The sequence below is a fragment of the Chelonia mydas genome, chromosome 8 (assembly GCF_015237465.2).
Source record: "Chelonia mydas isolate rCheMyd1 chromosome 8, rCheMyd1.pri.v2, whole genome shotgun sequence".
Lineage (NCBI taxonomy): Eukaryota > Metazoa > Chordata > Testudines > Cheloniidae > Chelonia > Chelonia mydas.
In genome coordinates this window covers 102,588,745-102,712,076 of record NC_057854.1, presented here as the reverse complement: position 1 = coordinate 102,712,076, position 123,332 = coordinate 102,588,745, and the positions used below count along the sequence as shown (strand labels likewise).

Sequence of the window (123,332 nt, the reverse complement as noted above, 5' to 3'; positions counted from 1 at the left end):
AAGAGTAACCAAATACAGCAAGAGCCTGACACAGTTCAGCAGGAAGGAATGCTTTTTGAAGCAGCCAAGCTGTGGTCAACCCCTACCTAACAGTAGGCTTCTCCATCTTTCACTGGAGCAGGATTCAGATTCTCAGGTCAGAAGAGACCATTGTGATCATCTAGTCTCACCGTCAGTACAACACAGGCCACAGAACATCCCCAAAATAACTCCTACAGCAGAGCTTTGAGAAAACCATCCAGTCTTGATTTTCAAATGGTCAGTGGTAAATTGTTCCAGTGGTTAATTACTCATTCTTAAAAAAATTACCCCTTATTTCCAATCTGACTTTGTCTAGTTTGAATTTCCAGCCACGGGATTGTTATACCTTTCTCTGCCAGATTGAAGAACTCATTATATAGTATTTTCCCCTGTAGGTTCTTATAGACTACAGTATGGGCTGGATGAATGGACTATAAGATGGACAGAAAGCTGGCTAGATTGTCGGGCTCAATGGGTAGTGCTCAATGGCTCCATGTCTGGTTGGCAGCCGGTATCAAGTGGAGTGCCCCAAGGGTCGGTCCTTGGGCCGGTTTTGTTCAATATCTTCATTAATGATCTGGAGGATGGTGTGGATTGCACCCTCAGCAAGTTTGCAGATGACACTAAACTGGGAGGAGAGGTAGATATGCTGGAGGGTAGGGATAGGATACAGAGGGCCCTAGACAAATTAGAGGATTGGGCCAAAAGAAATCTGATTAGGTTCACCAAGGACAAGTGCAGAGTCCTGCACTTAGGATGGAAGAATCCCATGCACCGCTACAGACTAGGGACCGAATGGCTCGGCAGCAGTTCTGCAGAAAAGGACCTAGGGGTTACAGTGGACAAGAAGCTGGATATGAGTCAACAGTGTGTCCTTGTTGCCAAGAAGGCCAATGGCATTTTGGGATGTATATGTACGGGCATTGACAGCAGATCGAGGGATGTGATCATTCCCCTCTATTTGACATTGGTGAGGCCTCATCTGGAGTACTGTGTCCAGTTTTGGGCCCCACACTACAAGAAGGATGTGGGAAAAAGTCCAGCGGAGGGCAACAAAAATGACTAGGGGGCTGGAACACATGATTTATGAGGAGAGGCTGAGGGAACTGGGATTGTTTAGTCTGCGGAAGAGAAGAATGAGGGGGGATTTGATAGCTGCTTTCAACTACCTGAAAGGGGGTTCCAAAGAGGATGGATCTAGACTGTTCTCAGTGGTAGTGGTTTAGGTTGGATATTAGGAAAAACTTTTTCACTAGGAGGGTGGTGAAACACTGGAATGCGTTACCTAGGGAGGTGGTGGAATCTCCTTCCATAGATATTTTTAAGGTCAGGCTTGATAAAGCCCTGGCTGGGATGATTTAGTTGGGGATTGGTCCTGCTTTGAGCAGGGGGTTGGATTAGATGACCTCCTGAGGTCCCTTCCAACCCTGATATTCTATGACTCTGATCAAAGCAACCATCAACCTTTCCTTGGTTAGTCTCAAAGAGCTTACTCTATTTAGCTTATCACCATAAGGCAGGTTTTCTAATCCTTTAATCATTCTTGTGGGTCTTCTCTGACCCCTCTCCAGTTTATCATTCTTCTTGAATTGTAGACACTAGACCTGTGTACACAATTCCAGCAGTGGTTACGCTGGTGCCAAATACAGAGGTTAAATAACCTCTCTTCTACTACTCAAAGTTCCCATTTATGCATCTGAGGATCACATCAGCTCTTTGTTCACAGCATCTCACTAGGAGCTCGTGTTCAGCTGATTATCCATCCCCAAATCAGAATCACTACTTCCCAAGAGAGAATCCCCCAGCCTGTAACATTTAGCCATATTAAAATGCATATTGTTTGCTTGCACTCAGCTTACCAAACAATCCAGATCACACTGTGTAAAGTGACCTGTCCTGTTATTTACCGCTTCCTGCCCCCGTTTTTGTGTCGTCTGCAAACTTTGTGATAATTTTGTTTTCTTTAATAAAAATATGACCTAGCATGAGGCCAAAAACTGATCACTGCAGGAACCCAAGAGAAACACGCCTATTTGATTTACAATTCCATTTTGAGACCTATCAGCCAGATTTTAGCCTACTGAATGCATGCCGTATCACGTTATGTGGTACCAAATCAAATACCTTACAATACTGTCAGTGTATTAAAACACTATTAGCTGCCAAGGCGTCTAGCCCAGGGGTTCTCTCAACAAATGTTCTGGTGGCCTAAGTGTGGCCACCAACTCTTGCTGGTGGCCGCTCTGACAATTTTTCCTAAAATATTTAAAACTTTAGGAAAAACTAACATATGCCCATAGACGTGTCCAATCCATTGTAATCTATTTAAGCAGGGTGTTTTTGCAGACTCAAATAATGTGCAGTTGTCCCTATTCTTTACTGGACCTAAATAGAAGCACAAATAAGGTGCTTGACATGGTTTGCTGTTTTGGGTTGATGATTTTTTATTTTGGAGACTTGCTAGCTAGTAAATCCGCTATTGTGAAAAGTGATATTTGTTATTATCACATTTCACAGCCGATTTACTCAGCCCTGGCAAGCTGGGGGACAAATTAAGCCCTAGATGGGGAGGTGGATAAGGAGGCAGAGGGCCAGCGGCAATGGGGGGCGGGGGTGTGTGGCTGGAAATGGAGCCCTCTGTTCGAAGCCCTGTGGCTGGGAATGGAGCCCTCCATCACATGGCCAGAGCCTGCCGCCCACCACTGAAGCCCAAGCCTCACTGCCCCGGGAAGGTGGGAAACTCACACTGGTTGCCTGCTGCTACAGTGTTTGTGGTTCCAGAAGGGGCCTGGGATTTGCCCTGTTGGTGACCCTGGGGGAGGGAGGGGTGGCTGCTTTGCCCCCCACCAAAGCAGCTGTGGCCACTAGAAAAGCCCCTGGTGGCCACATGCAAGAACCGCTGGTCTAGCCCATCTCCAGATTATGCCTGTGCCTATACAAAGCTTTAGGACAGAGCCATGCCTTGTCCACTTCAGTGCTGAAATGGCTCAAAGCCCTGGTGCTTCCACCACTTCCCTTGGGGCGTATGTATCTATAAAGGCTAAAACAGCAACTAAGTGATCACAACCCCACGTGTACATACACAAAACACCTACCACAGTGAGCATCCCTCACCTGGCTTTACTGCAGTCTAGGTGTCTTATTTCTATTGTAGATAAGTTCTTCAGGGGTATTTAAGCATCTAACTCTCTCTGAAATCAATGGGAGTTAAGTGCCTTTGAGGAGATGAACCAGCTCTCACTGAAATCAATGGGAGTTAGATGCTTTTAAATACCTTTGAGGATCTAGGCCCTTGTCTCATTTCATCTCTCTACAGTACCATACATGCTCCTGGTTTTCTGTCCTTTGGCAACACCATCGCTGTCTGCCAAAGAACAAGGTAGGCTGCTAATGCTGTGGGGCAGTCCATTTCCAGGTGCTGAGCAGCATAAGACACTTCGGGAAGAGACAATGGATAAGTAACCTGGACGCCAACATTGCCCTACGTAGGATGCACGTGGGAGGCTGTTTTTTTTTTCTGGTACCACTGCATGTAACTCAGCACTTTACAAATAAAGGCGCTATATGAAACCAAATTTGTATTTCATACCTAGGAACTGTGAACTCTTTAATGAGCTTATAGGATAGTCAGTTTTTCCACTTTTGTCCTCTTGACCACAAGAATCATGGTTTTCTTTTATTTTTATTTTGAAAGCAAGTTGGGAAACAGTTTACAAAAACTGACCAAGAAAAAAAATTATGAAAATATTTAACTAGATTCATCTTTGGTTACTTCTTATTGCAGTTCCAATAAAACATACACCATTTCCATAGTTCAAAAAACATCAAAAGTCAGAAGATCAATCAACATAAAAACAAGATTTGCTTTCTTTACATATTCATAAATATCCCCAATATTAGAAAAAACTTGTTTTGCAAAGATTTTTTTCTGGCAGTGTTAACTTACTATTGTACACAGGCTACAAACTTCTTCCTAAGCCTTTAATTACAAGTTTAGCTATTTACAGACTGCAAAATATTAAGACATAAAACTCCTTCATAAATATGAAAATAGATCATTTTGCAAAGATCTTTAAACTTATTTAATCAAATATCCACCTGCCCAAAAAGGTTATTTGTTTTTGCATAGAAATGTAGTGACATGCGGTATAACAATAGCATTAAGTGCAAACAGGAATTATTCAAGTGTCTTTAGTTGTACTGGCAAGAAACGTTCTGTACAGCAACACCTTTCAACAAAGCAGAATAAACCTATTGTAGCCCTTTGCCCTGCATCTGCTTCTTGTCAGGGGCAGCAATTTACCACATGTGCTCTCTTTCTTGTATGTCACCAATCAACAACAAAATAGCTTATAACAGACATTTAAATGAATCCAACATAGAAACAGCTAAAGTGAATTTAAGTTAGATTTCTTAAGGAGACGTAGCAGTGTCTAGAAATAGTTTAAAAAGCCAGAATTGCATCTATTAGAAAAGTCAAAAACATGATAAAATTCAATCGGAACAAAACAACTTTTAATCGCATTACTGTAAAAAGAGGGGTTTGCCTGAACTCATTTTTAGCAGTTTGTATTCATGGTCATCAGGAGCTGGGAGAAGCTGCCTCACAGTATGGGCTACTAGTTATTCCATGTAGGACAACAGCATCTGTGGAGGGACGAGCGACCAAGCTCCATCTAACCAATCTAGTCTGGCTCTGCGTGGCCAGATGGACAGTTAACGATTAGTGTTAACCAAATCAGACCGCAGAAAGACTTGGTTTTCTGAGAGACTTACCAATTGAAAAACCAGACTTACATTCACGTGCCACTCCCACACATAACTTGGTACTTGGGAAAGACGGCATGCTAACAGTCCAGCACCATTCCTTGGCATTTCCATCTCTGTGACCTATCTCCAACTCGGCACCGCGGGCTGGAAGCGACAGGGCCGTGCCCTACACAACGTAGCTGGCTTTCTGTTTAAAAAGTGGAATACTTTTCCCCCCAACTAAAATTATTTTAGCCATGGTGTTTATACAACGGCTGGGGAATACAGATTTTAAAAGATACTGAAGCAAGGAAGCAATTCACCCAGGGCAGGAGAAGTCAGTCTGACTGGAGCCATGGATGTATCCCATGCCTGTCAACACAAGAGCTTCACAGTCAAGTTTAACAGAAGAGCTGAAGGCAGAGCTTCCGGTGCAACAGGCATCCCCAGCGAGATGCTGTTGCAACAGCATCATTGTTTTAAGATCTAACAAACACAAAAGCAAACGAGGCGTGATTTCTTTCTTCAGTCTCTCCAGTGGGACTGAAGGCAGAAGTAGGATGCTGGTTAGATTCCCTGTAATCAAGTGAAGCTTCCAAATATAAACACTTCTTGTTATTGCTCATTTGCCTGAAGTCACAAACCTAACCCTGCCTTGTGACAATAGCAGCTGGTGAGGATGGTTTCCTTTGCGAATGGCTACAATTGTAAAACAAGCATCAGCTGGATGATCGTTACTTTGATTAGCTAGATAGTTTCTCAGCCTTGAACAGAAACTGCATGTATGTGGGTAGCACCTGCCAGCCAAGAAGCTCCATACTCTGTCGCCTCCCAAACCCTCCCACCCCCCCCGAGAGGACGCACAAGGACAGAAAACCTGCCGAAGAAGAAGGGAAAAGGACTGTTCTAGAAATCAGCACCTTTTTGATGGAGGGGGAGTACAGGAGCAAAGAAGGGTTAAAAGACCTTATTAGGGATACACATTTTTTCTTTCATGCTACCAAGTCCTGTCCCACTGGTAAGGGCTGTGCTAAGGAATTCAAGGAGGCCCAGGGATTCCTATTTAATTCTTCACAGCCAATGGGAAGGGGCAATGCTGCTGGCCACTTTCACACAAGCACTGAGAGAGAGGAAATCTTAAGTAATTCATGGGCCAGGAGACAATTTACCACCCCACAAACCCAGGATTCATCCCTCACTCTCAAACAACTTTCCTAGCTGGTCTCTAAAACCCCTTCTTCCTCATCCTCTATTTCTTTGGGGTGAGACAAGCAGAGGAATAACCTAATTTCCATCAAGGGACACTGTTGCTTTATATTTCCTCTCCCACCATCAGTGCTGAGTTCTCCCAAGGCTGCTGCATGGAAACAAGAGAGTTTCCACGTTAGTACTTGGGGTGAAATTCCCAAGTACCAGGGGCCATCAAGTGATACAGAGGGCCTGTTGTAAATGTCAGTCTTACAGATAAGCTGATATGTGGCCCTGTGAGAGCCAGGAATGATAATGCAGGCAAAACCCCACACATTCTAATCTCAGGAAGTGCAGGTGAAAGGACCATACAGGAAGCTGTGTAAATAGAACCACAGGACAAGCTTTCTATGTATATCTACCACAGGGCTAGCACCTGACTCTCAGACACACACAAGTGTGCCCACAGTGGCTGGCTTTAAACACACTATTGTTTCTTTCAAATTTACATTCTGGTGGAAAAATAAAACTGCACTCAGACGGTTGCTGAAGGCAAAAGCAAATGGAGATACACTTGCCTGTTACTTTCTCTTTGCCAAAGCAATACAGAACACTGAATTTATGGGGAGAAACTGATTTTCTTCAGTGTCTCTAACAAGCCGAAAGCCTTTATCGTGAGTCTGTCCTAATCCCCTTCTCAGTGAAAAGCTTCTTTAGATTTGCATGAACATCGCTGAAAGCTTTGCTGTCGACATCCACTGCACTACAGGGTTTTTATTCTTTGACAAATTTATTAATCAAGCTGCTTGGTGTAAATAGGGACAGATTGTTATTGCAGTGGCACCAGCACCACATTGGGAGGAATGGGATGTCTGACAGGACTGGAAAAGGGTAACAGGACCCTTTTGTCTCTGGGTCACTGATTCAAGCCTTGGCAAGTCAGTAGTGAGTGCCGAGTTGTTCCCAGAGTGCTGTTTGGTGGGTGTATGTGGAAAGAGTTGATGGTGTCAATTCAGTTCCTCATGGACAAGCGTCCACAACACAAAGCTTTTATTTGCAGTTTCATGAGAGGCCCGTGGATGAATGTGCCTGGTGTCTGAGCTCCCCTTTCAACCCTACAGTAATCTCCCTGGGTGCCAGGTTAAGATACACAGACAGCTGCGTGTATGGGGAGAACCTAAAGTGTTGTGGCCTGTGCTGTATCTGTTCTAGGGATGCACACGGGTCTGCAGTCTCCAAGGCTGTTGAGCCAGCGTGTTTCACTGGGACTAACAGATCACTGTATCAGAAACTGAACCCCACGGCACAAGAAGCATACAAGAGAATAGTTTCCTCCTGTTAATCAGCAGGTACTTGGCGTGCTGCTAAGTTTTCAGACTGCTACCAGCAGAAGATTTGTGTTTTCCTTGCTTTTGAGATCAGTTTGTTCAAGAGTGTGCTGTGAGCCTGCAGATCCTGTTAGAGCTCTGAAGGCATTTATATCTGCCTAGCACTGTCCAAGAGAGAGCCTTTCTTCCAATATTAGACAAGGCTCCCAACTGAATTCACACGCACCAGCTGGACAGAGTGCTAAAGTAAAAGATGCAGGGCTGGGGTTCAAATCACTTACACACTACCAAGCTCCTGCTGCATACAGCCCTGCAATGATTATGGGACCTTGTGGGCATCCTGCCCGATGCTGGTTGCAGTAGTTGCCTCTTGTAGTGAACTAAGGGATGATGGACACATTTAAAAATAAAAAAAAACAACAACTGTTTCTTCAGATGCGCTTTGCAGCCTCCTGTTTGATGGCCGGTTTCTATGATCCACTGAAATATCCAAGACTTAGCACTACAGGAAAAAGTTAAAAAGTAAGTGAATGGGGACAGTCCGTCCCCACAAGAAGGTATCTGGGTTTTAAGCCCTCTCCTTAAATGTCACATTTTGACTGTGTGCCGCCAGATGCTGACATATTAGGAGGTGCCAGTGAAAGTGGGGCAGAGCTGTCCATATCCAGCACTTCAAATGACAACGTCTCTCTGCCCAGCTCCACAGAGGGGTTAACACTGAATGGAGATTTGGAAGCCTCTGGCAGTAAGTTCTTCCGGATCTCATCTTCCACCTCCATGTCTTCAGAGCTCACAAACACTCTCAAGGAGCTGCCTTCCTCAGAGTTGACTGAATTCTGGGCTGAGCGCCCCTTGTATCTTAGGGACTCGGACTGAGCCTGCACTAGCGGTTGGTTATATCCTGGATCCTCACTTGTGTTTTTAACAGGACAGAATCCATTTTCCTCCTGGGACTCTGGCCAATCGGAGTAGTCCATGTCCTCCTCTTGCTCTGGCACCAAAGGAGAATCCTGCCTGTGAGATCTGGCCTGAAAGGGAGGGATTTCTGATACTCCATACTTACTGCTGCTCAGGAGTTTTTGCCGCATCTCAGCCCCTAGCTGGGTCGAGTCACACCTACTGACAGTTGAACACAGACCCCCAAAAGGGACATAATCTTTATGCAGAAGTTCGGGAGAGACTGGGAGAGATCTGCACCGCCTCCCAGGGGGGGAAGAGAATTCCTGCCAGTCCGTGCTATAAACCTGCCTGGACAGGGACTGGCTAGTCTTCAGGCAGTCCTCTGCCTCTGGGGAGTGCAAGTCAAACACAAGGGAGATCACAGACTTGCTTGGCATGTCAAAAAATTTGATCTTCCCCCCCTTCAGGTCTTCCCTGGCATTGAAGGGGTTGACTTTCCGCGCCGCCCCTTTGCTTGGTGTGTAGTAGGGGTCCTGTACATTGATCTTCCGGGAGGGCTTGCGGGAGAAGATATCCGACTGACTGCGTGACAGCAAGATGTTGCGGCGTGGGCGGGGTGACTTGGGCGGGATCTTGTCATCCAGTGAACTCAATCGCTTTATTCCTTGTCCTTTTTCACTCAGCCCTGAACAGGAGAAGAGAAACACCTTTAGCTTTGTGGCCAGACATGCTGCTGGCCTGGCTCACTCCGTCTGAATCACAACGTTACAAGGAAGGGGGAAGACTCCTGACTTATAAGTGATGCTCTCTTACAGGGAGCATCCTCCACAAACACACGCTCTTGGGTTACCTGCACGTTCCTGTATGGAATCCCTGCGAACAAGGAAGGTTGGGAAGTTTTGTTCCCCTCATTCCCAAGTGCAGGCGTATGCTCTGAACACGGAGTGATACACATCTAGCATCCTAAAATGGAGCCATATCCTTTTGCGACTTTTTTTTTTTTTAATTTAAAAAGGACAACTGAAATAATCATTTAAAAGTATTGCTTCCTTGTGCTACTAACCTCTTAAATTATTTAAACTGAAATAATTCTGAAGGTTGAATTTGCTTTTCACCATTGGTGCTGTTTTACTTTCTGCACTTAACTCAGATTGGTTGGTTTAACTATTATTTATGGTCAAATCTGTCCACGCTAGAGGTAATGCTGAGGCAATACAGCAGGGACGTGAAAGCCCAAAGGAGATGGTGGTTCTACAAACTTCGATATGAATGAAAATTTGTTCATCTGTTTTAAAATTTTTATACAAACCCTCCATTTTGAGTGGCTCTTCAAGTCCTATGTCAGTAAACTGACAGGCCAATGAACAGGTCTTTTGAAGGGGGGAGTTAGTAGGTGTTCTCTTTTTCTAGCCTCTTTTGTGTTCCATATACTAGCAGAACTAACTCAAATGCAGGATCTGTTGAGGAAACTTACCATTAAAAAAAGTTAGAGCACAAAATACTAACACAAAAACGCTATGAGTGAGGTTTTCACAAAAGCTTAAGACACCCCGTGCTGTGAAAGGTGAAGGCAAAAAAAAAAAAATTCAATACTTCCCTCTGGAAGTGGAGAGATTAAATTCCATATGAGCCTTCACACAGTACATTATCCATTTCAGACACTAGGGAGACAGTAGTTTGACTTCGTAACAAGAGATTATAAACACTGTTTAAATACGTGTAATAAAAGCTGCATCATTAAAACAGGGTGGAAAGAGATATTCACAATTATTCAGGAGGAAATTTTTAAAAAGGCTCTCCTGAGAGTTAGCACCTAACTCTCAATTGGAGTTGGGAGCCTCTCTCTGCTTGGGGCCTCTGAAAGTCCCCCTCAGCTACCACAGGGCAATGCTGACTGATTAGGTGGGAAGTGAAATATTTTCTTCTTGGGATTTTTGTTTGCAGGATAGACACATACAGATACCTCCTTTTCCTTCAGACCCTGCTACAGTTTAGATTGTACTCTGAAGGACATCACTGGTCCAGAGTGAAAGAGGTCAGTTAAAGAATACTGACAGGTTTCAGAGTAGCAGCCGTGTTAGTCTGTATTCGCAAAAAGAAAAGGAGGACTTGGGGCACCTTAGAGACTAACCAATTTATTTGAGCATAAGCTTTCGTGAGCTACAGCTCACTTCATCAGATGCATGCAGTAGAAAATACAGTGGAGAGATTTATATACATAGAGAACATGAAACAATGGGTGTTACCATACACACTGTAACGAGAGTGATCACTTAAGGTGAGCTATTACCAGCAGGAGAGCGGGGGTGGGGGTGGGGAACCTTTTGTAGTGAAAATCAAGGTGGGCCGTTTCCAGCAGTTGACAAGAACGCCTGAGAAACAGTGGGGGGTACAGGGGGGGGAATAAACATGGGGAAATAGTTTTACTTTGTGTAATGACCCATCCACTCCCAGTCTCTATTCAAGCCTAAGTAAATTGCATCCAGTTTGCAAATTAATTCCAATTCAGCAGGCTCTCGTTGGAGTCTGTTTTTGAAGATTTTTTTGTTGAAGAATTGCCACTTTTAGGTCTGTAATCGAGTGACAAAAGAGATTGAAGTGTTCTCCGACTGGTTTTTGAATGTTATAATTCTTGATGTCTGATTTGTGTCCATTTATTCTTTTACGCAGAGACTGTCCAGTTTGACCAATGTACATGCCATCATGTGCCAGCAATGCCCCCCTGCCATGTACGTTGGTCAAACTGGACAGTCTCTACATAAAAGAATAAATGGACACAAATCAGACGTCAAGAATTATAACATTCAAAAACCAGTCGGAGAACACTTCAATCTCTTTCGTCACTCGATTACAGACCTAAAAGTGGCAATTCTTCAACAAAAAATCTTCAAAAACAGACTCCAACGAGAGCCTGCTGAATTCGAATTAATTTGCAAACTGGATACAATTTACTTAGGCTTGAATAGAGACTGGGAGTGGATGGCTCATTACACAAAGTAAAACTATTTCCCCTTGTTTATTCCCCCCCGCCCCACCCCCAGATGTTCTTGTCAACTGCTGGAAATGGCCCACCTTGATCATCACTACAAAAGGTCCCTCCCCCCCCCCACTCTCCTGCTGGTAATAGCTCACCTTAAGTGATCACTCTCATTACAGTGTGTATGGTAACACCCATTGTTTCATGTTCTCTATGTATATAAATCTCCCCACTGTATTTTCCACTGAATGCATCCGATGAAGTGAGCTGTAGCTCATGAAAGCTTATGCTCAAATAAATTTGTTAGTCTCTAAGGTGCCACAAGTCCTACTTTACTTTTTTTTTTTTTTTTTTTTAAAGACTACTGTGTAACCTCTCCCCATCACTATGGGAACCTGAGAGCTGCTGGGGAAAGAGGGAGGAAGAAAGAGTCAGCGTAAGAAGGGGAGCTTCCCATGGCACAGGCTTTTCCCCTCGCCAGCACCCCACTGGGGCACACCCTCTTGTTTCTCACTGTTTGCAGTATAGAACTTCTTGCTTTTTAGCTGGGGTTTCGACCCCAAAAGACAACTCTTTATAAAAGCAGCAAACTAGTCAGACTTCTCACTATCCTGCAGCAAGCGGTTCTATCCCTCCACACACACTAGGTGGCACTGTGACACTGCACAGGAAGGCACTCCAGGCCACCAAACATTCCCCACTGGGTTTCAGTTATAGTCTTTTCTCCAGCGCTCACAGCATTTCTGGGCAAGGGATACAAATCTTGTATCTATTGTGCCCTTTTTCCGGAAGGATCCCAAAGCACTGCACAAATGCTACGTGTACATACACCAGAGTACTCTGTTTATACCAGGGTGTGGTGGGGATAAGCCATGTGTCACACTGACAAGACATGAAAAATTGCATTTATCACGCACCACTGTCTACCTCCAAATTCAATTCTGCTAGGATTAATTCTGCCATCCGACACCCTTCAGCAACTTGAGAGTCCCTGGAACCCCATCACTGCTTTACAAGGGGAGGCAACAATTATTTGTAGCTCTGGCTACTTGCAAGATTTGAGAGCTTAAAACTGCAATAGCAGGAGTTACAGCTTTTTGATTGGTTATAGAGGTATCTAAAAAATGCCCTTTCCCTCAGAGGCCTGTGCACAGTTTGACCCGTGGTACTAAGGCATCCGGCTTTACAGAAGGAAGGAAATGTACAAGAAGGGCCAATAACTTTTGTCTGAAGTCGTTCTCTATGGAACATGGTCTGTAAGGAATGTGTGGTACTGTGGCAGGAGATATAGAGGTCACTGTGATTAAGAGTGCCTGTCAGGGGTAGCATCTTCCTCTCTGTGGGCCATATCAGCACTTTCTTGTCAGGTGCTTGAAATACCTGAGCGACAGACAGACATTGTTGGATAGACTATCAGTCCGTCTCAGAGCAGGAGCTTCTATATTCCCTTTATGATCAGATACAGCAGCAAGTGTTTTCCAGCACACTGCTCAAGATGGAGCTCATTGAAGGAACTGGGAGAAAATAAAAAAAAGTCTTAAATCTTACTTCTCTGTTTTTACATTTTTTGCAGGAAGTGGGTAAGAAGGAACTGTCCCTTGTGACATGAAGCACTTTATCTTCACTACAGTCATCTCTAACAGCCTTTGCAGAAATGTACCCCCCTCGCTCACACCTTTGGAAATCGAGATAGGTTTTCTCTCTGGGCCGTCCAGATTCAGCAACTTCCTTTCTCTTTCAGACTCCTCATTTCTCAGGCGGTTTAAAATCTCCTCCAGCGTTTTGACGATGTCGGCAAATGAAGGACGTAATTTTGGGTCCATCTGTGAATGTATGCAAAAGCCAAATAAATCAAGTAGTCTCCTCCAAGCCATCCTATCTACAGAGCTGTGTAGATGAAGGGACAGTTTTCAGGAATTTAGTAAATTCAGATTATTGGAGGGGGAGGGCGGGGGTTTAGAAAATGGAACATAATTCCATGCCCAGTGCAAACTTTGTGACCGTAAGTGGGGGGGAAACAGCAAGTCCGTATCACAGCCTATGTCCATTAGTAAATCTTAGCCGAGCTGATTTACAATTACAAAGAAGACTTCACAATTAACTGTCAAGCCTCAGGCTTCCGATGTAGTGGACACGATCTGGAGCCTAATTAAACTCCCTAAGGGGGAGTGCAACGTTCCTATTTGTATTGGGGAGTTCATAGTGCAAGGATCTCATTTCTGGATCGCAGTAACTTCTGAAGGATTACATAGCCATCCATTTTCAAAGGATGCCTGGATCAGTGCAAATTATACTCAGAGCTGTTTGTTCCTACATAGGCATGTCACTATTTAAAAAGTTTTTAAATTTTTCCTTGAACTACTAGTGGCTGTTATGAAAAGCTGCCCAGACAGCCTAGCTCATTAGACAAGAATCTGACACCTTTAAATATTATTGCTTTCCACTTTGCCCTTGTTCTTTCCACATAATGCCCAGTGTGTTGGTCCTGGATCTCTACTACAGAATTCCTGCAGCAGACAAGAAGCGAGACTGTATATAGGTAGATAAAGCCAATATGCTGTGAACAGCATCTTACAGGACCACCACTGAGCCAGCGAAAATCTGTTGCCAAGTAGAAATAGGTCTCTAGGAAAGGTTAAAACGAACTGTATGGGAAACCATGGTGACCCTTTCAATGGCTACTCAAGACAGGGGTTGCCTACTAGATACAGGGCCTTAACACACGTTGTACGTTAAGCTGCTCTATGTAAAAAGGTTTAATTCCGCAGATAAAAATTAACTTAAATACAAAGCTAGAAACACAAGGAAGACCATCAGCTAGAAGCAAACAGAGAAGAAATTCCTGACTCCGAAATCAGAGTCCTTGCAGTACAGATAGCCTCAGACAGATCCCACCCACAACGCAATGCTCAGGAGGCAGCAATGCTTTGTAAAAGGCTTTCAGAGGCTTCCCTGAAGCTGCCCTGCAGTTCCTAGGAGATGGAACCGACTGAGGAAAACTAAAATCACTGGCCAGGGATGCAACATTATGGCTGAGAATTCAGACAGACAACAATAAAGAATATATGACCAAACCCTCAGCCCCATTCTGGTTGCTTTAAATGGCACAAAAGGGCAGATGGGTATTTCTGACATAGGAGAATATCTGGGTGGCGTGAAGCCAGCATAGCCAGCTCTGTGCTCTCCCCATGCCACAGAGAGTGGGAAGGGGTGGCGCCAGAGCACACTGCTTTGGCAATCCTTATCCATGTAATGGACCCTGGGGCCCACCGCAAGCTGTAAGAAATCAGAACAGCTCTTAGGCCAGGATCTGTGAGGGGTAGAGGCAGCAGAAAGGTAACTTAGAGCCACCTTTGCCTCTTCCCTCCTCAGCTGCTCTAAATCTGCTCTGGTGCAGCTGAGGATTCAGCCCTCAAGACTATAGATCCCACAGCCCACCTTATACCCATGGAACTTTTTGAATGAACACACATGGTTTCATTTGTAAGTCTGCATGCAGTGTGACTTATAGCTGCAGTGGGGACTTTGATTTTGGATTTCCTGGCTTGGCCATGTTTAAATTCAACCATAACAGTGAATTACAGAAGTTTTTTTATGCACTAAAGTTGTATTTCTGTGTTTACTGCTCTCCCTAGAGCCTTAAATGTTGTCACTTGCTGCAGGAAACACCATGTCTCTGCATATTTATGGTGCAGCTAATTACGCTGAGCTATACAGTTTCCATTACTGTTTGCTGACTTTTGAAATAATAAGAACATGACATATGATTGCTTCCACCCTCAGTGCAGACCTTGAGATATAGCTCACATACTAGCAAGATCGCTTACTAGCAAAGCACAAAGTGTGTAAAGATACAAGGAAACCTTATCGGGGTTCCTTTTCACCAAGTATATTTGTTGAATGTATTACAACATGCCCTACAGTGAAAGGAATTTTGTTAATGTTTAAATCCATAGGCCATTTGTTTCAATGTATTTCCTGGTGCTGCTTTTGGGCCCACAGTCACACTCAGGGAAGGAATGTTTAATTGGGGAGCGCATTTGGTGGTAGCTGATAAGTAACAATTCTCCCTCCGTAAATAAAGCTAATTCTTATTTGAGAATATAAAAGTCATTTCCCCTCTCAGAGAAAAGCTTCACCCACTAAGAATTCCATCTAGTGCTGGGAAGCTGATTTTAATCATGCCCCATGGTCTAACTGACTTAAGCCTGGCCTTGGGAACTCTCACATTTTAACCCTAGCTCTAATAAAGCTATTTAGCACTCACTATATAGAATACTTCAAATGTTCAAAGCACTGAATAAACATTAATCGATCCTCACAACACCCCATGAAGTGTTCTCTTCACTGAATTAATGGAGAAACCAAGGCAGAGAGGTGTAGTGACTTGCTCGTGGTCATAGGGCAAAGTCACTAGCAGCATCAAGAGCAGAACCTGAGTATTCCTGACTCCCTTCCCCCATGCCAATTCCTCTAGACCAGGCTGCTTTTGGCTCTGGCACTAACTTGCTCTTTGTCCTAAAATAGCTTGCTGAAGGCCAACATTTCCAGAAGGGCCTCTAAGTTTGGGTGTGTAGCTTGACGCTGTTGGATCTGATTATCAAAGCAGCAGAGGGCCCACATCCAACTGAACTCATTGGGAGCACCCACATTTCCAAATGAATTTATTCAGGTGCTCAGGTACCTCAAAATCGTGCCTAAAAGATACTGTAAGCTGGCCACCTAGTAAGAGAGACAGCCACAAGGGCAGGTTACTTACCTTGTACAGTAAATGGAGTTCAAGATGTGTCCCCCTAGGTGTGCTCCATGTCAGAACGTAGGCACCCTGGGCACTCTCGATCAGAGATATTCATCAGCAGTCTGTGGGTCTGCACCTGCTTCCTAGACACCCTTGAGTAGCCTTATGTATGTAGGGAAGGGCCAGACCTGCTGCCACTCTAGATCCTTCTCAACCATGAAAATCCAATGAAAGACTCCAAGGCAGAGGGTGGGTAGTGCAGCACCCATAAGGATGCACATCTCAAAGCACTCCAGTTACTGTACAAGATAAGTAACTTCTTCTTCGAGTAGTGTCCCTATGGATGCTCCGCATCAGGAGATTCCTGAGCAGTACCTCAGTGACAAAGGAGGGTGCCAAGGAGATGGATTCAGTAGGGACTGTGTAGCAGTGTCCCCGAAAGCTGTGTCAGCTCTGGAAGAAGGCACAAGAGCACAGAGGTGGGAACACACGTGCACCAAATACCAGGTAGCTGCCCTGCAGATGTGTGAGACAGATATGTTTTTCAGTAGGGCTACAGATGTAGATTGAGTCCTGGTAGAACAAGTATGGGGCTGGGGACACAAACCCACCCCGCCCCCCAGCTTCATAACTAAGATGCATCCTGCAACGCATTTGGACAGTCTTTGGGTGAAAATCGCCTGTCCTTTCATTCCTTCTAGGACTGAGATGGAAGCCTAGGTGAATCTCTAAAGGGCCTAGTTCTGTCTAGATAAAAGCCAAGAGCTCTGTTTTCGTCCAGTGTATGGAGGCACATTTCTTAAAAACGCCAGTATGTGAATCTCCTGATTAACGTGGAATTCGGAAGAACTTTTAGGTAAGAAGTGAAGGTGTGGGTGAAGGGTCACCTTACCACAAGAGACCACTAGTGGGTCACCCATTAAGGCTCCAAGCTCCCCTCTCTCCTGGCTAAGGGGACAGAATCATAGAATATCAGGGTTGGAAGGGACCTCAGGAGGTCATCTAGTCCAACCCTCTGCTCAAAGCAGGACCAATCCCCAATTTTTGCTCCAGATCCCTAAATGGCCCCCTCAAGGATTGAACTCACAACCCTGGGTTTAGCAGGCCAAAGCTCATACCACTGAGCTATCCCTCCCCTGTGAAGAACGAGGTTTTACGGGACAAATGAAGGAGGGAACAGTTCCCGCACAGGTTCAAATGGGGGTTTCATCAGTGCATGGAGGACTAAGTTGACAGGACAAAAGAGGTTGAACAGGCCTTTGATAAACCTTGCAGTGATCAGCTCCGTGAAGACTGAAAACCCCTTGATGGGGGAAGTGGTGAAAAGTTGTGATGGCAGCTAGGTGAACCTTAATGGAGCTCAGCAATAAGCCTTGGTTTTTAAATTCAGCAGGTAATCCAGAATGAGTGTCAGGACTTGAGCAGAGATATAGACTGCTGGCTGCACAAAGTCTGGAAGCGTTTCCACTTCTGGAGGTAAGTTTGTCTTGTCAAAGGTTTTCTATCATTAAGCAACACTGTCTGTGGCTCTGGGGAGAAGACTTGTTCTATAGCACAGAGTCATCTAGTAGCCATGGCTTGAGGTGAAGTGCTGAGAGGTGGGGGTGGGTCCCGACTCCTGGACGAGGAGATTTGCTGTCGGGGAAGGTGGAGAAGGGATTACAGACAGACATATACGAATCAGCTCTGGGAACCACACCATCCTCTTAGCACTGTCATAGTGGAGACAGGTTACTCATTTTTCTGGTTTAATTTGTTTAGGGCCTTGAGCAGGAAAGGCATCATGGGATAAGCATATAGCAATATGCCAGGCCAAGGGATGACTAGAGTCAAGTTGTGGAAACACTCCCCTTGTTTGCACTTTGCACTGGATGGTGACACGAAAAGAGATTCTCTCTGGATGACCCTAGGTAAGACATCTCTGAGAATACCTTGTTGTTCAGCTCCCACTCATGGTCAATAAGGAAACCCACCATTGTGTTCTGTGCTCCTGGTATATAAACTGTTGAGATCCATATGTGGTGTGCTAGGCACCAGTTCCATAGTTTTATTGATTTAGTGCATAAAGACTGGAACCATGATTCTCCTTGTCAATTGATATAATACACTGCTGCTCTATTGTCCAGCAATATTCTGATCAGGTGGCCCCAGATGTGGGTTAGGAAGTGCTGGCAAGTGTAACAAACAGCTCTGAGCTCTAATATGTCGATATGAAGTATCGCCACCCGAGGGGTCCATTTGCTCTGAGCTGTGAAGTTTTGGGAGTGTGCACCCCAGTCTATCAAGGAGGAGTCTGTAGTGATGATCCTTGTGGGCAGAAGCTGAAAAAATGGAACTCCCACAAACACCTTTTTTGGGTCTTTCCACCAATTTAGAGAATCAAGGCCCCTCTGAAGCACAGGCACCCACTTGGCTAGACTGTGCTTGTTGGGGCAGTGACGCTTCTCAGCCAGGCCTGAAGGCACCGAGAGTGTAGTCTTGCTAAGGCTATCCCAAACGTACAGGCTGCTATGCGGCCCAGGACTTGCAGGCTAGTCCTTTCTGTAGTTTGCAGGCTCTGTGGTATTGTTGAAATAAGGGTGGACGTTGTGGCAAATCTTGTCTTTGGGCAAGTATGCTCTGGCAGTGGTGGAAGATCAGAGTGGCCCTGATGAAGTCTATTTGACGAGTGGGTGTAAGGGTAGACTCTTCTGTGTCGAGAAGGAAGCCCAGTAAGTGGAACAGAAACAGGGCCATACTGCTGTTGGCTGTATCTTGAGAAATGAGCAACCTTTCCGGAGCCAGTCATCCAGGTGGGGAAAGATTATTATTCTCATGTGGAGAAGATGGGCTGCAGCAGCCAAGAACAAAGATCCCTGGGGCAGTGGAAAGGCCGAAGAGTAGGATACTATACTGGTAGTGGTCCCTGCCAACCATGAAAAGTCACACGTCTGGGCGAGAAGTGTGTGACAATATGACAATAAGTATTCTGAAGATCAAGGGAGACAAACCAATCTCCTAGGTCCAGAGAGGGAATTATCACTGCTGGGGTTACCAATCTGAATCACTGAGAGCAGACAAGGGGGTTCCAAGTCCTGGGTCCAGAATTGGTTTCCACCCTCCATTTTACCTTGGGACCAGGAAGTACAAAGATTAGAACTCTTTTCTGATGAAGCCTAGTGGAAAAGTTTTGATTGCCCTTAGCATTGGGAGGGATTGTACCTCCTGCCTCAAGAGACCCTTGTGAAAAGGGTCCCTGAAGAGGTCCTGGGGGGTGAGGAGGGAGGTCAGAAAGAAGCTGAACTGGATGAAGTAACCAGTAGAACTCACCTCCAGGATCCATCTGTCTAAGGTGATGCGCTTCCAGAAAGAGAGAAAATGGGAAAGACGATCCCTGTAAAGGTGGAGGGGGGATAGGTGCAGCACAGGATCTGCAGTGGGAGAGTTTGTGACCCTTGACCAATGGTCAAAACAGTTGTTTTCAGGGTGTTGCCGACTGTGAGGTCACTCCAAAAGACAGCCCTTTCTTAGTGAACCTGGGTTTCTTCCGCGGGGTTCAGTTGGTCCTATGGGCCGGTACTGGATTTGGTGAGACCATTGAGTTGTCTGCAATCCATGGTATTTTCGCTTGTCACAGGTGTTCAGGTGCCCAAAAAAGAACAAAGGGACCAGTCTGTGATGTCACTAAACAACCTGAGGCCCTTGAATGGAAGAGACCTGTAGCAGGTCTGGCAGGGTTTGAAGCTTCGGGTCTTAGCATCACCTGTACTCAAGCCCACAGATCAAGGCCCGAGGGGGGGGGGGGGGGGGAAAACCAGGCCCAGATCAGGCAAGTGAAGAGGGGAAGGGGAACACACCCCTGTCATAAAAGCACAAACTGTTAAATAACTATAAACAAAGAAAATACCAAAGGAAAGACAAGATTCACTGAGAGCGGTAGCGTGCTGCATAGCTAGCTAAGGACACCGCAAGGCTCTGTCTCAAGATGCAGGTGATTGAAAAGGAACCGGAGTGGTGGCAGGTCCACTCCCTTCCTATACACCCTCAGATCAGATCACAAAGGTCTCTGGGGTGCAGGCATGGACCTGCAGACATTGCTGACAAAATCTCCAATTAAGAGCGCATGGGCGTGCACATCCTGACACAGAACACTCATAGGGACATTAAAGAAGTATTAAACGGTCACTTTTGAAAATTTGGCCCTTCATCTCTCTGTGCTTTAGTTTTGCTAGCTGTAAAAACGAGAGTGGAACCTAAGCATCAGTCAGTGTCTCTTCGGTGCTTTGAAAATGTAAAGTGCTACCTCACAGCTAAGTATCGTTACAGTTTTACGCCAATGGCTGCTGAAAGCTTATTGCACATTGCTCCACTCCACACAGTCCTCCTAAATTCATTCATTCAGAGAATTGCTCTAATCAGGATTTTGTCATCTACTCTCTTCCCACAAGAGGCTACAAAGAAATATTAGGAGATTTCAGTGATTCTTCAAGCTTCTTTCCTGCCTTCTTTATAGAAAGACAACAGAGAATTATTTCTAATAAATCAGTGTGTCTACGCACTGTGGTGGCTGGATTCTAAGGGGTCCACTACCCTAGTAATGCTAGTAAAACACAACTGGTTTTGACCAGAGCACACAGGGGCAGTCTGCTAGAGGTTGCTCTGCATACCAGTCCCACTGGCTCAGGAAGCTGGGTAAGCATTAGTTTGTTTGTTTGCTTGTTTAAAACAAACTGTAGTTCTGCATTTTGGAGGGCACTGGTTTTGGCTCTTCCCCTTTGAGCAGAGTACTCACATTACAGCAGTTGAAGGTCATCTGGAGGAAGTCAGGTGGACAATCTCCCACCATGTGCTGAAAGGCATCATAATCTAATCCAAAATTCTGCACAAACAGAACAAAGAGTGGTCCTGATGTATATTTCCCCTCTATTTCCCCAACCATCTTCATTTCAAAGGTTGCTACATACAGTGATCAGGAATAACCATTAACACCACCTCTGCGAGCAGCCACAGGGAAATGAGTATGTGTGAGAAAACTTCGTGCACTGCAATGGGCAGACTGAATTTCCCATGGGGATTATCTGCTAGAAGAGGCTTTCAGGAGAACGATTTGACTTCAAAGCCATCACTCTTCCTGAACCAGGTCATAATTCATTACCTTCTAGTTCCAGATTTCTGCACAATTCCAATGTGTATCTATTATTTTAGTTTACAGCTATTCAAAGCAGGACGCAATTATGAAGGGACCCATGTGTGACAGACTGTGCATGTATGATCACCACTTTTACAAGACTACGATAAATTTTGTACAAAGTATGCTTTGTGAGGTATCATTTGAAAACTCATAACCCACTGAACATTATTGTTATTGTAAAATTAGTGTAGCAGCATTGTATGTAAAGTTATAAGATTTTACTGTATATCATTTTAGTGACATGTTCCAAGGTTTGAAAAGCAGCTCAAAGCAATTCCTTGGAGACAAAAGGCTAGTCAGCACCTCAGCCAGGTGTCAGAATAATCAAATAGTCTGTTACCTGGGAAAATGACCATTCTTTGGCAGGAAGAAGGGTATGAATGAGAAATTTACATTTTGGCAATGAAACAGCTGGGGGCTCCTGTGTGACAGACTGGCTGTCGCCTGTACCCCAGCTGGAGGTATTCCTCAAAGAGGAGAGAAAGATATAAGAATAGAGGACACACAACACCTCTCTTCTCCATTCCTCTCTCTCTGCTCATGGAAGCAACAACGACCGAAGAAACAGAACTGGGGGAGGAGTCCTGGCTGGGAAGCTTTCAGTCAGTGAAGACTGCAAAAAGCATGAGGTGAGAAAAGCCTTTGCTTTGAATACATTTAGATAGCTAAATTACAGGTTTCAGAGTAACAGCCGTGTTAGTCTGTATTTGCAAAAAGAAAAGGAGTACTTGTGGCACCTTAGAGACTAACCAATTTATTTCAGCATAAGCTTTCGTGAGCTACAGCTCACTTCATAAGTACTCCTTTTCTTATAGCTAAATTAGTTATTAGTTTGCATATTATCTTTTATTTTCTTTGTAACCAATACTAACTTTTATGCCTCATTACTTGTAATGACTTAAAATCTCTCTTTCTGTAGTTAGTAAACTTCTTTTATCTAAACCAATGTTTGGATTGAAGTGTTTGGGAACCTCCATGTGGGATAACAAGATTTTGCATATCATCTTCTATTACTGAAATGGACTTTCTATGAGCTTGTACTGCACAGAAGAAAAGAGCTAGCCAGTACAACACGCACATTTCTGGGGACAAGTCTGGGACTGGGAATTTACTGGTGTTACCCTGTAATGTAATTCATGAGTGGTTAGCTTGAACACTCATACAATTCAGCTGGGAGTGATTTTGCATGCTAGATGCTGTGTGAGAGCAGGACCAGAAGTGGTTGTTCTTACAGTAAAGCCATGTAAAAGACACCCCAGATTGGAGATTAGAGGGGACACAGCTGTCCAGATTGTACCCTCGGGAATGTCACACCATGTTTCATTTGGGACTGATTGAATGGTTTCAATGAATATTAAAATGAGACTTAACGGATCCTTCAACATCCAGTGAAAACTCTAGGGATCCAGAAGACTGCCCTTTGACAGTGATCTGAACACATGCCACTGACTAATCAGCGTCTGTTACTGGCAAGAAAAATAAGACAGGAAGAAAGGGGGAGCGGGAGAATGAAAGTTGTGGGCAGAGAATGGAGAGATAAGAGGAAATAAACTGAAAGGTAAGAAGGGATATAGAAGGAGAAGAAAAACAGCAGCTGCAAGAGCAATAAAGACAATAGGACATGGAAACCAGATATGAGACCGAAAAGGGACAAAAATGAACAGTAAAACTTAACAGGCCATGAATCAAAGTGCAGAAAAGGAAGAACAGGAAGCCTCTAGAGACAGGGAAAGTCTGGAGGGGGAACACCATGCAGGTAGAGTGAATGAGAGACAGGAACAACTGCCAAAACCTGACAGCTGATCAGGGAAGGGAATTCACCATGTTTAAAATGTTTTGAATCATGTCTATGGGTTTAAAAAGTTAAGGTTATTGGCTTGGTCCAGCTCCAGTGAGGCAATATATAAAATTAAAAGCACTACTTTTCAGATTTGGTCCTACCTTTGAGAGCTTTGTAGTACATTTTATTATTCAAGGTGATTTTATGGCACATGCTGCTATGCCACTGATCACATCAGTGGAGAGAACATTACACAGTTTGTAGACTAATTAATACAAAGGAGATTTTCACATACAACGTTGTTCATGTGGTTCTGGGAGCTCTATCCTGTATTATTACGTTTGCCCATCATTAGTTCAAACTGTGTAAATGAACTGCATAGTTAGTCTGTGACGAAACCGGAAACTTTACATTTTCATCACAGCCAACTGATGAAATGGTCAACTTTGCAATATTTTGCATTGGGACTAGTTGCAAAATCATCAGGTCCCTCAAGGTGTCCCCTTCTGAAGGGAGATGGAAGAAAGGAAAACACCTGCTTCACAACAGCTTAAATCCTGAGCAGTTGTAAATTTTTTGAACTGGAGAAGGGGGAGGGGATTTCACATCAGCCCAAAGAAGACCAAAAACTACTCAACAGATGGGGCCTGACCTAGAATCATAGATATTAAGGTCAGAAGGGACCATTATGATCATTTAGTCTGACCTCCTGCACAAGGCAGGCCACAGAATCTCACCCACCCACTCCTGCGAAAAACCTCTCACCTATGTCTGAGCTATTGAAGTCCTCAAATCGTGGTTTAAAGACTTCAAGGAGCAGAGAATCCTCCAGCAAGTGACCCATGCCCCATGCTACAGAGGAAGGCGAAAAACCTCCAGGACCTCTTCCAATCTGCCCTGGAGGAACTGAAGTCAATGGGAGCATTTGCACTGACTTCAAAAGATTCTGGATCAGGTTCATGGTGCTTAATACAGTATAAACTAAAATAGGGCTGGGTCAAAATGTGTCCCATAGCCACTTACTTGTTTAATAAAGAGGAGTGGCCCACAGAGAATGCTGGTCCCAGCACGCAGCATTCCATCTTGATCCATAATGGAGCGCTGCTTGCTGAAACTAGCAGCCTCTTCAAGCTGCCCCTCTTTATGAAACAGGAAGGTGGCTGCAATCTGTTCCATGTTATGCCAATTAGGTGCAGCTCTTGGCCTCCTGGCAAGTTTCCAATGCAATCTTCAGTTGGAGGAAGGTTGAGTAACCCTGTGCTAAAAATGTGGTCTCAGTGTCATTCTCTGCAAGAAGCTCTGCCAAAGGACAGATGCTTTGTCAGAGGCCCCCTTAACGGTAACAGCCATTCGTCATGTCTTTGGCAGCCGTGCTGCAATTATTAATGACCAAGCATCACTCATGAGCACTCCCCACCTCCCACAGCCCTTATACATGCTCACCACTTACCTCTGTGCGAGGGAGATAGTCAGGATCTGCCTGTATCCTGGCTATAATCTCACAGAGAATTATACCATAGGAGAACACATCCGCCTGAGAGAGGAAAAAATAACCACATAACTTATTTATGAACACTCAGCCTTCTTATCTGCCACTGGGTTTCTCCTGACCACAGGGTGATTTTCAAAGGCTGTCCAGAGCAGCCATCCACCCCCAGAGCCCCATGACGAACACCTGACAGTAACATTTCCCACATTTTCATTGAGTGGAAACATGCTCACAGTGCGGTTAGAATAAAATTCCTGCAATGGAGTGTTAAATTTTACTTCAGACACTGCTGCGCTGGCAGCGTAAAGACAAATGAAATCCTGCTCCCCTTTCCCGACGCAGTGTTCAGTCACAAGACAGACTCATTTATCACTTGCTCTCAGGGAGTCAGAGTTTCACAGATTCTTGCCATCTGGCATTTGCCCAAGTTATTAAACCTGAGCAAACATGGAAGCCAGGTCTACAGAGCAGTAAGAGGGTGTCCCCCTCAGGGATCAAGGCATACTTACGTAACACTTAGCCCTGCCCTGGTCTACACTACAAATGTATGTCGGTATAACTACATCGCTCAGGGGTGTGGCAATCCACATCCCTGAGTGACGTAACTATGCCAGCCTAACCCCCGGTGTAGACTGTGCTATGTCAACAAGAGGGCTTCTGCTCTCGACACAGCTACCACCTCTCAGGGAGGTGGAGTACCTCTGCCGATGGAGCAGGTCTCCTGTTTGTGTAGGTAGCCTCTTCTCCAAGGGCTTCAGCAGCGCAGCTGCACTGGTGGGAAAGCTAACTTACAATTGCTTCTCCTTTAGACCTTTATGCCCCAAGGAGATTGGGTAAAGTGGCATTCTCGGGCTATGCTGACACTACCGCTTATGTCGGCAAAACTCATGTCACTCAGCGGTGGGAATATTCCACCCCCCTGAGTGACGCAAGTTACAGTGACAAACGCGCTCATGTGCACAGGTTCTATGTCAGTGGGAGAACTTCTCCCACCAACACATAGCTTCAGCTGCTCACTGAGGTGGTTTTTTAGGACGATGGGAGAGCTCTTTCCTGTTGGCATAGAGCATCTTCACCAGATGTGCTGCAGCTCTATCAGCGCAGCTGCACCGCTGTATGTATAGACATGACCTAAATTAGAAATAAAACACCCAAACACAAGTTAAATAGATGGAACTTTGATAATGCTTTGATGTGCTAATGTCTGTGCAGCTGCTTCAGTTCTGCAAACTAAAGGTGGAGGACACAAGGCACACTGGCGCTGAATGCTGGCAGAGTGTGGACTTTACCCCAGAGAGTGGCGCTCACAGGAGGGAAATCAGCTAACAGCTAGCAAGCTTCTCTGGGATGTCAAGTGGACAAAGCTGTGTTAAGCAGAGCTTGACTGAAAATATTGTTTTCTAGGTCCCAGTCACCTCCCTCTTCTCCACTGCTCTCCTCTGACAGAGCTATTTCCCAATGCCTCAAAAGAAAGGAACTTACAAGCATTTTCCCTAGCAGCTTTTATCTGGGCATGTCAAATGTAGAATTTCTACCCTAAAATGTGGATCTTTTATTTTTCAATTAAAAAATAACTGTATAAGTCCACAAGGACCACTTAATTCTATCTAGGTTTCTACTGAGCTGTAGTCAGAATTGGTACCCTCGCTTCAAGTGCAGAAAACATTCTTTTTTCAGAATCCTTTACGACAAACTCTAAGGAAACACTAAGTCACAGTGGCAAGACAACTTTAAAGCTCTTGACATTCCCAAACCTCCAAGGCTGCACTGAAAAGAAATATCCGATAACCACGCTCCATTTAAAAACATACCCACCTTTTCATTATAAGGCTCATCTCTGAGAACTTCAGGTGCCATCCAGAAGGGCGAGCCTACCACTGGAAGCTTTTCACTTTCCACATTCAAGGAGGATGGGGGAGAGAGAGAAAAAGGTTAAAACATTTCATGAGCAGCTTTTCAGCATAGAAAAGACAGTATGAGTGGTTTCCATATAATTCATGTTGGATTCTACTCTTTTGTACATAGAAAGGTCCTGAGAGTCCCGGGACAGTATATGAAGGAGCAGGCTGTTACAATTTGCTGAAACAACATTTATTTCATTTCATTTTCTGTAAGCCCCCTCAATAGCTCTAGACTCTATAGCCATCAGTCTTTGGACCCTCAGCATCCAAGCTGTTAGCAGAGTAGGTCCCCTGATCTGTGCAGGGGCTGACAGAGATCTTTATTTTCAAGTACATTTTCAAGGAGGGAAAGACTTTTTTCTTGTGTTATGTGACTGGAGGTCTCTCTGTGAGCAGTTCTGAAAGTTATTCCACCCAGGAAGTCTTATCCCTGACAATGTGATGACAGGCTGTAAAGATTTAGAAAGATTCTGCTCACCATTTTGAAAGAAGTCAGTCTGGTCTGAGGCCCACACAATAAATAGAAACAAAAACCTTGAAAAGTGACTTGCAAATTTTATTTAAAATTTTCAAAAATTCACTAAGTAGGGTTATCTGGTGAATTCCACTGAGCAAAACCTAAGAGAAGCAGTCAATCAGAGGTGATTTTAATTTGTATTAATCTGATCTACCATATCTCCATACATTCAGAAACTGCAGTCTTGTTCATGAACACATACAGCAGCAGTGCAAGCTTACTGCAACACTGATTTTGAAGGACCACCTTTAAAAACTCAGTCTCTGAGGTTAGTGGTATCTACATTCTGTGGCACACTCCCTTAAGCCCTAGGGCACAGCGGTCAGCAAATGGGACATTACATGGCTGCACTGTTCAAATTTGAAAACTAAAGTTTTAATTAAAAATGAATAATGCAATCAGTACAGTAGCTCTTGTGTTATTTGTTTTGATACTAAGTTACATTTATTTTAGGCTATTCCTACATTCTTGGTTTCCAATGTATCTCAAAAACGTGTGCTGAAAATGCATCACTGCACCACCAACTTTGTAAGAGAAAGGGAAGCTGGAAGTTTTGGTGACTTGGTAATAGACTGCTCAGGCTTCTGGCATCTGAAGGAATCGGAGGTAGTGAAGGATTGAGAAATAAATTCAGGATTTATTGCTGAATTTATCAATAGTAGAAAAAGTTAACAGTGTTGACATTTAAAACTGTTTGAGTCAGCATCCCATTGAGATGAATGGGGAGTTTCACAACTCCCTGAACTATTGTTTTAGACTGTTTGCAGTCTCAGTAAGACAATACTATATTGTTCACGTTCCTGATGTTTTCCTTACAGCCATATAGGCTAGAAGCTATTTTTAATTAGAGCTTAAATTCTGAGGCATAATTTTTTGACAAATTCCATGGTCCCAGAATCCTGAACACACAGGACTATATACAGATGGGGCGACAGCTTAATCAAATCCTTGGCCTCTATACTGGATGGTTAAAAAAAAAAAAAAAAAGGCCAGCTGCCAATTGTGATCGTGTTTTGTGAGATTCAGTCACCTGTTCATTCCGCAAATGGACGGAGATCACCATCTCATTCCACAATGGGCCAAACAGCCATCAGATAGTTACAACCCTGAATTTCAACTACTAGACCAGAGGTGAAAGAGGCCTCTACTTTAATGTTTTTGGACACTGGCTGTGAAACCAAGAAGCAGTGAAGTGAGCATTCAGTATAAGTCACCCAGAGTTCTTTACAAAAAAATAAAAGTAAATCTATCCTGCTTTGGAGACCTATTGAAATGCCTGGGCGAGCTCTCTGATCATTGGAACACTGAAAGAAAAAGTGCCACTATCCAAGTCTCCATCTAGCTTGTAGCTTCAGACTGAAATCAGTGGTTGTTTTCTGTGAGTTCTAGCAAAATGTAACCACCCTCAGGCATTCAGTTCCATAGATCACAGAACTGCAGCACACTGACTCTTCATTTGGATTAGTACTGAAGAATCCACATACCTGCAATCAGGGATTTTCTCAGCTAAACCAAAGTCTCCCACCACTGCCGAGTAACCATTCTCATCATGCTTTATTAAACAGTTCTGAATTTAAAGAGAAAGGAGGAAAGTTTAGAATATTGTCTGGGTTTGAAATTCCACACTGTTTTCAAATTTGGAGCAAGATTTTTAAAGCTTGTTTTAAAGATACTCATTTATGGAAGACTTTTGTTTGTACCCAACTACACACAAATTCTGCACCGAAGTCAGGCATGTGCCCATCAAAGATTCAGATGATGCAACCACTTTTATATTTTGTTAATAATCCACTCAAATTTGCTGAGGCAACAGATAACCAGAGGCAGCAAGTATCTGGGCTTCAGCAAGAGCTAAAATGGTTTAGTCCCTGTACTGGTAAAATCTGAAACAAACACTGCTTAACAAGACTCTTTGGGATTCTCTATAGGATATGCCAGGTAGGACTAGAACACAATACACCAATTAGTATGGTTTACAGTACATGAGGAAAAACATGACCTTTAAATATTTTCATATTGTAATTTTGCTAAATTAACCATTTACAAAATTGTATTTTAAAGGTACTTGTTGATTTACACCAACGGGTAAATTTTCTACCAGTTTCTACCAGTTTCCGGTAGAAAATAAGCTACAGGAAATTGAATGTGCTGCTAAGTCTCAAATCAAGTCAAATACATAGTCCCACTGCACATTGAAAGGATGTAGTTGGCAGGAAATAGCTAATCAGAGACTTAGCATCTTTTCCTTTCAAAGGCCTCCATTCAGCAAAACATTTAAGCACATGCTTCGCTGACTCAGGACCCGTAGCATCGGAGCGCAGGCACTGTTCTGGGGGAGAAAATGAATGGAAGGATCACTGCAAGATATCTTCCTCCTCACTTAAAGAACTGGCAGCTGATTTCTGTTTTTCCTGAGTTTCTTTGAACTCCTCATTTTGCCCTGCTCCCTGCAGAAGAATTCATTCCACTTCTGCATTCTTTGCTCCGTGCGCCCACAGAAAGATACACTGGGCAGTGATAGCTAGCAATGCCTCTGCAGACTTCTCCAGGGTGACACTCTGCAGTATCAGCCAGCATCAGGAAACTCAGTTTGCTAGCTTTATAGTGCTTGGATGCACAAAAACTCCTCACCAATCCCCACCATGTTAGCTTGTCTGAGTGAAGCAACTGCTGAGGATAGTGATTCTCTTGTCTGAAAGATCAAGTCCAGGTCACCATTGATTACCTATCCAGAGCTGACACTACTCCAGTCCATAAAGTAAATACATTTCTCCTCCTTCTCATTAAAAGGTTAAGTATGCTGCTCTCATGAACATGCAGCCAAAACGCTGAATGGTGCTTTAGATTCCTAGTTCCAAAGTCCTATTTGTTTAATGTGACTGAACTATAATAAATAAAGTTCACTTTGGGATTTTTACAAGGGTAAGTGAACCACACTGACCCGAAGTGCACTTTAGTGTCTCAGTTATGGCCTTTGTTATCTCTTATCAAAGAACACATTCATTCACTCTGCCAAAGTTTAAGCATTTGTTCATTGTAAAATTCATTTAAATCCTAGAGGGATAAAACATTTCTCAACTCTTACTGTAAAGGTTTAAACTGAGGTGGAATTTCATTGTATTCTGTACAGAAATAAGCATGTGCCAACACTAGAAAATTCACCAGTACAATTCTTTCCCATGGTAGATGCAGTGAAATGTCATGTTTGAATTTTAATAAATATTCAAAGATCAAATTTCAAAAAGAATGTCAGGTTTTAAAAAAAATCATTCTATAAATTCCAACAAGTCTTCTAACCTCTTCAATTATTCATATTAAAGGAATTTTTAAAATCCAGTTTTACTTCTTGCCATTAATACGTTTTTTTTTTTTTCCTTTTTGTATTTCACTCAATTTGGTCAGCAAGAATGGATTAATTTGTTTCACCTGGTTTTCATGCACTAGCACAAAGCTCCAAAGTTTGGTTTAGAAACATTGCAGGGGAACAAATAATCCAAATAAAAAATGTTTTCATTGGAATTAGAGATCTATGGAAACATTTCTACTGAGTTTAGGTTTTGCAAAACCTCTGCCAACATGACAGAGTGCCCTAGTCACAACTTCTCCCTATACCAGCAATATGTACCAACTCTGAGTCTAAAGAAATTCCTTAATGAAGATAGGTTTCAGAGTAACAGCCGTGTTAGTCTGTATTCGCAAAAAGAAAAGGAGTACTTGTGGCACCTTAGAGACTAACCAATGTATTTGAGCATAAGCTTTCGTGAGCTACAGCATCCGATGAAGTGAGCTGTAGCTCACGAAAGCTTATGCTCAAATAAATTGGTTAGTCTCTAAGGTGCCACAAGTACTCCTTTTCTTAATGAAGATGTATGGCATTTTTATCAACCTCAACGCCCAAGTGCAACATTAAACTATTACCAATTATCAGAGGGGTGGCCGTATTAGTCTGGATCTGTAAAAGTGGCAAAGAGTCCTGTGGCAGTCCTTATAGACTAACAGACGTATTGGAGCATAAGCTTTCATGGGTGAATACCCACTTCGTCGGATGCATGTAGTGGAAATTTCCAGAGGCAGGGATATTAATGCCTGCCTCTGGAAATTTCCACTACATGCATCCGACGAAGTGGGTATTCACTAGTCTGTTAGTCTATATTACCAGTTAATAACCCACCCGTGTAATACATAATTTGATACACGTAACACAACATAGCTCCCAGCTGATGTTTTCTTACCACTGTAAACTCACTGATATGTAGGAGAATCTGCGAAACTTGCAAACTGGGTTCTCTGAGGCAAAGGGTGGCTTGAGAGGTGGCATTTTAAGAAGGGAAGCCAAGCAGGCATTGCGCCACGCTAGCAGCGCTTCTCAGCTCTAGGTTTGCCAATGAGCTCTTCCATAATCCCAGGAGGCAGTGGGAGCAGCCTGAGGCCTCAGATTTTACCTACAAAGAATTTATCAACTGTGCTGCCACACTGTGCTGCTCAGAGTTAAATCCAAGAAGACATCTGGACTCCTAAATTTCCTTGCTTTTGTTGGTAGACGTCTGAGACCTTGTCTGTCTGGGAAAGCTGCCCTGGTAGAACATGAGGTGTGAATTTAAACAGAGAGAGGGTATAACTACACTGCACAAAGGTGTGTTCTTACCTTGGGTTAAAATACCAGTGAAGGGGAGAGAACTCAGCTTTTAACTTGGGTTAGCAGCCCAAGTTCAAGCATATAGGACTGCCAGGGTTGTACTCAAACTGCTTACCCAAGTTAAAAGCTGAGTTGCTGTATCTTCAACTGCTATTTTAACCCAAGTTGTCTCAACTCGGGTTAGTCCACACCTTTTTTTGCAGTGTAGACATACTATAGTTAAGCCCATAGGGACACACGTATTTCTGTACAAAAGTGGCTTTTTTAGTTTTGCTTAAGTCAATTGGGAACAGGTGAAATACGACACTCAGCCCAAAATAAGGGTGTCCATTCAGAGGTTTACATTAGTTTAATTAAAGTGATTAATTAAATCTGTGCAAGTTTGTATGTATGCAAGCAAGCCCTGAGAGTCTTCAAACCCCACCTATGGTGAAATCCTAGACCCAATGGGAATTTTGCAATTGATTTCAATGGGACCAGGATTTCACCCATAAGGTTTTAGGAATATTCTCAGCACCACTGAATTAATTTTCATCCTCCAATCTTCATTGCAGTCCACAACGTACACAAGAAGTTAATGGACCTTTGATGCAATTATTGAAAAGTCTCCTGGTCCCACAATAAGAAATAAGGATGATAGGAGCTGCATTCAGAGTGCACATCGCTATGCATGCACTCTAAACTTCCAAATTAATTTAAGATAAACACAAAATATAGGTATCGAAAGGGAAAAGTCTGTATTATGGGCTAACATGTGGAAAAGCGACTTTACATTAAAAGAGAGAAACTATTTAGTAAAGAGTGCAACACACAGAGAACGGTTACTCTAACACCTGACCAAGCAGATATTGTTCAGGTTCTGGAGAAGGCGAAGAAAAGCAATTACATCAGTGAGAAGAACTTTTATGTCAAGTTCCACTAATAACATAGAATTCAAACCTCTGTCTGATGGAAAGGCTGACAGCAGGAATGGCCGATGAAATAAAATGCCAGGCTGCTTTACAATATGGCCTTTAAGAAAGCTCTTCCAACCTACCACTAGACTATTTGTGTAAGACGCAATGCAATAAAACATGAATTCTCTATGCTTTCTTGTGGGACTCCTCCATAAAGAGACTCATTGTTTCTTTTGGAGGTTTACACAACCCAACACCACCATATTTGATTTTGATTTTTTTTTTTTTTTTTTAAATGGAGAGACTTCAGTCCTTGCTGAGACAGTCACTTCAATAAAAGAAAGGAACTCTGTACAACAGCCCTAAAGGGTTAACATAGCTGTTTATGCAGAGACAGATGTGAGAGAACACAAAGGCCCTTTTGTATGTTATGGGAGCTTAATATCTGCTTTGCACAGCATAATCCTACTAGGGAAAATGCAACCTTCTATTTTGCATAAACACGGATGAAAATAAATAGATTCACAAACTTCAGTGTTAAAAATAAGTTGTTCAGACCAAGCATCTCCGCCATTTTATTTTTCACTATGATACAGAACAAGTCTATGACATACAGAAAAATTCAGGAATGTTACTCATTTACAATCCTATGACAACTGCTACTTAGTTAAAATACTTAAAAGTCAACTGGGATGTGTCAGCTGGTTTTAAAGAGCCACCCTATCAGTATCAAAAGCAATGCTGACAATGAAATGTAAACAGCAACTTCATAGTCCCAGTAGGCAAAGTTTAAAATTACATCATGTTTTCCAAAGGACAATTTCATTTAAGACAAAAATTATGTTTTGCATTTAAATAAGACTGTACTCCAAAGCTGCATTAGAATTATTCACACTGAAAGACAACTCTGTGCATGTGAACATTCCCCTGCAGTGTTGGGATCCAAATACCATCATTTTGCTAGTACAAGAGAGCCAGACAGTAGTGAGGGCAAAAAATGACTATAAAACAAAATCTGAAACTGAACTGCCTAGTTTCTTTTTAAAAAAGAAACAAGCAATACAGGGTGAAAAGTATGATTCCTCCCCCCACAGCTTATTACAGGTGAGGCTGGTAGTGCTACCTGTTAAGACTGCCTGACACTTCCCATTCTAAGACCCTGTTTTCAGTTGTTTGTAACTCTGTCAAAATAACTGTTTGGGCTGAAATTTTCCACACCAGGTATCTGCTTCAGGCTGAATTTTTTTTGAAAAATTTCAGATAAAACTGTTCAGCTGTTTCCAAGAAAGAGACATAGGGAAAATATGTTGTTTTACCTGTGTTAAATACTGGTAACTTTTTCGTCGAGAAACTCAGGCATCCCCATGCTTTGGAGCAGGGAGTTGAAGCTTGGCAGGCAGTGACCTGCATGTCAGGGATGTCTCTTTTGCTTTCCCCATGATAATCCAACCAAATCTGACAAAGTTGTAAGCCTTTGAAAAATTGCAGTTTGCACATGCTCACTTGAGACTTCCTAGAGCTTTGCAGCTAAATTCCCTGAAAACTCTGTCTGCTCTGAGCATGCTCCCAGCCTCAGTCCAAACAGGACTTTCCCTGTGACTGAAGTCAAGCCCAGGTACTGAAATTGAGGGCAGAGTGCCTCTCTTTCCCTTGTGCTATCAATGACCCCTGCCAGTGTGCAAATAACAGTAACTGGTTAAAAGAAAGGAAACCAAGGGTAGAAATAGTCACTTTTCACAATGGAGAGAGGTAAATAGCGGGGTCCCCCAAGGATCTGTACTGGGACCGATGCTGTTCAACATATTCATAAATGATCTGGAAAAGGAAGTGAACTGCAGGGTCGCAAATTTTGCAGACAATAAAAATATTACTCAAGACAGTTAAATCCAAAGCTGCCTGTGAAGAGTTACAAAGGGAATCTCACAAAACTGGGTGTCTGGGTGACAAAATGGCAGATGAAATTCAATGTTGATAAGTGCAAAATAATGCACATTGGAAAAAATAATCCCAACTACACATATAAAATGATGGGGTCTAAATTAGCTGTTACCACTCAAGAAAGATCTTGGAGTCATTTGATAATCCTCTGAAAACATCTGCTCAATGTGCTGCAGCTGTCAAAAAAGCTAAAAGAATGTTAGGGACCATTAGGAAAGGGACAGGAAATAAAACAAAATATCATAATGCCATGATATAAATCCATGATATGCCCACACCTTGAATACTGTGTGCAGTTCTGGTCATCCCATCTCAAAAAAGACATTAGAACTGGAAAAGGTACAGAAAAGGGCAACAAAAATTATTAGAATTATGGAACAGCTTTCATATGAGGAGAGATTAAAAAGACGGGGACTGTTTGGCTTGGAAAAGAGACAACTAAGGAGGGACATGACAGAGGAATATAAAATAATGACTGGTGTGGAGAAAGTGAATAAGGAAATGCTATTTACCCCTTCACATAACACAAGAACCAGAGGTCACCCAATGAAATTAATAGGCAGCAGGTTTAAAACAAACAAAAGGAAAGACTTCTTCACCCAACGCACAGTCCACCTGTAGAACTCGTTGCCAGATGTTGTGAAGGCCAAAAGTATAACAGGGTTAAAAAAAAGAATGAGAAGTTCATGGAGGATTGGTCCATCAATGGCTATTAGCCTCAGTGGTCAGGGATGCAACCTCATGCTCCAGCTTTCCCTAACCCTTCAATTGCCAGAAGCTGGGACTGGATGACCGGGGATGAATCACTCAAAATTCCCCTGTTCTCTTCATTCCTTCTGAAGCACCTGGCACTGGCCACTGTCAGAGACTGGACACTGAGCAAAATGGATCACTGGTCTGACCGAGCATGGCTGTTCTTATGGAGGAGGAAGCTGCTTGATTTGATTGCTAAGGAGACAAGAGCCAGACTGGAGGGGGTTGAGGGAAGTAGTCTGGGACAAGGAGCTTGTGGAGGAGAGGGGAAACTGGAACAAGGAGCCTGGGACTGGAGGCTGGCTGAGGGAAACTGGGACCCAGGAGCGCAGACACTGGGACTGGCTAGGCAATGAGACCAGAAGCGAGTAGCACTCTAGGACAATGAGTCTGGGGTGGCGAGATGGAGACTGAGAAACGGGGAGGGGCAGGGACTAGGACTGGCTGGGCGAGAAGCCTGAGGAGTGAGAGTGGCCACAGTTCAGACGCATAATCTGACCTACTTCAGAAATGTTAAAATCTATTGGAGAAAAGCCTCATGAATTAGGGGGCCTCATCTTAAAATGTGTCCAAAGGGAGAACAAATTCACGGGTGCTGAGAGGTACAGCCTGCGGTGGTGTAGATTTGGGCGAGGGAGTGGCTTGCAATAGCCATGCATGGGGATTAGCCCTGTAGTCTTTCCATGCGTCTATACCCTGCCTTAGCCTCTCTCATGTCCCCTCCTCTGATTTACAGCATTGACTAGGGTGACCATACGTCCCATTTTGGCCAGGACAGTCCTTTTTTTTTTTTTTTTTTTTTTTTTTTTTTTTTTTTAAGACCTGGCCGTCTAGACTTTTCTGGCAAAAGTGGGCATTTGTCCCGTTTGTTCTTGTCAACTTGATCAGTTGGCAAGAGGAAACGGGACAAATGCCCACTTTTGTCAAGGAAGTGGAGTGAGGAGGAACATGCGGTGGGGGAGCTCCATGTGGGAGAGAGGGAGGGTTCAGGAGGCACGCAGGGAGGGCTTGAGCAAGCAGCGACACCAGCCCCAGCCTCGCATGGGGGGTAGACAGATCTTGGGTGAGCAGCTTGGGCCGGCTCCGCACATGGGGCTTGGGGAGCGGCTCAGGCAAGTGACTCGGGCCAGCTCCACACTGGGGGTGGGCTCTCAGCCGAGTGGCTTGGGCCAGCCCCACACGGCATCCAGTTTTCCCTTTGGGAAATATGGTCACCCTAGCATTGACTCTTGTTCACACACACCAGTCATGGTCTAAAAATAACTTGGGAGGGAGGAAGGGACCTCAACTTCTGATGGAGTTCAAGTTAGGCTTTTGCCCTAAATCTGCCCCCTAATTGTACATCCTCAACCATGCAGAGCTGAGCTTCCCACTCTGACCCTCCCTCCATGGGATTTGTGCGTTCTGTGGCTCTTCACACTGTGTAAATGAAAGGGAGCATATAATCCTACATTTTAAAATTTAATTTTAAAAAAATTCCACAGTTTCACTTCAGGATTTTTTTCTTGTAAAAAGTCTTAATTTTTGTGGGTCTTAACACCATTAATATACTGCCACGCACCACACTATTGCCAGAATAGTGCACATTCCTGCAACCATACTCAATGGAGTAAACTATATGTAGCTACGGTGATTTCTGCACTATGAAAGGAATAAGGAATCAAATAAGGTTTGCCAAAAGGGAAAAAAAGCAAAAAATCTGTAGGGGGATTCCATTCATGCCAAATTCCTATAGTAAAACAACCCCCTTATTAAAAGTAATTCTTGTAGTGGGATATTCTTGCCCCAGTTGAGCATAATAGGTAAAGAAAGAAGAAACTGCTTCATTGTACAGTAACTGACTTTTACTCTCATTAATAGCAGATTCCAGCAGATTTCTGGAAACTACATTCCCTTATCCTCACTGCTTGCTTGGGTGTTTGCAAATATTCTGAATCCCTTGTTTGTGTCCTCATTTGATTTATAGGGATCATCATGTGCCGAAGAAAGAGGAGCAGTTAAAAAAACGGCATTCAATGGTGGTTCTGCTCACCCCATCCCTGCACAATCCAAGCCATGCCACAGTCTTTCCATTCTAAGACTAAAACATGTCAAATCTTCCCTGAATTTGCAGTAAGTGTCCTGGCATCGATCCAAAGCCACTTGAATACCACAGGATGTTAGCCATGTCTTCAAAGCAGTAGCCAAAAGGCACTTGGCCTACATAGTTGACGTGTGTCTCCTGCAGTTACTGATTTATTTATGTTTTTAAATCTGACACCGGAACACCTTCCTCCTCCAAAGCAAAATTCACTCTTCCAGCAGGGTGTACATTCAAAACCAATAATTTTCACAGCATTTAGTTTCAATTTCAAGTATGTTTCACACAGTAATACAACATGAAAAACAAAAGTCACTGTCTTGAAATTCACAAATATCTGTCCATTTGAGAGCAGGAATTTTGTACATTTCTCCACCAAAGAACAGAGAACGCAAGGACCCTATCTAGGTATTTGTGTGACCACCTACCCCCTTCACCACATAACTGGAAGAAAATGAGAGACAATACTGCTCGCCTGCTCACAATACAGCTGTTGGCTCAAACTTTTAGCCTGCCAACCTCCACTGTGACCTCTTAATGAACTTTACCTTTTGTGCTTTAAAAATAAAACCTACTGGTTTTGTGGATCAATTCTGATGGTTTACAGTAGCCCTTTCCATATCCCATCATCACAGACTGTTTTACTGCTGCACTACCACCAGGCACTCCTTAGAGTGGTGTATTTTCCAAACGAGGATTAGGGTGTGCCATCAGGCCTGAACAGGTGTGCGGCAGGACTTTTTGAAAAAAACTACATGCGAGAACAAAAAAACCCCTTCTCTCGTATTTTAATTAGTGTTGGAGCTGGATCACATTCTGTACTTTTGCTTTCAGGGATGAGGCCCCTTTCAAATATTATGCATGCATCACATTCCATTCCCCAAAGCGACATTAAGATAGCAAATTTTAGTCTGCAGCGCAGACAAGTGGGAGGGGAAAGGAAGGGGGGAAGCCGCCTTCTGATTGGCCATCTGCAGAGAAACCAATCAGAGCTCAATCTCCCTCTCCTTCCCCCACCCATCCTGTGAGCAACAGGTCAGCTCCTCTGCCCCTCCCTACTTTTATAGGCCGGAGCCGGGGAAAAGAGCCCCTGGAGCCCCTCCCCAGCCTGAAAGGAGAGCGGGGACCCTGCTGCAGCCCCCCGTGTTAGGAGGAGGGAAGAACCCCAGAAGAAGCAGACATGAGGTGGGGGGACTGAACTGAGGGCTCGGGGTTGGGTGTGAGGGGGGGCAGAACTGACGGGGACCGGACTGGTGGAGGGTGAGGACAGAACTGATGGGGGCTGGGAGCAGAACTGATTTGAAAATTAGGGGCACAAGACTGATTTGGAGGTTGGGGGGGAACACAATTTATTGCTGGGCAGCGGACAAGCAGATGTGGGGGTGAGAACTCCTGCAGCAAGGGCCAAAATCCTCATAGCCAATACATTTGAGAGCATGCAGCATTAACATTCTCTTGCTCTGGGGAGGGACGGGGGCAGTTCACCAATCATTAGAAGGAAAAAAATAATATAATCTCTTTGTAAATAACCACATGTTTGGGAGGGCCAATCTCCTGATTTGTTGGGGTGTGTCTCATTCATTTTTTGATCTCTTGAAGTTGGCAGTACTCTGAGTTTTTTGTTGAAGTGATATGTCTAAAAAAGATCTAGCTCCAAGTTTTGTTTTATTTTCACCTGGGAATTTATTTTATTTATTTTTTAAATCAGAGAGTTGTTCAGTGACAGGAGTCCCAACAGACCTGCAAGCCATACCATATAGACACTATTCCTTTCCAGGGCCTGCTGACTCCACATGTGACTTCCTCCCACTATTTCCCCATAGTTAAGCCCTTCTTCCCCATAGGACTATTTAGCTCATTCCAGACCATGTGACGTTTTAGGTAGATTGGTCTGCTCTTGCTGAAGTTAGGTGGAGAGAAGGGGAAGTTTGAAAATGAGACGTAAATAAGATAACTAAGGTTAAAGCTATGGAGAGACCAATACTGTTCTACACTTCCCTTTTTTAAGCCCTGTCCCGGCCAGACCAACTCCCCCCTCCCCCCCCCCGCCGGAGGCATTTGTCCCATTTGCTCTTGTTGAATTGATCAGTTGGCAAGAGCAAACATGACAAATGCCACTTTTGTCAAAAAGTGGGGTGTGGTACAGAGGGGGCGAGTGGAGATGCCAGCCCCCTGCAGGCGGGAGGTAGGGCTGGTGGGAGGGGAAAGCAGCGTTCCAGCATGCAGGACCCCTGCAGGGTTCCAGCAACCAGGCAACAATCTCGTGCGGAGAGGGGAGCCTTCGGGCAAGCAGCTGGGGGTGTGCCATTTTCTCTTTGGGAAATATGGTCACCCTACCTCAACTCCTTATAGGATTTTAATCCAATTCCAATTGTTAGATTTTTATGCTTAAATGCCCAGGGTTTTAAATAAATTACTGAACGTAATTAGGAATTAAAAACTTAGCTCTGCAGCCACGTTCTCAGAAACCCTAATCCAAACTCATTTACAAGTGACCTCACTTCTAAGGCTTCTGGACAAACTGTTCTCAACATCATTTGTTCTCTACAATAATTTTAATCCTATAAACTGTTTCAACTTTCTCTCACAATCCCTTAAATGACATTTTATGTAACAGAGCTTCATTGTTGGAAGGGGATGAAGAACTGAGTATATTAGCCAGCAAAGTGGTGCTTTTAGAGCACAATATATCCCTTAAATTAGTTCCATTCGTTATATACTTGGTACCTTTGATGTAAGATCCCGGTGGAAAATGCCTTTATAGTGAAGATAACTGAGTCCCAGAGCAATGTCATATGCCAATTTCACCCTCACCATCCAGGGCAGATGCTGGTTACTGTCTAACAGCTGTTCCAGATTACCACAGTTGATATACTGAAGAAACAAAACAAGAGTTGCCATTAATTTTTTTTTTAAACAGATAACCTAAATGTTAACAGTTCAGTTTAGAGTTTTATGGTGCTTGTTTTTTTAAGAGACAACACATCTACCTGTCCTTGGAGCCAAAAGATGGACTCACAACGGCATATGGCAGTTGAAATTCTACTGCTAGGCTGGGATGCGAACCCCCACAGAAACAGTGTCAATTAATTTCACTGCACTTGCTGAGCCCTGAGAGTCAGAAGTCCACCTGCACCTGGCATGAGTACACACACGCAATAGTCTCTCCCTAGCATTTACTTTCTCCTTGTAATATGCTCTGGCCAAAGGTTCATATTTTCATGCCAATGCATCATCATGTATTGACCTTGCAATTAATTCGGTTTTACTCTTATGCAACAATCAGGATGAAGCATGAACACAGAGGTTATTTTCTAGCTTTCCAATCTAGTTAAAAGATCTGAAAAGAATTAAAGAAAAAAAAAAAAGTTCTTTGGCTTCGTGCTCAACAACTTGGGCCCCCACACTGATTTCCCATCTTCTCATGTCAGGATGGGCCGTCTCATGAAAGTGGACCAGTTTGCCATTTATGGGATTGGTCTAGGACACAGATTTTTGCCAGTTTAGGTCATCTCATCACCTGAGAAAGGTGATATTATTTACCTCGTATTATAATATCCAATGCTGCCAACAGAGAATGACTGCTAATGTACACAGGAAAGGAACAAAAAGGGACTTAAAAGTTGTGGGTAGGGACAGAAATATAAAGGCAAGGGAGAATGCTTTGCAGGAACGTTGGCCTTTTCCAGACCAAACAGGCAAAGAGTACCTGTGCTTTAATATCCGGACATCATCAAAAAGGAAAGAAAGTGTTTAGAAGGGAGAAGTGTCACTAAAATTGTATTTAAAAATTCACTATCTGGTTGCTCATTTGTATATACCCATTTGGTGGAAGAATGCATCCTACATTGCTGGAAGTGTAACAACTGAAATTCTCAGCACCTTTGCCCTTGTGTTAATCAGGACTTAAAAACCCATCCACATAGTTTACTGGCATGTTTACCAGTTTGCAGAACAAAATGTCTATCCCATTTCAAGCTCAAGTCAGACAGGTCTTAACATGCTGATAAAAAAATAAATCAGAAGGGGAAAATGCTTGGTCCAATGGCTAGAGGAGCAAACTGAGTAAGGGCTGCTGGGTTCTATTCACAGTCCAGACATTAGTTTTCTGTATAACCTTAGAACATTGGAATTGCCAGGCTGGATCAGACCCACAGTCCAACTAGTTCAGTTTCGTATCTCCAACACTGGCCAGCACCAGATGCTTCAACGGAAGGTTTAAGAACCCTTCAGGAAGCAGACATGAGGTAATTTGCCCCCCACATCTTTGTGATCTCTGAGTTAGAGATTGACTTAAGACCTGAAGCATGAGATTTTATATCCCTTCCACAAAATCATTAATTATAGCAACTCTGAACATTCTTTATGCCCAAATAAATATCTAGTCCCTTTTTGAATCTTGTTAAGTTCCTGGCTTCAACTTTTCCCTGTGGCAGGGAGTTCCACAGTTCAATTATATGTGAGAAAAAGTATTTCCTTTTATCGGTGTTGAGTTCCCCTCCGTTAACAACACTGAATGTCCTTTTGTTCCATTGTTATGAAACAGGGAGAAAAGAAGTTCCCAATCTACCTTCTCTAGACCACACATTTTATATAGTTTTATCATGTTCTTATTAGTCTTCTTTCTAAGGTCAGGAATACAAATTTTTCCACTCTCTTCACAGGACAGTTTTTCCAGGCCCTTGATCATTCTCACTCTTCTTTGAATCCCATCTAGTTCTGCAATTTCATTTTGAGATATTCCAGATAAGGCTAAATCACTGATTTATGTGAAGACATTAGAATATTCTCTTTATTATTCACCATCCCATTCCTTATGCAGCCTAATATCTTATTAGGCTTTTTTTTTTTTTTTTTTTTTTTTAAATATCACAGCAGCATATTGAGCAGAGGTCTTCACTTAGTTGTCTACAGCGTCACCCAGGTTCCTTTCTGGAATTGATATAGTTGATTTAGAACCTAGTGAGGTGTATGAGTAGTTTAAATTTTCCCTTCCAATGTGCATTATTTTGCATTTATTGGTAGTGAATTGTTTGCCATCCTGTTACTCATTCTCTCAAGTTCCTCACAGTTCCCTCTGGTTCTGAGAAACCTAAATAACTATCTGCAAATTTCGCTATCTCACTAATCACCCCCCTTTTTAGATCACTAAAATACATTAAACACTGGACTTAAGAGTTCATGGTGCCTTGTGGCAAAGATGAAAACTGATCATTTAATCCTACTCTGCTGTGTGTCCTAGCCACTTCAGCCTCTGTGCCTCAGTTTCCCTACATGGAAACTGGAGTAATGCTCCTTACCTACCTCACAAGGGGGATGTGAGGCAGAGTTCACCAGTGTCTTTGAGGCACTTTGAGATCCTGGGGTGGAAGGTGCTAAAGGAGGGCAAAGTTTAATTATCTTGATGGTCTAATGCAGTGACTCTCAACCTTTCCAGACTACTGAACCCCTTTCAGGAGTCTGATTTGTCCTGTGTACCCTGCCTCCCCCAAGTTTCACCTCAATTAAAAACTACTCGTTTACAAAATCAGACACAAAAGCGTCACAGCACACGCTTACTGAAAAATTGCTGCCATCCTCATTTTTACCATATAATTATAAATATAAACATTGTACTTACATTTCAGTGTATAGTCTATAGAGCAGTATAAACAAGTCAGTGTATGTATTTTAGTTTGTACTGACTTCACTAGTGCTTTTTATGTAGCCTGTTGTAAAACTAGGCAAATCTCTAGATGAGTTCATGTACCCCCAGAAGACCTTTGTGTATCCCCAGGGGTACATGTACTCTGGTTGAGAACCACTGGTCTAATGTGTAAATCGGCACTGATCAAATAGAGCACAGCCTATCACACCCTCCTGACTGGACAAAAGTATCTCCATCATACCCCAAACTTATCTGGGTAAAGTGGTGAGGTGGGGACTAGGAGGGGCCAAAATTAATTAGAGGGAGGAAGACAGAGCTGCTGTCCTCTTGGTTAGGGTTGACCAGGCTGGAAATGCAGCAGGGCCAGCTTGACAGCCTAGTTTCCAAAGCCTTCCAACAATGCTAGAGGCAACATGAAGGAGTGTGAGGGGGGCACGTGACCGTGCCCCCCCAAGATTTCTGCCTTCCAATTAGCACAAAGGTTTTCAAACTGTGGGGTGCACCCATTGCCTTCTGCCAGGAGCAGGCAAATCAGAAGCTGGTGGGAGTCACCCAGCCCGCTCTGGCCCTTGGCTCTCCACGCTGTGGGAGCCATAGCGATGGCTGGCTGCCCAGCAGCCTTCCCTGCCCTGCTCCCTGAGCTGGGCCGCCTCTGCATGGCTGGTGCTCCGCAGGCAGGGCGGGCAGGCAGCACAGCTCCGAGCTGCGCCCCGACACATTCTTGTCTCTTCCCCAAAGGAGCCCGGTGCCAGCCAGCGACTCCCCCTGCATGTGGAGCACAGTTGCCATGAGATGCTCCCTGAGGCGCTTGTTCGCCACTGCCTTGGCGTTCTTGGCTCTGCTGTTGCTCCTCAGCCCAGAGGCGATGTGTGGGGGTCACATGCTTCCCCCCCCGCCCCCAATCAAGAGTTACCGGTCATTTCTGAACAATGCTGTTTAGCCTTTAGTGTTTATCTCCTGGTCTGTTGTATACACAAAGAATTACAAACATTACATCCGATTTGCTAGTGCGACCAAAGAAAAGGAAGCTTTGTCCCAGAGACTTGCTGTTTACCCTGTGTGGCAGAGCTCCGTCCTTGTCCCCATGGGTCCCACACTTCTAGGCAGTTTATGCTAGCCTCAGAGGCTCACTGTGACCCTCCACGTAGCCCTTCTCTCTCTAGGGCCAGGATTACAGTCCACTGAGCCTTTTTCATCATAAGCCAGCAATGGAGGTTGATGAGAGAACTCCCACAGTCTCTGTTGTCCCTATGGGCTTATTCCCAAACAGTTTAGCCTCCTGTCCTGACAGGGGCCTGTCTTCCCCTCCCAGGAGGTGTTTCTGCAGTGGCAGGTTGGGGGAACCCGGGCCCGCCCTCTACCCCGGGTTCCAGCCCAGGGGCCCTAATGGTAGCAGCTGTTGGCAGCCAACCTTTCACTGCCAGAGTTGCTACATTTCCCTGGGCCACTTCCCCACAGCTCTCCCACTCCTCTCTTCTTCACCCTTACCTTAGGGCTCCCTTACTGATGGCTTGAGGGTGTCTCCATTAACCAGCCCTTCAGCCGCACTTCCTCTCCTCTGGCTCTCCTCTGCCTGACTGGAGTGAGCCCTTTTATAGTATCAGAGGGCCTTAATTAGAGTCAGGTGGTCACATTAGCTTAATGGCCTCACCTGACTCTTTGCAGGTTAATTGGGGTCAGGTGTTCTCATTAGCCTGGAGCAGCCCCTGCTCTGGTCAGTCAGGGAACAGAAAACTGTTAAGCCAGTGGCCAGTATATCTGCCTTCTGCTACTCTGCTGTACCCCCGGTGGGCCAGCCTATACTCCACCTTAGTCCCGAGGCCCGCCGGGGATATCAGTTGGCGGCTTCTTCACGGGGCCGTGAGCACGGGCGTGTTCTTGGCGCAGTTCACCCCAATCCCGGACACCTGCCCCTTTTGCGGCGTGAGGGAAACCCTGGCGCATGTCTACCTGGAGTGCGCCAGGTGGCAGCCCCTATTCCGGCTCCTCACGAATATTTTGTTAAGATTTTGGTTGCACTTCTCCCCTCACCTCCTTATCTATGCACTCCCTGTCCGTGGCCCCACTAAGTCGCGGGACCTCCTGGTCAACCTCCTCCTGGCCCTGGCTAAAGTGGACATCTATAAAACCAGGGTGAGGAGGTTGGCCGATGGAGTCTCCTGCGACTGTGGGGCCTATTTCCGATTCTCTGTCCGTTCACGCCTCCAGGCAGAGTTCCTCTGGGCGGCGTCCACTGACTCCCTTGACGCCTTTGAGGAGCGGTGGGCGCTGTCCGGGGTTCTCTGCTCGGTGTCCCTGTCAGGTTCCCTTTGTTTAACCCTTTGACCGCACTCCTGTCCCTATTGTTCATTATTTGTCCCCCGTAATTAATTGGTTTTCCAGGTCCTGTGGAGCCCCCACCCTTAGGCTGGGCGGGGGGGGATCCTTTAGCAGTGGGCGGGCTTCGCCTGCCCACTTCCTGGATCCCAATAAGGCTACTCTGCTGTACCCAACTGGCCTGGGTCTATCATACCTGCTGCAACCACAAACAAGCTCTGTGTGATAAGAATATGCTGAAGGAGGAAAAGTCCCTCTCACTTGAGGAACATTGGACTTCATTATGTCCCCGAAACATTTTGGTGCCAGTACTTTCCAACACAAAATGAGTGTGGCTGCAGCACAGCGGTTGTCTCAAAGCAACACTGCAGGGGAACAACCGCAGTATGTATGGGTATGTCTATGCTGCAATTAGACTGACTCGGGCTGCAGGGTTGTTTAATTGCATAGGCTTCCAGCTCAGGATGCAGCCCAAGCCCTGGGACCCTCCCACCTCACAGGGTCCTAGAGCCAGGGCTCCAGCCAGAGCCCAGATGTCTACACTACAATTAAATAGCCTTGCAGCCTAAGCCCAAGTCAGCTGGCCTGGGCCAGTCACAGGAGTCTAATTGTAGTGTAGATATATCCTATGTGTGTACATGCAAGCGGGGGATAGATCACGTCAGGCTGTAAGAGAGCATGAAAGGAAAGGATGTTGCTGGGAGAAGTTTTATAAAGAGACCTCACAGCAAAACTAAGAAATATCACGACAGATATACAAATTCTGTATCATTAACCTGCAGCGCAACAGATACTGATCATAATTAGATTACAAAACTAACAGTAACAAGAGAGCAGGGTTCTGTTAAATTCATTTGCTAGATATCCAAAGAAGTTATTTAGTTTCATATGTTTTCCCTTCATTATGACTCAATGCAACAAGGTTAGCGTTGGCATGAAACAGACCCTAGCATTGCAGTTAAGGTAAAAATATCCTGTTCCCACACATTTATTCACAGTGAAATCTAGCCATGGTCTTGTTGCCAAAGTGACAGCTAAGCATGATGGTTCAACAGAACCAAGTTTATATTACACCTCTTTTTAGTGTTCTTCCCTCATCCCAGTCCCAAGAAGGTAGGCTCCTCGAAATATCAATTGCGCAGGACCATGATCAAGCCTGTACCCGCTATGGCTCAAACTCAGATTCCTGGTCAGACTTGCGATAGCAAAGGTTCATGTTACACGACAGAGCAAGCAAAATAATCCTTTACTGCACTGCAGCAAGGGATAATGTGAGCACAATTTAAGTCGTTCTGCTTCCCTACAGGTTATCTATAGCTGTACTGTCAACCCTAAGCATTCAAAAGTCATGAGTCGGGCCCTAAAATACCATGAGATTTTGAAAAATAGTAAGTGCTGGCAAATAAACAGAACCTTTCTGGTTGTTAGCCTTTAGGATTCATGTTTTCAAGGTTTTCCCCTGTGAACAACAAATTAAAAAAAATGTAATTGAGAACAGAGCACCTGGCAATCACATGACTCCTGCTGGGACTTTATTAAAGACACCAATATTGCTAGATTTGGATAAAATCATAAAGAGTTGGCAACACTTGACAGAACAGCATGAGTGTCTGATTCAGACACAATCAGGGTGCACACAGGAAAGCAAAAATGAACACACCAGATCATCCCACTAAAATACACTTAAAGTGCAGGTCTAGCAGCTATAACAACAGCACAGTCAGTTTCAACGCTGTTCTCTGCTGCACTGTTGATTCCCTCCACAGTCATACAAATGTGGTCCAAGACTGAATTCAGGGTCTCTGTCCACAGTTAAGTCACCTTCAGCAAGGCCATCCCAGACACTCTTATCTGTTACACTACTCACCTATGCTATGATCTTATGTTACGCCTCAGGGCGGGTCTACACTACCGCAGGGATGCACTGAGATCGATCCACCGGCGGTTGATTTAGCAGGTCTAGTAAAGACCCACCAAAACAACTGCAGATCGCTGTCCAGTCGATCCCTGTACTCTACCCCCGACAAGAAGACTAAAGTGACTCAACGTGAGTTCTCTTCCGGGTGACTCCAGCTACGTTATTCACACAGCCCTGGTCTACACTAGGAGTTTAGGTCGAATTTAGCAGCGTTAAATCGATGTAAACCTGCACCCGTCCACACGATGAAGCCCTTTTTACGACTTAAAGGGCTCTTAAAATCGATTTCCTTAATCCACCTCTGACAAGTGGATTAGTGCTTAAATCGGCCTTGCCGGGTCGAATTTGGGGTACTGTGGATGCAATTAGACAGTACTGGCCTCCGGGAGCTATCCCAGAGAGCTCTATTGTGACCGCTCTGGACAGCACTCTCAACTCAGATGCACTGGCCAGGTAGACAGGAAAAGGCCCGCGAACTTTTGAATTTCAATTTCCTGTTTGCATGGTCACCTGCAGCTTGCCATGCTGGCCAGAGCTCATCAGCAGAGGTGACCATGATGGAGTCCCAGAATCGCAAAAGAGCTCCAGCATGGACCGAATGGGAGGTACGGGATCTGATCACTGTATGGGGAGAGGAATCCTTGCTATCAGAACTCTGTTCCAGTTTTCGAAATGCCAAAACATTTGTCAAAATCTCCCAGGGCATGAAGGACAGAGGCCATAACAGGGACCCGAAGCAATGCCGCGTGAAACTTAAGGAGCTGAGGCAAGCCTACCAGAAAACCAGAGAGGCAAACGGCAGCTCCGGGTTAGAGCCCCAAACATGCCGCTTCTATGATGAGCTGCATGCCATTTTAGGGGGTTCAGCCACCACGACCCCAGCTGTGTTATTTGACTCCTTCAATGGAGATGGAGGCAACACAGAAGCAGGTTTTGGGGATGAGGAAGATGATGATGATGAAGTTGTAGATAGCTCACAGCAAGCAAGCGGAGAAACCGGTTTTTTCCGACAGCCAGGAACTATTTCTCACCCTGGAGCTGGAGGCAGTCCCCCCCGAACCCACCCAAGGCTGCCTCCCGGACCCGCCAGGCAGAGAAGGGACCTCTGGTGAGTGTACCTTTTAAAATACTATACATGGTTTAAAAGCAAGCATGTTTAATGATTGATTTGCCCTGGCATTTGCGGCTCTCCTGGATGTACTCCCAAAGCCTTTGCAAAAGGTTTCTGGGGAGGGCAGCCTTATTCCACCCACCATAGTAGGACACTTTACCACACCAGGCCAGTAGCACATACTCGGGAATCATTGTAGAACAAAGCATTGCAGTGTATGTTTGCTGGCATTCAAACAGCATCCGTTCTTTATCTCTCTGTGTTATCCTCAGGAGAGCGATATCATTCATGGTCACCTGGTTGAAATAGGGTGCTTTTCTTAAGGAGACATTCACAGGTGCCCGTTCCTGCTGGGCTATTTGCCTGTGGCTGAACAGAAATGTTCCCCGCTGTTAGCCATGGGGGGGGGGGGGGGGCCTAGCCACGTGGTGGGGGGAGGCAAAATGCGACCTTGGAACGAAAGCATATGTGCTGTGTATGTAATGTTAACAGCAAGGTTTACCGTGAAAGAGTGTAGCCATTGTTCTAGAAAATGTGTCTTTTTAAATACCACTGCCTCTTTTTTTTTCCTTAACCAGCTGCATGTGTTTCAACGATCACAGGATCATCTTCTTCCCAGAGGCTAGTGAAGATTAGAAGGTGAAAAAAAACACACTCGTGATGAAATGTTCTCTGAGCTCATGCTGTCCTCCCACACTGACAGAGCACAGACGAATGTGTGGAGGCAGACAATGTCAGAGTGCAGGAAAGCACAAAATGACCGTGAGGAGAGGTGGTGGGCTGAAGAGAGGGCTGAAGCTGAAAGGTGGCGGCAGCGTGATGAGAGGAGGCAGGATTCAATGCTGAGGCTGCCGGAGGATCAAACCAATATGCTCCAGCATATGGTTGAACTGCAGGAAAGGCAGCAGGAGCACAGACCGCCGCTACAGCCCCTGTGTAAGCAACTGCCCTCCTCCTCAAGTTCCATAGCCTCCGCACCCAGACACCCAAGAACGCAGTGGGGGGGCCTCCGGCCACCCGGCCACTCCACCCCAGAGGATTTCCCAAGCAACAGAAGGCTGGCATTCAATAAGTTTTAACGTTTTAAACTTTTAAAGTGCTGTGTGGCCTTGTCCTTCCCTCCTCCACCACCCTTCCTGGTGCTTCTCTCCACCACCACCCCTCCTGGGCTACCTTGGTAGTTATCCCCCTATTTGTGTGATGAATGAATAAAGAATGCATGAATGTGAAGCAACAATGACTTTATTGCCTCTGCAAGCGGTGATCGAAGGGAGGAGGGAAGGGTGGTTAGCTTACAGGGAAGTAGAGTGAACGAAGGGGCGGGGGGTTTCATCAAGGAGAAACAAACAGAACTTTCACACTGTAGCCTGGCCAGTCATGAAACTGGTTTTCAAAGCTTCTCTGATGCACACCGCACCCTCCTGTGCTCTAATCGCCCTGGTGTCTGGCTGTGCGAAACCAGCAGCCAGGCGATTTGCCTCAACCTCCCACCCTGCCATAAACGTCTCCCCCTTACTCTCACAGATATTGTGGAGCGCACAGCAAGCAGTAACAACAGTGGGAATATTGGTTTCGCTGAGGTCTAACCGAGTCAGTAAACTGCGCCAGCGTGCTTTTGAACATCCAAATGCACATTCTACCACCATTCTGCACTTGCTCAGCCTGTAGTTGAACAGCTCCTGACTACTGTCCAGGCTGCCTGTGTACGGCTTCATGAGCCATGGCATTAAGGGGTAGGCTGGGTCCCCAAGGATAACTATAGGCATTTCAACATCCCCAGCGGTTATTTTCTGGTCTGGGAATAAAGTCCCTTCCTGCAGCTTTTGAAACAGACCAGAGTTCCTGAAGATGCGAGCATCATGTACCTTTCCCGGCCATCCCATATTGATGTTGGTGAAACGCCCCTTGTGATCCACCAGTGCTTGCAGCACTATTGAAAAGTACCCCTTGCGGTTTATGTACTTGCCGGCTTGGTGCTCCGGTGCCAAGATAGGGATATGGGTTCCGTTTGTGGCCCCACCACAGTTAGGGAATCCCATTGCAGCAAAGTCATCCACTATGACCTGCACATTTCCCAGGGTCACTACCCTTGATATCAGCAGATCTTTGATTGCGTTGGCTACTTGCATCACAGCAGCCCCCACAGTAGATTTGCCCACTCCAAAGTGATTCCTGACTGACCGGTAGCTGTCTGGCGTTGCAAGCTTCCACAGGGCTATCGCCACTCGCTTCTCAACTGTGAGGGCTGCTCTCATCTTGGTATTCATGCGCTTCAGGGCAGGGGAAAGCAAGTCACAAAGTTCCATGAAAGTGCCCTTACGCATGCGAAAGTTTCGCAGCATCTGGGAATCGTCCCAGACCTGCAACACTATGTGGTCCCACCAGTCTGTGCTTGTTTTCCGAGCCCAGAATCAGCGTTCCACTGCATGAACCTGCCCCATTAACACCATGATGCCCACATTGCCAGGGCCCGTGCTTTGAGAGAAGTCTGTGTCCATGTCCTCATCACTCACGTCACTGCGCTGACGTCGCTTACTCGCCCAGTATCGCTTTGCCAGGTTCTGGTGCTGCATATACTGCTGGATAATGCGCGTGGTGTTTAATGTGCTCCTAATTGCCAAAGTGATCTGAGCGGGCTCCATGCTTGCCGTGGTATGGCGTCTGCACAGAAAAGAGGCGCGGAACGATTGTCTGCCGTTGCCCTAACGGAGGAAGGGGCGACTGACGACATGGCTTACAGGGAATTAAAATCAATAAAGGGGGTGGCTTTGCGAGAAACTGAATGGCCCCCTCAAGGATAGAACTCAAACTGGGTTTAGCAGGATGTTGATTTCACAGAGGGAAGGAGGGAGGGAGGAGAAAATGAATACAAAACAAATCTGGTCTATTTCTTGTTTTGCGCCACTTCATCTATCTTTATAATCTTGCTGACAGCAGACTGTGCAGTACGACCACTAGCCATCATCTCCTCCTGGGTGCTCGGCAGAAGACGGTGCAGTATGACGACTAGCCATCATCTTCTGCTGGCTGGAGGTTAAAAGACAGCACACTGCCAGTAGGACTGAATCGCCACGAGACGAAACAAGGGAAATGACCTGGCTGAATCACTGCCATGTTTGCCCAGGCGCCCGATTAAAAGAGCACCGAGGACTACGTCGATGACTGCTACCAGTCATACTGCACTGTCTGCTGCCAAAAGGCAATTAACTGCTGCTGTGTAGCAATGCAGTACCACGTCTGTCAGCACCCAGGAGACATACGGTGACGGTTAGCTGAGCGGGCTCCATGCTTGCCATGGTATGGCATCTGCACAGGTAACTCAAGAAAAAAGGTGCAAAACGATTGTCTGCCCCTGCTTTCACGGAGGGAGGGAGGGAGGGAATGGGGGCCTGACGATATGTACCCAGAACCACCCGCGACAATGTTTTAGCCCCATCAGGCACTGGGATTTCTACCCAGAATTCAAATGGGTGGCGGAGACTGCGGGAACTATGGGATAGCCACCCACAGTACAACGCTCCGGAAGTCGACGGTTGCCTCGGTACTGTGGACTCACTCTGCCGACTACATGCACTTAGAGCATTTGTGTGAGGGGACACACAATCCACTGTACAAAACCGCTTTCTACAAAACCGACTTCTATAAATTCGACCTGATTTCGTAGTGTAGACATACCTTGTGTCTAATGTAACTTAGGGTAAGTGAAGTAATATCTTTTACTGGACCATCTGATGGAAGGGACAAGTATTCAAGCTACACAGAGCTCTTCCTCAGGTATGGAGAAGTTAACCAAAGTGTCTGAACTAAATACACAGTGAGACTGATTGTTAAACATAAGGGGTTCACACTCACTGGGCAGTTAAGGGATAGCAGGCAGTAGGGTGCGTTACAAATTGTTGTAATGAGCCATAAAACCAGTGTCTCTGAGAAGTCCACATTTTTAGTTTCCAGCAGAGTTATGAATTTAAATTCTCAGGCTCATCTTTTGAAGGTATTATGCAGGTTTCATTTGAACATGAGAACTGAGAGATCAGATATGGAGTGACTGCCTTGTGTAAAGCGTTTGCTCACGGGTGATATGGTGTTTGTGTCTTATTTTTCTGTGCAAGTTCATTCAAGAGCATAGCGATTGTCTGGTTTCACCCATATAGTTGTTACTGAGGCACCTGATGCACAGAAGTTGGTCCAATAAAAGGTATTACCTCACCTACCGTTGTCTCGCTCAGATCTTGGGAACAGCATGGCTACACAACACTGCCAACAAACCTTATTTATAGAACACCTTAAATACGAAAGTATTGGGTGAGGATTACCGTGGAAACAGAGCAGCAAGTCAAGCAATGGTACAAACACAGTATTTCCCATTTGGTAGCAAAAATGTCAATGCAGTACAGCACTAGCATTAAGGAGGTGGGGAAAAGGAAAATACGTTTTGAAAGGACATTTAAAATGATGAACTGGGTGAGAAGTGAAGAATGAGAACTGAAGGAAAAAAAAAACATTTAGCAATAGCAATGAGCAATGTGACCTAGTGGTTGAGCATAGGACCAAAATACAGAACATCCAGAGGTATATCTGTAGCTCTGCCAGCAATTCACCTGTGGCCTTGGTCAGGTCACAAATTCTGTCTTTTGCCCATCTCTAAAAGAGGCAGTTGTGTGTGCACACGTGTGGAGGGTATCTACTTTACAAGGGGGTCACACAAATCAGTTTGCACTGCTCTGTGAAGGGTTACATAATGGCAACATTAGTCAGCACCCAGATTTAAAAAGTGTGTGGGAAGGTGGGGAATGGAAAGGAAAAAGAAAAGTGTCTTCCTACACCTTGCTCAATAGCTCCAATATCTTCTCTGGTCAAGATTTGTCCAATTCCATCCTTTCCCCTTTTTCCATGATGTTCCAGCTAACTAAAATGTGTTTATTCATTTACTGGCCTGATAGCCAGAAACAATTTACTATAGACTAGGTTTCAGCTGCTGGTGTATGGTAATAACAATGTGCTACTGCAATGTACATTTTTGAAGAAAGGCTTGAGGAAGCTCACTACATATTCAGATCCATGCTTAAAATATTCCAGGAAATGAGATTATTTTGCTGGAGCCGGAAAACACTCCCAGTGTATTTATGCAACTGACCTTGATAACCATTTTTCCTGTCATTATAGTAATAGAAAAACAGAAAGAAAAAACAGTCTAACCAACAGAAACAAACTTTATAAACTGCATGCACCATCCATCTGCACCAACAACCCAGATTTAGGCACAATGAAAATAAGAACTTTAGATACTGCAAACTAATACTGGAATGGAGTGATTGCATATGCATGGAGGAAACAAAGCACCTTATTGCTGTCACAGCCAATAGCAAGAGCAACTCTAAAGTGAGACTTCAATCAATTCAGCAGAAGCAGAGTCCAACGTCTACACCCAGAGCGTATTAACTCCCACTAGGCAGTATCAATTCCTGAGCAGTGATTGTGCCCTGCACTGTACAAATAGAGGAAGATTTAATTTCTGCCCCAGAATCTTATTGGTAATTTCTACCAGGGTGGCTAAAAATTGGACTTTTTAAATTTTTGTTACTTAAAAGTAACCAAGGAGACGGTCTCATTTTCAAGAAACTTCAGCAAGTAGGAACTTAAAATCCAGTCACCTTCACTTAGGCATATCTGACCATTTTCTAAGGCTGACCTGAAAAAATCAGTTTAATTGTCCTAAACATGGACTTGGGAGCCTAAAGTTAGGCTCCTATTTTTGAAAACCTTGGCTTCTGTCTTCAAGTCAGTGTTATTTTAGTGTGTCCAATTATAATGCTTTCATTCCATGCTGTTTTCGATTTAAAGCAGTTTTTCTTCTTTACTATAATCTACTTCCTTCTCCCCACTCCCAGCCAGGTCTTGCAAGTTTGTCTGAGCCTTGCTAATTCCTTGTTTCTTCCACTCCAGCATTATACTTAGCCTGCTTGATGGTTTGCATCCTTTTGATGCAAGGAGATTGGATACAACTCTTCTCAGTCCATTTATGCCACCCAAACAGCTGGTCACTACTGACTGACAGTATGAATTCCTCTTTCCCCACTAGCTTTCTGAATTGACAGTGCTCCCATTCCCTATGGGGCTCAGGGAGCAGATGGCAACTAGACATCAAATTGGAGTCCCTTGTAGGCCAACGCAGAGCATTCCACCTTTAGGAGAATGGGACAATGCAAAGTTTGTGTTTTGGGGTTTGTTAAATTTGCAGGCTATTAGTTCATAGTGTCCCGCTTTCTGAGGAAGAATGAATTAGTAATGAAGTCATGTCAAGTGAGAGAAGGAGAAACTGAAGGGATAGAAAATACAGATGGAATTTACAACTTTCTTCCCCAAAACACAGCTTTGGTGCTTTACTCGAAAGAAACCTCAAACCATTTGTATTTAAGAGAACCATGATTTGGACCTAATCCTGCAAAACACTTATACACGTGTTTAATTTTAAGCATCCGCATCCACAGAAGTTAATGTGACTACCTGCAAGCTTAAATAGGACCAGGCCTTAAACTGTCAAAACAGATATACACACAACGAACCAATGGCTTCATAAGAATAGTCTCAATTAATTCTGCAATGTGCATTGTAATCAATCTTGTGCACTTCTGTATAGTTTTTTTTAAATCAGCATCACTACAAGGAAACACTAACATATGTGGGATGTGAAAAACACCACTGAGAATCTGACTGATGTTAACAAACAGAAGGAAACTCAGAATTCCGACTAAGCCCTGGTCTATACTACAAACCTATGTCGCTATAACTACATCACTCAGGGGTGTGGCACCCTGAGCGACACATTTATGTTGACCAAACTCCCACTGTAGGCAGCGCTATGCCAACATAGCTACTGCCTCTCGGGGAGGTGGAGTGCCTATGCCAACAGGAGAACGTCTCCCACCAGCGCCAGCAGCATCTTCACTAACACTGCAGCGACGCAGCTCCACACTGCAGCACTAAGTATAGACAAGCCCTAAAACGCCTTTCTAGCCTCAAAATCACGGTATTGAGACCAGGCACAGCAGCTCTCCTATAACTACATCAGGGGAGCTTTGAGCAACAAGTGATTCTGCATACCGGGGTCCAATCCAGTGTGACCAACTTATGCAATATTTGGTGTTTTTCCTCAAGTCCCAGCTCCTCAAGGCCTGGAATTGAGATTCTTAACTTTCATTTTTAGGAAAAATTATGTTTAAGCCTCACAGTTGTGGAAAAAACTGGAAAAATGTGATTCAAATGTAAAGGGCTCAAACCCAGAAGTCAAATAAAACAACCTGTTTTTGTTTTTAAATCATGAATTTTTTTTAAAAAAACCAACCACATGCTTTTTTGTGGGGAGGAGGTTCTGACTTGTCATGCTTAAACACTTGGTGATAGTAATGCTGCAGAGACCTTACTTAGTCAAAACTCCCAGACACCTTTGTCAATTTTGCTTGCGTGAGAACTGCAGGGTCAGGGATTACGCGCATGCTGCAACATCAGGGTGCAAGGGGATGAACTGAAGACCGAGTTTCAGCCAGAACTCTGAATTTCCTGCCTTTTGTTAGTTAAAGCCTGGACACTTCACATACCAAAAACATCAATTTAAAACCACATGAAGCGTATCAAGCTGTGTTTGGGGACTGAAGTCTTTTTTCCCCCTTCTTTTAAATAGTTCACAAAATATTTGGTTTCCAAGGAAAATAATATAAACGAAGTAGAGAATAAGTACTTTGTCTTAACTACTGTGAAAAAACACTTCACTGTATTAGACATGCTGTGGTTGTTCTGTGTTGCAAAACGAGTCAAAGATTTAAAGATTTTCCACTGAATGCATCTGATGAAGTGAGCTATAGCTCACGAAAGCTTATGCTCAAATAAATTTGTTAGTTTCTAAGGTGCCACAAGTCCTCCTTTTCTTTTTGCGAATACAAACTAACACGGCTGCTACTCTGAAAGATTTAAAGGTATACTGTTCAGTTTTAAAAAGTCATGTTTTACAAATAAGCGTTCTTACCTGTGGACTACCAATACCCCTTCTTGGCGGGTGGGACAATGCACTCTAGCTACCTGTGGGGGAATTCTACAAACACCAGGGAACTGCTCCTATCCTGGTGTGTCCCCCACCCCAGATCCTCTCAGTGGTGGAGTCCAGGCATGTTCTTCCCCCATCCCTGGCAGGGTGGGACAACACATTCCAGTTATGTGAGGGGCAGCTCCCATAAGCATGACCTTAAGTTTATTTATTTATTTTATAACCTTGTCCATCTGACCTCTGACCCACAGCTCACCACATTCCTCTTTTGCACGGCAGTGTCTGTCCACCTCCTTCCTCTTGCTATTTGCTCCACTTCCCCATCCTAGTCATCCTCATCCTGCTAAATTTCCCACCAGCTCTACCTGCATCTTTTCTCTCTCCATCCCAATTTCCCCCTTCCTCCCAACACAAATCCAGGTCTCTCATCCACACCATCCTCTGCCTCGTCAGGTCTGGTGACATTTGCCCAAAATGCAGTCCTCCTTCCGTCCCCATTCTCTTCATATCTCTCTCACCATAGAATCATAGAATATCAGGGTTGGAAGGGACCCCAGAAGGTCATCTAGTCCAACCCCCTGCTCGAAGCAGGACCGATTCCCAGTTAAATCATCCCAGCCAGGGCTTTGTCAAGCCTGACCTTAAAAACCTCTAAGGAAGGAGATTCTACCACCTCCCTAGGTAACGCATTCCAGTGTTTCACCACCCTCTTAGTGAAAAAGTTTTTCCTAATATCCAATCTAAACCTCCCCCATTGCAACTTGAGACCATTACTCCTCGTTCTGTCATCTGCTACCATTGAGAACAGTCTAGAGCCATCCTCTTTGGAAACCCCTTTCAGGTAGTTGAAAGCAGCTATCAAATCCCCCCTCATTCTTCTCTTCTGCAGACTAAACAAACCCAGCTCCCTCAGCCTCTCCTCATAAGTCATGTGCTCTAGACCCCTAATCATTTTTGTTGCCCTTCGCTGGACTCTCTTCCATTTATCCACATCCTTCTTGTAGTGTGGGGCCCAAAACTGGACACAGTACTCCAGATGAGGCCTCACCAGTGTCGAATAGAGGGGAACGATCACGTCCCTCGATCTGCTCGCTATGCCCCTACTTATACCAGTCCCGACCACCACTTCTGCCCCTCTCACTTCAGCCCCTTTTTGCTATCTTTGAGTCACTCTTAAAACCCTTCCCCCCTTCTACTACTACCACCTCTCTCCACACAGAAATTTTTTACAGATTTCTTCCAAGAGAAAACTGACAAAATACAACACAGCCATCCCATTCCTCCTTCTCTCTCCTCCTGTGTCTAACAGGAAAGGAAGTTTCTTGCCTGCTCTCTTCTAACCTCTCCACTTGCCCTAGTGACCCCATCTCATCTCCTGATGTCCCTCGTGCCAACTCTCATCCCCTCCCTCTTAACCTTCTTCTCCTTAACTTCTCATTCTCTTCTGGCTCTTTCCCTTCACTATACAGACATGCTATAATCCCTCCTATCTTAAAAAAGCTTGCTCAACCTCACTTGCTTTGCCAACTACCACCCCATCTCCCTTTCATGTCTAAGCTCATTGAACACACTGATTACAATCGCTGTCTGGCATTCCTCTCCTCCAACTCCATCTTAGACCCTCTCCAATCTGGCTTCCACCCCCTTGTATTCCACTGAAACTGCTCTTTCCGAAGTTCTCTAATGAACTCTTCCTAGCCAAATATCAGAACCAGTACTCCATCCTCATCAACCTGTCAGCTGGCTTTGACAGTTGAACATATTCTTCTTGAAATCTTGTCCACCCTTGGCTTCCGTGACTGTCCTCTCCTGGTTCTCCTATCTCTCTAGCTTCGGCGTATCCTTTAGACAACCCGCTTTGTCCCTATTGCAGTTTTCTGTGGGAATTGCCCAGGGCTCTGTCCTTGGTCCGAGTCTCTTCTCCCTCTACACCTTCTCTCTGGGTAATCTCATCTGTAAACCCAAATTTTAACTATCAGCTTATCCTGACAACTCACAGATCTACCAATCTACTCCAGAATTGTCTCCTTCTGTCCAAACTACAATCCTAGCCACGACATCCTCTTGTGAATGTCTAGCCGTCAATATGGCTAAAACAGAGCTCCTAACGTTCCTTAAATCCTCCCCCCACTACTTCCTTTCTCAACCACTGTGACGAACACCACCATCCTGCCGGTCACTTAGGCCTGTAACCTGGGCACCATCTTCAACTCTGACCTCTCTTTAGGTCCTCACATCCAGGATGTGCCTAAATTTTGCATAACAGATTCTTTCTGCATAACATCTCTAAGATACAGCCCTTCCCATCCATCCACACAACTCTCACCGTGACAAAAGCAATCTTGCCTTGTTTATATCCATTCAGAATGCCACTGCAAAGATCATTTTTCTATCTAACCTATCACTTTGACTGTGTCACCCCTCTTTGCATCTCTCCACTGGCTTCCCCTTCTCCATCACATCAAACATACGCTACTTGTGTGCACTTTCAAGGTCCTTCACAGCCTACCCTGACCCTACCCATCATTCTCACTCAGTATCAAGATGTCAGCTCCCACATGCGATCAGCTCATGGGGCCAGATTTTCAAACAATCACCTGTGTGTTTTTCCCCCATGTTGTCGCACAAGTTTGGGAGTCTCTCCCCAAAAACCATCAGCGACACTACTTCATTGTTCTCCTTCAGATCTCTCCTCTGCCATGATGCCTTCACACACACAAAAACTTGACACCAGTTAGGCCATGGGTGCCCTGAGACCACTGCCTACCACGCTGACCAATATTTTCCTCACTGTTTCTTTGTACTTTCTGGTAGGTCTGTCTATATCCGTTTTCCTCTTGTTTTATTCTTAGATTGACAGCTCCTTCAGGCAGAGCTTTTTGTCCAATTTGTACAGTGCCCAGTATAATGGGGTCCTGGATCCATGACTAGGGCTCCTAGGTGGTAGAATACAAATTAATAATCAATAATTTAATGGAGTAGATGTTTTCAAATTTAATTTACATATATCATGTTTAGATTTAATGTTTGCATTTCTCAGTGAACACAGATTAGACACCTTCACTTTTGTCTTTTGTCAATTTCACTCAAGTTCTCATGTACTAGTACAATGCTTCAATACTTATCTAAAAAACAGGGGAATACATATTGTTAATTATCACATTTTTAGTAAGAACCTCCGCTTCCCCCTTGCCCTCCCTAAAAAAATTCAGCATGGCTTAGATCCCCGAATAGCTACACTAACTTCACTTGGGGCCACTCAAACACTGCTCAGTTAATGGTGAGAGGAAATGAGGGACAAGGATACTGTCCATCCCTCTGAAGAAAAAACGTGGCAAGTAGTTAAGTCAGCCAAAGTGTTCTTTTTCAGGCTTTTTTGTAACAAACTTCCCCAAACACTGTCTCATGCCAGTACCTCTTGTGAGATAAATAATGAAGCGATGGTAACTCACCTCCTTGATATTTACAAGTGCTGTTAAGGGGAACAAGAGTAATTTTATAATTCACACCCTGCACTGATTTTCCAAATGGACAAAAACATGCAGATTACACATGCTTCCTCAAAACAAAAATTTAATAGGGTGTTCTTGTTTTAAAAGAAGCTTTTGGTATCTGAAAATAACTTCAGAGTCCATAGGTCTAGTACCTTTTTTTGAGTACATAATGAGTATCCCAGTGCAGGTGGCTGGCAAGCAGCATCCCCTCTGAATGACGGGAATGAGGAATTTCAGCTGTATTCACCGAATCACTATTTGACTGTCTGGATACGGCCAAAAGAGGTGGGGAAAACAGCCTTAAAGGCTTACCCCTGCTAAGGTAATAAAGCAGAGCTCTTCAAACATTCAAGGTACATAGCTCCTTTTCTCCCACTGTCGAGTGCAGTTTCAGGAAAATGACTGGCAAGTTAATTAATTTATTATGAGACTATCTAAGGTATGAACTTGGGGTGTAGTCCACTACTTGGAGAGGAAACCAAGGGAGCTAATAATGGATGTTATCAAGAAGGTTGAGGTGTTTAAAATACCCGTTTTGCTTCAGTCTCTACTAAAAACATTAATGGTGAGCAGACATGCAACACAATTAATATTAAGAACAAGGTGAAGGAAAGCAAGACAAAACAGGGAAAGAACAGGTTAAAATATTTAGTTGAATTAGATATATACAAGTCAACAAGGCCTGATGAAATTCATCCTAGGTACTTAAAAGCCTAGGTGAAGCAATTTCGTAACCACTGGCAATTATTTCTGAGAATTCATGGAGAAGGGGGAGAGGTCCACAGGACTGGAGAAGGGCAAACATAGTGCCTCTCTTTAAACAGGGGAACAAAGAGGACCTGGGGAATTATAGACCAGGCAGCCTAACCTCGATACCTCAAAAAATACTAGAACAAATTATTAAACAATCCATTTATAAGCGCCTGGCGGATAGTAGGGTCATAAGGAAAAGCCAGCATGGATTTGTCAAGAACAAATCATGCCAAACCATCCTAATGTCCTTCTTTGACAGGATTACTAGCTCAGTGGATAGGAGGGAAGCATTAAATGTGATAGATCTTGATTTAAGAAAGGATTTGACAGTCTCCCATGACAGTCTCATAAGCAAATTAGGGAAACGTGGTTTAGATGAAAATTACTATAAGGTGGGTGCACAACTGGTTCAAAGATTGTACTCAAGGAGTAGTTATCAGTGGTGTGCTGTCAAATTGGGAGTGAGTATCTAGTGGGGTTCACAGGGGTCAGTCCTGGGTTGGTATATTCAACATTTTCATTAATGACTTGAATAACGTAGTGGAGAGCATGCTTATAAAATATGCAGATGGTACCAAGCAGGGAGGGGTTGCAAGCTTTCGGAGGACAGGATTAGAATTCAAAAGGACCTAGACAAACAGGAGAATTGGTCTGATTTCAACAAGATGAAATTCAATAAAGACAAATGCAGAATACTTCACTTAGGAAGGAAAAAATCAAACAACTACAAAATGGTGAGTACGTGTCTAGGCCATAATACTGCTGAAAAGGATCTGGGGGGTTATAGTGAATCACAAACTGAATATGAGTAAACAGGGTGATGCAGCTGTGAAAAAGGCTAATATTTGGGGATGTATTAACAGGAGTGTCATATGTGAAACAGGAGTTATTTGTCCTCCTCTACTTGGTACTGGTAGGGCCTCAGCTGGAATACTGTGTCCAGTTCCAAAAGCCACAAATTTCAGAAAGATGTGTACAAATTAGAGAGTCCAGAGGGAGCAACAAAAACCTGACCTATGAGGAAAGGTTAAAAAAACTGGGCATAGTTAGTCTTGAGTAAAGATAACTGAGGGGGGACCTGCTAACAGACTTCAACTATGATAAGTGCTCTGATAAAGAAGAAGGTTGTCAATTGTTCTCCAGATTCTGTCCACTGAAAGTAGGACAAGAGGTAATGGGATTCATTGGTTGAAAGGGAGATTTAGGTTTGATATTAGGAAAAACTTTAACTATAAGGATAGTTAAGTACTGGATTAGGTTACATCAAGGGAGGTTGTGGAATTCCAGTCTCTGGGGGTTTTTAAGAATACGTTAGACAAATACCTGTCAGGGATGGTCTAGGCATACTTGGCCCTGCCTGACTCTGTGTGTGGGGGGGGTGGGGGGGTAACTGATCAATATGACCTCTCGAGATCCCTTCTAGCTCTACATTTCTATGATTCTATAAGTAAATATTAGAATAGAAGGCTCTTCCCCAGAATTCTGGTGGTACTTCCCCTATGGTACCTAGACGAAGCACCAAAGCCACTTCTTTTTGTAAGAGAGGGAAGGAGGGTGGGTATGGGGGTCAAGAGGCAAACTGGATCGGTTGCCATTGGCGACGATCTCTGTAGGACCCGTGGCAGACTACGCCTGGTGGACAGGGCAGAGAGGCTTCCAAAAGTCATGCTGTGTCAACTGGGTCTAACGTGGCTCCCGACAGTCCCCTCGGTGTTGACTTGCTGCAAGAACAGGGTGTGTTAGTAAGGAGAAAGACAGATGGGGAGTCCTGCTGTACTGAGGGTTTTTCTCTTGGTATGAAAATCAGGCTGTCTCGTGTGATGGCAACAGTTTTCTTTGTCTCAAGTGGGTCAAGGACGCCGACAACCAGGGAGTGTGTGTCAGGGTGGGAGCAGGAGTACTAGAACCCTTTCTGAGGAACTCAGTACCTCTTCTCTACTTTCTTTAAGGTTGGTGGTATTGTGGTTGGCTTTTGACACAGGGCCCCAGCAGTCCGTCATTTACTGGGAGTCCGATCCTGCCCAGGCCAAATGTTGTCAATATGTATAACAACCTATGAGAGTTTCTTGCATGACAGAGATACAGATATAGATCTCTCTCTCTCTCTCTCATAAGTAGCGTGGAGTCATCTGGCACTGGTACCAATGCCAAGGGGACGTCTTCATCAGGCAATGAGGATGAAAAGTATTTAGGTGGTGAAACAGGATGATGTTGCTGCTCTGGCATTAGGTCTGGCTGTTCTTGGTATTCTACCCTGTCAGTGGCAGGGGCCTGACCAGGGATGCCACTGGGGAGTGCAATCTTTTCCTCTTTCTAAAGTGCAGTATATATCCATTCCTGCAAGCATATGAGGGAGGACTCCAGAAAATAGAAAGTGCATCACTCTACCCCAAGTCAAAAAGTGATGCACTGCAATTGAAAAGTCACTCCTCTCACACGCAGGAACACTTACAGTGGGACCCACACTGCCACATACTCAAAAAGGAATTTTCAGATAAGCTTTGGTTTGAAAATCAAGTTAACAGCATTTTTTATGCAAAAATGAAATTAAAAGAAACTTCAGATTGATTGGTTTCACAGTAGCAGCCGTGTTAGTCTGTATCTGCAAAAAGAAAAGGAGTACTTGTGACACCTTAGAGACTAACAAATTTATTTGAGTATAAGCTTTTGTGAGCGAAGTGAGCTGTAGCTCACGAAAGCTTATGCTCAAATAAATTTGTTAGTCTCTAAGGTGCCACAAGTACTCCTTTTCTTTTTTCAGATTGATTGGCTCAAGAAAAATCTCAAGAGTCACATCTACCTTTTTAAAGGTGTCAAAAAAAGCTATCAATTATTAAAGACTCTTTTGTTAGCCAAAACTTAATCAGATTAATCTTAAATATTGTGCACCGATACTGGCTCTTAGTCAGGAAGTGGAGAACACAGACGGCAGATGTAAATACATTCTGTATATTTTTATAGCAACATTGTACAACCGTTCACACAGGACAGACTTAGCAAGTACTTAGTGAAAGACGCATTATGACTTGTAGGTTCATTTTCCCTTTACTACTACTCCTGCAGTAAAATTAAATAACTTCAGGTTTGTAAATAAAACAAGACTAGACTAGACTAAAGAACTAAAGAAGTCCTAACATTTATGTCTGTTTACTGTAACATAAAAAAATTGCTCCTTTAAAAAAAATTACTGCAATAATCATAATACTGAAATTCTCTGATGGAAAGTGCTATCAGAAGTGCAAAGCCCTTTGCAAAACAATGAAATAACTCTTCCAGTACCACTGGAAGAGGCATTAACCCTATTTTACAGCAGGGAAGACAGTCAGAGAGAGATTAAATGACTCAGCTACTCTTTTGAACATTAGAAATGTGTATTACCCTCAGAATTTGTAAGCGAGCATATTTCTTGCCCTTCTCTCCCACACCTTTTTTGTGTTGTCATCTCCTCATTTGCTCGTTTCTTCACTTAAGACCAGATTGCGACAGGCCCATACGTGGATGCAGAGGAAGGCCTAGTGCGGCTTGCAGAAGAGTCTCTCAACTGCAGTCTCCGGATTCCATCCTAATGCTGTCATGAGATACATTAACTATTCTGCTTCATGCAAAGTTATCATTAATCTTGCCATAGGGCCAAACCCTGGGGTCTAGCTAAACCGCCCATCTGATCTTGGAGCCATTATGTGCAAGTGTGAACCCTCTGTACTGAGGTAGAGCAGCCTGAGAGCTGCTCTCTCTTACACAAGCTCCTAATGACCCCAGAGGAACCAAACAGCAGTGGAGGATTGACACAACATAAGAGTAATCTTGCCACAACCCTCTTTCCTCCAGCCCTATGCTGGAAGCAGAAGGAAGAAGTGGCAGAATAGGAGCAGCTACTCCCACTTTGTGCCACCAGAAGATCTCCAATGCACAGGCATGATCCTCCTGGAACTAGATACACTTGCCCTATGGCCGGAATCCACCTGAGGCGCAATACAAGATGGCTATACTGCACTAGAGAATATTTTAGCAAATACCTGCCTCTCTCAGATCACACCTATCACCCTGGTGTCAGAGTTCACAGGCTTTTCAGTTTCATATCTGGAGAGACCTAGTTTTCTTATAGATACTGGTCTATGCCACACACACCCAACCACCAGTGCCATTGCTACTGTACCAGATGCAGGGATTATCCGTTTTCCTTTATGTGAAAAACAGAAATAAAAACACAAACAGTAACTGCAACTGTAACAGGAAACCTAGAAAGAACTGAATCAAAGAAAAAATAGGGTATGCAAATAAAGACTGACACTATTAATCCAAAACTCACACTGTTCATTGGCTTGTAGATCATAGGGATCATTTTAATCCCAAATTTAATCAACAGAATTTTACACATACTTAAGAACTCTTTACAGAACTTGTACAGCAATTCCTCTAAGGCACCACAGAACTGGGTGGCATTTAAAAAAAAAAAAAAAGGAGACAAACTGCCCTCTGGCAGCAGCATTGTATGCTATTCCTAGCCTTTTTAAGGGAATTTGTCTTTTAGAACACTATAATCCAAAATTCACTCTCTTAATCCTAAACATTCTCGATTTAGTTTAACAGGTAAATTCTCATAGTTTAGTCAGCAAAAAGTTCCAAGAGACAGTTTCCATAGCCAATCTTCCCTTTCCTCCTGGAGGGGAGAGCTTGGATTAGTTAAATCCACAACAACTGCAAAAATCCATGACACCCCAAGGTAGACATCCTGCCACACTGGTCAAATCTCTAAAACCACCACAGTTTATAAAACTATATATATGCACACACAATAAAAATGTTCATTTAAAAACTCAGCTCATTAAGAACAAATAAAGCAGGGCACCAAAACTGGTGGGGAAAATGTACAAGAAAATGGAAGAACATTTCCCTGTGAACCAGTGCTCAGACACTGTACTGAGGAATACATGGTATAAATACCTAGATAGAAAACAAGGTATCAACTCCCCCAACCCAGTATATTCAAACTAAAGATTCCAAGTCATTTGGCTAATTAAAAGTACAAGACAGTAAGATACACAAACTGAGTCTTAATTCTAGTTTGCAAGCTTTATATCAGTACAGACTGACTGTAGGCAAGCACAGCCAGGAGGAAAAGAATCAATGCCATGTATAAAAGTTACAAAAACTCATCCTTTACTTGTGGAGAATGACTGCCAAACACTAGATTCCTGTTTCTCAAAAGGCTTTGGCAGTTACTAAAACTAGCTGCATGAAATATGTGCTAACATATCTCAAGAGATTTCACTACTAAGCACTCGGATCACTGGAAAAAGACGATTTGCACAAGCCAAAGAGAAAATTCACGCCAAAGGAGGAATGTGTGTTTACTGCAGTAACATGGTAGCTTTTTGATGTGATTATTTTATGAGTCAGGGTTCTGTTCAAAAATGTGTCAGAGTAGCATATTACTTCACCAGGGAAGGGGAAAAAAGACAGAAAGTTTTAAAAGGGTAACGTTTAGATGTTTAATCTTACTGAAGGGTCAAGTGAAGGGCCCTCCCCTTCTGTCGTTTTGGTTTTGCTGGAAATGGAGCTTTTAGTGCATTATGGACAAGTACCATATTTCTAATAGGGTAAATGTGGGTGTCTCTACTTCCATTTTAATCTCCCTTTTTTTGTCTCCACCCTTTGCACCTCCTAGCTTTCTTTTTTTATTATTATTGCAATACTGTGGGCTAACCTCACTGAAGTAGGGAACTACTGCTACTCTCTTCTGTTGGAGAAACACCACTGCCACCCTTTTGAAGAACTAATACTAACCTGAAGGAGAGGCTCCTTCGGTACTGCAGAGGAAATACTCCACAACACAAACCTCGACAGTTTGGTGAATAGTTGGCTATCAGGACATGGAGGGAAGGGTGCTGGAGATCCAGTGATGCTAAGTTGCCTCCAGAACTGAGCAAGAATGATGGCCCTTGTGGATTCTACTTCTTTTCTACGAACTGACTGTAACCAACAGGGGAATCTGTTTGTATGATCTATGAATTCTGTGTGAGATTATGAACTCTGTATGTATCTCTGCCAAGCAGCAAACTCCATTTTGTATGTGCAACTTTTTACCTTCTCTACTGTCTGTTTGCCTCCACATTGGGCTGAAATAGTAAAAGCAGAACAGAAGAGAGAGTAATTGATTTGAAATACTCCACCACAGAAATGAAACTGCTCTAGAGAATAAGATAGTTCTCCTGGGTAGGAGCTGGGTTTGTCTGAGAAGAGGTTGCCTTGGCAACAAAATCGCCTGGCAGGGGTCTCTGGTCTCCTGGGGAAGCTGGAAAGAGAGTCACCTGACAGAGAAGACTTGAAGGGAGGAACAGATCTATAAGGGATCTTTGGCCACTTTCATCAGTTCAAGCTGACAGGCGCTGATGCAGCTTTGAGGCAGGCAGGGGAAACTCTTCTTGCCTGCCTGAGCCCAGATGGTCCCCAAGGACTCCCAAGGGAAGGGTGTGCTTGAGAGGGATATTACAGTTAGGATGCATATTGTTTTCTAAATTATCACTACTGTCTTGTGCTTTATATGACTAAATATAATACAGCAATGGTATTAGAATCTGTGCAAAGCGTCTCTGTGTGAGTTATATGCTTCACAATTGCCACGTGCCTCCTGAAGAGAGTTAAACAGCAAACCAGAAAGCACTCACCTTGGGGTGGAGTTCTGGGAGAGGTATGTTTAAGTGATGAGGGAGTCTGAAAGGTCACCACTGCGCCTGGGGGCCAGTCAGCAAGTTCCAGTTCTCAGGAGGGGGTGCCAGACAAAGGATCTGTGCCCTGAGAGTGTGCCTAGTGAGCTCAAGATTGGGGCAGTGGCCAGGCACTGATCAGGCCCCAGGGGCTTAAAACACTCAAGAATGGATAGGTCCTTTCACAGTAGTGATGTGGGTGGCCAGCAGAGAAAGCCTGAGACAGTGTCACAGATCCAGTCAATCTGGACATCCAAATATGTATGCCAATCTCCTGGGTCACTGGGCAAATTAAGGATGTTGATGTGCTCTAGAATCCCTCACATAGAATGGCCCCAGAACTAGTGCAGACCCACAGGGGTTTTCATACTTGTAGATCTTTCTTGGAATCCTTGTGTATTAGGAAACGAAAAAATTTTGAGTCTCTCAGGCTTTCAAAGCCACCCAAGATGCATAATGATTGCTAAGAATTGCATTACCTGTCATGACTCTGCTGTATCCTGTGGATTTGGAGTGAAGGAGAAGGAATTGGTGCCTAGCTGTCTCCCCAAACCAGAGCCAAAACCCCATTCAACATTTTTTCAAGGGGAAGTGGAAGTACGCCTGAGGAGGATAATCAATTGCAGGTTCATCTTTGCTCGTGGAAGCAGAAAACAGCATGGAAGCCTTGGCTATTAGATGTTTAGTTTTTAAGTTAACAACAATTCTGGGAACTAGGAGCTTTTTACATTCTCTCCTCGCAATCAGGGCCTGGCTCCAGCAGTAAATTATAAGTACTATAAATAAAACTACCCCCCTGAGACCTCAAATCCCACTGACTGCATTTAAAATTTCCCTACAGTGAGCATGGGGTAGGGAAAGTAATTCCCAGTCAATGCAAACAGACACACTGGAGGCAAAAAATTCCCTAACAAAGCAATAGAAACTTCCATTAGCACTAGCTGGAATTATGAGCACAAAATATAAAATAAGGAGCCACAGAGCAAGGGGTGGGGGGGGATTCTGAACTGCTACATAACAGCATCCTTCTCAAGACAATGACAGAAGCTGATTGATGGGAGTAAAAGTAGCAGTGTCTTGTTCAATAAGCTATTCAAATATAATGTGTCAGAACAATCCAATAGGAATCCCCTTGTCTGAGCTGAAAATTAACGTGTCTGGAAGTATTTACATTGTAAACTGTTTTTCCTGAAGTTTAGTACCCAGTTGTAAAAAACACCTCCTTAAGTTGAAACTCTGCACAGGTTCAGTCAATCCCTTTTTTTTTTTTTTTTTTTTAAACAAAACTAAAGAAATGTCCATAGCAGCACTTAATATATTTTCCATGTAATGCTTTTTGGCACACCTACATGCATTAACACCCCATTTTCCCATACTACAGGCTGCCAGCACATACTGCAGCAGAGAGCAGTGCGGCAGCATGTGGTGGACTCAGGAAGCATTTCACACTTCAACACTCTTCCAGGAACCTGAGTGTGCAACATCTGTAAAGCATACTACACAAAGTGATTGGTGTGAAGAACTGCTGAGCAGAGGTAGAATCTACACTCAGCCAGGGAACCACTGAAGGGACATCAACTGCACTAGAAGGGTTATTTCCCTACTTTTCCTGTTCAGCATCTCCCACAGTTTTTCCCTCAAGACTGTAAGCAGATACACACACAGCATCTTACAGCCATGGTTGCCTCAATGGATCTGGGACTCCTGAAACACCTAACGCATAGGGCCTAGTACGGATGCTAACAGTACGGGCTTCCAGGGAATTTCCCCAGACATTGGAGGATGGAATTACAAGGACTGACTGAATGAGTGTAGCAACACCACAATGGAGAGAAATTTCGGTACACTGGGCTGGTGGTAACAAGCCCAGTGTTGCTACCATCCAGCACGATCAACACTTATAAAATGTCTGGGGATGGCATTTGCGTGTTGTTTGCATGGGACTGTGCAGACACTGCAAGCTCAGGACGTCCCAACCAAGTTTATAGCAATATTTTTTCAGCTGACGTACACAAGGCTGCTGGGGCTTTGGTTTCCCTTCAACAATTCTGCACCACGAATATATAAAACTCAGATTGTGTGTAAAATGGTTTCATATATCTTCAGCATGAAAAGCATTTTATAAAAATCTTACTGGTCCCTTACTCAGAGCCTCCTCAGAGGGACTTGGAGGAAAAAGTTGTACAAGGACGGTGAACACTTAATGAGTGGCTATCTACTGAATGAAGCAAATCCAGATGTCCCCCTTTGCACACTACAGCCCTGTTGTATTAAAGCATCAGTTCCACTTTCCAAATGTTTTTAACGGTGTGTTTGCAAGGGTATATACTGTACTACTGCTCAAAAGAGAGAGATGCCGCAGCTTCCAGTCTGAATAGCACACTGAACACATTCAATATTGATTATGCTGTGGAATTATAACATATCCAGAGTCCCAGTCCAGTCCAATTAATTCCACTTTTATATTTTGGAAACCTCATGCATTAAGCTGTTTCTTGGCCAGACAGTTTTCAAACAAAACCCATTTCTGAGGGGGATAATTAAAAACGAGTACAAATGCTGCCAAAAGGAAAAGAAACAAAACAAAACCAAGCACCAGAATATCAACACTTTCCAGAAGCAGACAACTTATGTTCTGCAGATCTCAGCATGCTCAGATTCTTGTATGCTCAGACATGTGGAAAAAGTTTTGTTAAATGTAACACTCTACTTGCCACCTGCCAGGAGTGAAGTGCTAGATACCGGTAACACAAATCCTGAACAGCCAGATGACGACCTCTAAAATTCTCAGAGCTAGTCGAATGGATTTTATGGCTACTTTCCTCCCTCTTGATGGTATTTGCATGCCTCAAGAAAATTCATGTACAATACACTACATTTGCTAGAAGGCCTCAGCTTTCTTCAGATTACTATTTGTCACAGGAACAAATACATACAAAAAATAAATTAGACACGATTAAATTCTTTGTTCAGATGTTAATTTTAAATCTCCAGAATCACAGAACTGGAAGGGACCTCGAGAGGCCATCTAGTCCAGTCCCCTGCACTTGTGGCAGGACTAAGTATTATCTAGACAATCCCTGACAGGTGTTTCATAGAATCATAGAATATCAGGGTTGGAAGGGATCTCAGGAGGTCATCTAGTCCAACCCCCTGCTTAAAGCAGGACCGATCCCCAATTTTTGCCCCAGATTCCTAAATGGCCCCCTCAAGGATTGAACTCACAACCCTGGGTTTAGCAGGCCAATGCTCAAACCACTGAGACCTGCTCTTAAAAATCTCCAATGATGGAAACTCCACAACATCCCTACACAATTTATTCCAGTGCTTAACCACCCTGACAGTTAGGAAGTTTTTTCTGATGTCCAACCTAAATCTCCCCTGCTGCAATTTAAGCCCATTGCTTCTTGTCCTATCCCCAGAGGTTAAGAAAAACAATTTTCTTCCTCCTCTGTGTAACAACTTTTACATACTTGAAAATTGTTATCATGTCCCCTCTCAGTCTTCTCTTCTCCAGACTCTCTCTTTTCCAGACTGTTATCCTTCTGAAAACATCATTGTTCCCAACCACAGTAAAAGCGTAGGTCCTCTGTATTAAACAGATTTCATGTCAACAAATTTTAATTTATTTTTAAGCAGCTTTCATAGTCTGGAAATAGAGTTAATTAATTTAGAAAAATCTTCAGTGCTGTCAGAGTCCGAAGGCCTCCATCTATCCAAAGAACAGGTCCAGCACAGGTTGCAGTAGGGTTGCCACCCATCCAGTTTTCACCCACATAGTCCGAGTTTCAGTTTCTGTGTCCAAGTGCCATTTGACAAGTCCTGATGTCCAGTTTTTTTTAATCTGCGGGGGAAGAGGCGGAGCAGCGGTGGGGCTTGGGAGTCTGGTTACCGGCTATTAGAAAAGTGGCAACCCTAGGCTGCAGTAATGGAAGATTCTGCTTTCACTGCCTCAACCATGCCCTAGAAAGCAGTGGCCTATTGAGATAACATAGTTCAACCTCTGCGTCCAATTCAGTCCTGGACAGCTCTCCTGGGAATGCCAATAAGGACAGAGGTTAGAATCAACCAAGCTGGTTGATTCCATTTTCTGGTTGATGGAATCCATTAACCAGAAAATGGAATGACACCAATTTATTTCATATAAGCTAGTGAACAGCCACCAGATGGTAGTTTAATTTTGGTTACTACTGTTACCATGGGCTGTATTGAAACTGGTGGCACTAGAGGTAAAGAATATGTATCCTACCACCAATTCCCTTAGCCGTTCACTTCTGCCCCTGTTCCCCAAGCCCCAGAAACTCCTTTAAGCTATATGACCAGTATTGTTCACAATATTCCAGAAGGGGGAATGACAGTATAACTGGCAAAACCTGGACTCAGAATTTATATACTTATATTACTCAGAACTTATTGGCACTTTACATTTTCAGAGCACTGTACAAGTATGAACTAATAAACCACAAAAGAGCTACTGTATTAAATGAATGCCTGCACATGCTCACTGCTTCCATGACCAAATGCCCATATGTAGCAATTTTATTATTTCGGCTGTAAGTTAAATTTGCCTTAGTTCTCACTTGGGCTGTAGCAAACACTATAATTAAAGTTAGATACAACATTTCATCATAGCTCCCCTATTCTGTCTGGTCATAACTCTAAAACATTCTGCTTGGGTCTGAAACATCATTTTTTGTCTCAATCCAAAGGTAAAGTTTTGTGAAAGACTGAGGATTCTCTCTTCTATTATTTTGAATTACTGGTGACCAAAAACAGAGGAAACAAAGGTTGTCTATTTCGCTTGCCAAGAATTCAGAAATTGCTGAAGAAAACAAGCATCTGCAAACTTAGCTACTACTCCATAGGAAGTTTCTCTTGGGTTTTGGTTCGCTTGTTTGCTTTTTGAAGAGGTGTTTAAAACGATAAGCATCTGGGAGGAAAATATCATTTCTGAGCATGCTCAGTAGTATCTGCTAAGATTTTAGTAGAGCATAATGAAGTCCGATTACTTTTTGGACATGTTTAGGGGCAGGGAGGGGGCATTCTCCCTGCTTAGCCTGATCAAAGACCCCAAAAGAGACGAGCACTAATGATTAGGTAATGGGCACGAAGGCGTTTTACTTAAGCGCACAGAGAAAAAATTCTTAACACAACTTTGCTGGGTACTGGAGAATATTACAAAGATTGAGAAAACTGTCCATCTCACATTCTGAAGGTCTTCTCATAAATCTGCTGCATCCTGCAATTTTCTGAAAAGTCTAAGTTTTCATTTTAAAAACATCTCTTTTCCATTGTGAAAATACAGCTGTTAAAGTCTGCTAATGTGCTTCAGCCAAACAGCAACAAAGGTGTGAACTCATCCTGTCCCTCCTTTACCTCATTCACCCCCAATGAATTCTGACTTTCAAGCCAATGTGTATTTCCATTCAAATCTGGGACTGCACATGCAAATTGGGCAGGTAGCAAACTGTGGGCATGCCTTTGACTGGCCCTGTTATGTTCTCTATTTGTTACTATTGTTTTACACACGATTACCCAATCTTCCCTTTCTACAGAGACTCCAAGGCATGCATGCCAAGTCTCTTTCATAGAATCACAGGACAGAAAGGGATCTTGAGAGGTCATCTAGTCCAGTCCCCTGCACTCATGACAGGACAAAGTATTATTAGATATTCCTCCCCATTTTAATCATTAATGGAATCATGCGTATTAACCTCTTGAAATGTTTTTTTTCTCTCTAATAACTGGCTGCATTCTATAAAAAATATTTCACAAATGGTTATGGTGGGCAGATTCCTTTTGGTAAATAATAATTAAAGGTGATCTCACTCATAACTTTTTTAAAACGCAACATACATTTTTAAGCAAAACAAAGTTACAAATAAAGTTACATTGACAGTATTCGTAAAAAGAAAAGGAGTACTTGTGGCACCTTAGAGACTAACCAGTTTATTTGAGCATGAGCTTTCGTGAGCTACAGCTCACTTCATCGGATGCGTTTTTGTGGCTTTTTGCACGTTTTCATATTAGGCAGTTTTAAATACTTTTTGTCCTGTAAAAAAATATTCTAAAAGCACTGAAGTTCATGCAAGATTGCTAAGCAGAAAACTTTTGTTCTATTATTCATATAAAAAAACCTAGTTATTTGTGGGAGTTTATCAAGACACTCAACAAAATGTCATAATGAAACCATATCCTCTGAAAATTCTGTCACTGGGGAAAAAAAGTCAAGTGCATTTCTTGTATACATCGTATGCACAGCACAACAAAATCAGCGTGTGAAAGGAGCAAAACTGAATTATGAGGATTGCTATGTCTCCCCCACCACATGAAATGTGGTACCAGTTTCTTTTTTAAAACACAGTATCATGTAAAGAAAAAACTGCAACATCTTATGTAGAAACTTATCCTCCAAACATGACTTCATGTCTAGTTTTATTACAGTACCTAGTTTAGTAGAAGATACTTTATCATACAAGTTAATCAACTCCCAACTCTCCCAGGGCGAGTGTTCTGTGCTCCAATTTATGTGAACAGAACAGGTAATTATCAAGTGATCTATTCATTCCCTGTCCCCCATTCCCAGCTTCTGGCAAACAGAGGCTAGGGACACCATCCCTGCCCATCCTGGCCATTGATGGACCTATCCTCCATGAACTTATCTAGTTATTTTTTGAACCCTGTTATAGTCTTGGCCTAGATACTCTTTTGGATACTCTGTTAATGGCCATTTTACATACCTAAATGTTGATTTTTCATCCAATTAAGGGTCAGTGTTTGAAAGCTGGGTGTTAGGAGTCTATTACTGAAACATAATTAAGAAGCCGGATTCTGTAACATTTACAGTAAGTGATCCTATCAAAGCCAGTGGGACTACTTGCATAAGTAACTGCTATTCAACAAAATGTAGAATCTGGCCCCAGGGGAGTACACAAAACAAACAGTTCAGCACTGAACATAAACAGTCTTACCTCAGTCAGCGCATGCAGTTGTCCTTGATGTACACAGACACCCATAAACCTACAAAACACAGAACAAAGGTTTTTTAAAATATATAAATAAAAACAGAAGTAAAAAGAGAAGGTGGTTCAATGTTCAAGCATTAGAAACAAGCAAGGATCAGTGTGGTGAAAACTGTACATCTCAGGTCGGAACATTTAAAATCCTAGCTTAACAGAAGGGTGAGGGGCTATGGTACAATATTTTGAATGCTCAGTTCAATAGAGCTCAGGAGACAAGACTCAGACTCAAGTGGAAAATTACTCACTAAGGGGTAAATTGTCTCATTTTCTCCAAGCCTTGAGGAAAGGACAACATATAGCTATGTCACCAGGGGAAAGGAAAGGGGTCAAAGTCACAATTAATTATCTTGCTTCATACTTACTCAGGGAGGGACAGCCAAGCTGAGTAATCAGCTACAAGCCAATACAAAAGCAAATTACTTCCCCTTCTGGACTGGCTACTTTGTGCTAGCTGCTATTGAAAGGTGCGGGGAGAAGAGAAGCATCTTATGCTCCCACATTCTCTTGCACCGTCACATAGGGCAAGTGAACATTTTACCCTGAATGACTATTTCATCATTTGATTTCAAAACACTCAGACTGTAATCAACTACTTAGACGGTAAGCTCTTTGGGGCTGGGACTGGAGCTCCTAGTATTGGTACTACAAAAGCACCTATCATTCTTAGTTTTAGTTTTTAAGCACAATGAAGAGAATAGCATGCTAAACATTCAGCCTTAGGTTACAGGAGTGCAATCAGAATCTCATTTCCACACCTCACCTCCCCCATCCCTCCAGGTTAAACTCCTTGTGTTCACCACAAACGGGCAATTTGTGTAGCAGCGGTCACCCTGGGTGTGGCAAAATGTGAATGAAGACTAGTAAAGCAGAATGTAATACGGTCTCCCATTAGAAAGTTAAATTAAAGCCTGACTTTTTACAACTATATAGACTCCAGAAGTGTACAGTTGATTCCATATCATTGTCATACAAGGTGTGTGCTTCGTAATACAACCATTTGCAGTTGTATCATTTACAATTTGATCACTTAGAGGGCAAAAACATGTTGACTATTAAGTTGTGTTAATGGCTGATAGAGGAATTCTTCCACACACTCTCGACATTCCCCGCCCCCCCCCCCCCCAAAAGTGTGTGAGCAGAAATGCATGATTTCAGTAAATGTGACCATTCTGGATGTGACAGAGGAACCTCGTGAAGGTTGATTTGTAGAAATAATGACCTTTTATATCCTAAAACACTTCTGTATTTAAAAGCAAAATGATGCAAGGGACACGTAGTACTAGTTAAGCTAAGCTGCTTTTGAAGAAATGAATGATCCTTACTGTTCTTTTGTCTAACAGCTGACTGGTAAATTACAGGCAACCCAAGAAAAACAATATAGATAAGGGACTTTGCATAAGCTGAGCTGTGGAAATCTGTTTTCTGTAACTGAGAGGAAAAAAATGGAACTTGCACCATAAAATCTGCTGTTCCACCGCTCTTGCCCCATATGATATCTATCTTTACCATGGGAAAAAAAGTGAAAATGTGAATACTCTCTGGTTCATATAATGCAAAACTATGGTGAGATCAGAAATAGAGATTTTTGGATATCCAGTCTATAAAGCTGCTGCCTCTTCTCTCCTAAGGGCAACTACTTAAAAGAAAATCTGTAAATAGGTCATTCATATTTAAAAACCGTTAAAAGGTCAGAAATACATCTGTTCAAGAAGTGACTGACATTATGCAGGCGAACTCTGAAATACACTTGATTAAACTAAGGCTATTGAGCTGCACCACACAGAGTTACAGCTTCATTCACAAAACAATGAAGACTGATATGCGATTCTGGTCTTCCAGGACATTTAGATCCTAGACTCCAGCGGCTACTCCTGCACAAGTTTGAGAGCTTGAAAATTTATTTTGTCCTTTGTGAAACAAAGAAGATTGATGATATATTGCTGGTAATAACATTTATTATTGCAACATTTTTGCTCAGTTAAAAAAGTTGACCTTTGTGGCAAATACATACACTAACATTTCAATCAACCCAGATATCTAAAACAGGCTATGAAGAATCCATACTCCCTTTTCTTTCAAGACAAGAATCAAATGGTGTGTACTAGGAACACAAGTCTCATGGCTTATGCAATATATCTGACAAAAGAAGCTGGACTCAGATTATCCATGTTAGCTACTTGTATAGTGTGGAAGATAATACAGTACATCTAGGCAGTAGGAATTCTATAGTTAAATCTGTAAAACAGCTTCCAACAGAAGCTCACACACTAACTCACTCAGACACATAAAATCCAGACAACTATTTTTTTTTTTTTTTAAATGTGGAACCTCATCTAAGAATCTTCAAACATTTCACAAAAAAAGAATGAATTAACCCTACACATCCATGACAGACGAAGGTCTTTTGGAAAAGAACAGGTTTTTTAAATGTATGTAAATAAAGTCTGATGTTAATCCAACGACATGTTTGTGAGACAAGGTTGTTCTTTGTGGAAGGGAATGGTGAAGGCCACAGAAGAAAAATAACTGGCAAAAAAGCAGGCAGAATTCAGAAGTTTCAATGATGTTAGCCAGTTCTGATGGAATTTGTAAATTTTTTCAGCTGAACTGCTTGGGTCACAGGAGGTCTCAGTATCAAACCAGCAAATTATTTTATTCCAATTGTCTTATTTAATATATCTTTCCAGATCCATTATAGTAAAAAATATAGTCTATATCAAAAGTAACCTACAGCAGGTTTTCACAAAGGTCTTTTTGTTTTTTAAATACTAAAACCATTAGTAAAATTGAAACAGCCTTTTAGTGGGTGTTCACACACCCACATTTAGGCTGAAGAGGAATAGAAAGCAGTAAATGTGAAAAACTAAGATACTGATGTGACAGGTTTATTAAAAATAAGAAAAGTTTGAGACAAAAAAATAGCTAATTTCATCTGTTCATTTGGAAGGTATAAAAGCTAAAGTAAGGTAAGGCCAATAAGATTTGACAGTGTCTCTATCAGAGAGAAACAAACGGAAAAAGATGCCATGTTCTGCAGCCTACTACTGTGAGCACTCAGATGCTGCAGGAATAGGCAGCAGTTCAAAACCCTAAGGCAGCTGTTCAAAATCCTAGAAACAAGAACAAAATTAAAAACAAACAATGAGAAACACTGGCTTTCTGTTTGGGAAATAAAGATGTTTCTACCCCTTAAATAGAACTGAAACAAGGCTTAGTAGCTATGAGCTCGTATAAACAGGCTAGATTTCTAAAACCCCACACTATTAGAAACTGCCATGCAAGCAAAAAGAAACCAAGACAGTGTTGTTAATATATTTATAAGCAACATAAATTGTATCATTTAATCATTACCAAAGAACGCAACTCTTTTTGAAAATCTGGAAAACAGGTTTAACAGACATAGCTCCGCCAATCCAAATTCCTGGATAACATGCTCCTGTGGGTGCTGTATCAGGCAACAGTGAGCCTCCAAGCTAGCCCAAATACTGCTGAAAAATAATTGTGCTGAAGGTAATATAGGCAGCTGCTATTTAGAAGATACAACTACTTAGTTAGATTTAGAAATTCTTTGCCCCAAGTGAGATTCCATTTATCTGGATAGGCAGTAGACCTGCTTGCTGATCCATTAAGGATTATTCCTCTTGGTGAGATGCACTGTCTTCAGTGCTGAGAAAATGAGGGCTTATATAAATATACTTGTACCATGGCACTGAATATCTGTGGAGGGCAGGGTATGGATATGACCCTAAGCACTCTGTAGTCAAACCCTACTCACACTACTTCGAAGATATTTGTACAAATCTCATGAGGTATTGTCTGTAAACTAAACACCACATTGGTCATTAATATCATTGTGGAATATATATTATATATAACAATGCCACACGTGAAGTTATTATTGTCCTCTGAGTCTCTGGCTGGCTGGCAGGCAGGCGGTTTGGGGGGAAGTTCAGGACTGAGGCTATGCTGGGGTCACTTGGCTAGTAGTAACCAAGACTGGCAGAGACCAGTGTAACAAGCAAGCTGCTGGAGTCAGAATTACTGAACCAGGGCTGTTTACAACACAGACTCAGTGCATGTTTGTTTGCTGGTTGCAGGGCCAGCTCCAGGCACCAGCAAAACAAGCAGGTGCTTGGGACGGCACATTTCTAGGGGCGTCATTCCAGCGCCAGCCATGCTGCCCCTAGAAATGTGCCCCTGCCGCCCCAGCTCGCCTCCGCCTGCTCCCCTGAGCACACTGCCACCGCTCCGCTTCTCCCCCCCCCCACCCCCAGGCTTGCCACACGCAAAACAGCTGTTGCAGGCAGCAAGCCAGGGAGGGAGGGAGGGAGAAGCCAAGTGGCGGCGCGCTCGGGGGAGGCAGCGGTGGTGGAGCAGAGGTGAGCTGGGGTGGGGAGCGGTTCCTCTACCCCCTCCCCGTTACTTCCTGCACTCCCCCCACCCTTGCTCACCTCCGCTCCACCTGCTCCCCTGAACGCACTGCCTCTCCCTCACCTGAGAGGGAGAGGGGAGAAGCGGAGTGGCGGCGTGTTCAGGGAGCAGGCAGAAAGGAGGTGAGCTAGGGTGGGGGGTTGTGGGGGGGAGCCGCAGGAAGCAATGGCGGGGGGGGGGGGGGGGGAATGCAGCACACCCAGGGGAGGAGGCAGGGCCGGGGATTTGGGGAAGGGGTTGGGAAGGAGCCGAGTTGTGGCAGAGCCAGGGGGCACAAAAAAAAAGCGGGGGCAGCCAAAAAATTTTTTGCTTGGGGCGGCAAAAATCCTAGAGCTGTGTCTGGCTGGTTGGGAGTGTCCAGACAAGGGAGCTACAGCAGCAGGGCATTTTAAGGCACCCAGGGTAAATGAGCAGGAGATGACAACCTTTAACTGGTCTGGATTGCACCCCAAAAATGTGACAACGAACACAGGGAATGACTTCAGTAAATCTGCACTAAAACCTTCCATAGTTGTACTAGAGGCTACTAAATAAAAATGCATTTTAACAACTTTTTACCGTTGACACTGTAATCCATACCACATTTTAGTCCAAAGGTAAGTCATCTCAACTAGCCCTTTTTCAGCTTCATAAATTTTTATTTATATTTATATATGTTACATCAGTATGTGCAAACCATTTCTAAAAGAATTCTTTTGAGGATCCAGGTAATACGGGAAAACAAACCTGTTAAATCTTTTTCCGACTCCCATCTGTTAATTACAAATCATTGTTCAGCATAAACATATTGAGTGTGCTAAAAACAATGCCAGCAGTCAGCCTATTATAACATACTCAAATCACAAGTTATTCCACTGATGGGAGGGCTTGACAGGGACCAACTGAAGCAAAAGAAAATAGATTGGCATTATATTTCAAGGATGCTGAATTTATATGTGCGAGCAGATGAAAGAAATTCTCCTTCAAGAAAGCTCAAATGACACACATAACGCAGACTTTATTTTAGTTTTATTACATTTGCAGACGGTGGGGTTTAATCAATGAGTCAATCTGCCTGAATGTTCGCTGCCAAACACACAGCAATACTTTAAAGTGCTCCCATGAGGACATTTAAGACATGAGCTAAGACTTTGTGTCTAGAACATTTTTCTATATAAAGGTCCCTAAAGTACTTATTAAATAAAGAAGCATTTTTCATGCGAACAGTAGTGATATTAAAGCCTGAAATTCAATCACATACTGAAAATGCACTAATCTAAAAGACAGCACAGGAGAGGAAGGACTTGGGTTAACAGACTGCTCCATCAGTGAGCACTGTAGAACAGAGCAGGACAAAAGAGCATTGATCTCACAAGGATCAGAGTCCTGTAGATTGCCTTGGGTAGGAACTCCTGGATATGATGCATGTCAATATCAGCAACCAAGACTTCTCTCCTACATTTCTCTTTAAGGGTTAACTTGAAACCATCTATTGAATGATGTAAGTTAGGGCCCAGAAAATGATTATGCAAAAATGGCACCTTCTTACTCAAGAGATCTATTCCCAGTGTGTGTTCAGAGTCATGCCTAATGACTTTAACGACAGAACTAAGTTTATACCGCTTTTTATTTCTGTTAGCTCCACCATGCCAATACAGCTACAAGAGAAGGTGACAAAATATATTCAAAAATGTCCCCTGGAGAGATGAACAAAGTGGCTCCATTTTTGTTTTATGTTTGTGTGTGTGCAGAGATAATCCATAGGGTAGCACGGGCAATTTCTCATTTTCCTCAAGGGTACGTTTGTGCTGGAGACCCAAAGATTCTATTTTTATAGATTCTCATGTTCAACATATACATGAGGTCACCGGGGTGACAGCAAGGCAGCTTGGGCTGCATTGTCTCCAACAGGTGGAGACCCAGTTTTAACTTTGCCCTGAGCCAGCAAGCTACCACAGCTGGGTCAGATGAAGTGGAGAGTTTGGGCAGTGGAATCTTTTAATATTGGTGACGATATGCAAGACACAAAGAACACAGCTAGACTACTTATTGCATGCCCAGAGCCAGGGGCAACAAATGATTCTATAGCCAGGAATTTCCAGCAATAAGGATGGGGCAATACAGCCAGCAGACAAGCAAAAGCAGAATTTCAACCAAATGAAATTAATTAATATTAGTGATGACAGTGATTTTATCAGTAAAGAAAAAACAAGTAACTTTATATTAGAATATTTAAGCTAAAGTGTGAGTTAACAGGAATGCTTGTGAAAAGAAGCCACCTAATTTAGTGTCAGACAAAGGGTAGAACAATTAACATCAATGAGATAAAGAGGTTCCTGGCTACTAACTACACCAGGAAGACAAGTTAATGTGGAGAGGACAGAGATAATTTTGCAAACCACTACCTAAGAAAAAGATCCTCCCAACCACACAAAAAACCCCCATAGCATGGCTCTCAAAAGGTTTCAGTCTGCAGAACACAAGGAAAAGGGCCATCTGGTGATGTACAGATCATAGTTTGAAAACCACTGCCATAAAACAATTGCTTTTTACAGCATATCAGAGCTTATAAGAGATGAGGTGACTTTTACCTATTAGAGATGAGGTGACTTATAATTATCTATTACGTAAGACCAAAGTTCACCTGAGAGTCAAGTGAAGAAGCTGCATTAGTTAAACATTGACCACAGCACAATTAGGTTTGATATTGTGAGAGAGAACACCTTCCCTAGCAATAACAAAGGAAGAGAATTTTAGGGGACAAATTTAAAAAGTGATGAAGAAAAGAGTGTTAAAAGCAAGCTGAAGCACAGAATAGTCTTTAAATCCCTGGAATGGAAAAGTTACATATTCAAAAGACTTAAAATTTACTAGGAAAGAACGGTTCTCTTTCAACCCAAATAAGAATCCCAGAAAGTCAGCCCAGAAAACCTTTCAACATAAACATACTATTGTAGAACATTCTCCTAATGACAGGATCTACATCCGATAGTGCTCCAGGCTACTGTTAGATGAGACTTACATGTGTGGGTTTTCCCCTCAGCACTAAATATTGCAAAAGCAAATGCATGTTGGACATGAATACATACATGAACAAAAAAAGTTTTAACAAACAGGATTAACAGCCTGTAGGCTCATTTCTTACAACAATGAATTAGAGGCACAGATGGAATATAGACAGCTGTACAAAAATATATAAATGAAAAGGAGGAAAGTAAAATACACATGGTTAAACAGAGTAGCACTTCATGTTATTAGTTGGGGGACAGAGAGGAACAACTTTTTAAAAGGTGGAAATCCTGCTGCAATCATCCTTAGGAGACTGGAAAATACACTGTGCCAGGTAGGGCTCAATTCTGAACTAAAATTGAAGAGGACAAACACAAAATATCAATTACCTAAAATAGAAAGAGAAAACAAACTATCGGCATGGAGTAAGTGTGAGAGAGATGAAGAACTGGCAAAGTGAAATACAATTTTTATATTGGAATTTACTGTAGACAATGAAGAAATTCCTATTTCAAGGGCACTTTCCAGTAGGGAAGATAAAGTCAGCAATTTTAATAGACAGCGACTTTTCCCTAAGGAGGAAGCCTCAAATCAAGCAATTTGAAAAACTTCAGTGAATTCTACTCTGAAAAAGTGAACACACACCAGGACAGGTGAGCTGAATAAGAAGGGGTCATTTTTACATAATCAGAGTTGTATGTCCTTACCTAAGGTGAGTGGGAGGGAATAAAGATTTATTACTGTCAGCTCTGCAGACCCAATGGCAGAGCAAACTGGAATATATTATTGTTCCATTTCAGAGCAATCTGTGCAACACCACTGTTTTCAAATTATTCATAAATTAATAGGCCAGAAGGCAACATCAGATCATCTAGTCAGATCTTCTACGTCACAGGACATTTCATCCAGTTACCCCTGTATTAGACCCAATAACTTGTGCTCTCACTGACACCTGTGCAACCCCACCAAAAGCAGCAGGGCTACTTAGATGTAACTGAACGCAGCATTTGGCCAACAGATTCTCTATTACTGGTGATGACAAAGCACAAGCCAGAAAAGAAACAGGTTGACTTTCAGAGCAAGTTTGTAGGACTGTGTAGCGGGGTGGTTACCCGCTCCTGCCCTGTGGGGCTTAAAAGCCAGCCCTGGGAGAGAGCCAGGGCTGAGAGCAAGAAAAGCTAGGCTGATTGGGGAAATGGCCACAGCTGGGCCTATAAAGGGGCTGCTAGGCTGAAGCTTAGCCAGTCTCTCTCTGCATTCAGAAAGGGAAGGGCCTGGCTGCAGGGACCTGAGGGAGTACCTAGATTGGAGCAGGGATGAGGGGGAAAGGCCTTGGGAGCAGGGGAGCTCTGGCCTGGAAACCCCCAGGCTGCAAGGCCTAGATTAGGGCCTATTAGGTACTGGGGTTGCAAGGGGGCAGCCCACAGGTAGACAGAGGCAGCAGGTCCAAATCCCCTCACCTGTGATGAGCAGCTGATACACTGCAGTCTGCCCCAGGGAGCAGGGCTAAGCGATGACTGGCAGTAGCCAAGACTGAGGCTGGGTGGGGGTTCCCCAGGGAAGGGCGACCCTCAGGGATTGTTGGGGTTTACTGCCAGAGGGCAGCACCCCAGTGGGAGGCGGCACCGGGTCCTGGGAGGGACTGGGGCCAGCGGTAAGGCGGATCACCAGACAGCAGAGGACACTCCAGAGGCGGATGAGCTAATTCCCAAGGACAACCAGCAGGAGGCGCCGCCGGGTGAGTCCGGCTCTATTACAGACTAGCAATTAGAACTTTCATCTGTTTTGCAAACTTGATATGGAAAGCACTGAGACACACTGATTGTAAAACAAAGTCTCTTCCAAACTGTATTCCAGTGCAACTCTATCAACTGCCAGGAGGACCACACACCACACAACTGAGTATTCAGAATGAAATGAAGTGAGGAATATTCTTTATAAAAGTTATTGTTCCCGAAGAACTGAAAGTTGCCCACATGATGCCACTAAAAAATATAAATAAAAAAGAGAACACCAACAGAAATGCTGGGAATTAGGCCAGTGAGCCCTACCTTGGTAAAGAAAAAGAAGGACTGAGAGTCTGATTAAGGGTAGATTAGTACAGCATTTGGATAAGTATAATCTAATAAGGTCAAACCAGCATGGCTACTGTAAGAAAAAATTATGCCTCTCTAAACTGTTATTTGGAAAAAAATAATAAAATAGATTGACGTGAACTGGAGGGGTACTTCATGGGGATTTTCAAACACTCCTGATAAGTGTTCCTCATGAGTGATTATTAAGGGGGGAAAATGAGGTAAAGGGGTAAGGTGTATATTGCCTTGCATTAATAATTGGTTAAGAGTTGTTCCAAAGAACAGTACAGTTAATAGTGAGTATATTCCAGGGTTTGATACTGGGACCAGAGTTATTTAAAAATATGGAAGAGGAAACTGTCATTTCAATTTAATAAGTATTACAGGTTTAGACATTCTGGGGGTATTTTGCAGAGTAATGGTTCAATAAATTAACCATGTGTAAATGTAAAGGAATGCACATTGGCAAAATGAGCCTACACTGCTTACAAACACTGACAGGCTCTGAGCTTGATGCACTCCCCAAGGAAAAACTTCAGTCATCATCATAGCTCAGTCAGGATGTCTGCCAGGATGTTATGATGATTATCATCTGTACAGTGTACCCATGTTACTTGGGTACACTGTGCAGATGATAATCATCATCATATTAGATTCTAACAATGTTACAGCCTCAGCTGAAGCAGGTTTCAGAGTAGCACCCGTGTTAGTCTGTATCCGCAAAAAGAAAAGGAGTACTTGTGGCACCTTAGAGACTAAAAATTTATTTGAGCATAAGCTTTCGTGAGCTACAGCTCACTTCATCGGATGCATACAGTGCCTCTTGCTGGTCACCTAACCTTCAAGAAAGTATGTCTGAGACTGAAAAGGAACAAAGGGTGCAACAATAATAGCTGTTTAGAAGTATTTGGAAATGACATATGACAAGCTATTGCAAAATTTGGATGATTTACCCTTGAAAGGAGAAGTATTAATCAGAGCAGACTAATTTAATTCTACTTTCTATTCTTAAGTCCTGAAGCTTGATTATTATGTGACCCTTCACAATAGTTTTAACCTATGCACATTAAGACAGTAAGTAGACATCAAATCTCTTCCTTCATATCAGTTGATTGATTGTAGGGACAATTACATTATGAAGACTTTAATGTTTGTCTGAAGAAACAGTTATTGCTTATTACTGGATGCAAAATGCCAATCTAGGTAATATGCTCTAGTATGAAAAATCCTATTTTAAAATTAGAGACTCTCTATCTAGGGGATCCATAAAGTTCCAGTTATACACAAAACCCTTTAAAAAAGGGTTCTTAGGAACCCTCTTACTACTCAACAGAAAAAAACTCAGCACCTTAAGATGTTTGGATGAGAGAGCCTGTTCATGAGCTGGATCTCTTTCAGCATATTTGCTCGGTTACTGCTCAGCATGTTCATCTTCAAAGCCATCACCTGGTCTGAAGTTTTGTGTCTCACCTACAGAATAAAAGGAAAATGAGCAGATGACATTTTGATGGCAGGAAATGTAAGGTCAATGAGCCATTAACAGAGTAGCATATGACAAGCAGCAGGACATATGGTCTTCATGTCTGAAACAAGTTGATAACTATGCCATCTCTAGCCTATAACATGACTTTCCATTACCAGAGTGCTTGAGTACCTCCCAAGTATTTAAAAACCATCATTTCTCCCCCTTCTGTCACCATTTGTAGGAGAAAAAGCTTGTTAAGTTTCGAGGGTTTGCTTGCTTGTTCATATTTGTATGAGCAAGCGTAAAGAAACTGAAGAAAAAGTACACTGAAGAAATGCATTTTTTTTATTTAGCTCCAAACGTAGTTATTTGCATGGTCACTCAGTCTCTTTTTAAATATGGAACGCTTCCCGAATTTGCGTGTCATCCTTGCGCAGGGGCCATGCTAATCTTCTCTGTATCGTTCCAATTCTCTTGAGAGAGGGAGTTCCACACTCTAAATCCCGTGAAAGCTGTCTCCAATGCACAATAGCCCCTCCTCTCCTCCTCCACCAGTGATGACAATTTCATTGTTCCTGTGGAAGGCTGCTGTCATGAGAAATCATGGTGACTGATGATCTTCCAGAGGTGATCTGGAAGCTAGCTAGAGCCAACCCTACAGAGGTCTTTGGATATCAGGACAGAGACAGAGAGAGGAACTCTTCATCTATATTGCAAAGCAGCTCCATTTTGTTACACGAGTTCTTTCCACACACACCCCTGCATGAGATTTTGGCTCCATTCCCACTTCTAATTACTAGAAGTTTTGAAAAAGGTTAAGCTTTTACTTTTTTTGAGCAAGAAAACACACACAAAAAAAACCTTAGCCAAACTGATGAATGGGAGTAGAAAAGCAAGATCAGTCATGTATTCCTGCCTGACGCCCCCCCAAAACGGCTATTACCAAGCAATAAACAAATTCTCCTTTACATTATCAAACTCCACAACCATTCCTCTTACGCTGCTAATGGCACACTGTCAAGGTAAAAAAACCTGAGTTGTAACAAGTGTTTACCTGAGTCACTACACAACCGATATTAAGAGCAAATGCTAACAATCCAATTCATTTCTCATCATTTATGCTTTCTACTTTTCACATCTGTCTCAGGTTGGGAAATGAAAATCAGTTTCACCTTCAGATAATCAGTCTGCGTGGTACTGGAGCAGTGGTGGGCAGCCCGCGGGTCGCACGCTGCCCGTCAGCGTAATCTGCTGGCGGACCGCGACAGTTTGTTTACATTGACTGTCCACAGCTTCCAGTGGCCCCGATTCCCTGTTCCCGGCCACTGGGAGCTGCGGGCGGCCATGCCTGCGAATAGTCAATGTAAACAAACTGTCTCGTGGCCCGCCAGCAGATTACCTTGACGGGCAGTATGCGACTCGCGGGCTGCCCACCACTGCTCCAGTACCACACAGGCTGGTTATTAGGAACTAAGCCAAAAGCCATGTCTGACAACTTGAATGTTACTTCATATAGCTGGTTCTGCAAAGCAGTGAGTTTACAATTACTGTGATATATTCTACACCTAAGGACAAATAAGTTTTACCCAATATTTCTTTGGCAAACCAAATTAAATTTTACAACTAATGAAAAAGAAATAAAATTTCTATTACTTTGTAAATCTATTCATTATATGCTTTTAAAATAAAAAAAGACTTCATTTTTCTGTTAGTGTTACATTTGTCTCCACCAGGCACTGTAAATTTAGAACCAAGAGCCCACAATACAGTAGGTATGGGGTTGGGGTTTTTTTTTACAATTAATTTATTGATACAGAACTGTGCATATTTCCCCTTCATTAGCTTGTTCTTGGTCAAATGAAGAAAGCAAAAAGGGACTAGTGTCTTATTTTGAGAGAAAACACACAGTTCGATCAGAGGGCTATTGTTCCAGACTTTGGCATTAGATATAAGCAGGCACAGCCTGGGGGTGGGGGTAGGAGTTAATCTTATACCTAATTCAGCAGAATGTTCTACATAAAACTGCCCTGAAAGACTTATGAGCAAACTCAGATTCAGACTCAGTAGTGGCAATTGGGAGGGGTGTGGAAGTAGAAAAGAAACCCAGGGAGTTAGTTTAATTTTTCATTGTGGTATAAAAGTCATGACAAAGCCAAGATAAGGAAAGCAACAAGGTGTGCTGAGACAGCATAGGGCTGAGAGTCAATTCCCAAATTCTAATGTCAGCTCTGTCACTAACTCATTGAGTAGTTCCGGGCAAGTCACTTCACCTCTACACTTCAGTCTCCCCATCTATAAAACAAAGATGATTAAACTTACCTACCTGCCCGGGGTGTTGAGAACTTTAAATTTGTGGAGCACTCTGAAGATGTCCATGTACTACTCAGTATCTGGTTTTATAACGTATAACCAAAATGTTTATAATATTATTACAGTATTTACATAAGCTACAGAAATTTTCTAAGATTAATAAAAGTTAAAACAGCTGAGTTTTTGCACCAGTACTTTGATAAGAGAACACACAAGCTATCCCTTCTCTAACAGGTCACAGCACAAGATTTGGCCTCAAATGCACACCATCATCTCTCTCCATTGCATACAAAACTTGTGAGTCATGAGGTGCCCCCAAAATAGTTTATTTGTTGATCTCCTTTTCAGAATCTGCATGGGGAATGTAAAGAGGAAACATTTCTATCAAAAAAAGTTTTGCTTTGAAAGCATTTCCCCTACATTCCTTTTTAATCATTGAAAACATGTGTGTTTTTTTTAAGAAGCTTCTCCTTCCTCTTTGAGCCTGCAGTGAAATCATGATCCTGTGTTTAGGATACCAGTCCATTGCTACAGAAGTGACTGATATCACAAATACAGATTTAGGATTTCGCAGAGCCTCAGATGAGAGAAGAAGATTGCCATTCCTTTGTACCCAATTTTGTTATAAAAAAATCATGTAACTGATTGTAGAACTGATGCATCTAAATTTGCATCTTCCTGAAGACCTTTCTATAGTGCCACAATGACATTTTAATTTTAAGAAGTTATAAATAAATTTCTTAACACAATTTTATGTTAAGTATTTTTATGATACAGCCTCCAAGTTAGTTTTCTTGGTGGAGCGCCACAATTTAGCCACACAACTCCCAATGTTACAAACATCTGGAGTTACAGTACATCCCATGAAACATCTTGGGACATTATCTTCCAGTGCACTGTACTGCACACTGGGAACGGATGGGAAAAAGTGTATTACCACCACCACACTGACGCAGACAGTCTACATGAGCTCAGATCAATGTCCCTGTAACATTCATCTTTCCAACACACATGCGTGCCCACCGACACAATCAGCTGTCTCGAGATGATCAAACATACCAAGACCAGTTTCTATCAGTCCTCTCACTAACCTTTACCATTTCTTCAAACACTCACCTGCCCACAACAGTCCAACAAATAGAAGGCCTAATCAAGCAATTCAGAAAAGAGAAAAAGAACTACTCATCTGCTGACGACCTGACTGACAGAAGATGGCTAGAGTTTTAAATAGAAGCAATTTGGAATTCTCTCCTCGCCTCCCAGCTTCTTCACATCCACTGTCAAGGTCAAAGTATATCCTAAGCATTTGGGATGGAAAAGGAGAGGGTTTCAATTTACTACATCCACAATAGTTTTTGAACTTTTCTTTTCTATACTTGATATATTCGTCAATCGCACAAACATGCTCCATCACTTTTGCACACGGATAGGCACTAGCCACAAACCATTAAAATCCACCATCTGAGAGGCATCCTATTTCCCTGTTCTATTGTCATTACAAGAAACAAACTAAAAATTCCCACATAAAAGGTCCATCACAGCGATCCTCCCGTGCTATGTACTCTCGTCCATAAGGTCACTCACATTAATATTGGAAGCATGCCAGCGTGTCCCACTTATATGAATAACAGGAATCCTGCACCTTTCCCTCAGTACCCTGCTGTGAAAGGGCTTACATAAACATGGATGTTTTGCCAGCTGGCAAAAATCAGAAACTCCCAGTGCAACCAGCCCAGCATATCTTCATCCAGAACAGAAAGCTCACAGATCATTTTAAATGTGCTTGAAAAGTTGTGAGGTCTAAGACGAAAGAGGCATATTTTCATGCCAGTGTAGTCTTGCCACCTGCTTTTCTACTGGAAAACCACACAATGATAATGACTCATGTTGACACAGCCCTTTCATCCAGAAGGAAAGCAAGGCCCGACACTTCACAAATGACAAAAAAAAAAAAGAAGAAATCACTGCAAACAACCAGAAGTGCAGTCACTATCTAGTTTATTCCATCTTGGCTGTTAGCCTACGGGCACGTCTTCACTTTAACGTGGCTTGTGTAGTTGCAGCTTAAAAAACCCACCTCCACAAGGGGAAGAGCTCCCAGCACTGATGCACTGTCTACACTGGCACTGTACAGCACTGAAACTTGCAGCGCTCAGAGGGGTGTTTTTTCACACCTTAAGCGAGAAAGTTGCAGTGCTGTAAAGTGCCAATGTAGACAAGCCCGCAGTCTCTGAACACCTTTATTATCTTGTAATTAAGTACCCTATTTAACTGCAATACACCAACAATTTAGCATAGGAAGTTTTAAAAGGTCAAACAATTAGAGAAGTTTCCATTTGGCTAATAACGTTAATATTTATGTAATTAATTGAACTTTTTTTTTTTATAAAAAAAAAGTTTCTCACTAAACATTTTTTAAATAGCATGGCCCTAAATTTTTTAAGACTGAAATAGCTGTTCTGCTCCCTTCTTGTTGTTGAGGAAGGTCTTTTCAGCCAGGAAGAAGCTGACTGACTAAACAGGGGAAAAACTCAAAAAATAATGTTTTTTGCTAATTTCTCTCAGTCACAGTAATATTAAGTCTTACTTGTAACAGCAGCAGGTACAAAGTTTTCTAGACAGAAATGTGATGTTCAAGTTGATATTCTGAAGTTTTTTCAAGACTACCACAAACCAGAGATTTTACTAATCAGATAAAGTTGTTGGATTCTCTCTTTCTGCTGTGTGGTGGCTGCTTAAGAGAAACATTCAAGCGATGTCCAAACTGTCCCTAGCCTCGGTTTGCCAGAAGCTGGGAATGGGCAACAGGGGATGGATCACTTGATTCCCTGTTCTGTTCATTCCCTCTGGGGCACCTGACATTGGTCACTGTCAGAAGACAGGATACTGGGCTAGATGGACTTTTGGTCTGACCCAGTATCACCGTTTTTTATGTTCTTATGATGGTACAAGTAGACCACTAAATACACATCTCAGTAACCTCTCTCTAAGCTTTCATGGCCCACATAATCATCAAACAATTGATTTTGGATACCAGTCTCAAAAAGTTTGTGCCACCACTGTTCTCTTCCCCTCCGCCTGTAACATTCTGGGGGTGCAATCCAGACCAGTGAGCGGTTGTGTCACTGCCTGCCCCATAACCCTAACGTGCCTTAAAAAGCTGTACTACTATGCCTGCCCGGGACATCCAGAGTCAGCAACAAGCAAGCCTAAGTCTCTGTGTGCTGTGCATCCCTGGACTGGCTATTGACTCCAGCAGCCCGCCTACAGTACCACAGCCCTAACCTGGCTTCCATGCACCGAGTGTCTTATCGCTGCAGCAACTCTGACCCCCGCACCATATACCCATAACTTTAACACACACTGCATACATAGATTATGCAAGAATATTAATGATCTGTGAGTTATTAGCTTTCCAACAACACATTACTTGACACCTTTTAGATACAGATTGTAACCATAGAGAGTTGGGGTTCACTAAATTCGTCAGGCCTGCTGAAACCTGATGTCAGTGAGCCTCTGGCCCTGGAATGCTCTTAGGGTCACACACCCCATTCCACTTGGCCTACGGTTTCTCCTATGCCTTAGCAGCTCAATTCTGGAGCACTGCTCCTTCCTATCTGTCAGAGGTATGTACATATGGTACAAAGTGCAAGAAAACATCCCTCCCAAACAAAACAGGCACTGAGAGTGCCCATCACTGAGTGGCACTTAACTGTCAGATCAGGGGCGGGTTCTTAATCCCAGAGATTTTGCCTCTGCCATTTTGATAGAGCCTCGGTATCAGGGGAGAGAGGGGTTGGGGTTCCTTGCCTAAAAACCAGAACCTGACTAAAATAAGAAATTTGGTGAGTGGGTGTCAGTGTTACCAACGAGCAACAAGACCAGTAAACCAGCACAGCATGCAAAGCAGCAGGAGGAAACGGCAAGGATTCTGTCTCACTGCCATGGGCAGCAAGGAGGAAATGAGGGAAAGTCAGACTCACTCAGCACCTCATGCTCTTGGGTGGGGGGTGCAAGGACATCTAGGCCATAGGCACAGCCCTAATGGACACTGCGGGCCAAAAGACTCCAATCTCACATGCATGAGCCTCAAATGTGGAATCCATGTGGACAGTAACTTGAAGAACCACCCATGTTCCTATTCATTTGCAATCTGTAAGCAACAGGACCGGTAAGGATCCTAATGGAATTCTTCAGCTGCCGAAGCTGTTGACTCATGAATGTCATTGTAAAGGAGAAAAATGCCTTGGATGGGAGGTCTCCATTGAACATCTGGATGCTACAGAAAATAGCCCTGGCAGTTTACAGTAGTAGATAGAATTCTTCCCTCAAGCTCGATAATGAATCATCGTCCCAGGATGATATTAAGGGGATCATAAGTTTACTCAATGAGCTGAGTAAAACTGAGGTTATCACTACCTGTGGTCATTAAAGAGCCCATATGCATATTTTATATTTAGTATTTGTTTTGCCTCTCAGTGTCCTGGCCAAATCCCCCTGAATTCCCACTATAGTTCCATCTGGATACAGTAATATATTTCACTGCCTGCCCTAAGTGTTTGCATCGTGTTGCTGTGTACTGTTAACAGTGGCTGCATTTCAGCGATAGGTCAAGGGATCCCTCTATATCCTTCACCTGTCTCAAAGAGGTTATGGAACTATCTGAATGTTGAAAGGCATTAAAGAAATGCAAAACCATTATCAGTTCAAGGGGCATCCAGATCAGGCAGACAGACTGGTTCCTTTCCTCAAATATCACTTCATGTCAACATGCAAAAGCCCTTTGCTTATTTTGTAGTACTCTTTCTACACATCTTCCTTAACGCTTACATTTTTAAAAATTCTAGTTATTAGTTATATCCTAACCCTTCCACTACTTCTGTGAGTGAGGGACAACGCACAATAAAAGATACTCTGTGAGCTACTGGGTGTGTGTAGGTCTTGATGGGCAAAAAGGTTGTGTTTTTTCCATCATGATATTTCCGTCGGGTTAGCACAAAGCAACTGAAAAGCCTGAATTTTAACAGGGTTTTTCACTTATGTTAAGCTAACTCAACTGAGCTAATATGATGGCAAACGTACCCTATTTTTCCCCTTAAAACAAAGCCAAAGAGGCTAATTCAGTATAGCTAGTGAGACAGATGAGCAAGGCTACAATTCAAATTACACAGAAAACAGCAAAGTGGTCAAATGCAGATTCTGCTTTCAGCCCGAACCAGATCACCTTGCACCACTCCCCCAACTTAATCTGAAATAGTCCAGTCACCTTCCGGCCACATTGCAAAGCTCCCCTTTTTTCCACAAGCATCTGAAAATGGGAGTGCAGTGGACTGGAAATTGTAAGGGAGGAGAATTGTTGGAGGGAGAGGAGATTAAGTCGCATGGCGTGCTGGTGGTGATGGTTATTATACTGAACTCTACTGCTACAATTAACTTATTCATAGACTTTAAGGCCTGAAAGGATCATTCGATCATCCACTGACCTCTTGTATATCACAGGCCATTCAATTTCACCCAGTAACCCCTATACTGAGCCCAATAAAACTTGTATTTGACTGAAGTACGTCTTCCAGAAAAGCATCCAGTGTTGATTTGAAGACATCATCACTTCTCTTCATAGTTTGTTCCAATGGCTTATCATCCTCTTAAACATTTGTGCCTCATTTCCAATTTGAATTTGTTTGACTTCAGCTTCCAGTCATTGGTTCCTGTGCTCCTTTTCTCTGCTAGACTGAGGAGCCCTTTAGTACTCAGTATTTTCTCCCTGTGAAGGTACATATGCACTGTGAATCACGTCACCTCTCACTCATTTTTGATAAACTAAACAGATTGAGCTTTACGTCCCTCATTGTAAGGCATTTCTTCAGCCCTCAATTCATTTTTGTGGCTGTTTTCTGCTCCCTCTCCCATTTTTCAACATCATTTTTAAAATGTGGATACTAGAAATCTACACAGTATTCCAGTACTTATATACACATCACAAATAATATGCTATGTCAAGGGTATTAACAGTATGTGAACAGGTGCCCTCTTAACATTTATAATAATCTATATAAAAAAATAAAGTCCTTTACCCTAGTTAAACGGATTTATGCAGGACCCACAAATACCAAGGGTATTGTACATCCTCACCTCTACATTTTAAGCTGTGTTTGGAGACTGCCTACTCCATCAGTTACACTAATTCAGGCTAACTCAAAGAACATTCCTCAATGCAACTAACAAATTCATCTTCCTAGTACAGGCCTAGTGATAGTGCTGCTCAGAAGGACATGTCAGAAAATGATAGAGAGAAGCTTTAGATTAAGTAGCGACAAGCAGAAAATGCAGATGTGGGTTTGAGGTTTCCTGTGTGATTTAGCTGACTTAGCTGATATCAGCTGACTTCTACTGCAGTTCTGCCTTTATTTTTACCCACTATTAGAAGTGCTTCCTTGCAGGTTATTAGTTTGCTTGAAAAGAAACCTAGAGAAGTTACACCTGTATGTCTGGATGAAAGCAAAACAGAATCTGTCCTGTTGTAGATCTGCATGATCAGTCCTTCAAACATTTTGACAGAATTGCCAAGTCTTCCACAAATAGGACAAAGCATGGACAGGTCACCAAACAGAGAAAATATGCAGGGTCCCTTTACATATAGATATACCAGAAAGCAACATATCAGCGTGCTTCATATAGCATCTCAGAAATGCCTCCTTAGCATTTGTATGTGACTACGTTAATTGCTGCAGATTTAGAGTTTTGCAAAGTTAGGTGCACGCATATGAAGCAGTAGAATATAATGTACAAATGTGACTCTGCTCAGTAACTGCAAATGGAGAAAGAAAAAATGTCTGAGATATGAGTCTAGGCAAGGGTTTTTCACTGCTTGCCTCCTATTTTGCAGTCTTATTTCTAAGCGTAATCAAATAATTTCTGAGGTTTTTGTTGGGGATGGGGACTTTAACAAACCTTTACTGCTGCTGATGTAGAAGACTGCTCATTTGCATCACTAGTTCCACTCGTGATTAATTATTAGAGTCAGCTCCCTAGGTGAGTGGCTGAAATCAATACTTTTCTACAAGAAAATCTTCCCTCAATATCTGAGCTCCACTGCCTCACCTGTGTTTGACAGCTACAGCAGCAGCTAAGAACCAACTTTAAGCAGAGAGCAACAAAGAAGAGTTCAGACAATATAAATTATAGAAATTGGTTAGGGAGCCACTCTCTGCCCAATGGCTCCCCTTACAAGGTTTTATTTTACTTTGGAAGGGTGATATGAAGCAAGGGAGGTACAAGAAAGATACATCATCTGCAGCATTTATAAGGACCATGCTAGGTGGAAAAGAAAGCATATTTTTTATTATTAAGTCTGTACAAACAAAAACATAGTAAAGGCAAAACTGAGAAGAGCGGTTATATCTAGTGGCCAATTCAAAGACTAGTTCTTAGGAGAAACTAAATGCAGTAGTGTCTAATGTACAAAAAAAGACAAGAAAAAAAAACTGTCCGCTTAGTATGCCGCAAGCCCAGAAAGCCAAAACTATGAACTTGCATAAGCAGCATGAAACAAGCTGTGGTTACAAGTCGTTAGCATCAGTAAACCTCATATCCCAACAGCTAATATGCTCAAAACCAGCATTTTTCCTGCCTTTATCTATAAAGTGAAAATTATACATAAGTACTCTTCTTACTTAATGATTGTGCGTGAATATTAATTATCACCACCTTTAAGAATGTAACCATGGCTTCAAATGTGGAGACAAAACAGGGGGTGGGGGGAGAAAAGCGTGGTAGAGGTTATTAAAACACATACAACCGTACAACTCAGTATTATACACTGGGTCAAATTCATCCTATAATCATTTAAATCCGTTACAATTGCACTAGTTCTGGATTTGTCTCATTACACTTTAGCTTTTGCAATAACTTGTTTTCAAATGCTGTAATAATCCTAACATCTAAGATTTTATTTTTCACATTTTATTTAAACTTTAAATATATTCTAAAAATCACAAAATGATACATTTACTCTGAACTCCCAGAATCTCCTTTTTAGTAGGTTGGGTTTTTGGGGGTATTTTTTTTTAAAGCCTTTAAATTAATTCAGTGCAGCTTAAAGGTGCTGGCTTGATCACCCTGGAGACTGAAGTCCTATTTATGCAGAGAACAGGTGCCACACAGACAGCAGCCATGAAAGCTTTATCACCCAGCCAATGTGACCACTTCCAGTGATGACAGTGCAGTTCAGTCTCCATGTCAATTCCATCTTTGGCCTTTCTGATGAGACTGTCAACAATGTGCAGACTTATATTTATATTTAAAACACGCTGAAGGTTCAAATGGTTTATTGTTTACTTACCTGCCAACAGGCAAGGTTAATGAAAGATTCCAAGTTTGAAGCATGCTCCCTGAAATGTCCCACGTCAGTGGTTTCCAAACTCATTCCCCTTTGAATAGATTGGGGCTAGATAGCCTCTCATTCCTCCCACCCATGTCTTCTTGTACTGTACCCCTAGTTCACATGTTGCTGTCGCTGCCTCTCCTTTCCGTCCATTTTCTCTCCCCCTTTGTCCTTTTTGGTCTGTATGTGTTTGTTTTTGTTTTGTTTCTCTCACACACACACACTCTGCACTTCTATCTTCCCCCCCCCCGATATTTGTTCATAGTTCTGCTCACTTGGTGACTCCTCCTTTATTTCCCACCAGGCAAACATGAAGGTCACATTATTGCTTTTGGAAGGGGACATCTGTTGGGGACATCCACTGGCATCTTGCACAGTTGATCTGAACATCTCAGGAAAAGAGAAGCTTGGGCTGGAGGCAGCCTGCTGTTTGAGCCGAACACATGTAGCTAGCCCCGGAAGCAGCTCTAACTGGGTCCCACTGCAGTCTTATACATAGCATGGCCCTTCAAAATCAGGGTTAAGATAAGTTAGCAGGGCCATCAGGGGAGAGGGAAAGAAGGGTTAGAATGGACGGAAGTTTGCAATGAGTTCTATGAATAGAGGACTCCATAACTGTCAATCCTGCACCTTAAATGAACATTAAATTCAGTTAATGGTTTGAGGCTTTTACTAGATGAGCGTTGAAAGGTTTTTCTAAAAAAGTATGTTTTTAAAACAGATGTACTTTATAGCAAGATGTAAGACTCCTGACAGATAAGTAATATTTAGTACTTATGCTATGCATTTATAACAAAGAAAGATGGTGTAAATACAGACACCAGGAGCATGAACATCTATTAAACCCAGAACCTCCAGCACCAAAAATACAGGAGTCTACTACCTGATCTAAAGAAAATTCTCACTTCTGTTAAGACTCTGGGTCACGGTATGGCTTACAGTTAAGAGCGCCAATCTCAGGTCAGACTCTCAAAAAAGATAGACACCCCAAACTGGTGGTATATCCTATAATTAGATTTCATAGAATCATTGAATAACAGAGTTGGAAGGGACCACTGGAGGCCATCTAGTCCAACCCCCTGCCCAGAGCAGGACCAATCCCAACTAAATCATCCCAGCCAGGGCTTTGTCAAGCCTGACCTTAAAAACTTCTAAGGAAGGGGATTTCACCAAGCCCATAACAAATGTGCACTCCTGGACTACTATGTTAGTCTTACCTTGGAGCCACGGACAGTCCCCTTCAATTCTCCAGCCCCTCTTTACCATTCAGACAACATGAACTTTATGAGGAAAGGTTACTAAAACCAAAATTCACCACACATTAGGTTCTTCCAACCCCAAAGGGTCAGTCACTCACTCCAGGTCAATGGATACGCCAGATCTCACACCAAAAACAATGCTGACAGCCAATTTCTTTAGTAAAATAAACTAAAGATTTATTAGCTAAGAAAAGAAATGAGATGTATTGAGAGGTTAAAGCAAGTAAAATATATAACAGGTGGGTTAGAGTTTGTAAGTCCCCTAACGCCCCTACTTTACTTGCGCTATATTGATGACATCTTCATCATCTGGACCCATGGAAAAGAAGCCCTTGAGGAATTCCACCATGATTTCAACAATTTCCATCCCACCATCAACCTCAGCCTGGTCCAGTCCACACAAGAGATCCACTTCCTGGACACTACAGTGCTAATAAACGATGGTCACATCAACACCACCCTATACCGGAAACCTACTGACCGCTATTCCTACCTACATGCCTCCAGCTTTCACCCTGACCACACCACACGATCCATCGTCTACAGCCAAGCTCTGCGATACAACCGCATTTGCTCCAACCCCTCAGACAGAGACAAACACCTACAAGATCTCTATCAAGCATTCTTACAACTACAATACCCACCTGCGGAAGTGAAGAAACAGACTGATAGAGCCAGAAGAGTTCCCAGAAGTCACCTACTACAGGACAGGCCTAACAAAGAAAATAACAGAACGCCACTAGCCATCACCTTCAGCCCCCAACTAAAACCCCTCCAACGCATTATTAAGGATCTACAACCTATCCTGAAGGATGACCCAACACTCTCACAAATCTTGGGAGAAAGGCCAGTCCTTGCCTACAGACAGCCCCCCAACCTGAAGCGAATACTCGCCAACAACCACATACCACACAACAGAACCACTAACCCAGGAACCTATCCTTGCAACAAAGCCCGTTGCCAACTGTGCCCACATATCTATTCAGGGGACACCATCATAGGGCCTAACAACATCAGCCACACTATCAGAGGCTCGTTCACCTGCACATCCACCAATGTGATATATGCCATCATGTGCCAGCAATGCCCCTCTGCCATGTACATTGGTCAAACTGGACAGTCTCTACGTAAAAGAATAAATGGACACAAATCAGATGTCAAGAATTATAACATTCATAAACCAGTCGGAGAACACTTCAATCTCTCTGGTCACGCAATCACAGACATGAGGGTCGCTATCTTAAAGCAAAAAAACTTCAAATCCAGACTCCAGCGAGAAACTGCTGAATTGGAATTCATTTGCAAATTGGATACTATTAATTTGGGCTTGAATAGAGACTGGGAGTGGCTAAGTCATTATGCAAGGTAGCCTATCTCCCCTTATTTTTTTCCTACAAACCCCCCCCAAGACGTTCTGGTTAAACTTGGATTATTGCTGTGCACATTGTAAGATGAGCTATTGCCAGCAGGAGAGTGAGTTTGTGTCTGTGGTTTTTGGAGGGGGGGGGGGGGTGAGAAAACCTGGATTAGTGCTGGAAATGACCCACCTTGATTATCATGCGCATTATAAAGAGAGGTTTCAAAGAGGGATGGGCTATTACCAGCAGGAGAGTGAGTTTGTATGTGTGTGTGTGCTGGGGGGGGGGGGGGGGGGGGGGGAAGGGTGAGAAAACCTGGATTTGTGCTGGAAATGGCTCTACTTGATGATCACTTTAGATAAGCTGTTACCAGCAGGAGAGTGGGGTGGGAGGAAGTTTTGTTTCATGGTCTCTGTGTGTATATAATGTCTTCTGCAGTTTCCACGATATGCTATGCATCCGATGAAGTGAGCTGTAGCTCACGAAAGCTCATGCTCAAATAAACTGGTTAGTCTCTAAGGTGCCACAAGTACTCCTTTTCTTTTTACACGTATACAGTTTGTGGACAATACCAAGCTGGGAGGAGTTGCAAGTACTTTGGAGGAGAGGATTAAATTTCAAAATGATCTGGATAAACTGGAGAAATGGTCTGAAGTAAATAAAGATGATATTCAATAAGTACTCCATTGAGGAAGGAACAATCAGTTGCATACATACAAAATGGGAAATGACTGCCTAAGAAGGAGTACTGCTGAAAGAAGTCTGGAGGGTCATGCTGGATCACAAGCTAAATATGAGTCAACAATATAACACTGTTGCTAAATAAATAAATAAATAAATAAATTTAAAAAGCAAACATCATTCTGAGATATATTAGCAGGAGTGTTGTAAGCAAGACACAAGAACTAATTCCTCTGCTCTATTCTGCGTTGATTAGGCCTCAACTGGAGTATTGTGTCCAGTTCTGGGTGCCACATTTCAGGAAAGATGGAGACAAACTGAAGAAAGTCCAGAGAAGAATAACAAAAATGATTAAAGGTCGAGAAAACATGACTTATGAGGGAAGACTGAAAAAACTGGATTTGTTTAGTCTGCAAAAGAGATGACAGAGGGGACAAGGTAGCAGTTTTAAAGTACAAAAAAGGTTGTTACAAAGAGGAGGGAGGTAAATTGTTCTAATTAATCTCTCAGGATAGTACAAGAAGCAATGAGCTTAAATTGCAGCAAGGGCGGTTTAGGTTGGACACTAGGAAAAACTTCCTAACTGTCAGGGTGATTAAGCACTGGAATAAACTGCCTGGAGAGGTTGTGGAATCTCTGGCACTGGAGATTTTTAAGAGGAGGTTAGACATACACCTGTCAGGCATGGTCTAGATAATCCTTAGTCCTGCCACGAATCCAGGGGATTGGAGCAGATGACCTCTCAAAGGTCCCTTACAGTCCTACGTTTCTATGAAAATGGCTTTGGGGACCCGTGTGTATTCGCTCAGAATTCATCAGTCCAGAGATACAGGATCATGCCCAGTGTTTATTCTGATAGCTGTCTTCCCTGGAAAGCAATCTGGCATATAATCCCACCACAGCATGGGTTTGTAGATTTCCCATTGTTGAATGTAAGGACCCATGCTTTGAAGTTAGCATGCTTATCATTTACTGTTCTAAGGCTTCTGTTCCAGTTATGGGCAATCCCATTGCAGACACATATATAATGCATTTAGATACACCCACCCAGACAAACTTTCTTAATTTACAGGAACAGAGATAGCCAGAAACAATCCTTCATTAGTTTTCATGCAGTATTACATATTAAATAAATTCTCTTCCTAATGCTAACACACCTTTTGATTTAGAGCTAACTAACTGTAATGTAAATCAACAAGTTTCAGATGAGTGAAGAGAATAACATTAGCATTTCACTAGTTTTCAAGTATTTAGGGCAAATGTAATTATCAGGCATATGCCATGTATATGTAATGTGATAACATCCTCATTTGTTCTATTCTAATAAGTGAATTGGCTTGAACACACTATGACCTTTTAACATTTCTTTTCTTTCTATTCGCATGTGAGTGAATTAGCCTGCTGGGGAGATTTTTCAGAGTAGCAGCCGTGTTAATGGGTATCCGTAAAAAGAAAAGGAGTACTTGTGGCACCTTAGAGACTAACAAATTTATTAGAGCATAAGCTTTCGTGAACTACACTCCGATGAAGTGAGCTGTAGCTCACGAAAGCTGGGGAGAGTGACACACTGAATAATGGAACAGGTATTAGAGGCCTCTCATTTTTGACAGGTTTCAGAGTAACAGCCGTGTTAGTCTATATTCGCAAAAAGAAAAGGAGTACTTGTGGCACCTTAGAGACTAGCCAATTTATTTGAGCATAAACTTTCGTGAGCTACAGCTCACTTCATCGGATGCATACCGATGAAGCTCACGAAAGCTTATGGTTAGTCTCTAAGGTGCCACAAGTACTCCTTTTCTTTTTGCTCTCATTTTTGATGCTACAAGTCCCATGTTTGGCCGCACCAATAACCATGGCATCTGAGAGGATTCAGCCACCAGATCATATGGCCACTTTACTTTCAAAATAAAAGAACATTATGAACTCATGAGATCATGGAATTAGAAAGCGAAACTGATTAGTCCTTTGCTTTTACTCAAAGAACGTACACTGTTATTCATGGATTCAGCAAGAGGTGCAAGAATGTGCCTATAATATATATATATATATATATATATATATATATATATATATATATATATATATATATATATATATATATATATACACACATACACACACACACATATACACACACACATATACACACACAAAAATAAAGCATGAACAAAATAAATTACAAAATTTACTTTCTTTTTAGTTCTACGTATAAGAGAACTACCAAAGATTGACAAACTTTCTGTATAAATTATAAGGAAGTCACATAGCCAGACTGCACTGTGTGTATGTGTATCTAGTATGTATTAGCTTAGACCTAAAGAAGAGCATTCACAAGGACTTCCTTTAAGTGACATTTAGGGCTTGTCTACACTTACATTTTATAGCGCTCTAACTTGCTGGCTCGGGGGAGGGCAGGGGGGTAAAAAATCACCCCCCTGAGCGCAGCAAGTCTGAGCGCTTTAAAGAGCGAGTGTGGACAGGCTCCCATCGCTCAGAGCTATTCCCCTCGAGGGGGTAGATTACCAGGAGCGCTGTAATAAGGATTACCAGGAAAAACTAATATGTCTGAAGATTATATCTTTTAAATTAATCTAGAAGGGTATAAAATGCCAGTATGACATAGAATATACTGAAACCTCAGCAGATTGCTCAAGAGCAACATTTTAAGCTAAATATACGGGATTCAACTGATAAAGACTTAAAGGATAGGAATGTAATTAATGCCAGTCAATCTGGTTTTATGGAAAATAGGTCTTGTCAAACAAACCTGATCTCATTCTTTGAAGAGATTACAAGTTTGATTGACAAAAGTAACTGCATACATGTAGTGTAGACATTTGTAAGGTGTTTAACTGTCAACATTAACTGTTTCACTGAAGATCATTTTAGCAAGGAAACCCAGCTAGTGTGCTTATCCCACAATCCCAATCTACTTCTCATTCCTTCCTGGCTTCCAAAACCCTCTATTGTCCCTTCATAGCTCCCAAAACTCCAGAATCCCTAGTAACAGGTTCCATAGGACAGTTCGTTATGTCGTCAATACAAAAATCTTCCGCACATTGGAAACTGAAAATTCATGGACAGAGTGAATTACATAGAATCAATATTAAAATAAACGCCCCAGGGCATTCTGGGCTGGTTGTATTACTCATACTGTATTTTGGTCAGAAAAAAGCCTGATTTTAAAATTCACCCAAAGCGGCTGAAGAATTTCCAGTCTGTCACAGAATTCAGGAGCCTTACCACAGAGTTTAGGTACAGCTTGCTGCAGAGTACATAAGGCCTTGTATAAAGCTAATAGCACAAAACACTTTTTGCAGAAGGAGCTCTGAACAGAAGACAAATTAATTGTTCACTTCAGTCTTACTGTATTATATAATGAACAGTGTGTGTTTCATAGTGTAGGATTTAGTTTCAGTGTCTGACGCACATCTCCCCCACCATTAAATTATAGCTCTATCAGTACTTGAAGGTCTTGCCGTACACTTGCCTCCTAGCTGGAAACTTAAAACTTGTTTTATTAATAAAAGATTTTTCATGTCTAGCCGAATTTGAGAACAGTCCTTCATGTTCTGCACAGGCCTGTGGAGTCTAAGCCAGAAGCCAATTATTAGCCAACTACTTCTAACTATACCAGCTATTTCAGTATGACAGCTCAGAAAAATATTAAGCTCTAATTTCATATTATATGATGTTAAGGATGCAAGAATTGCTACACTGCTGGCTAATAATATGCCAGATTAATACTCCATGCTGTGTAAACCCCAAAACACATCCATCTGGATTTAAATAACTTGTCACTATTGAGTATCAGAGGGGTAGCCATGTTAGTTTGTATCCACAAAAACAACGAGGAGTCCGGTGGCACTTTAAAGACTAACAGATTTATTTGGGCATAAGCTTTTGTGGGTAAAAAAACCCACTTCTTCAGATGCATTGGTCACTTAAAAGCCCTTAAAGTTCCACTAGAAATTTTTTCTGCAATTATAGGAAGTGTGTAAAACAAGAATTCAATAGTGCATTAAGATTTGCCCGGGCACACAACCATTAATAGAAAACAAAACCAACATGTGTTGTACTTGCTGCTAGTTATGTTTTTCTCATGATTTTGCATTAATAGGTGTTATACATAAAGGTACTTTCTTTTAAACTAGTATTTATTACAACCCCCATTTTAACAGCAAGCAATTGCATCCACTGTGATGGACTGTACTTGGAAAAGAATTTTTTCAACTAATCACAGAAATTAGACATATAAAATGAACTGACCATATTGCAACCATTTAGCCTTTCAAAGTATCCCTGGTTGTGTTACAGATACAAAGCCTACTTAAAAACAAACAAAAGGAAGTATTTTTTCACACAAAGCACAGTCAACCTGTGGAACTCCTTGCCAAAGGATGTTGTGAAGGCCAAGACTATAACAGGGTTCAAAAAAGAACTAGATAAATTCATGGAGGATAGGTCCATCAATGGCTATTAGCCAGGATGGGCAGGGATGGTGTCCCTAGCCTCTGTTTGCCAGAACCTGGGAATGGGTGACAGGGAATGAATGGATCACTTGATAATTACCTGTTCTGTTCATTCCCTCTGGGGCACCTGGCATTGGCCACTGTCGGAAGACAGCATACTGGGCTAAATGGACCTTTGGTCTGACCCAGTATGGCCATTCTTATGTTCTTAATCCAATGTTTGATGAATACTTCAGAATGGTGTCACCAAAGCTCTTATTTCATACAATTTCATTAAGCTAGAAAGTTGTATTTTCTACCCACTCACAAAGCTGCCTCAGAAAAAAAGACTAGAATTATCTTGGATTTTTCTTGACTTTGATTTTCCACCTTAGAGACTGCATACCAAGATGAACTTCTAGTCCTTTGAACCATGAAATTGTCTCCATACTGGACATACATCAAGAAACTTAATATGAAATCAGAGCACCAGTGAACTTAGGTTAATCACACAGGTGGCCCTACTGACTTCATAGCAGAGCACAAACTTACCACCCAAGTAAGCACTAAAACTGCATCACAGGATATCATCTTAAAACATTTCTCATCCCTTTTGCTCCACAGTAATTTTGGGGGGGAGGGGGGAGAGAAGAGAAGAGAATGTGAACCAGACTCCACCATTTTGGCATCCTTTACTCCCTGCAGATGATCTGCCGTCACTTCTGGAGGAAAAGATCCCAGAGATATTACATTTTAAATCCAAATCACCACCATAGGTCAAATGCGTGCCTAATGTAACACGCTCATTCAAGAGACTGACTCTGCAGTGGAGTTACAAGTTAAATACCTTTGACAAAGGACTAGAGAATGTCAAGCACATTGATTGTCAAAAACCAAGCTCAGTGGCAGCCACTATTTGCCTTCACTAAACTGTATATGGAAGCAAAGATCTTCCGTGTGGCCTGTCATGATAAGATCATCTCTTGTAGAAAACTAAAGCAGCAGATCAACTAGCACATATGCTGATAATGTATCCTTCCTCTGCCCACACCTTGCTCCTAACTGCTCCCACTAAATCCCTCACCCACTTTTGTTTCCTGACATTCTTCCATACTGCCTCTTCCACCTGGAACATCTGCCTTCTCCGCCTCGTGAAACTTTTCCCATTAAATCCATCAGTATTGGCTGGTAGATTAAGAACAATCAATTTAATCTAAAAAGCCTGTTTGCACAGCACATACAGGGCCTGCCGGAGATTACAGTAGCTCCTAGAAATGCAAACAAGAAACAGCATCATTCTGTGTACCGTTACAACATGAATTCACTTTCTCCAGTTACTGAGAGGCTACTCCATGCAGTGCTATGCCTTAGCACCAGAAGCAGATAGCTACATATGGAGTGTTGAACATTTCTGGGCAAAGAGGTGTAAACAAAATTTAAAAATCATAATTTATGTAACATAACCTTTATTTTATATTTGTAATTTAAGCACTTAACCACAGAATTAGGAGCTTTTACAATTTTAAAATATACAGTACAAAAGAAATGTTACATCACTAATGTAACATCTGGAAATGCTATATCTCATGTCACAGAGATGTAAGTACAATTTGGACTATGACTTTATTCAAAGCCATAAAATTGGGGAAGGAAGCCAATAATCTCTGCAACACCTTAAAGTCTAAAAGTCAATGCATTTATCAATTCCCCTATAGCAAAGTTAAGAGCTTTAAAAATATTTTACTTGGTCTAATACCTAGCAAAAATCAAAATGGATATAAACCTTACTAGAAGAGCCAGAACGGCAGAACACTGCTGACACAAACTTGAGATTGCACAATCTCATCTTGGCTTTACAGTTTGGAAAGTCAGTAGATGCTGTAAACACTGAGAAGAAGCAGGTGACTGCCACAACCGCAGATCTGCTCAAAGAATAAGAGATTCTTTTTATTGAAAAATTGAATAAGAAAAAGAAAGCAGGGAATGAAGAGATGGAAACAGAAAAGAGGAGGAGGGTACAAAGGCATTGTGCAATAAACTACAGCATGTTGTTTCAAATTCCACAATTATGTGCCAACATCACATGTCTACTTCTCCTGTTAGGAAGCAAAGAAGATCAGCAACCTGTACTAAAGAAACAAATGCACTTCTGTAGGCCCAATTAGAAAGCCAAATGGAAAACATCCAGACCACAGGTTCCCCAGCGTATAAGAGATAAATATTTAATGTGTGCATGCATTGAATAAAACATAGATAAGAAACAAAAAGCCAATCCAAAAATTTTCCACCATTTCCCACATCCTCCTCTGCAACTTTCCTAAAATAAATGACACACCATATTGTAAGTGGTTGGGGAAAACGTTTATGCTACTTGCGAAGATCCCCACCACTCACCCACCCCTAGGCAAAGCACATACAAAAACTTCAGATGATTAACAGACCAGGAGAGGCCCCCATTCAGAAACGAGAAAACAGCCTCTGTACAAAATACTGCATCATCGACTTGAAAGAGGAGAATCAGTAAGGTTAGCCACCCACCTTGAACACCTCAGAGAAGAAACCGGAGCCTATTTTCTCACAGGTGAAGTCATCAAGACGTGTAAGTCTGGAAAAGGCACTTATCAGGGCTCTGTACGAAGAGGTCCAAACTCTCCCCACCTGGGACACAGTCCCGTCACCTCCGCCACCCCCATCAAAGTCTTCAATGCGCTCCAAGCGTGGTGGAAATCCTGCTATTGAATTCCGCTTACTTCGATCCATTATGGAAAATAAAAGGTTCCTTTTGAAAAAGGAAGGATCGTCTCACATCTTAGGTGCTTAAGTAGTTTTTCTTCTGCTTTGGTGGGATGCTAGAAAACAAGAAGAAAAACACTTCATTAGCTACTACTATCAGGGACATACCCAAAAAGAGTCCAACTCTTCAGTCACACCTCTTTAGCCTGACAAATTTAACTCTCATTAGGAAAAATAATCAGAATCCTAGTAAGCGTACAAAAGGGAACAACATAGAGATGGACTGGACCGCCTAAAATGGCCTTTTCTGTCTTTAGATTCCAGAAATACCTTATATTTCTGGCTATAAGATTAAAGAGACACATACTGAAAGTATTGGGCCCCAAACACAGTAAGAAAAATCCTTCTATTCCTACACAAGGTTTTTTTTTTTAATTAGTCAAATAAAATACATTCTCTATTTCACTAAGATTTTTTTAATACTGCAGTAACTCCTCGCTTAACGTTGTAGTTATGTTCCTGAAAAATTTGACTTTAAGCGGAACGATGTTAAGCGAATCCAAGTTCCCCATAAGAATTAATGTAAATGGGGGGGGGGGTTACGTTCCAAGGACAATTTTTTTCACCAGACAAAAAGTTATATATATATGTACAGTATACATATATACACACACACTATACATGTACAGTATACCTTTTTTCACAATTTAATACAGTACACAGCAATGACGATTGTGAAGCTTGGTTAAGACGGTGGAGTCAGAGGGTGGGATATTTCCCGGATAATGCCTTAGTGCTAAATGATGAACTAGCACTCAACTGAGCCCTCAAGGGTTAACACACTGTTAATGTGTCCTCAGACTCTTCAAGGCAGCACAAATGGAGGGAGGGGAGACAGCATGGCAGACAGAGGCACAGAGAGAGAGAGTGTGTGTGTGTCCCCTTAAAGTGTCTAAGTATACTGCCTTTTTAACTAGATCAGGAATCTGAGCCAGACACTACTACCAGCAGCCCCCTCCGTCCTGAGCCCTGTCATGTTTCCCCCTCCCCCCACCCCCGTTCTATGGAGATGGGGTAAGCAGGGTGCAGGAGCAGGGGGGAGGGACACCCTGACATTAGCCCTGCACTTCCCTCCTCCCCAGCAAGCAGGAGGCTCCCAGGAGCAGCTCCAAGGCAGAGGGCAGGAGCAGCACATGGCCATAGGGGGAGGGGCAGCTCAACTGCCAGCAACTGATAGCCTGCTGGGCAGCTGCCGCACAGGGAACTTAGGGGAGCGGGGAGCTGATGTGGGGGCCGACGGTCCACCCAGGTTCCAAGCCCCCACCAGCTAGCGCCAACAGGCTGCTCTTTCTGCAAGCAGTGACAAAGCAGATGGCTGCCAAACAACATTATAAGGTAGCACTGCACAACTTTAAATGAGCATGTTCTCTAATTGATCAGCAACGAAACAGCGTTAACCAGGACAACTTTAAGTGAAGAGTTACTAGACTAGTTTTAGGGACCCGATGAGAAAAATAATGTTTTATGCTTCACCATACTAGAGTAACAGTTAATGAACACTTCCCATAATCCTGCTGCCATCACAAGAAAACCACTCTGCGCTAAGACTTGACTGAGGATCCCTGGACCAAAAACAGCATGTCAAGGTTCCTTCCCCACTCTGAACTCTAGGGTACAGATGTGGGGACCTGCATGAAAGACCCCCTAAGCCTATTCTTACCAGCTTAGGTTAAACGCTGCCACCACCAAAGTGTTACACAAAGAACAGGGGAAATGCACACTTAGAAACGTCGCCCCCCCCTCCAAATATCCCCCCAAGCACTACACCCCCTTTCCTGGGGACGGCTTGATAAAAATCCTCACCAATTTGCATAGGTGAACACAGACCCAAACTCTTGGATCTTAAGAACAATGAAAAGCAATCAGGTTCTTAAAAGAAGAATTTTAATTAAAGAAAAAGTAAAAGAATCACCTCTGTAAAATCCGGATGGTAAATACCTTACAGGGTAATCAGATTCAAAACACAGAGAATCCTTCTAGGCAAAACCTTAAGTTACAAAAAGACACAAAAACAGGAATATACATTCCATTCAGCACCACTTATTTTATCAGCCATTTAAACAAAACAGGTTTCAGAGTAGCCGCCGTGTTAGTCTGTATTCGCAAAAAGAAAAGGAGGACTTGTGGCACCTTAGAGACTAACCAATTTATTTGAGCATAAGCTTTCGTAAGCTACAGCTCACTTCATTGGAGCTGTAGCTTTTGAAAGCTTATGCTCAAATAAATTGGTTAGTCTCTAAGGTGCCACAAGTCCTCCTTTTCTTTAAACAAAACAGAATCTAACTAGATTGCTTACTGACTTTTTACAGGAGTTCTGACCTGCATTCCTGCTCTGGTCCCAGCAAAGGCACCACACAGTCAGAGAGAACCCTTTGTTCCCCCCCTCCAGATTTTAAAGTATCTTGTCTCCTCATTGGTCATTTTGGTCAAGTGCCAGAGAGGTTCTCTTAGCTTCTTAACCCTTTACAGGTGAAAGGGTTTTTCCTCTGGCCAGGAGGGATTTAAAGGTGGTTACCCTTCCCTTTATATTTATGACACAGCACAACGTCAAAATCAGATAAAGGACGATCTTCATTAGCTGTCAGTAGCAGCACCTACATCCTTTATTCAGGTTTCCATACACTACAACTTCAGAGCCAACACCCTTAACCTGTAAAAAGAATGAGGAGTACCTGTGGAATCTTAGAGACTAAAATTTATTTGGGCATAAGCTTTCATGGGCTAAAACCCACTTCATCAGATGCATGGAGTAGAAAATACAGTAGGAAGATATATATATCACACACACACACACACAGAACATGAAAAGATGGGGGTTGCCTTACCAACTCTAATGAGACAAATCAATTAAAGTGTGCTATCATCAGCAGGAGGAAAAATCACTTTTGTAGTGGTAATCAGGGTGGCCCATTTCAAACAGTTGACAAGAAGGTGAATAACAGCAGGAGGGGAAATCAGCATGGGGAAACAGTTTTTAGTTTGTGTAATTTAGTTTGTAAATTGTGTACTTTACATGGATGGGTCATTACACAAACTAAAATCTATTTCCCCATGCTAATTTTTCCTCCTACTGTTACTCACACCTTCTTGTCAACTGTTTGAAATGGGCCACCCTGATTACCACTACAAAAGTGATTTTTCCTCCTGCTAATACTAGCACACTAATTGATTTGTCTCATTAAAGTTGGTAAGGCAACCCCCATCTTTTCATGTTCTCTCTCTCTCTCTGTGTATCTTTCTACTGTATTTTCCACTCCATGCATCTGATGGAGTGAGTTTTAGCCCACGAAAGCTTATGCCCAAATAAAATTGTTAGTCTCTAAGGTGCCACAAGTACTCCTCGTTCTTTTTGCTGATACAGACTAACACAGCTACCACTCTGAATCCCTCAACCTGTGTAAGTTATCACAGGCTATGTCTACACTACCGCGATAAGTCAACCTACACTACACAACTCCAGCTATGTGAATAACATAGCTGGAGTCGACATGCCTTAGGTCGAGTTACCACAGGGACTACACCACAGGGGGTCGACAGGAGAAAATCTCCCGTCAACTTACCTTACTCTTCTCGTTGGGGGTAGAGTACAGGGGTCGACTGGAGAGTGATCTACAGTCGATTTGGCGGGTCTTTACTAGACCTGCTAAATCGACTGCTGGTGGATCGATCTCAGAGCTTCGATCCCTGCCATAGTGTATACCTGCCCACAGTTCCACTGAAGTCAACAGAGCAATGACAGTTGAAGATTTAGCCCCAAGTCTATTATAACATCAATGATGTTCCCACTCAAGGTAAAGTTCCAGAGTGGTTTTGGGGTTTTTTTCTTTGTTTATTTAAAGCTACATTAATTTACATTCAATTCAAAATACAGAAAATAAATTACTGTATGTTTGCCAAGTAGAATAGGAAAAAACACCAGTAAGGGATTTTTTTATTTTTTATTTTTTTTTTTTTTTTTTTTAAGAGGACAGTGAAGTAATCAGGATGACTCTGGAGACTACCAAACCAAACTTGCACTGGCAAACTTGACAGGTGGCCGACTTTTTTGTTTAAACCTTTAGGCTCACTAGGTTGTTCATCTTTTCATATTTAACTGCTTATTTACAGCAATTCAGTGTGTCCTTGGAGAATCTGAGTTCATCACAGAGTGAATAGACTTTTAAGGGTAAAGAGAAGGAAAAAAGGGGAGCCTGAAGCAGAAAAAACAGTGATCTATATTGAAAAGTGGACAAGTGAAGTCACTAATGAGACAAGGAACAGATGAGGCAGTTGTACTTCTATTTACACAGATGTAGGAGCCCTAAACCTGAAACAGTTACAAATGCCAATTTAAAAATAGTCTATTGAGTTTTAAAGAGCATTTCAAAAAAACAGAGGCTCACCAGCTGTCCCTTGGACACACAGGAATATTGTTTATAAGCATGTTTTGTATGCAATGCATGTCTTAGTTCATAGATGTTACTTCAGTGCCAAAATGCCAACAAAACAGATGGTAACCCCTTTTCTGTTCAATAGTGAACTTTACTTTGCAATGCCAAACAACATTCAGGTTACACTCTCAAGAAAAAGGAAAGAAGCAGTTACAGAATAAAAAAATATGTTGCATTGCTCAGGTACCTACCACTTATTTGACTAAGTCCTTGAAAATCAGGGAGAAAGTATTAACAACATTGGCTAGGGATTGCTTGATCTCCACAATGCAGGATATGGTGGTGGTCCTATAGAACTCTATAAACACTTTCCTAAGCTGAATTTACCATGCAAATTCCCATAGCATATGCAAGCTGACCACACTTGGGTTCTGTGCTCATTGACTATCATGCTGTGGTGGCCCACTGATACGCAGGAGATCAAGGCTCAATTTCTAACCTCATATTCTTGCTCTGAGAGCTGTTAGGGTCTGGAAGTGCTACAGAAGCAGCAGCATGGGCATGACGTCTGGCATCACTGCAACTGATAAAGAACAGCACCGATGCCTCTGAAAACCATCCCCTCCTGAGCCATAATAAGGATGATGCCCCGACACAATTTCTGAGATAGGTTAAAAAATAAATAATAACAACTCAGTGCTCCAACTGAGATCTGAACAAACATTTTGTTGATTATTTAAAGAAGCACTAGGAAAGTAGATGAAGAGGAAGGTGCTCAAGAATAGTGAACAAGGTGCAGAGGAAATGCAACAACAACTCATTTATATTTCCTATTCAGACAGAGTCCATCTTTGGAGAAGGACTAGGTAAAATAGAACTAGTGGAAGGCACAAAGTTGGGGTATGACTTATTTATGCTGCAGTCACATCCATAACGTGGTAGGTGCTTTCTCAACAGAGGATTGTCACAGTTCCTGCCCCAAAGGGCTTACAATCAAAGCCCCACTCCTTCAGTGGATTTCACACGAAGTAAGCCCCTGAATTTGCACAAGTTATGTCTACACTGCAATTAGACACCTGCGTCTGGCCCATTCCAGCTGACACGGGCTCCCAGGCCTTGAGCTAAGATGCAATTTGTGGTGTAAATGTTGAGCTCGAGCTCTGGGGCCCTTGCAGGGTCCTAGAGCCTGAGCTGCAGTCCAAGCCCAAATGTCTACACCAATTAAACAGGCCCTTAGCCCAAGTCAACTCGCATGGGCGTCTAACTGCAGTGCAGACATACCCACAGAGCTCTTCAGACTTCAGTCAGGCACCACTTGGGCACAGGGGTCCATCCACTGGAGTTCCTCGCAGGCTCAGGGACATGGTTTGTTAAGTTCATAGGTGAAACTGTGTGTGTGTGTGTAAAAATAAAAGATACAGGAAAGTACTGTTGTCCCCTATGCTAGCAATCATCAAGCACAACAGATGTGATGTTTGATCAAGCAGGAGAGAAACAGGAAAAAACCCACAAGCAACTGGGTACAAAAAAAAACCCTGAAAATTCTGTGAACAAAATCGAACCAGAGGTAAAAGGAAAAAAAAAAAAAATCAGTCTCTCACTATGCTTTCCCTATTAGTTTGTTCTTTTAAAAAAAGAACTACACATGCACCATCCTTTATTACTTGAAATCACATAGACCTTCTCTAAGTTCGTCATGTAAGTCCCACACTGAAAAATTAAAACCTCAAAAGTTTTACCATCTGAATTCTCAAGTAACCCATTCCTTCATCTTGGCCAGCTAAAGCTAGTCTAATTTCCAGACAGTTACTCAGTGCAAAAAATACCCATGGAAATTGCTAGGGTAGGAATTGTATTAGTCTCATTTTCTCACTAGGTTTGTAGATGCAGTATTAGAAAGAGGAAAAATTTAAGCAGGAAGCATTCCAAACAGGCCTAGTGTCATTTTGGCCAATTACACTAATGATCACATTCTCAATTAAATCATCCAGGGTTTAACTAACTGTCTAGTAAGTCTGACGTACTTTAATTAACCATAGCAAGTAGTAAATTAAAGTGCACTGAACAGAATCCAAAACAATCCCGTTGCAAAACCAGAGCATTTTTAATATTAACGTTCAGCCTGGAAAACTGTTCAACTGTACTCAATAGCCTATTAAAACACTGAACATGCTAGAAGTGTTTTCTGCTTAACTGCTGGCTTTCAAACTCCTGTCTTTGACATTCTTATACATTTGGTGAGGGTAGAAATACCCAAACCCAAGTCAGCGTCTTTAGGTACGGAAATATCTACAATATCTGTCTTCCAGAATGCTTCCTTGCCTTGCCCAACCATCTATCATTTTGCTAAAAAAGACACTGTCTAGGTATCTTAAATTATTTTTTTTTAAATTATGTATCAGTTCAAAGTCTTTTGGAAGCCTGAACTGAATTTTTTTTAAATAACTACAACATTTGCCTCCACTGCATGAATTCACCAGTTTATTACTGTAGGGTTGCTTACAAAAGATTGTAGAATTTGTTTGTATTTATTTCACTTGAGCTTTGAGTTTACAGACATAAGCTTTTGTTTCAAAAACATCGACAGAAAAGCCCATTATGTCACATCGAGTTACCTCCCAGGGCACTTGCAAGGCAGTTCAAAAGACTATATAACCCAGTGCTTTGCATTTATTTCTTTTCAAAGAGATAAAAATAGGTCAAGTTTCAGGCCTCCCACCTTGACAGTGTCCCTTTAATGCCTCAAGACACAAAACAAAGTCTCTCCCAAATAAACGGGTTCAGGCCTGTCTCTACTACAAGATTCAGGCAAGTTTAAGCATGTGCACATTTACACACGTCAATCTTAAAAAGACAATTTCTACTAGAAAATTGCCTGCTCTCTCTAACTACACAGCAGCAACCATTAACTACATGTCTATATATTACACACATAGAGGACTTGTCGCTCGGCATCTAGCCTGGAAAGGAGAAGATCTGGTAGGTGCATGTTATTAATTTTAAAAGGTTTTCCAAAGAATGAGATGCCCAAGCTTTGACACAAGACATCTGCCAAATGTTAATCATTCAAGCTCCCAATTCTAAAACCGTGTTCCTGATCCAACTTCAATCCACAGTGCTATCAGAACATACAAGAAGCAGGTAGCCAAGGGTCACTTAGCAATGTTATCTATAAGGGAAAAAAGCGATCTCTGTACAGGGGGTCAAAATTCACACATCAACTAAGTCAAAAGAAGTGCATTCTGAAGATCTTGGTTCCCTAAATCTACGAGAAGTGGAAGGAGGTAAAGCATAAGAGACCAAAAGAGCTCAGAACCTGGAACTCCAGAATTCTGTTCCCAGTGACTGTCACACAGGGAGTCATTCTCTATGCCTGATTTTCCCAGTATGTAAAAGGAAAATAATATTGGCCATCTCACCAGGGGCGGGGGGAAATCAGGCAAAGTTCGTACAGCACTAAGGCCTTACCCAACTCCCTCTGAAGTCAATGGGAATCTGTAATGGGAAATAGACTGGGCTCTGGGGAACTTTTCTACACTAGGAAATTACACTGGGTTGGCTGACATGACTTAAAATACATAATGTGGACAAGAGCTGTCACATTTAACCCAAAAGCACTTGTCTACACTGAATGTTATACATCATGTTAGTTAATGCGTTCTAATACAATATAAATTTCCTAGATCAGACAGCCCAAGGATATTTCCTCTCTCGTCACCTCAGCTGCCTCCATAGATGACATGGGGATGCATGTCATTCCCATCCACTTCTTGTTTTGCAGCAGAGTCCTTAGCTATGGGAACACAGACACAACTACCTTTGCAAAGATTTAGCAGTGACTTCTTCCCTATGCATCACCACACGTAGCCCAAACATTTGTCCACAATATTAGTGGTCCACATCTGTTAGTAAAGCATAATTAATTGCATGTCAAACCTGGAAATATGGTAGACTTAACATCAAGAACTGAGAATGTTGCTCCAGTGTCAATGAATTTCCATAGGCTGCCCCTGACTGTACAGCTACAGAAGTTTGTATAGTGTAGTGGATTCAGCATGAAACTAGAAGCTGGGAGTTCAAGAGTGCTAATCCTTGCATGGCCACTGACTTGATGTGCCATTTCAGCAACTTAACTGCTGTCTCTTTTCCCTCACCCCCAAATCAGTAAAATGATGATAATATCTACCTTACTCCTTCACACGGGGCTGTGAGAATTAGTTCTACTTTCAAAACACTGTAAAACCACTAAAGTGCAAATATACACAAGTGCCACCATTAGCTCTATAGGACATCAGACATTTGGCCCTGATGAACGCAGGATATTGAGCTTCGAACAAATGCTAAATCCTGGATTTTTAATTTTACATTCATATTATATTTCTCTGATCTTCGTTGTTCCTGAAAGAGCCACTTTCTGACTCTACCCAATGCTATTATAATGTATGCTTTCCACAAAGAGACCACAAGTTCCTCAGAAGCGACCTGCATTACCCCTGCTCCAGAGACTGTCAGTTGGCTAAACTGCGTGGTAGTTTGTGATGCCAATACACCTCCAAAAGAGGCTGAACTGAAACAAACCTCTCACCTAATTTGTGAATCCAGACAAGTCTGAATTCAGTAAACGGGACTGACTGGTCCTTAACCCCTTACACAGAACCTAGGATTCAAGCCCAAGTACAATGGTCACAAACACTTTTAAGGTTTCAGAGTAACAGCCATGTTAGTCTGTATTCGCAAAAAGAAAAGGAGTACTTGTGGCACCTTAGAGACTAACCAATTTATTTGAGCATGAGCTTTCGTGAGCTACAGCTCACTTCATCGGATGCATACTGTGGAAACTGTATGCATCCGATGAAGTGAGCTGTAGCTCACGAAAGCTCATGCTCAAATAAATTGGTTAGTCTCTAAGGTGCCACAAGTACTCCTTTTCTTTTTGCAAACATTTTTAAGCATCTAACACTCATTCAGGAAATGTAAATACAACAACAACCCTGAAATACTAAATGCTTTGTCCTTAGTGTTCCTGCCAATAACTTCTAAGGTCCATTTAATTTAACGGTAACCCCATTAAGGGACCTGGTAACCACCTGCAGTCCCCTGGTTGTAACAGTTCCACTTTGTAGCATACACAAGACCTTATGCTAAGCAGACTAAAGACAGGTATATGATTTGCTTTAGCTTGGTTACAACACATGGTTGCTGTATTTAAATAATCCATTTCAGGCAAGGTACATATCCCTTTTGAGAGGCAGGAAACGTGAGCTGTCTAGAAGGCATAATGACCCGTTTGTCCCTCCCTACACAAAGCAGCATAGATAGTGCAGAGCCCAGAGCAGTACTGAGAGGAAGTGGCTTTTGCCTCCTGGATTCTGGAGTTGCTGGGGCTTCCTTAGGCACAACACAGGTTAGGGTAGCCCTAAATAATGCCCTGGAGGCCAAGACCCATAATAGTCAAGGCCTAGGAATGCATTGGCCATATCCCTTCCCACCCCTTCACTAGGGGCTATCCCCCTCTGCATTTGGAGTATTCTCAGGAAATAGGAAGCAGCTTTCAGATACTTTGCCGCCCCTTCGCATCAGCCAATACAAATGAGCCATAAGGCATTAAAGAATCCAGCACAACAAAGGCAGGAACAAAAGATAAAGAAACACTGGGAAAGATAAAATGAAGAGATGTACCGGTACGTATCCCCGAGTGTAAAAAGGGCAGAAACACAAGGAATTTTAGGTTATTCCCATTCATGAGGGATAATCATTTTAACTTTTATTTTTCAATGTACAGAACAGAAACATAAGATTAAAATCTCTCCTAACATTTCAGCCACAGAGAAAATAAGAAGCTGGCTGAAACAGATGATTTTACTTAATGTCACAATAATCACAGAATATCAGGGTTGGAAGGGACCTCAGGAGGTCATCTTGTCCAACCCCCTGCTCAAAGCAGGACCAATCCCCAACTAAATGATCCCAGCCAGGCCTTTGTCAAACCTGACCTTAAAAACTTCTAAGGAAGGAGATTCCACCACCTCCCTAGGTAACGCATTCCAGTGTTTCACCACCCTCCTAGTGAAAAAGTTTTTCCTAATATCCAACCTAAACTTCCCCCACTGCAACTTGAGACCATTACTCCTCGTTCTGTCATCTGCTCCCACTGAGAACAGTCTAGATCCATCTTCTTTGGAACCCCCTTCCAGGTAGTTGAAAGCAGCTATCAAATCCCCCCTAATTCTTCTCTTCCGCAGACTAAACAATCCCAGTTCCCTCAGCCTCTCCTCATAACTCATGTGTTCCAGTCCCCTAATCATTTTTGTTGCCCTCCCCTGGACTCTTTCCAATTTTTCCACATCCTTCTTGTAGTGTGGGGCCCAAAACTGGACACAGTACTCCAGATGAGGCCTCACCAATGTCAATTAGAGGGGAATGATCACGTCCCTCAGTCTGCTGGCAATGCCCCTACTTATACATCCCAAAATGTCATTGGCCTTCTTGGCAACAAAGGCACACTGTTGACTCATATCCAGCTTCTCGTCCACTGTAACCACTAGGTCCTTTTCTGCAGAGCTGCTGCCGCCGAGCCATTCAGTCCCTAGTCTGAGCGGTGGATTGGATTCTTCCATCCTAAGTGCAGGACTCTGCACTTGTCCTTGTTGAACCTCATCAGATTTCTTTTGGCCCAATCCTCCAATTTGTCTAGGTCCCTCTGTATCCTATCCCTACCCTCCAGCGTATCTACCTCTCCTCCCAGTTTAGAGTCATCTGCAAACTTGCTGATCCTCCAGATCATTAATGAAGATATTGAACAAAACTGGCCCCAGGACCAACCCTAGGGGCACTCCACTTGATACCAGCTGCCAACTAGACATGGAGCCACTGATCACTACCCGTTGAGCCCAACCATCTAGCCAGCTTTCTATCCACCTTTTAGTCCATTCATCCAGCCCATACTTCTTTAACTTGCTGGCAAGAATACTGTGGGAGACAGTGTCAAAGCTTTGCTAAAGTCAAGGAACAACACGTCCACTGCTTTCCCCTCATCCACAGAGCCAGTTATCTCATCATAGAAGGCAATTAGATTAGTCAGGCATGACTTGCCCTTGGTGAATCCATGCTGACTGTTCCTGATCACTTTCCTCTCCTCTAAGTGCTTCAGAATTGATTCCTTGAGGACCTGCTCCATGATTTTTCCAGGGACTGAGGTGAGGATAACTGGCCTGTAGTTCCCCGGATCCTCCTCCTTCCCTTTTTTAAAGATGGGCACTACATTAGCTTTTTTCCAGTCGTCCGGGATCTCCCCCAATCACCATGAGTTTTCAAAGATAATGGCCAATGGCTCTGTAATCACATCCGCCAACTCCTTTAGCACTCTCGGATGCAGCGCATCCGGCCCCATTGACTTGTGCTCTTCCAGCTTTTCTAAATAGTCCCGAACCACTTCTTTCTCCACAGAGAGCTGGTCACCTTCTCCCCATGCTGTGCCCCCCAGTGCAGTAGTCTGGGAGCTGACCTTGTTTGTGAAGACAGAGGCAAAAAAAAGCATTGAGTACATTACCTTTTTCCACATCCTCTGTCACTAGGTTGCCTCCCTCATTCAGTAAGGGGCCCACACTTTCCTTGACTTTCTTCTTGTTGCTAACATACCTGAAGAAACCCTTCTTGTTACTCTTAACGTCTCTTGCTAGCTGCAAGTCCAAGTGTGATTTGGCCTTCCTGATTTCACTCCTAATGCAGACTTGGCTTTTATATACTCACATAGCTGAAACACATAAAGCATGCCTTCAAAAGCACGCCTTGAAAAGCACAGGCAATTTAGTTATTTAGCTTGTGGCTACAGAGATCACAGAAATTCTGCATATCAACTATTTACGACAACTATAACAACAATAAAGAACATTGTTTATTTAGCATGGTAGGTATGCAATAAAAAAGTCACAGGTCCCTGTGACAAGAAGCTTACAATCTAAATCAGACATAACACAGGGAGGCTAGACAACAGATGGGGATAGTGGGAGGGATACAAGTGACCAATCATGAGATATACTTATTGCTACATATGCAGTTTGGTTAGTTCCTTTTTTATAGTATATTAAAATCTGGAGAGAGAATGAAGGCCAGAGCAGAGGTCAGTTTACATAATTTACATTTTCAGAGCTCTACACAAATATTACTGGTTTTCCCCCCTAAAAGAGTGTCATTTTTGCATTCATTGCAAAACAGTGACCTGTAATAATCAGTTGCATAAAGAGCCACAATTATAAACATACATGTTTCAATGCAGTGGATCTTGTAATAGTAAAACCTTTTCATTATTATTATAAAGGATAATGTTTTAAGTTACAGGCACTGCATACTTTCAATGTTGGTTAATTTCATTTTTTCCATGTGCCTCCCTATATTATGCACTGAAGCAAGAAATAGGGATCCTCATTTCTCCCCCATCCCATCCCTCAACCCTTCAGAGTAGAAACAGGTGATCCACTGGCACAAGAATGGCTTAGCACAATGAATTTAAAAAGACAGCATACACTTTCCATCAAGTGTTGGACAATGCCACAAAGATCAGCAGTACAAACTAAACATGTTTTATATGCAGCTGTTTACATGAAGCCAGAACTAGTGCAGGTGGAATTATACAGCAGATGTCTGTGGCCAGGCAGTAAGGGCCAGACAGCAGTCACACACCTTCTATTGATTTAGCAGATTATACAACAATACACACATTTTCAAGCCAAAAAGACTTAGGAACATTCACTGGCATGCCAGACCTTCCCATAAAACACTTCTGGAAATGGCCCAACTTGATTATCATACACTTTGTAAGGAGAGTGATCACTTTAGATAAGCTATTACCAGCAGGAGAGTGGGATGGGAGGAGGTATTGTTTCATGGTCTCTGGGTATATAATGTCTTCTGCAGTTTCCACAGTATGCATCCGATGAAGTGAGCTGTAGCTCACGAAAGCTTATGCTCAAATAAATTGGTTAGTCTCTAAGGTGCCACAAGTACTCCTTTTCTTTTTGCGAATACAGACTAACACGGCTGTTACTCTGAAACTTTTCTAAAGTTATAAATTCCAGTGCATCATTCCATGTGCAGATTATAAATTTACTGATCCGCAGACTGAGATGCTAGAAATCTGATCTCTGATTATGAAAAATGATTACTACTTCAGAGGATATGTAAAGTTCATTTTTAAAGAATAGTTCATATATTATCCTAAATAATGGTTATAAGTTTCAACCTATTACCATACATAAAATACAAATAAAAGTCTCAGAGAACTCAGGATAAGATACAAAAAACAATTCCATCAAACAACAACTGCAATTGTTTCAACTCGCAAGACTCAGTATTCAGCTGAGCACTTAAAAGTTCCACACTAACTGGAACGGCATATACTAAGAATTATCATTTAAATTTAAAAAGCATCTTTTATCTGAAAACCACAAAACAAATATATAAACATACACCTGCATGGCCGACTCTGTCATTAACAGAAGTTTGGAGACTAACCAACTTATTTGAGCATAAGCTTTCGTGAGCTACAGCTGTAGGGAAAGAACAACAGAAAGGAATACTAACAGTGAAACCCACACCAAGGACGGCTCCGACGAACCCTCCCCTACCAGAATGACTGGATTTCTGTTCCTACCTTAGTTAGCTCCTTAAGGAGCTTCCACTATAATGCTACGGATTTTAATAGCACCTTTCATCGAAATATCTCCGCGCAAACAGATCCACGTGCACCTGGTTAACCAAACCCAGTATTATGGCTTTCGGCAGCAGACTGCAAAATAACCCGTGGGGACAAGCTGCTCCCCGGGGCCCACTGATCCTCACCCGCCCCCCCCCCCACGACATGCTGCTCTCCCCCCCCACGACATGCTGCTCTCCCCCCCCACGACAAGCTGCTCTCCCCCCAAGCTGCCCCCCACGACATGCTGCTCTCCCCCCCAAGCTGCCCCCCCCACATGCTGCTCTCCCCCCCAAGCTGCCCCCACGACAAGCTGCCCTTCCCCCTGCTCCCCCCCCAATCTGCCCCAACCTCCTGCTCCCACGCCGCGTGACGAGCTGCTCCCTCCGGCTGCAAGATCACCCCCCAGCCCACCCCCGCGCCCCCTCCAGCCCGCCCCGCGGCTCCCCCGGCAGCGGCAGCAGCAGGGACCCGAGCGGCAGCTCCCCGCGCTCACCTGCAGCGAGGCCCGGGCGGCAGCGGGGCCCGCGCGCCGGCAGGTCTCTCATCGCCGCGTCCCGCGCCGGCACCCCCGGCCCCTCAGCGCCCAGGGGAGGGTCTGTGGCCCCCGCCGCACGCGAGGGGGGGCCATGTGGGGCGAGCCCCCCCACCAGCAGGGCCCAAGGGGAGGGGCCGCTGCGCCCCCGCCTCACGCCTTGACCCCCAGCCTCCACCCCGCCAGCGCCTCGCGTCGGCCCAGCCCCCCTCGCCTCAACGCCACTGCGGGCCCGCCTGCGCCCGAGCCAGCCAGGCCCCGACTCAGGGGGCGGCCCCGATCGAGGAACGCCACGGCGTCCAATCGGCACCGCTGGATGCTTGATGGACAGGCCCGGCTGGACCAATCAAAGAGTTCCCCCTGATGGTTGGACAAAATTATTTGATTGACAGCCATCTCGGCCGTCCACAATGAAACGCAAAAAAGCTTTGGCAACAGCCGGACCCACTGGGAAGTAAGGGAAGGAGAAGAAAATGGGAGGGAATAGAGGGGGCGTTGCTAGGGGCGCCTCAAACCGATTGGCCAGCTGATTCAACTGAAGGAGAGGTGTAAATAAAAGACTGTCCAATGAGAGTGAGACTGATGGTGATTGACAAGTATGAGAGCCAATTAGAAATTATTTCTGAGGTGAGTGGCGTGAAGCTGTCAACAGGGCCCGTGCATCGATGGCGCGGGAGGGAGAGTGGGAGGGGTGATGGGTGAGAGCCTGGTCCGGCGCCGTGGTGCGAACGGGACCCAGCATGCATTGCGCCGCCCCGTTCTAAGGGCGGGGGGAGGCAGCCAGGCTGTGTCCGGGGGGGGCACAGGGGGAGAGAGGGCCTGACGTGCAGGGGGGGGCACAGGGGGAGACAGGGTCTGTGCGGGGGGGCACAGGGGGAGACAGGGTCTGTGCGGGGAGGGGGCACAGGGGGAGACAGGGTCTGACCTGCGGGGGGGGGCACAGGGGGAGACAGGGTCTGTGCGGGGGGGCACAGGGGGAGACAGTGTCTGACCTGCGGCGGGGAGCACAAGGGGAGACAGGGCCTGACCTGCGAGGGGACACAGGGTCTGTGCGGGGGGGGACACAGGGGAGAGAGGGCCTGACCTGTGGGGGGGGCACAGCGGGACACAGGGTCTGTGCGGGGGGGGGCACAGGGAGAGACAGGGCCTGACCTGTGGGGGGGCACAGCAGGACACAGGGTCTGTGCGGGGGGGGAGGGTGCAGAGGGAGACGGGGCCTGACCTGCGGGGGGAGGGGGCACAGGGGAGACATGTTCTGTGCAAGGGGGGGCACAGAGGGAGACAGGGCTTGACCTGTGGGGGGGCACAGAGGGAGACAGTGCCTGACCTATGGGGGGGCACAGGGGGAGATATGGTCTGTGCCAGGTGGGGGCACAGCAGGACACAGGGTCTGTGCGGGGAGGGGGCACAGGGGGAGACAGGGCCTGACCTGTGGGGGGCACAGGGGGAGACATGGTCTGTGCAAGGGGGGGCACAGAGGGAGACAGGGCCTGACCTGCGGAGGGGCCCTGATGCACTCTGCCTCAGGCAACAGGGAAGCCGCCTGCTTGGATTACCAGTGTAACTGGCCATGGCCAAGCACCCAGGGGTTTCTGCAGGGCTCAGTCCTGTGACCTTCAGCGTGAAACACACAAACCTGAGTAGCACCTGTGCTAAATGACAGGTTTCAGAGTAGCAGCCGTGTTAGTCTGTATCCACAAAAAGAAAAGGAGGACTTGTGGCACCTTAGAGACTAACAAATTTATTGGATCATAAGCTTTCGTGTAGCTCACGAAAGCTTATGCTCAAATAAATTTGTTAGTCTCTAAGGTGCCACAAGTACTCCTTTTCTTTTTGTGCTAAATGAGTGTTAGCAATCCGTTATATCAGTTGTTATAATGCCAGGGGACATACACTACATTATGCGTGGTTATCACATATTCCTCCCCAGATAACACGGTCCCGAGTGGTGAAGGTTCCTACTAGTTCACATCCCTGCTGGTGCATCTTGTGGTAAATCACCCCTGGTTACTTCGTTACAGACACTACGGTGGTCAATGCGCATGGAACTCTGATCATTCAGCTCCCAAAAGCTCTCTCTACTAGTTCAATTCAAGAGTTCCCTGAGCTATGAGCAGGTAGCAGGCTGTTATCCTTGTTGCAGACAGCTCCTAAAGGCACAAGCAGATGCATTTAAGCCAGAAGTATTGTGATGGCTTGCTGGTACCTGCCATCTTTATGGGCCACATCTCTGCTCAGATTGAGACAGAGCTCTGCATGCCAGGACCTGTTGTCTCCATAGGGCCATACCTCTACTTTAAATATCAGAATACCTGCAGCCTTATCCATTTTACATAAGTTAGTTGGGCTTCTGCAAAATTGTCAGCATGGTTCCATTATGTGAGCAAAATATAGATGCCCCTGTTTGAGGATATTTACTCCTACCATGTGTGCCAAGCTACATGTATCCTGGCCCGAGTATAAAGTTATGGT

The 123,332-nt window shown here is 43.2% G+C and overlaps 1 protein-coding gene and 1 non-coding gene across 4 annotated transcripts; both read right to left on the bottom strand.

Moving 5' to 3' along the window:
* Positions 1-3,684: 3,684 nt before the first annotated feature.
* Positions 3,685-121,087, bottom strand: TESK2 (testis associated actin remodelling kinase 2). 3 transcript variants are annotated; one of them, XM_037906703.2, is made up of 11 exons: positions 120,822-121,086; positions 106,010-106,320; positions 84,910-85,031; positions 74,017-74,065; positions 39,789-39,935; positions 28,243-28,325; positions 26,156-26,231; positions 24,302-24,385; positions 20,673-20,759; positions 12,839-12,986; positions 3,685-8,871 (listed from the first exon to the last, which is right to left on the bottom strand). In XM_037906703.2, the coding sequence occupies exons 2-11, from the start codon at positions 106,229-106,231 to the stop codon at positions 7,868-7,870; spliced, it is 2,022 nt and encodes a 673-aa protein (XP_037762631.1). In that variant the 5' UTR covers positions 106,232-106,320; positions 120,822-121,086; the 3' UTR covers positions 3,685-7,867. The 3 variants fall into 3 exon arrangements, with proteins under 3 accessions (XP_037762631.1, XP_037762634.1, XP_043377235.1); XM_037906706.2 differs by lacking the exon at positions 20,673-20,759 and having other exon boundaries at positions 120,822-121,087; XM_043521300.1 differs by lacking the exon at positions 39,789-39,935 and having other exon boundaries at positions 120,822-121,087.
* On the bottom strand, positions 85,419-85,523 carry LOC114019935. The gene has a single exon (XR_003564887.1). It is a non-coding gene; the product is annotated as a U6 spliceosomal RNA (small nuclear RNA).
* Positions 121,088-123,332: the final 2,245 nt, after the last annotated feature.

What these genes read in the sequence shown, in the direction of transcription:
- TESK2 (XM_037906703.2), bottom strand. Translation starts at nt 106,231, where the DNA reads ATGGATCGAAGTAAGCGGAATTCAATAGCAGGATTTCCACCACGCTTG. An exon ending in ACCGGGATCTTACATCAAAG is followed by an intron (nt 28,326 to 39,788) that starts GTACCAAGTATA and finishes CTTTAAATTCAG; the next exon opens with AACTGTTTAATAAAGCATGA. An exon ending in ACCTATCTCGATTTCCAAAG is followed by an intron (nt 8,872 to 12,838) that starts GTGTGAGCGAGG and finishes TCTCCTGTTCAG; the next exon opens with GGCTGAGTGAAAAAGGACAA.